This window comes from Bubalus bubalis, chromosome 2 (genome assembly GCF_019923935.1).
Source record: "Bubalus bubalis isolate 160015118507 breed Murrah chromosome 2, NDDB_SH_1, whole genome shotgun sequence".
Classification (NCBI taxonomy): Eukaryota; Metazoa; Chordata; class Mammalia; order Artiodactyla; family Bovidae; genus Bubalus; species Bubalus bubalis.
In genome coordinates, this window is record NC_059158.1 from 21,607,111 (window position 1) to 21,751,289 (window position 144,179).

The 144,179-nt window shown below is 39.5% G+C and overlaps 7 protein-coding genes and 4 pseudogenes across 8 annotated transcripts; 6 read left to right on the forward strand and 5 right to left on the reverse strand.

Moving 5' to 3' along the window:
* Nucleotides 1-17,084: 17,084 nt before the first annotated feature.
* Nucleotides 17,085-27,668, forward strand: LOC102413753 (olfactory receptor 2W3-like). 2 transcript variants are annotated; one of them, XM_044925479.2, is made up of 2 exons: nucleotides 17,085-17,111; nucleotides 26,769-27,668. In XM_044925479.2, exons 1-2 carry the CDS (start codon nucleotides 17,085-17,087, stop codon nucleotides 27,666-27,668), a joined length of 927 nt encoding a protein of 308 aa, XP_044781414.2. The 2 variants fall into 2 exon arrangements, with proteins under 2 accessions (XP_044781414.2, XP_025152114.3); XM_025296329.3 differs by lacking the exon at nucleotides 17,085-17,111 and having other exon boundaries at nucleotides 26,594-27,668.
* Nucleotides 27,669-32,988: 5,320 nt separating this feature from the next.
* LOC102406875 lies at nucleotides 32,989-33,915 on the reverse strand (annotated as a pseudogene).
* Nucleotides 33,916-55,307: 21,392 nt separating this feature from the next.
* LOC102414078 (putative olfactory receptor 2B8) lies at nucleotides 55,308-56,252 on the forward strand. The gene has a single exon (XM_006051446.4). The coding sequence runs from the start codon at nucleotides 55,308-55,310 to the stop codon at nucleotides 56,250-56,252; it is 945 nt and encodes a 314-aa protein (XP_006051508.4).
* A 7,552-nt stretch (nucleotides 56,253-63,804) lies between these two features.
* Nucleotides 63,805-64,743, reverse strand: LOC102407194 (putative olfactory receptor 2B8). Its single transcript, XM_045162128.1, has one exon. It carries the CDS (start codon nucleotides 64,741-64,743, stop codon nucleotides 63,805-63,807), a length of 939 nt encoding a protein of 312 aa, XP_045018063.1.
* A 9,592-nt stretch (nucleotides 64,744-74,335) lies between these two features.
* LOC102414415 lies at nucleotides 74,336-77,887 on the reverse strand (annotated as a pseudogene).
* A 6,981-nt stretch (nucleotides 77,888-84,868) lies between these two features.
* LOC112578665 lies at nucleotides 84,869-88,192 on the forward strand (annotated as a pseudogene).
* A 3,428-nt stretch (nucleotides 88,193-91,620) lies between these two features.
* Nucleotides 91,621-92,565, forward strand: LOC102402271 (olfactory receptor 2G6-like). The gene has a single exon (XM_006039605.4). It carries the CDS (start codon nucleotides 91,621-91,623, stop codon nucleotides 92,563-92,565), a length of 945 nt encoding a protein of 314 aa, XP_006039667.4.
* Nucleotides 92,566-101,777: 9,212 nt separating this feature from the next.
* Nucleotides 101,778-102,716, reverse strand: LOC102416240 (putative olfactory receptor 2B8). The gene has a single exon (XM_025295981.3). It carries the CDS (start codon nucleotides 102,714-102,716, stop codon nucleotides 101,778-101,780), a length of 939 nt encoding a protein of 312 aa, XP_025151766.3.
* Nucleotides 102,717-116,214: 13,498 nt separating this feature from the next.
* LOC123464667 (BOLA class I histocompatibility antigen, alpha chain BL3-6-like) lies at nucleotides 116,215-125,746 on the forward strand. The gene is made up of 7 exons (XM_045162037.1): nucleotides 116,215-116,235; nucleotides 120,441-120,639; nucleotides 121,255-121,527; nucleotides 121,641-121,721; nucleotides 122,141-122,167; nucleotides 122,597-122,629; nucleotides 125,724-125,746. The coding sequence occupies exons 1-7, from the start codon at nucleotides 116,215-116,217 to the stop codon at nucleotides 125,744-125,746; spliced, it is 657 nt and encodes a 218-aa protein (XP_045017972.1).
* An 8,545-nt stretch (nucleotides 125,747-134,291) lies between these two features.
* Nucleotides 134,292-135,228, forward strand: LOC123464709 (putative olfactory receptor 2B8). The gene has a single exon (XM_045162132.1). It carries the CDS (start codon nucleotides 134,329-134,331, stop codon nucleotides 135,226-135,228), a length of 900 nt encoding a protein of 299 aa, XP_045018067.1. The 5' UTR covers nucleotides 134,292-134,328.
* Nucleotides 135,229-142,484: 7,256 nt separating this feature from the next.
* Nucleotides 142,485-143,435, reverse strand: LOC102407832 (annotated as a pseudogene).
* Nucleotides 143,436-144,179: the final 744 nt, after the last annotated feature.

A 144,179-nucleotide genomic window follows, 5' to 3' on the forward strand; every position in this document is an offset into this window, starting at 1 on the left:
TATGATCCATGTTCTCAAACTATGTTTTCTAAGAAACAGGAAATACATTTAACTGCATGAGAAAGAAAATGCAAGTAATAAAATTCTACCTTTTAAAGTTTTAAATTTGCAAATATATGAAATGTAAAACCCTGTGCAGAAGAAGCTACTCTGATAAAATTACCAAAGAGGATGCTGTTGGGGGCTGTCTGGTTCAAAACAGAATACACACTCAGATCCTACTGACACCAAACACAAACAAAATCCTACACTTTCATATAGGAAAGTTCTTTAATGTCCCTCAGATTGAGCTATCCTTGCTCACATGAGGGTATCCCACAGCCCTTTGAACTGTCATAACTCACTGCATTGCATTCTTTAGGCATCACTTCCCAGGTGTCTCTCTTCCCTAACACTTAAGTTACTGGAAATTTGGGACTGTTTTTTTCCTTCATCATTCATTTTGTCACTTCTCGGTGCCTGGTATTGGGCTTCAGACACCCGGATTTCCATAAAATTGAATGGTAATTATATATTTTATATTTATAAAATATAGATATTCCTATATTCAATTCCTGATTTCATTTGTTATCACCTGAGTGACTAGGGGCTAACCCTAATCTCTCCACTCCCTCAACTAAAACATTGGGACAAGAGTCCTGGCCTTGGAGTTTCTTTTACGGGTATTCAGGGAAGTTAGTAGTGGCATGTAACAGAAATGATCTCAGCATATGGTCTGATTTTGTGAATTATCATGATGCTTTCAAAACCCTTCAATATACATTACCTCCTAAAGAGAAATACTCATTGCCACTGGATCAATTCCCTTCTCTGGGTCTCAGTTTCTCCTCCTTTAAATGAAGGACATTAGGCTAGATTTTATCCATCCTTTAGTGAGCTTTCTTTCTGAGAAATTTGTTTTCAGGTGCCCCTGAGGAATGGTCCAAAGTGCATTACTCTTTTCTCTGATCAGCTTGTAGCTAGAGGACTAGCATAGGGACCCAAAACTGCAGGTGAGATACAAAGACCACCCTCATGCTCACTTCACAGAATTCCCATACCCTTTTCCTGATGTGGCTCTGTCCTTCTCCTGCCTCTTCAAATCCACCTTCAGAAGAACATTGCTTTGATGATCCAACAGTCATTCTGGAGAACTTAAAGGCCGGCACAGTCGTTGCTACAAGGGTCAGGGTGTGAAGTTTTGCTTTGAGTGAAGGGTCAGGGCGTGCTTGGAGCAGGGTTGGGGTGCAACGGTTCGTTCCACCCTCGCTGTGAAACAAGCCTCTGCCCACCACACGGGCTCTGGTTCAGCCTCAGTTTTGTTCCCAGTTGTGCTCCGACCCATGTGACACTGGTAGGTCTCTCCTGGTGCTTCTGATTAGCTGCCTGCCTCACTCAGTTCCCTGACCCTCTCACATCCATCCTTGGACAAAGCATCCTTCCTTGCCTAGCTACCCACACTCTACTTGGTAACACCCTGCTGGTGGAGCCTGGTCCTGACCTCCACTTCTTTCAACTGCATTCAGACATCAACTTCTTAATAGTTACATGTTAACTTGTCCGTGCTCTTTATGCTTAATTCCTCTGTTGATTTAATTACTACAGTTGTATAAGAAATCTTACTATCGAATCAGTCAAGACCAACTTTTTCTTTCTTGTCAAAATTATATTGTTCTTTTCTTGGCTCTTGACATTTCCCGAGGAAGGGGTTCAGAGAATGCCTCTGCAAAAATATACCATGCTGGCATAAAGATTATTTTGAGCTGAAGGCTGCGTTTGAGAAGAAGCAGACAGAAACATTCTCTCCTCTCCCATTCAAACAGGAAGGGCAGGAGGATTCTTACTAGCCAGAGACAAACCTAGACTCCTCGGCCCAGAGAAGGCTTAGAGTTGGATCCCACCACCATAGTCCCATATAAAGGTTTTTTCACCCTAAAAATTTCCCCATGTGATACCTTGAAATAACCCTTTTGAGTCATGACCTCTTACAAGATTAAGAAGGAATGTTATCTTTTAAAGAGTCCGTGGTAACCCAAGGATGAAAGAACAGATAAAACCAAAGAGAGTCTTGGAATGCAGGAACGAAAAAACCAGATCTTTATCATTCTTCCCTTCCCCTTGTTGTAACTATTAACAGATTTCAGGTCCTCCTGAGCAGTATAACCTTGTCTCCCCAACTACCCTATAGGGAGAAGGTTTAAGTGCTGTGTTCAGAGGAAAGAAATTGGTGGTGAACATCTTGGAGACAATCTACCTCAAGCTTGGGAAAGATAATATAGAAAAATTTTTCATGGCCTTGGGCAAATAAAGACTTCTTAAACAGGACACAAAAGTATTGACAATATACAAAAAAAGTTAAGTTAAAATTCATTAAAGTTTTAAACTTCTGAACATCAAAAGACACAGTTGAATATCCAAAGGCAAGTCACTGAGTAATGGAGAAAATACTTACAACCCATATAGCTGATGGGAAAAACTCATATCCTGAATCTGTAAAGAACTCAAGCATCAATACTAAAGAAGACAAAAGGGAATTCTCTTGCACTGTTGGTGGGAAGGTAAATTGACACAACCACTGTGGAAAACAGAATGGAAGTTCCTTAAAAACTAAAAATAAAACTACTATACAAGCAACCCCACTATTGGGCATATATCCTGAGAAAACCATAATTCAAAAAGACACATGTACCCCTATGTTCATTGCAGCACTATTTACAATAACCAGGACATGGAAGCAACCTAACATGGATGTCCATGTCCATCAACAGATGAATGAATAAATAATACGTGGTGTATATAAACAATGGAATATTACTCAGCAATTAAAAAGAACAAAATCAGGTCATTTGTAGAGATGTGAATGAACCTAGAGCCTGTCATACAGAATGAAGTAAGTCAGAAAGAGAAAAACAAATATCATATATTAATGCATGTGTGTGGAATGTAGAAAAAATGGTACAGACAAACCTAGTTCTAGGGCAGGAATAGAGACCTGCATGTAGAGAATGGATGTGGGGAAACAGTGGGGGAAGGGGAGGGTGAGATGAATTGGGAGATTAGGTCTGATATAAATACACTACCATGTATAATAGATAACTGGTGAGAATCTGTGGTACAGCACAGGGAGCTCAGCTCAGCGCTTTGTGATGACCTAGATGAATAGGATAATGCAGGGGGAGGGGGACTCATGAGGGAGGGAATATATATATACTATAGATGATTCACTTTGTTGTACAGCAGAAACTAACACAACATTGTGAAGCAATTATATTTCAATCAAAAAACCTTATTCAGTTCAGTTTAGTCGCTCAGTCATGTCCGACTCTTTGCGACCCAATGAATCGCAGCATGATAGGCCTCCCTGTCCATCACCAACTCACGGAGTCTACCCAAACCCATGTCCATCAAGTCGGTGATGCCATCCATCCATCTCATCTTCTGTCGTCCTCTTCTCCTCCTGCCCCTAATCCTTCCCAGCATCAGGGTCTTTTCCAATGAGTCAACTCTTTGCATGAGGTGGCCAAAGTATTGGAGTTTCAGCTTCAACATCAGTCCTTCCAATGAACACCCAGGACTGATCTCCTTTAGAATCAGACTGGTTGGATCTCTTTGCAGTCCATGGGACTCTTAAGAATCTTCTCCAACACCACAGTTCAAAAGCATCAATTCTTCGGCACTCAGCTTGCTTCACAGTCCAACTCTCACATGCATACATGACTACTGAGAAAACCATAGCCTTGACTAGACAGACCTGTGTTGGCAAAGTAATGTCTCTGCTTTTTAATATGCTGTCTAGGTTGGTCATAACTTTCCTTCCAAGGAGTAAGCGTCTTTTAATTTCATGGCTGCAATCACCATCTGCAGTGATTTTGGAGCCCCAAAAAATAAAGTCTGACACTGTTTCCACTGTTTCCCCATCTATTTCCCATGAAGCAATGGGACGAGATGCCATGATCTTAGTTTTCTGAATGTTGAGCTTTAAGCCAACTTTTTCACTCTCCTCTTTCACTTTTACCAAGAGGCTTTTCAGTTCCTCTTCACTTTCTGCCATAAGGGCGGTGTCATCTGCATATCTGAGGTTATTGATATTTCTCCAAGCAATCTTGATTCCAGCTTGTGCTTCTTCCAGCCCAGCGTTTCTTATGATGTACTCTGTGTATAAGTTAAATAAGCAGGGTGACAATATACAGCCTTGATGTACTCCTTTTCCTATTTGGAACCAGTCTGTTGTTCCATGTCCAGTTCTAACTGTTGCTTCCTGACCTGCATACAGGTTTCTCAAGAGACACGTCAGATGGTCTGGTAGTCCCATCTCTTTCAGAATTTTCCACAGTTTATTGTGATCCACACAGTCAAAGGCTTTGGCATAGTCAATAAAGCAGAAATAGATGTTTTTCTGGAACTCTCTTGCTTTTTCAATGATCCAGCAGATATTGGCATTTTGCTCTCTGGTTCCTCTGCCTTTTCTAAAACCAACTTGAACATCTGGAAGTTCATGGTTCACGTATTGCTGAAGCCTGGCTTGAAGAATTTTGAGCATGACTTTACTAGCGTGTGAGATGAGTGCAATTGTGCGGTAGTTTGAGCAATCTTTGGCATTGCCTTTCTTTGGGATTGGAATGAAAACTGCCCTTTTCCAGTCCTGTGGCCACTGCTGAGTTTTCCAAATTTGCTGGCATATTGAGTGCAGCACTTTCACACATCATCTTTCAGGATTTGGAATAGCTCAACTGGAATTCCATCACCTCCACTAGCTTTGTAGTGATGCTTTCTCAGGCCCGCTTGACTTCACATTCCAGGATGTCTGGCTCTAGGTCAGTGATCACACCATCGTGATTATCTGGGTCATGAAGATCTTTTTTGTACAGTTCTTCTGTGTATTCTTGCCGTCTCTTCTTAATATCTTCTGCTTCTGTTAGGTCCATGCCATTTCTATCCTTTATCAAGCCCATCTTTGCATGAAATGTTCCCTTGGTATCTCTAATTTTCTTATAGCACACTGTATAAAATAAACATAAAAGAAAAGATACAGTGAGTTGGATGATGCTGAAGTAAAGAAAACTATAAAGAATTCAGCATGATTCTAAAGCAAACTAAGGCAAGTCATGAAAAATGGGAACAGCTTTTTAGTTATAGCTTAAATCCAGTTGCTTTAAATTTTTTTTCAATACTATGTAAGCTTATTTTCCCTAGTCCATGTCATTTGGCAGAGACAGATCAAAAAGTAAACAGTAGAAAAATGTTCTACTTCTCATGCCATAGGCATATATATGGTTTCTCTCACATTTGAGATACACATCTGCACACATACACAAATCCAGAATATCTAGAATACTTGAGTATTTGGATTCTTGTGGAAACAGGAGCTTACTCATCGATGGTTGCCCTTATTTCTTGGACTTCAGAAATATGCTATTATTTAAAGAATAAATAAAACTAAATGTTCTTATTTAAGGAATATGATATTAAAGTCCAAGCAAGTTCTAATTCATTAGCCCTGGAAACTTACTGCTGAGGAAAGCAGAAAGGAAAACAGGATAGTTAAGGAAGACTTAAGGCTTCCCTGGTGGCTTAGATGGTAAAGAATTTGCCTACATTGCAGGAGACCCAGGTTCAATTTCTGGGTCAGGAAGATCTCCTGGAGAAGGGAATAGCTACCCACTCCAGTATTCTTGTCTGGAGAATTCCATGGACAGAGGAGCCTGGTGGACTACAGTCCATGGGGTTGCAAAGAGTGACAGGACTGAGCAACTAACACTTATGTCAGTAGTCAATTCTGGAGAAGGCTGTGATGCATAGCTGAAGCTGTCCAGATACCTTTTTGTGAAGAAGAAAAAAAAAAAAAAGAAGTCCTTCTCTAATTTTTAGAGTTCCTGTTTACAAACTAAAATGAATATCTTTGAAATGATTCATCTCAACCAGTTAAAGGCAGTTAGACTCTGATAAGTTAAAGGTGTATACATAGGAGTAAAATGTAAGACAAAAATAACATAATAGATGGATGAAGGGGTAAAATATTATTTGAAGCCAGATTGTCATAAGTTAAAGATGTATTCATGCTTATGTCCAACTCTTGCAACCCATGTGTGGTAACCTGCCAGGCTCCTCTGTCCATGGGATTTCCCAGGCAAGAATACTGGAGTGGGTTGTCATTTATTACATGAATAAATAAAACAGAGATACAGCTAGTAAGGCAAGAAAGAAAATAAATAAATGTAATTATAAAACAATCAGTAATATAAAGAAAGCAGGAAAAGAGGGGAAAAGAAAAAAACAGATTAAAAAATAGGAAACAATAAGTATGACAGATGACAGATTTACAGGCAAGCATGTTGATAATCACATTAAATGTAATTGAAGAAAGAATACAAAAAAAAAAAAAAAAGAAAGAATACAAAAAAATCCTCAACTTTCACTTTAAAGAACTAGGAAATAAGAACAAATGGAAACTCAATAATAACAGAAGAAAAGGAAATAACAAAATATCAAATTTCAGTAGAAGTGAAATCAATAAAATAGAAAACAAAAAAATGTTTAAAAACTATGAAACCAAAAACATGTTCTTTGGGACTATCAATAAAATTGATAAACCTCTTACCCAGAATGATTGGGGTGAGGGAGACACAATGACCAATATGAAGTATGAAACAAGTGATATCATTACAGACACTACAGATAATAAAAAAATGATAAAGAATTACTAAAAATCATTCCAATAAATTCAACAATTTATGGAACGAGAAAGGTTTCTTGAATTACACATACTATCTAAAGCTTGTTCAAGAAGATTCTGAATAGTCTTTAATCTGTTAAAGAAATTGAATTTGAAGCTAAAATAAGAGTCACAAAGAATTTGAGGAATTGATGGTTTCACTGGTGAATTCTACCATTTAGTTAAAAGTAATACCAGTTCTATACAAACTCTTCCAGAAAACTGAAGCAGACTGAATACTTCTGAATTCATCCTTTAAAAAGGCCAGCACTACTCTGACAACAGAACCAGAAAGTCATAAGAAAACAAAAAAGATCAATATCCCTCATGAACATAGATGCAAAAAACCTTTAATTTTTAGCAAATTCAATCCCACAGTATACAAAAAGAGCTACATATCTTGACCAATCAGGGTTTACTACAGGAATGAAAGATGGATTTACAGTTTAAAATCAACATAATTCACCATACTAACTGCCTAAAAAAAGAATAAACTATATGGTCATCTCAATAGAAGCAGAAAAATTCAACATTCATTTATGATTAAAACTTTCAGTAAACTAAGAATAAAAGGCACTTCTACAAACTGAAAAACAGCTTCCAAAACATTAAACTCCAGCTCTACTTTGCTTTATCAGGAAAAAGGCAAAATGATAACTCTGGCCACTACAATTCAATATTGTCCTGGAGGTTCTGGCCAGTGCAATAAGGGAGAAAAATAAAAAGCACTTATTATGGAAAGGAAAAAATAAAACTATCCTTATCCATAGATAAGATGATCCATGATCATCTATCGGATATGTGTTGGAATCTACCCCAAAAAAGTTATTAAAACTAATTGATAGATTTAGTAAGGTTGGAAGTTAAACAACAGAGAAATTATATCTCTACATATCAGCATTAAATCCTCAAATTGAAATAAAAATACAATTTGCAATAGTATAAAAAATATGAGCTATATAATATAGGGACTAAATTTTAAGATGAACTTAGGCCAGGACTCCATTCATCAGTTGGCTCATGTGTGGCTCCATTCCAACAGAGTGTCCATGATGGTATTTTGTATCTGCTGATATCAGTGTTATCTTGACCTCTTCTACACAATAATCCTTGAAAACTCTGAGAGTTTCCATTTTCCCAGTACACAGTTATTCTGGTGAATAACTCAAGTGCCATTTAGAAAGGAACTGTGGAAATTGTTACTAAAGATCAATACAAAGCCTCAATTTATGAGTGTCGTGACATTGGCTGTCCTTCTTCAGTGGGCACTGTCTCTTTTTAGCTCTGTGATCTCTTCTGATTCTCAGTACCAGCATATATCTGGAAATTGGACAAAGAATTCTGTATTTAAAAAGTGGAGGCAAATTGCTACTTATCGTTGTGTGTTAGGGCCCCTTGGAAAAATGGCTGAATCCGAAATGCAATTGAAAAGTTTAAAAAGATTAACCTGGATGCTGCTGCTGCTAAGTCACTTCAGTCATGTCCGACTCTGTGCGACCCCGTAGACGGCAGCCCACCAGGCTCCCGCGTCCATGGGATTCTCCAGGCGAGAACACTGGAGTGGGTTGCCATTTCCTTCTCCAGTGTGTGAAAGTGAAAAGCGAAAGTGAAGTCGCTCAGTCGTGTCCGACTCTTCATGACCCCATGGACTGCAGCCCACCAGGCTCCTCCGTCCATGGGATTTTCCAGGCAAGAGTACTGGAGTGGGGTGCCATTGTGTGCTAAAAAGTAAGGAAGTGTTCAAAGAATGACAGGGACATATCAAAAGGACAGAGAAATGTGGTTGTATAAAATGCTCATATGATGGGACCTGGGTAAAGGGTTCACAGTAACTCTCTTCACTATGACTCTTGTGTAGGTATGGGCTTCCCAGATAGCTTAGTGGTAAAGAATCCACCTGCCAATCCAGGAGGCCCAGGTTCGATTCCTGGGTCCGGAAGACTCCGGGAGGAGGGCATGGCAACCCACTCCACTATTCTTGCCTGGAGAATCCCATGAACAGAGGAAATTAGTGGGCTACAGTCCATGGGGTTGCAAAGGAGTCGGACACGAATTCAAGACTAAACAACAACACAAATAGTATTATAACTCTTCTGCAAGTTTGAAATCATGACAAAACCAAAACGTTTTTGAAACAACTTCTGGGAATTTCCCTGGTGGTCCAATGGTTAAGAATCCACCTTGCTATGCAGGGCACATGGGTTTGATCCCTGGTTGGGGAACTAGGGGAACAATTGTAAGCAGCTAAAAAATACTTTAAAAAAAGAACAAAAAGCAAAAAAGTCTGGCAACTAAAAGAACACTGTTTTTAGAATGGTCTCAGGCCCGACTAAGTCTTCTCAGCCTTAAAGATGATTTCAAGGAGATAGACTTCTTATTCAATATAAAAACAAGTGCCCCCCTTCCCTCCACTACGATACTCAAAGACTAAAGGAAGTGCAGATATTAGTTACCTTAGGTATGTCCCACTGGTTTTCCTTTCTGGGCAGAAGAGCAAAGTTATCTAATTGCTTCACTGGAATATGTATTCCCAAAGGCTTTGGTGAAGATAGTAAAATATTTTTAGATCTCCAATCTGAGAAGTTCAGGAACATTTTAAAGTATAAATGGTCTTTATTACTTTAGACTAGTCCTTTAGGAGTCTGAAGGTCTGATCTCGGATTCCTGGTGTGCAATATGCTGAAGCCTACCATGGGCTTCACAAATGGAAAATGATCCTGGTACCCAGCACAAGTTGAGGGTCAAAGGGACTGAGGCCTAGGTTGTAGGTGTAAACCATTCACTTGTTTGGTGAGTGTTTGCTCTCTCACACTGGCCTCCTTGTAGGAATTATCTGTGCAAGTTCAGAAGCAAGTTTCAAGGTAAAGTGACAGAAGGGCAAATATCCTCAAGAACAGAGACCACAAATCAGCTTCCAAGGATTAACACCGATTTTCAGAAGAAAGGAAAAAATAGAGAAGAAGAATTACAACAGAAGTAAATCCTGACAATATTTCCTCATGGATACTTTCAGAGAAGGTAAGTTCTATTTTAATAATTTAATTATTTTTTGACAATAACTTTTCTCTTATGCTAGTCTACTTGTTTCCTAACCATAAAAACACAATTGGCAGTCATATTTAATGGTATTAATGGTATATAATGACTATATTTTTCTTTGACATATCTAGGAAAAAAGATGGCAGTAGGGAGAACTGCATTAGGAAGCAACTACTAGACTGGAACATAACTTTTAATGTAACTGATAATATATAATCATAGAAGTATAATTCATGTAAACAAATGAAGTACTAAAAAAACCCAGGCTTATGAAATTCCAGATAAATTTCAGAATCCTGGATTCCAACACAGAACTTTTACCCAACTTCAAGAATTCTATACGTTAATAAATAACAATTACTAACTGTTGCTAATTATGATGTCAGAAATGTATACTTATACTAAAAATCATCAGGTTTTTGTTTGCTTAGATAATGTTAATATTCTATTTGCGAAGATCCATGTGTGCTGATATAGCATATAGGTAAAATATATTTCAAAGTGTTTTTAGTTTAGAATACTTAAAGGAAACTTGATATAAACAGACAAAATCTTTCAGACTTTTGAAAAACCATCAGTGATAACTGATTCATCCCACTGGATAAAATTTCTATCAGTTTAAGATTTCACTAATTCAAGCTAAAGTGGAATGAGGTTCTTATTTTGGTACTGGTAGTCTATTAATTTTATTGTACGTTTCTATTCTTATCTCTAAGCATGGACTGGTGACTTGTTTTTTCACATCAGATTCAGTTTTGAGAACAAATCAATGATCTTAAACTTCTTAAACAGATTGATAATTCATGTACCTTGTGTGATCAGCAACTCTAATCATAAGCAAATGCAAAATAAAAATAAACCATGTAGTAAAATATTTTCTTAAATCTTTAAAACATTCTATGGATCGTGTTGCCTTAATATGTGCCTGAATGGATGTCTTTTTAATTTTTTAAAAAGATTGAAAAGTCTCTAAAAATTCTTTTTGTTTTCCAGATAAGCAAATATATCATGTATATATACATAATATATAAGAACAAAAGTGATTTCATAAGTTGGAAAGGATGCAGATATCCATCTGCCTTTGGGCCTTTTCACTACAAGATTCTGTAGAAACTTTACATGTACTTGGCCCCCAAATTAAATTGGTTATTTCCACTGATTCAAAGGTACTCCTTTCCTTCTGTGTTCCTACTTTGTTAAGCATCTGTGCAGCCCACCAGACAAACTTGAAGACCTTGCTTCACCACTGTGTCATCTCTCATCTGATAAATCCCCCAGTGCTGTGGATTTTCTCTCCATCACTTGTCCAGCTGTACACTTCTTTTCTCAGAGTTGGGGGCGGTAGAGTTGATTTACAATGTTGTATCAGTTTCAGGTGTACAGCAAAGTGAATCAGTTATACATATACATATATCCTCTTGTTTCTAGATTCTTTTAGCATAAAGGTCATTACAGAGTATTGAGTAAAGTTCCCTGTGCTATACTCAGGTCCTTATTAGTTATCTATTTTGTATATAGTGGTGTATACACTTTTTTTCCTTGCAGCTTTCACAGAATAACAGATCACCAGCATTTTTCACCTAGATAACTGTAGCCATCCCAAGATTGTCTCCTACTTTCCAATATTACTCTTTTCTAATTCATTGCAGCCAGAATAAATTCTAAAATCCAAATTCAGTTATGTAACTATGAAGAGGAAGAGTTAAAACTTTACATAACATCCTGCTCCTTCTGCCTCTGTAACTCAGCTTGCTCCTTGCAAAGTCTGGATCATGTAGGTCACGTAGTCTCAGAAAATGGGGACTTAAAATACTAGGAACTGGAGCTTATCTCACTCACCCTTGTTCTGCTCTTTGCAATTGCCCAGCCCCTGCAACCCTGATTAATCATGCCTGTCCATGTAAAAGTCAGGCATCCCCCTCCCCATCTTGACTGCTGTTCCTGCACATGCAAAACCCCTTAGTCTAAACCAGCCTCTTAACAGCTAGTGTTGCCCACTATCGTCTGGCTATAAAAACTCTGTAACCCCTTTGTTCGGGGCTCTGAGATTGGAGTGTTAACTCATTTGGGCCCAACAGCATAATAAACCTGAGTTCTCCAACTCTCCAAGTGTGGTGCTTGGTTTCTTGAGTACTGGTTTCTGCAACAACTACTTTAAATTACTTAGCACTCCTCTCTTTTTTAACATAAAGACAGAATTTGTTAACATGAACTACAAGACCATGCATACACTAGCCGTTATTACTTCTCCAGCTTGAATGAATTTCATTCCCTCATCACATTCCACAATACCAAGCCATTTCAGCTTCTCCCACATGCCACTCTTTTCCTTGACTCTAGTTCTCTCATGTTAAAGCCCTTATCTGAGGTACTGCTTCTTCCAGGAAATATCCCTTATCCTTTGGGTTTTAAGTAAGTACCTCATCTAAGTTTGTGTTATGTCAGTCATGTCTGACTCTTTGCAACCCCATGGACTATAGCCTGCCAGGTTCCTCTGTCCATGGGATTCTCCAGGCAAGAATACTGGAGTGGGTTGCCATTTCCTCCTCCTGGGTATCTTCCCCACCCAGAGATCGAACCCAGGTCTTCTGCATTGGCAGGCAGATTCTTTGCCACTAGTGCCCCCAGGGAAGCCTTACTTCTTCCAAGAAACATCCTCATTCCTTGGGTTTTAGGTAAGTACCTCATCTAAGACTTATATACCTTCTAATCACATTTTATATCACTATTATAGTTGCCATATTGTTCTCTGCATTCCACTCTAAACTATAAGCTCTGTGAAGACAAGGATCGTCTACATATTGTTTGTCATATTATCCTGAGAAATTTGCATAGTGTCAGTTATATGGTCAGAAAAGGCAATGGCACCCTACTCCAGTACTCTTGCCTGGAAAATCCCATGAACGGAGGAGCCTGGAAGGCTGTAGTCCATGGGGTCGCTGAGTGTTGGACACGACTGAGCGACTTCACTTTCCCTTTTCACTTTCATGCATTGGAGAAGGAAATGGCAACCCACTCCAGTGTTGTTGCCTGGAGAATCTCAGGGATGGGGAAGCCTGTTGGGCTGCCGTCTATGGGGTTGCACAGAGTCGGACACAACTGAAGTGATTTAGTAGTAGTAGTAGTTATATGGTAGACATTTATATTTTATTTTTTCTTAAATATACCTCAAGCTTTCATTCTGTACAAGTAGGAATGACTACTTGTTAGTTGACTAAACTGCCAAAGGTTTTTGAATATAGACCGGAAATTTTGAATGAATTATAAATAAAGAGAAGATTATTGATGAAAAATAAATTTTAAAATTAGGAAGACAAGCAGTACTATATTTTTTTGCAGTGGAACAGATCAGATCAGATCAGATCAGTCCCTCAGTCGTGTCTGACTTTTGCGACCCCATGAATCGCAGCACGCCAGGCCTCCCTGTCCATCACCAACTCCCGGACTTCACTCAGACTCACATCCATCGAGTCAGTGATGCCATCCAGCCATCTTATCCTCTGTCGTCCCCTTCTCCTTCTGCCCCCAATCCCTCCCAGCATCAGAGTCTTTTCCAATGAGTCAACTCTTCGCATGAGGTCGCCAAAGTACTGGAGTTTCAGCTTTAGCATCATTCCTTCCAAAGAAATCCCAGGGCTGATCTCCTTCAGAATGGACTGGTTGGATCTCCTTGCAGTCCAAGGGACCCTCAAGAGTCTTCTCCAACACCACAGTTCAAAAGCATCAATTCTTCGGCGCTCAGCCTTCTTCACAGTCCAACTCTCACATCCATACATGACCACAGGAAAAACCATAGCCTTGACTAGATGAGCCTTTGTTGGCAAAGTAATGTCTCTGCTTTTCAATATGCTATCTAGGTTGGTCATAACTTTCCTTCCAAGGAGTAAGCGTCTTTTAATTTCATGGCTGCAGTCACCATGTGTAGTGATTTTGGAGCCCAGAAAAACAAAGTCTGACACTGTTTCCACTGTTTCCCCATCTATTTCCCATGAAGTGGTGGGACCGGATGCCATGATCTTAGTTTTCTGAATGTTGAGCTTTAAGCCAACTATTTCACTCTCCACTTTCACTTTCATCAAGAGGCTCTTTAGTTGCTCTTCACTTTCTGCCATAAGAGTGGTGTCATCTGCATATCTGAGGTTACTGATATTTCTCCCGGCAATCTTGATTCCAGTTTGTGTTTCTTCCAGTCCAGCGTTCCTCATGATGTACTCTGCATAGAAGTTAAATAAACAGGGTGACAATATACAGCCTTGACGAACTCCTTTTCCTATTTGGAACCAGTCAGTTGTTCCATGTCCAGTTCTAACTGTTGCTTCCTGACCTGCATACAAATTTCTCAAGAGGCAGATCAGGTGGTCTGGTATTCCCATCTCTTTCAGAATTTTCCACAGTTTATTGTGATCCACACAGTCAAAGGCTTTGGCATAGTCAATAAAGCAGAAATAGATGTTTTTCTGGAACTCTCTTGCTTTTTCTATGATCCAGCGGATGTTGACAATTTGATCTCTGGTTCCTCTGCCTTTTCTAAAACCAGCTTGAACATCAGGAAGTTCATGGTTCACATATTGCTGAAGCCTGGCTTGAAGAATTTTGAGCATGACTTTACTAGCGTGTGAGATGAGTGCAATTGTGCGGTAGTTTGAGCATTCTTTGGCATTGCCTTTCTTTGGGATTTGAATGAAAACTGCCCTTTTCCAGTCCTGTGGCCACTGCTGAGTTTTCCAAATTTGCTGGCATATTGAGTGCAGCACTTTCACACCTCATCTTTCAGGATTTGGAATAGCTCAACTGGAATTCCATCGCCTCCACTAGCTTTGTTCGTAGTGATGCTTTCTAAGGCCCACTTGACTTCACATTCCAGGATGTCTGGCTCTAGGTCAGTGATCACACCATCCTGATTATCTGGGTCGTGAAGATCTTTTTTGTACAGTTCTTCTGTGTATTCTTGCCACCTCTTCTTAATATCTTCTGCTTCTGTTAGGTCCATACCGTTTCTGTCCTTTATTGAGCTCATCTCTGCATGAAATGCTCCTTTGGTATCTCTGATTTTCTTGAAAAGATCCCTAGTCTTTCCCATTCTGTTGTTTTCCTCTATTTCTTTGCATTGATCGTTGAAGAAGGCTTTCTTATCTCTTCTTGCTATTCTTTGGAACTCTGCATTCAGATGTTTATATCTTTCCTTTTCTCCTTTGCTTTTCGTTTCTCTTCTTTTCACAGCTATTTTTAAGGCCTCCCCAGACAGCCATTTTGCTTTTTTGCATTTCTTTTCCATGGGGATGGTCTTGATCCCTGTCTCCTGTACAATGTCACAAACCTCATTCCATAGTTCATCAGGCACTCTATCTATCAGATCTAGGCCCTTAAATCTATTTCTCACTTCCACTGTATAATCATAAGGGATTTGATTTAGGTCATACCTGAATGGTCTAGTGGTTTTCCCTACTTTCTTCAAGTTAAGTCTGAATTTGGCAATAAGGAGTTCATGGTCTGAGCCACAGTCAGCTCCTGGTCTTGTTTTTGCTGACTGTATAGAGCTTCTCCATCTTTGGCTGCAAAGAATATAATCAATCTGATTTCGGTGTTGACCATCTGGTGATGTCCATGTATAGAGTCTTCTCTTGTGTTGTTGGAAGAGGGTGTTTGTTATGACTAGTGTATTTTCTTGGCAAAACTCTATTAGTCTTTGCCCTGCTTCATTCCGTATTCCAAGGCCAAATTTGCCTGTTACTCCAGGTGTTTCTTGACTTCCTCCTTTTGCATTCCAGTCCCCTATAATGAAAAGGACATCTTTTTTGGGTGTTAGTTCTAAAAGGTCTTGTAGGTCTTCATAGAACCGTTCAACTTCAGCTTCTTCAGCGTTACTGGTTGGGGCAGAGACTTGGATTACTGTGATATTGAATGGTTTGCCTTGGAAACGAACAGAGATTATTCTGTCGTTTTTGAGATTGCATCCAAGTACTGCATTTCGGACTCTTTTGTTGACCATGATGGCCACTCCATTTCTTCTGAGGGATTCCTGCCCGCAGTAGTAGATATAATGGTCATCTGAGTTAAATTCACCCATTCTAGTCCATTTCAGTTCACTGATTCCTAGAATGTCGACATTTACTCTTGCCATCTCTTGTTTGACTACTTCCAATTTGCCTTGATCATGGACCTGACATTCCAGGTTCCTATGCAATATTGCTCTTTACAGCATTGGACCTTGCTTATATCACCAATCATATCCACAGCTGGGTATTGTTTTTGCTTTGGCTCCATCCCTTTATTCTTTCTGGAGTTATTTCTCCACTGATCTCCAGTAGCATATTGGGCACCTACTGACCTGGGGAGTTTCTCTTTCACTATCCTATCATTTTGCCTTTTCATACTGTTCATGGGGTTCTCAAGGCAAGAATACTGAAGTGGTTTGCCATTCCCCTCTCCAGTGGACCACATTCTGTCAAATCTCTCCATCATGACCCGCCCGTCTTGGGTTGCCCCACAGGCATGGCTTAGTTTCATTGAGTTAGACAAGGCTGTGGTCCTAGTGTGATTAGATTGACTAGTTTTCTGTGAGTATGGTTTCAGTATGTTTGCCCTCTGATGCCCTCTTGCAACACCTACCGTCTTACTTGGGTTTCTCTTACCTTGGGCGTGGGGTATCTCTTCATGGCTGCTCCAGCAAAGCACAGCCATTGCTCCTTACCTTGGACGAGGGGTATCTCCTCACCGCTGCCCTTCCTGACCTTCAATGTGGGATAGCTCCTCTAGGCCCTCCTGCGCCCCCGAAGCCACGGCTCCCTGAACGTGGGGTTGCTCCTCCCCGCCGCCGCCCTTGGCCTCGAGCTTAGGGGCGTGGGACAGTGGAACAGATAGTAATAGAAAAAGAAAAGAAAATAAGACAGGAGTGCAGGTATGATCAGGCAAACGGGACTTTGAAATAGACATATTCTTCATTTCTCTACTTCCAACATTATAAGACCCCAAACTCACTAACTCCAATTGAATAACACAGTTGACTTTACTGCTCTAGTTCCAGTATACTGCTTAGATGAAACAGATGACTGGATAAAAAAAAAAAAAAAAAAAAGGTGTTGCATATAAACACAACAAGTAACCCTTCTTTAAAACCCAGCAGTTCTTGAGCTATGTGAGGACAGGAACACTTACAAGGAATATAACTATTGTGATAATAATAAATCTTTAGGTATTTGATATTATTAGGCAGAACAAGAGGACTTCCCTGATAGCTCAGATGGTAAAGAATCCGCCTGCAATGCGGGAGACCTGGGTTCAATCCCTGGGTTGGGAAGATACGCTGGAGGAGTAAATGGTAACCCACTCCAGAATTCTTGCGTGGAGAATCCCCATGGACAGAAGAGCCTGGTGGGCTATAGTCCATGAGGTCGCAAAGAGTTGGACTGAGTGACTAAGCGCAGTACAGGCAGAATAAGAAACAATGCATAAATTAGCTTCTTAATCTTTACTCCAGAGAGAGGGATATTGTTACTATGGTTTTCATCTCAGTGGACAGTTAAGGACACTCATGTGATTATAACTTGCCTAAGGTTACACAGCTACAAACCAGGGCTGAGCCTTACTTTAAATTAAGGTTGATCTGACCAAAGTGGCCTTACTCATTATTCTTTGCTGCTTTTGCAAAAAATGAGAACATGGAGACATACCAAGAGTAGGAGAGCATCAAGTCAGCGTCATCCATCAGCACACTACATACCATGTTCCCAAATTTCAGAACATATTTCACATCCAAATTTTCATAGGAGTTCTTTAAAATTTGTCTGCTCTTCTGAGCCTAACAATTTCCCATAGCCTCAATAATCTCTGTGAAAACTGAAGCCTGGTTGCCCCTCTGTTTGGGATGTATCTGGGCATGTCTAGACTCAGCTTGTCTGATAAACTCAAGTCCTGGTAAATAACTCAACAAACAAATTAAAAGTGTGTATATATGTGTGTATCTATAGGCTTCCCTGATAGCTCAGTTGGTATAGAATCTGCCTAAAAGGCAGAAGACCCCGGTTTGATTCCTGGGTTGGTAAGATCCCCTGGAGAAGGAATAAGCTATCCACTACAGTATCCTTGGGCTTCCCTTGTGGCTCAGCTAGTAAAGAATCCACCTGCAATGTGGGAGACCCTGGTTTGATCCCTGGGTTGGGAAGATCCCCTGGAGAAGGGAAAGGCTACCAACTCTAGTATTCTGGCCTGGAGAATTCCAAGACTGTATAGTCCCTGAGGTCACAGAGACTTGGACATGACTGAGTGACTCACTTTCAAGCATGTCAAATACTAACTTATTTAACTCTTTAAACAACTCTCTTTAGAACTATTATTATGCCCATTTTACAGATTATAAAGTTGGATTCAGAGTGTTTAAGTAACTTGTCCAAAGTCTCTTAGCTATTCAGTGGCTCCTCCATCCATGGGATTTTCCAGGCAAGAATACTGGAGTGGGTTGCCATTTCCTTCTCCAGGGGATCTTCCTGACCCAGGGATTGAATTTAGGTCTCCCAAATTGCAGGCAGATCTTTACCGTCTGAGCCACTAGGGAATCCCTTAGCTATTCAATAACACTGCTGGAATCTGAAACCATGCTCCAGTGTCTGGGCTCATTACCAGAATGCTATCTATTTCTCAACTGTTAGTCACTCAAATAAAAATATTCAGAAAAAAGTAGAATATGCAGGTCTATATTTTGGAATAAAAATCTAAGATTTGGTAACCATCAGCATATGAATGGTATTCGAGTCAAGTATAAAGAATATATCACTCAAAATAATATATGAAATAAATTAGATCCAAAATATGAGAAACGTCAATACTAGCACTCAAGATTTGTGCTTGGCAATATGAGCAGTTCTTGGTTTTGTTATTTTCTTTGTGCAACATACTGACAGCATTTGATATTTTTGTCCATGCCAATTTTGAAATGTTCTCTTGCGTTCCATTTCACAGTGGAATAGAAAAGACTTGACAATAGAATAAAAAAGAAAGATAATAAGTTAATGAAAATAATAATTAGACTAAAACAATAAGTAGTCTTTGTTACATTGCTATGACACAGTTCAATATGCTATCCAATATAACTACGTATATAATTTCATTCTTTCATCCTAAAGTTCCATAAGATTTGTACTTTACCTTCCCTATCTCACAGAAAAGGAAAGTGAAAACAGAGCAGTTGTGTATCTTGATCAAGGTCATAAGACTGTTAAGGGGTAGAGTCATGGTTTGAACGATTGTTCTAATATACTATTTTGAGCTATATATTTTACATCTATATTTTTCTAAAGAACTAGATTATAAGTTTTGCTTTAAAACATGTATTTTAATCAAAATAATATACACAAAATTAACACAATAAGAAGTAGACAAAAAGTCAATAACAGAAAAAAAAAATTTATACAGTATCTTCCAACATCAAATTGCACATTCCAAGGATGGAATTTTTAACTCTTTCTTGTTTGGCTCAATTTACTAATTCTAAACCTGTACTTATACCTTGACTCCTTGATCTACCAATTTTCGTATCTATTGATGGTGCTTTAACCAATACTATCAGCTATTTCACTGTTATTGTCATTCTTCCATCGACAGTGTAACTTTTCTGATATACTTGTTTCTATACTTTGATTCACCCCATTTAGAACTACTTTCTGTCTTGCTTTCCTTCCACTTCTCCTCCTATCCTACACCTCCTACCTCTTGTCAACAATTAACTCATGCCTTGTCAACATCGATCTTAGGTTTCTAACGTCTAAACCCATCACAAATGAGGGCAAATCAGATTAGCAAGGTTGCTTAAGAGAACAACCAGAGCTCTCCCCATATGTCTGAACACATTTCCACCCACCAGTTGTCTAATGAAAATTAATGTTCAATAAGTAAGAAATAAATTAGATTTAAAAAAATTTAAAAACAGGAGCAACCAATAGTATCCATGTGTGTGTGTGTGCCACATACTATATATTCTGGCTGTAATTATTGACTTAAAACATTAAAATGAATCTAGATTTTTTGCATATTTTATCTATTTTTACTGGAAAACAAGTTATGTCACATCATTCTTGTAATAACTGAAAATATTTTATTTTCTTATTTAAATTATTTATTATTTAAATTATTTTATTAATGATTGAAATAATTGAAAGTCTTTTCAATAATTGTTCTCGGTTGTACTTGCAATATTTAGTTTCCCAAAAAGGCTATTTTTAGCAATTTATCTTGGTCTATATATAACACTGGGCTTCCCTGATGGCTCAGCCATGACGCAAGTTCGATCCCTGGGTCAGGAAGATCCCCTGGAGGAGGAAATAGCAACCCACTCTAGTATTCTTGCCTGGAAAATTCCATGGACAGAGGAGCCTGGTGGGCTACAGTCCATGGAGTCTCAAGAGTCCCGCACAACTTAGCAACTAAACCGCCACCACCATATATAACATTATGTTTGAATTGATTATTTTACTACTTAAAATCCAGCAAACTTTGAGCTAATTAATAACTATGCTTTTAAAATTTGTTTGAGAAGACTGAGTTTTTGGTGACATTTCCCTAACTTGATTTATCTTGAATAGACTTTGACATTCTTCTTTGATTGGGACTAAATCATGATTAAAGGACTCAGAGCACTCAATCCATCTTAACTGCATCCAACAGGTGATATTTGGGAATTGAGTAAACACATTATCTTTCTGTTTTGGCTCCATGGTGTTTAGAAACTTGGTTTGAGAGTCAAACAAACCTGAATCTGAATTCCACATCCAGAACTTCCTAGCTGTGTACCCTTGGTAAGTTACTTAATGCCTAAATCCTTCAAATTCAGGTATGAGTATTAAATAAAGCAGCCCAAGAACATAGCACAGTGCTAGTGTAAGGGCTTAGTATCACTGATAATCATTATACATTTAATTGTGTGAGTTTTTGATGAATGTCTGTTTTCCCAGTAGACTATAAATTAGTGAAGTAAATTGCTATCTATTTTAGTAATCTTTTATCTCTGACATACAGTACAGTGTTTGGCAAACAACAAGGGTTCAGTAAATATTTGCTGAATATGTATTTATTTATCAATATAAATATTTTCAGTAATTCTTATTCCAAAGATCATAATCGGAACTTCCTGATCTGCTACTGCTGCTGCTAAGTCGCTTCAGTCGTGTCCGACTCTATGCGACCCCGTAGACAGCAGCCCACCAGGCTCCTCTGTCCCTGGGATTCTCCAGGCAAGAACACTGGAGTGGGTTGCCATTTCCTTCTCCAATGCATGAAAGTGAAAAGTGAAAGTGAAGTCGCTGAGTCATGTCCGACTCATAGCAACCCCATGGACTGCAGCCTACCATGCTCCTCCGTCCATGGGATTTTCCAGGCAAGAGTACTGGAGTAGGGTGCCATTGCCTTCTCCTTCCTGATCTGAGGCTGTATCAATCTATGTATTAGTAGAAGTCTTTTAAAATCACTTGGACTATAACTTTCAGTCAAAAGTTTTCTTCTCAGGAGACTTCCCTGGTAGTCCAGTGGTTGACAATCTTCCTTGCAATACAGGGGGCATAGGTTTGATCCCTGGTCCAGAAAGATTCCACATTCTGTGGGACAACTAAGCCCTTGTGCCGTAACTACTAAAGCCCTAGTGCCTAGAGCTCAGGTTCCACACGAGAAGCTACTGCAATGACAAGCCCAAGCAACCCAACTAGAGAGTAGCCCCACTCACCACAACTAAAGAAAGCCCACACACAGCAACGATGCAATGTAGCCATAAATAAATAGGCAAACAAATTTTTTAAAAAAATCTAAGTTTTCTTCTTAGGCCATCTCTACAGGTTTAATTAATTTAAACTGACTAAAACTGTTTGGTAATAACACTACTATTATTTATACCCAAAATAGCATGGGAAAGATTCTCTTCTTGATCATGTGTAACAAAGACCTGTTTTTTTCTGTTTGTAATCATAATAACAAACATCTAACATGGTTTATGATGTGCAATGTATTTCACAAACATGTGTAATGGTGTGTAAAAGATCAATGTGTATGAGATAGTGGTGTAGAAGTGGAGATGGAGATGTGATTCCTTCACTCTTTCTTATCCTTCCCAGATCTTGTTTTATACTTGTTTGGCCAGAGAACATCACTAGTTATAGTAGGAACTAGTTACAGTAACAATTTGAAGTGGTATCTGATAGTCATAAACTCTTTAAGCACCTGAGGGAGAGGTGGCACTGAAAGCTGTAATTTCACATCAAACTTATGAGGCTAAAATTATTTCATAGCCCAATACACAGAGTATATTGACACAGTCTTTTGACTCAAACACCATATTCTGGACATAGAGTATAGGAAACATCTTTATTAATTTGTTAATTTAAGGTGCTGAGAAATGTCCTGTTATATGTCAGATCATAAAAATCACCTTTGAGCATTTTAAACTCTCTGATTTTGGAAGTGTTTCTGACACATTCAAGTAAACCTAAAACTTTTACTTCTTTAATTACTAATGCAAGCAAGGGGATTTTTGGCTCTAGGAAGAATTGAAAGAATTTTGAGATTTTTCTTGAAAAGTTTTTATAAAACACATGCTTATGACTTTTGAATTGATCCATAGGTTTTAAATATGAAAAAATGACTTATCTGGCTTTTTTATTTTTATTTTTTTAATTTATTTATTTTAATTAGAGGCTAATTACTTTACAATATTGTATTGGTTTTGCCATACATCAACATGAATCCTGCACGGGAGTACACGCATTCCCAATCCTGAACCCCCCTACCATCTCCCTCCTCATACCATCCCTCTGGGTCATCCCAGTGTACCAGCCCCAAGCATCCTGTATCCTGCATCAAACCTGGACTGGCGATTCATTTCTCATATGATATTATACATGTTTCAATGCCATTCTCCCAAATCATCTCCCCACCCCCACCCCCCCCACAGAGTCCAAAAGACTGTTCTATACATCTGTGTCTCTTTTGCTGTCTTGAATACAGGGTTATCATTACCAGCTTTCTAAATTCCATATATATGTGTTAGTATACTGTATTGGTGTTTTTCTTTCTGGCTTATTTCACTCTGTATAATCGGCTCCAGTTTCAACCACCTCATTAGAACTGATTCAAATGTATTCTTTTTAATGGCTGAGTAATACTCCATTGTGTATATGTACCACAGCTTTCTTATCCATTCATCTGCTATCTGGCTTTTTTAAATTGGACAATTAGTCTTTACTTGGGGATAAAAAAGCATATTTTTTAAAGCAACATGATAGAATTAAAATTTATATGTAATTTTCTAAGTGATATAAATGAAATCATATCATTCTATTTTATATCATTTATAATCTTTATATCATTTTATACATATGTCTCTATTGATATAAAATGATAAGCATCTTATAATTTATGTAATCTAAAGAACTATAAGTCTGCCTCACAGTTATATCCAGTTAAAAATAAAATTATACACTTCATTTATAAAGGAAAGAAATTTTTAAAATACAGTATTCATTGAAAACTACATAATTTCATAAAAATGAACTTTTATGAAATACAAGAGAATATATTTATAAATAAAGAAAATAAGAATTCCAAAATAAAGTATTAGAAATAAGAATCCCATCACTTACAAAATAATTTATGTGTTGTTATGGATTAAATTTTTGAATAAAAATTGAAAGGTTGTGTCTTGAATTCCAATGAGTTAAAAAAAAAAAAACAAGAACAACTTGTACTCCTATTTTAATTGTTAAGTAAAACATCACTTTCAAGTTTTAGTGATAGAATTTTTCTATGATATGTGACATACTAGCTCAGTGACAAACATTTACCCAAATTCAGAAGGCTAATAAGCATCAAAAATTAATCAACCTCATAGCTAATATCTCCCAGTTTAAACAATATGAGATTAGGAGGTGCGGGCAGGGACCAAATGAAAAGAATCCACCTGCCAATGCAAGAGACACACCTGGGTCAGGAAGGTCCTCTGGAGAAGGAAATGGCAACCCACTCCAGTATTCTTGCCTGGAAAATTCCATGGACAGAGGAGCACCTGGCCAGCTACAGTCCATGGGGTCACAAAGAGTCAGACATGACTAAGCATGAACACATGCACACCAAACAACTGCCAAAGATTTAAGGAAAAACAAGCTGCTTTAGAGTTCAGTAAAACAGGTACTTCTATAATCTATGAAGACCTTTAAAATATTGGAAATACTGTTAACAATTAACTATGGAGCAATGATTGGAGAAATGATGACACAGCTACAGGAAGATTATACAGACATTAATGATTATTTTTGTAGAACTTTAAAACCAAAGCAAATTTTTACAATGTAAAATTATGAAAGGAAATGTAGAATATAAAATTTATAAACACACTATTATTTATATTTTGTTAAATTCAGTTCAGTTCAGTCGCTCAATCGTGTCCAACTCTTTGCGACCCCATTAATCACAGCATGCCAGGCCTCCCTGTCCATCACCAACTCCCAGAGTTGACTCAAACTTATGTCCATCGAGTCGGTGATGCCATCCAGCCATCTCATCCTCTGTTGTCCCCTTCTCCTCCTGCCCCCAACCCCTCCCGGCATCAGGGTCTTTTCCAATAAGTCAACTCTTCACATGAGGTGGCCAAAGTATTGGAGTTTCAGCTTCAGCATCAGTCCATCCAATGAACACCCAGGACTGATATCCTTTAGAATGGACTGGTTGGATCTCCTTGCAGTCCAAGGGACTCTCAAGAGTCTTCCCCAACACCACAGTTCAAAAGCATCAGTTCTTTGGCACTCAGCTGCCAGGAGCCGGCATATTGCATATTGAGTGCATATTGCATATTGAGTACAGCACTTTCCACAGCATCATCTTTCAGGATCTGGAATAGTTCAACTAGAATTCTATCACTGCTGGGAGCCAGCGTGAGGCACTCCGCCCGTGGCAAAGGTCATGAGGAAGGAGGCTCGGCATATGCAAAGGCGGGATCGAGCCTCAGGAGTCCCCCTGGAAATTCTCGAGCATCTACCCCCAAAACCAGAGTCTGCCTACTTTCTGCTTTGTGCTCTCACCTACACCTCTGACTTTATGGGGGGCTGTCCCCCACTACCTCTCTCTGAAAAAAGAGTTAGCTTACAGCTCCAGTTAATAATTCCTGGGTATGACAGTGTTTAACCTACAAACTCCTTTGGCAATCCTCTAGCCTGCCTGAATAGGTTTTTCTGGCCACATGTGATTGCTCAGAGCCTCCCAACTGTGAGAGGCATGAGATGTTCTAAATTGTCTAAATACAGATTCCTTTGAGCAGTTAAAAGATTGATTAGAAATTGTATTGGTGAAGGGTTTTTCACTTCTTGGGCCAATGTTTGCTGCTAAGTCTCCATATCCCTTACCTGCTGTGTCCCTGGCAGTGTATTGATTAATATAATTGGTGTAAATAGTAGCTTTAATGTTTGTAACCTGGGACCCTTGAGTTAATTCTTTTTCTTGTTATAGCCCACCACACCTTTGCTCCATAGGAATGCAACTTTATCTAAGGCTTTTGGAGGGTGGCGCTTGACTAATCACCTTTAGAGAAAAATAAGATTTCTGAAGAAAGGGTCTTAAAATGTTAACAGGCCTCCGGGCCAGAAGATGATGCAAATCACCGAAACTTTTGCATATGATAAGTTTGCAGGAAGAAAGCCTGGCTTACTGCATGACTCTACCCCTTCCCCCATTATCCTCTATGCATAACTTAAGGTATAAAAACTACTTTGGAAAATAAAGTGTGGGCCTTGTTCACTGAAACTTGGTCTCCCCATGTCGCTCTCTCTCAACCTCTGGCTGAGTCTCCATCTGGAGCGCGGAACCCACCATGCTTACTAATTATACCTGGGCTTCTAGGATCCGACCGGGGAGGCCTCAGTGTCTCCTCTTCTTCGGGAGAACGGAAGGACGCCTGCGGCCTACGTAAGTGGTGCAAACTTCTTGTCTTGAAGTTTTATTGGTCTCCCGCATAAACCAAGCTACTCAGCCTCTTTTCTCCACTGAATTTTCCTACTGAGCTATTCTCATTCTATTACTCTTTACATCTCTAATTAATATCTAATTGAAGCTATTGTATCCTGATCCTCGCCGACGTCATCCCCGCTTCGAATACCCTGGATCAGCCGGGGCTGGACCTCGGCAGGTGGCGCCCGAACAGGCGATTCGAAGGTAGGTCCCCAACCCTTTCCCCCAGTGTTGAATTTTAGGGACGGATAGGACCCCACTCAGGGTGCCGCGGACCCCCCTGTAGGATAGACAGGGCGAGTAGGAGTGCAACTCTCACATCCATACATCACCACTGGGAAAACCATAGCCTTGACTAGACGGACTTTTGTTGGCAAAGTAATGTCTCTGCTTTTGAATATGCTATCTAGGTTGGTCATAACTTTCCTTCCAAGGAGTAAGCGTCTTTTAATTTCATGGGTGCAATCACCATCTGCAGTGATTTTGGAGCCCCCCAAAATAAAGTCTGACACTGTTTCCACTGTTTCCCCATCTATTTGCCATGAAGTGATGGGACCAGATGCCATGATCTTAGTTTTCTGAATGTTGAGCTTTAAGCCAACTTTTTCACTCTCCTCTTTCACTTTCATTAAGAGGCTTTTTAGTTCCTCTTCACTCTCTGCCATAAGGGCGGAAATATGCCATAAATTTATATATGCCATAAATTACATATACTCAAAAGAATGAAAAGAAATAAATCAATATTGCAGTGTGGTTGTTTTTGGGATGTGGGTAATCTTTTCCTATCCTTCATGTATATCTGTGTTTTCCTAATATTCCACAATAATTGTAATTGGGGGGATCCAAAAGAAAGAGAATAAACAAAAGATAGTATTCCTAAAATATATAATTTATACCTACATGTAATATTTAAATTTTAAGTAATTATTTTGCATAATTACTTGATATGACCCACCTCTCTCTGTGAATTCCTTAGCCTGCTTCATGAAGAATATAATGTGTTACTATTTGCTCCCCTGCAGATGTGTACTGATTATCCTCTGTCATGACCAACCAGAGTTGCCAGGAAGGCTTCATCTTGTTGGGTTTCTCAGACAGACCCAAGCTAGAGCAGATCCTCTTCATGTTTGTCCTCATCTTCTACCTTGTGACTTTGGTGGGCAATGCTGTCATTATCCTGGTTTCCCGCTTAGACCCCAGCCTTCACACGCCCATGTACTTCTTCCTCACTAATTTGTCCTTCCTAGATCTCTGCTTTACCACCAGTTCTATCCCCCAGCTGCTTTTCAACTTAGGCGGCCCAGACAAGACCATCAGTTATGTGGGTTGTGCCATCCAGCTCTTCATGTTCCTGGGACTGGGTGGCACAGAATGTGTTCTCTTGGCTGTCATGGCTTATGACCGCTTCACTGCAATCTGCAAGCCCCTCCACTATTCTGTCCTCATGCACCCTCAGCTCTGTTGGAAGTTGGTGTCTGTGGCCTGGGGAGTTGGACTTCTCAACTCCTTGGTTATGTCTCCAGTGACTATGAAACTGCCACGATGTGGGAGATGCAGGGTGAAACATTTCCTATGTGAGATGCCGGCTCTGATAAGAATTGCCTGTGTGGATACAGTGGCTGTAGAGAGCACTGTTTTCATCCTATCAGTGATCATCGTTCTGGTGCCCCTGTCGTTGATCCTCATCTCTTATAGCTGCATTGCCCTTGCAGTGCTGAGGATGAAGTCGGCGGCAGGAAGGAGGAAGGCTTTCAACACATGTGGGTCCCATCTCACTGTAGTCTCCTTGTTTTATGGGAATATTGTCTATATGTATATGCAACCAGGAAATAATTCATCTCAGGACCAAGGGAAATTCCTTACCCTCTTCTACAACTTGGTGACTCCCATGTTGAACCCTGTCATCTATACACTGAGAAATAAGGATGTAAATGGTGCACTCAGGAGACTTGTGTCTAGAAAGTAAGGTGATAGTGACTAGTTTTCTGGTTACTTCTTTTACTCAGTTAATAGAAATAAATAATTCTTAATGTAAAAATTTTTAATTTATTTAAACATTTCTACCAACCCAATAAAAATCTCCAGGGATGGAATTTGGAAATATGTACTATAAAGGCCAAATATGATCCTGATTAGATAACAGGTAAATTTAGGTAAAAATTAATTTTCAATATATCTTATGTTTAACACTTCAAATCATCTTTTCTCCTTCTTTTCAGTTGTCCACATCCAACTGAAATCCAATAAAACAATCAGTTCATTCACTCAGTCGTGTCCGACTCTTTGCAACCCCATGAATCATTAAAACCATGAATCAATATATATAAAGATTTGTATCCAGAATATATCAAGAATGTATACAAATAATGAAAAGGCAAACAACTGAATGAAAAGTGGGCAAAAAGCTAAAACCAGACTTTTCACAAAGTAAGATGTCTGCAAGGCAAAAAAACACATGAAAAGGTGCTCGTTATTTTCATCTTCATGAAAATGAAAATGAAAACCACAAGATATCACTTTATAATCATTAAAATAGCTAAATTGAAACATAAAATACCAAATATTAATAAAGATGGAGAGCAACAGGTACCCTCATATGTTGCTCGTGAAATATAGAGTGATTTAATTATTCTGGGAAAGTGTTTGGCTACCTTTTTAATAAAATTAAGCACATATCCTCTATGATTGAGTATTTACACTCCTGTGTATTTTCCTCAGAGAAATGAAAACAAATGTCCATAAAAAAGATTTATGTGAGAGAAGTCTCACAGAGGTTTTGTTCATTAGAGCACAAAACCAAAAACAATGCAAAAATCTACAAAGAAAAAATAGATACAATGTGATAAGTCACCAAATGTAGTTCTATTCATCAATGAAAATGAATAATCTATTGATCCATGCAATAATATGGATGGACCTCAAAAACTTCCTGTTGCATGGGAAGTCAAAAACAAAAGCACGAATACCATATTATTCTAATTATATGAACTTCCAGGTAGTCAAAAGACTAAGCTAAGATAATGGAAAGCAGAGCAGTGATTTTCTTTGGGGATTTTAACAAGGTGGGAACATGAAGGAATTTTTTAGAGTGATATAAACACTCTACATCTTGATCTAAGTGATTGTTACACAGATGTATAATTTGTCCAAAAAAAACTACAGATTAATATCCCTTATAAACATTGATGCAAAAATTCAAAGCAAAGTTTTAACAAACAGAATCCAATAATATCCCAGGAATGCAGTTAAACAGTTGAAAATCAGTCAAAGTAGTCTATGTCTATACCAATCTGAATGTGCCTTATCTGACCTGAAAATCAATGTATTTCACCATATTAACAAACGAAAGAAAGAAAAACCATGTGATCATCTGAATAGATGCAGAAAAAACATTTGATAATATTCAACATCTGATCCTGACAAAAATTCCCAGCAAACTAGTAATACAAACAACTTTCCTCAACATTTTAAATGGCATTGATGAAAACATATACATATATCAAAACATTAAATTATACTCTTTAAATATGTGAGGTTACTGTACATCAATTATACCTCAATAAAAGTGAAAAGAAAAAATGGAAGAATGAAGAGAAGGAGGGGGGGAGGAAAGAAGAAAGGAAGAAAGGAAGTGGAAAAGAAGGAAGTAAAGGAGACAGGAAAGGAAAAAAATCATGCCACTGCTGATACTGCCATCTTTCCAAGATATGTGGTAATACTTTAAATTTCTTCCATTTCTACATTTTTTCTGCTTATTATATTGCTCAATTCAGGACCTGAAAAAATGGCACTTCAAAATTTCAAAAAATGTATGTATGTTTATTATGACAATAGAAGGTATAATCTGTTCCACTGTGGATGGTGACGAAAGCCACAAAATTAAAATATGCTTGCTCCTTGGAAGAAAAGCTATGATAAACCTAGACAAAAGAAGACTAAAGAACAGAGATATCACTTTGATGACAAAGATACATATAGTCAAAGGTGTGGTTTTTCCAGTATTCATGTACAGATGTGAGAGTCAGACCACAAAGAAGAAAGAAGGCTGAGGAGCCGAAGAATTGATACTTTAGAATTGTGATGCTGGAGAAGACTCTTGAGAGTCCCTTGGACAGCAAGGAGATCAAAACAGTCACTCCTACAGGAAATCAACCCTGAATTTTCATTGGAAGGACTGATACTGAAGCTCCAATATTTTGGCCACATGATGAGAAGAGCTGACTTGTTGAAAAAGACTCTGATGCTGGGAAAGATTGAAGGCAAGAGGAGAAGGGGGTGACAGAGGATGAGATGGTTGGATGACATCACTGACTCATTGGACATGAGTTTCAGCAGTCTCCAGCAGATAGTGAAGGACAGGGAAGCCTGGCATGCTGCAGTCCATGGGGTCACAAAGAGTTAGACACGACTTAGAGACTGAACAACAACAACTTGTTCCATGGAGACCTTTAGTGTTGTAAGTTCTAACAAAAGCATACACCTACCACCCCCACGTTAACTGTTTTTTCTTTTCAGTGTGACTTGCAGGAATAAACTATGGACCAACACTCACTTGTGTGTATTTTGTACTTATTTCAGAAATCATAGAAATTTCATTATATGTAAGGATATAACTTCTAAGTAATAGAGAGCTAAAGGAAACATATATTCTTCTACTAATCATCTTCAGAAAGAGTTAAGAGATTGACCTACAAGAGACTGCATGTGGAAAAAAAAAAAGGAGAGACTGCATGTGTAATGCATGCTTTGTAAATGTGTATATATGTATTTACATGTGTGCAATAGCACATTAACATATAATGTATTATTTATGTTATTAAATCCAAGTACAAGTCAAAATGTAGCATGTTGCAGTGTATACTACAAACTGAACTTGATCAGGGATCTATGGGCTAGAATGTCAGATTAAATTTTTCTAAGGTGTTTATATTTATTATTCAGATTTCAGAACTGTAAGAGTTTATTTCATAGGGAGATGGTTGTTTGTGAAGCTTAGGTGAATAGAATCTTTGCGACCCTATGGACTGTAAACCCTCTAGGCTCCTCTGCCCGTGGAATTCTCCAGGCAAGAATACTGAAGTGGGTAGCCATTCCCTTCTCCAGGGGATCTTCTCAACCCAGGGATCAAACCTGGTCTCCTGCATTGCAGATTCTTTACCATCTGAGCCACTAAGGAAGCCCATAATATATTTTCTATGCTATTAAATCCAAGTACAAGTCAAAATGTAGCATGTTGTAGTTTACATTACAAACTGAGCTTGATCAGTGATCTAAGGGCTAGACTGTCAGATTAAATTTTTCTGGGATATTTATATTTATTATTCAGAATTGTTTAAGAGTTTACTTCATAGGGAGATGGTTGCTTGTAAAGCTTAGGTGAACAGAATCTTTCAAAATTAATATGTACATTATTTATTCTTTAAATTTTTTCCAGGTAAATTTATTTGAGTAAGCATCTGCAGAACATGGGGATTCATGGAAATAAGGGACTCTTTTTCATATTTTTAGAATATATATGGGGCCTTTGCTAGATGTAAGATACAAAGGCCCTGACCAATTGATGCCTGAATCAAAGAATTTGTTCAATAGTATCAGGACAGTAATCTAAATATATTTTACTGTTTGAAATTTTGCTGAATTATTGTCAGTGAAATGTGTAGAATATGAAATAGAACTTAGGTCATGTACTATTCAGACATGATAATGTTCTTAAAGGTCATTTTTAAAAAGGAAGAAGGTTAAAATGACCAACTCCCATGCCTCACATCAGCATTTTTCAGGCTATATGCAAAACTATATGTAAATACCGCCTGGTGTTATTACAGCTAGTGGCTGCCGCTGTCCCTGGCAGCAGTGAATCACACCCTTCACTCAGTGTTTCCTGTCTACAGCCTTCTCCAAAACAGATGCTACATAATATGGCTGCCACACAAGTGAAATCACAGTTGGGCCTAATTTCCGGATGGCTTTATCAGGATTGGTGTTAGAAAGTTTTTCTTTGAGCCTCAACTTTTTTTTTACAGCTGCCTCCACCTATTTCTCTGAAAAAGCTAATGCATTCAACCCATGAACTTTATAGTAAAGCCACAATCAAAATGTAAGAAAAAGTGATATCTCTTTAGCAATTGTCAGAAAATGCTAAAATACTAGTATTCCTTACAGTGCTTTTATTGGTTTCTTGCTTTTATTTTTATATTGATTTTATTTTTTATTTTTATAATGGTTTCATGCTTTTATTTTTGCTGTACTTCATAGTATGTTCTTACATGTCTCTTTGCAAATAGAAATGGGATAATGTTCCCAAATACGGTTGCAAATAATAAAAACCAGTGCAGCCTGTAGGGAAGGAAAAAATTTTCCTCCACCATCTTAGGGTCCTGGCTGGGTCTGAAAATTAAACTGACAAAGACAGATAAACAGGAGAAAAGCATACAAATCTTATTGAACTTTTACGTGTTCATAGGAGCTTTCACAAGAGAATGAAAAACCCAAGAAGGGCAAACCAGTAAGCTCCTTTTAGACAAAGAACCAATATATTTGTGAAAAATTGACAAGACAAAGGGGTCTGGACTAGAGGTGGCCCAACTATAGCTAGGTAGTACTTATCTTCCTTAATAGCAATAAGGGTTAGTTTAACAAGGTTTGTTTTTAGACTCCTCTGGTGCCATCTCTGGGTTGATAAGAGTCTATATGAAAAGGAGAATGTGTACTGTTTTAGGCAGAAAATGGTGAGTTTTTTCAGCATTTACTGCTTAGTTGCTTTCAGCTCAGAATATTTTCTATGTTCTTTAGGTATATTTTAGGATGAGATATTCTGTATTAATTCAAACTGCTTAAAAACTTTTTTAAAAAACATAAATGCTCCAGGAACAGTTCGTCATCATCTCTGTAGGTTGAAATGAATCCAATAACCAGGTTTGGAGCACTCATTTTTGTAAAAGAATGAAATGAAAAAGGGCTTACCTTGTGGTTCAGTGATAAAGAATCCACCTGCCAATGCAGGAGACATGGGCTCAATCCCTGGGTCGGCAAGATACCCTGGAGAAGGAAATGGTAACCCAATCCAATATTCTTATCTGGGAAATTTCATGGACAAAGGAGCCTAGTGTCCTACAGCTCATGGGATCAAAGAGTTGCATATGACTGAGCACCGATGCACCACACTGAAGTAAAGAAATTCCCTCAGAGTTATCAGAGGAAATTTCAGATGACTCATGGGGGACACACACATACATCTAAAGAGCTCTGATGTTCAATTGCTTTCATTAAGCTGTCCTTCTCAGCCATCATCTGGAGTCAGAGTCCTTCCAAAGTACCTTCTTCATCCTCACTTCACATCCCTGTTCCTCAGTGTACATATGAGGGGGTTGGTCATGGGGATAATGACAGTGTAGAAGAGAGACATGAACTTGTTCTGATCCTGGAAGTCGCTGCTGCTGGGATGAAGATACACATAGATGGCTGTGCCAAAGAGCAGGGAGACCACCGTGAGGTGGGATCCACACGTGCCAAACCCTTTTCTCTGCCCTATGGTGGACTTTATTCTTAAGACCACCCTGACAATCTGACCTTAGGAGAACATGATTAAGGCAAGAATGATGACACTGCCAAAGAAGGTCACATATACATTCATAGTGGTGTCAACACTGCCAAGTTTGAGAAAAGGAGGGATCTCACAAAAGAAAGCGGTCTAATTTATTTCTCCCACAAAGTGGTAAAAGGAAGATATACACTGTCTGCAATAAGGAGTTGGCAAAACCAGTGATCCATGAAGCGGAAGCCATCAGGGCACACAGACGGGGGTGCATGATTACTGTGTAGTGAAGGGGCCTGCAAAAAGCTTCACAGTGGTTAAATGCCAAGAATACTAAGAGAAAGCATTCTGTGCATCCCAATCCCAGATAGATGAAGAACTGAGCTACATAGCCACCGAAGGAGATGGATTTGTCTGCTCCACTGAGATTAACCAAGAACTGGGGAACGATGCTTGTGGTGTAGCGCAGATCCAGAAAGCTCAGGTTAGAGAGGAAAAAGTACATAGGGGTGTGAAGACGTGGGTCCAAGTAGGAAAATGCAATGATGGTTGTGTTTCCCAGCAAAGTGAAGATGTAGGAGATCAAAAGAACCACAAAAAGAACTTGTTCCAGTTGATGTCTGTCAAAGAACCCCAGTAGGATAAACCCAGTGAAAGAATTTCCATTTTTCTGTTCCATCCTTTGTTAGCACATGGCTCCTGTCAAGACAAAGCATTTAAAATTTTAAAAAGTATCTTCCAAAAGGGGGAGGGCCTAGGGAGGTGGTAAATCTATTACGTTAAAAGACAGGGCCATGGGATTTTATATGCAACTATCTGGTTAGATGATGTATTCATTGAAATCAACATACATTATACCAATTTGAGGCTTCCCAGGTGGCATAGTGGTAAAGAACCCATCTGCCAATGCATGATACATAAGAGATCAAGGTTTGCTCCCTAGGTTGGGAAGATCCCCTGGAGGAGGAAATGACTAAAATGACTTAGCATGGCATGGCATGGCATGGCATATCAACTTAGTTCTACATTACCAAAAATAATGATGTTGATGTTTAATATAAGAAAAATCAAATAGTAGACCTTGTGTTTCCATGCATCATAGATATAAAAGGTCTTTCTCAGATTGAGTTTAATAGGATTTAAAGTACTATAAGAATATACAGTAGAGAAGCAATGCTGCATACAAAGCTTTTGGCAAAAATTGCTTCTCTACTCTTTTAACATATTTGTGAATGCTACCTTGGTCTTGGTATGGTAGGAAAACAAATAAATAGAGCCTAAAAATATGACCATTCAATTATAATAATTACAATGCTTAACTCATGTCCTCAAGATAACTAAAATTACTACACCATAATAAGAACTCCAAAATTTCATTGATGTCACCAACACTTACCTCTTCTTTCTGTTGATTTCATTTTCACAAAGTACCAATAACCACAGTGCATGGACTTCTAACGGAAGTAGGATTATTCACTTCCAACATTTTAATCAAGATAAACATTTTTAAAGCTATCTAATTGTGTAATCTGTGCATAAAGTAGAATGCTCTACATTGCTCTCTATGATAAATAATTAAATGCATAGAGATAAAGACATATACATTGTCAGTGCACTGACAGGTCAAAGATAGAATATAAAACTAAAACTAATATAAGGAATGGCATAAAGAAAAGGATATTATGTTATTATAAAAATCTAAGCACCTCCATCTACAATAGGCTAATTTATATTTGCAATCTTGAAGCATAAGTTATACTAAACCAAGCACGTTGCCATTCCTAAGGTTAGTTGATTATCATTTTCATCGAACTATTTAGTATTTGCATAAGCATGAAGTGAAGTGAAAGTCACTCAGTCATGTCCAACTCTTTGTGACCCCATGGACGATACAGTCCATGGAATTCTCCAGGCCAGAATACTGGAGTGGGTAGCCTTTCCCTCCTCTAAGGGATCTTCCCAACCCAGGAGTTGAACCCAGGTCTCCTGCATTGCAGACAGATTCTTTACCAGCTGAGCCACAAGGAAAGTCCTTGCATAAGCATGGTTATACGCTACCCTAAGTGGCATTAGAAAATAAATAATTCAGTTCTATCATGTTCAAATTGTTAGACATAAAGTAAATTTTTAACTCTTCCAAAATTTTAAAAATTTGAATCAGGTTTGAGTGTAGAACCTATTGATGTATTAAATAAATTGGTACAAAATTAGCTTAAAATAAATGTTAATAAAATCTGCATAAGGGAAAAGTAAAGGGCAAACAAAAGAAGAGTCGGTGATAGAAAGGGCCACTGGGAAATATTCCTCTATCACTACCATAAATATCTTCCTTGTCCCATAAATTTAGTTGTAAGGAAAGCAAACAACCAAAATATCATAAGTTTTGAAATATAAAAGCACACAAAACAGAAATTTAATACTTCATATATAAGAAGGATTGAACTAATTTAACTTCACACTCAATCACATGACAACAGTATGGAAGAATACATGCATATCTTGCAAAAACAATCTTTAATTAGTAAAAAAAAATGTTCACATTTAAAGTTTGAAAAATAAAGCATCCAAAGGTTGAATGCTGGACAGATATGCTACCTACATATCAATTAACAACATAATTACTGGTATTACTGTTTTATGTTCTAAAACCTTTACAAGCATAATCACAACTCCAAAAAATTGAAATTTACCATTTCCCTTTTACATATGAAAAAATAGGTTAAAGTAGTTAACTAACTTAACCAGAATCATAAAATTCCCATTTTAATAGAAACCCAAGTCCTTTTAATATCTAAGTTTGTGCTTTTAAATACCTATTACCTTATCATCAAGTAAATGAATATATTAAAATTCAAAGGCAGTACATGTGGTATAGAGGATGTAGTATTTTATACTTTCTTTGACTTTTATAATGACGTGATCAATGGTATCCACAAAAAAATCTGGGTCCAAAAATTTCATAATAAAATTAATCATAAAAGTATGAGAAAAAAGTACCATTACAGTTTCCATGTACAATGACATTCTACATCCCCCTGATTCACACCTGCTCAGAAGAGCAAATTTAAAAATCATGGTTCAGTCTCATGAACACATATATAAATATAATATAGTCATCTGAAATGTACTGCTGGCAAATTATTTTTAATGTACCTAATGAAGTATTTAGCAAAGTAAAGGAGGGAAAAAATAAAATGCTAATTCATTCAGGGAAAACACTAACATAATAACACAGTATAATAAAATAATAATTTATTTGAACATTATCATATCAATAAGGACCAAGAAGGCAGCTGACAAAAGGTAAAATCCTCCAATTTTCATAGCAGCATTATTTTCAATTGCCAAGATATAGAAGCAACCTATGAAGTATGCATCAATAGATAAATGGATAAAGAAGATGTGGTGTATATTTATATAGATAGATAGGTACAATGGAATATTACTCAGCCATGAATGAAATTTTGCCATTTACAACATGGACAAACCTGGAGAGTATTATGCTTAGCAAAGTTAGACAAAGAAAGACAAATACTTTATGTTTTTACTTATATGTGAAATCTAAAAACTAAAACAAATGAATATAACAAAAGAAAACAGACTTAAAGATACAAAGAACAAACTAGTGATTACCTGTGGGGAAAGGGAGAGGGAAAAGGGTGAGACAGGGGCAGTGGATGAAGAGGTTAAAAACTACTAGGTACAAAATAAACAAGATACAAGCATATAGCATAGGGAACAGAGCCAATATTTTAAAATAACTTTTTGTGGAGTATAATCTTGAAAATAAAAAGTCACTATGCTGTATACCTGAAGTAAATATACAAGTCAACTACTCTTCTATTTGAAAAAAAAAATACTTGGGATATGAGATAAAGTTGCATAAACCATTTACTGCTTTAGAGGATAAACAAAAAAGCATGCTGAATGGCTACCTACATGACAGATAAAAACGAATGATTTTAGATTGAAATATAAAGTGTCAGGCAAAGAAGACACCAACTAAAATAGAAAAAAGAATATAACGTTCTCTTTATGTTAAAATTGAATCCACATAGAGAGCACACTGAAACATAATTAGGATATTAATGTATACTGCTGCTGCTGCTAAGTCGCTTCAGTCGTGTCCGACTCTGTGCGACCCCATAGACGGCAGCCCACCAGGCTCCCCCGTCCCTGGGATTCTCCAGGCAAGAACACTGGAGTGGGTTGCCATTTCCTTCTCCAATGCATGAAAGTGAAAAGGGAAAGTGAAGTCGCTCAGTCGTGTCCGACTCTTTGCGACCCCATGGACTGCAGCCTACCAGGCTCCTCCGTCCATGGGATTTTCTAGGCAAGAGTACTGGAGTGGGGTGCCATCGCCTGCTCCGACTAATGTATACTAAGATACTATATATCTTAATAATGTATACTAATATACATACTATATACTATAATGTATCCTAATGTATACTATACTAAGATACTAATTCTTTTTTTTTTTTTTACATTCAGGAAAATTATTATCCTTAAGTAAAGTTGGATATGGGAAATCTCTTGGTGCTAGAAGCATTAACCCATTAATTCTCTAATATATTCTGCTGTTCCAGGTCACCTTGCTCCTTTTGTACTTTCCTACTCAAAATCAATTTCTCTTAAAACTATTCACACCACCGCAAAAGGCAGTCTTCCAAGAGAAGAAATATGTTTTGGATAAGGTTAATTAGAAATTCTCATTTCTTTCCTACGTACTTAAAGAATTGTGTAATTTCACTGGGAATTGTCATCTATGTTAACACAAGCATCAGTTGACTTAATGCAGTAAGAAATCTTGATCTCTATTAGACAAACTATGTAAATAATGACTGGAAATACTAGACACATTCACTCTAACTACAGGAACAAAAAATGGTGTCTGTGTTAACCATCATTATGTGACATGATATAAGAAAGTCTTGCCATAAAAATTATATATAAGTTATTACTTGGATACAAAAAAGAAATAATTGAAAAACAACAAAGTTTATGTAGAAAAATTTAAATAGGTAAAATTAAAATAAACAGATTCTATAAGACAAAGATGACATTCTGTGTAACAATTATTTTAAAAATGGAAAATGATATCTCACAGGAACACAATTTTACTATTCTAATCAAGAGAATAGGCATCAAATAAAAGAAGTTAAATGCTTAGTACTGACACACATCAGGTGGTAGAGATAATAGTTTGCAATTACAATAATTGCACAATACTGACAAATAATATGACTAAAATTTGAGTGGAAGAATACGTATTTTAATACAACTGGTTACTCAGTAGGTAAACCACACATTTTAAAGACAGGAGATTTCAAGATAATAATTTTTAAGATATTTCAAATTATACAGCATTCACATATTTTTAACATTCAGACTCTGTCTTATCCAGTTTCTCAATGAACCTTGAAGTCTCTGCAAAATTTCTGCTGCCTCAGGCCTATGACTGAGTTACTATTGCTTTGACACATTGACACAATATTCCTTGTCACTGTCAACCTAGCATTTGGAAGATTCCATGTATATTTTAGATATTTTTGTACCTCTGAAAAAAATGAACATTAAAAAACATAGATGGTGACAGTAGATTTTGAGAAATATTGTGTAATTTCACAGAAAATAAGGACCCAGAGGAAGAAATGGAAGCATATAGTTTTACATTCAGACATGCATTATTATCCTGTTTCTAAATGCATGTTTTACTAGAGCTAAATATGCTGTATTTAAATTATTTTCATGTGTACATACTGTGTTATAATGAATGTACTAAAATAGAATGAAATGTCTAAGAATAAAGTGTTGGCCTCTAAAATAAACAATTGAGTTTAGTTCTTATATTTGTTGAATTTCTGTAGGAATTTCTGTTCATTTTGCCAACTGACATATATGCTAACCAACTGAGCTTTTCAAGAACAATCACCACTGAAAATAATCTAATTTGCCGATTCCTAAAGCAATAGAAACTTAGTTCCACTTTACTTACTTTTATTCACCTTATCTGTGGAACCAAAGCTCTTTTCCTAGCTAATATCCAAGTTGCTACTTTAACACAGTACTGGGGACTGGAACTTGGATATATAAAATCAGAAAGCAGGTTGTTTGGAATGAGTGCAATCAAGCACCAGATTAACCTGAAATTTTTCTTAAGCCATAAATTGTTTTCTCATGATGACTTCACATATCTTCATGTGGTATTGGGGATATGTATTCTATCTCATGGTAGAAAGATAAAGAGAGGTAGTTTTGAACTCTTAGTATTACCTCCTGAATACAATGACCTGGCTGTTTTGACAGACCCATGTAGGCAACAAGAGAAGGTGGTATGAAACTGCACTGTGACTGGGTTGACACAGAGAAAAAAACTAAACCTGGCTGAAATCTCTGGTGAATGTGTGTCCTTAAGTGTTAATCAACTGATGTCACCTCGCTGTCCAGAGATTCCAACCATCAGGGAAAATGAATATCAAGGAAAATAGCAGAGGACACAAAATCTGCCTCTTTTATAATTTCACATATTTGACAGATGACTGATAATTTCCTAGACCTCCCAGTTATTTTAGCTCTCATCTTTGAATAATTCAGATGTTTCACAAAACATGAGATTTTCTCTTACAATTGCAAAAACAACTTTTACATATAAATATATAATGAAAACTTCATTCAGTTACTTAATATTAAACATAAATATGCAGATTATTTTTCACTTAGTATAATTCATAACCACTTATAAGGGATTATAGAGCTAATGCAGTAATTAAGCACATTCTTATCTTTTATGGTCAATGTAAACCACTACATTTACTACTAAACATCTAATGTGGCTAAGGAAAAAAAAAAATCAGTGTATAGAAGTATACATTGCTCAGTTTATACCCAAAGGTTTTAATTGTCTACTCAAACAATAAAGAGAAAAATTATCATTTTTTTAACAAAACTGACATGGTTTGTTTAAATTCAACTAGTCTTTGCCTTTACGTTTCACATGATTTCGGCTAAAGAAAAATAGAAGGAAGTTGATGGGCCTTGTGTCTGTTTAAGTCAAGTTCAAAGTTAATTCAGTTAAATTATCTCAAAACAGTTTATCTTGACAATATAGGGAAAAGGCAGGTATAAACAACACCTGACTTTGAAAAACTTTAGCTCTAAACTTCAAAGGCGGTTTCAAAAGTGAAATTAAATCCCCTTTTCAAGATGGGAACACATTTTGTTTCAGAGTAATACATGACTGCTAGTTAGCAGTACAAGCTAGCTCAGAGAAAGCCATTTAGGTTTGAAGCATCTCAGTTTCCATATGCTATTAGTCAGACAAGCATAGAGAGCTTCTGTGAATAATTTACATTTTATTGCCAACTGCTTCCCATATATTCATAAATTTCAGTTTTCTTGATAATTTTCTGCTAAACTACCCATTACTAAAAACATTCATAGATTAAAATTTTCTGTTATGTAATACTAGTTAAATCTCATCATATTTATAAGGAGGTCTAGTTAAGACAAATCTGCTTAAGTCGTCCAGAGGAGGGATTGAATAGAAACCTGCTACTAATGCATTTCTTCCCAGTTTACTCTTACTGCTGCAAGTATTAGTTAGCAAAATCTCTTTTGATAATAGTTTGGCTGTTATCTAGCAATACTGACCTGCAATTACACTCCTGGATAGAATATTCTTCTCTAAAGTCATTCTTGGTCACCTACCTCAAGTGACATATATAAGAATGCTCAAAGAAGCATTGTTTGTATCAACCAAAACTTGAAAACGATCCAAATGTTATCAACAACAAAACAGGTAAATTTTGACCTCTTCATACAACAGAGCACTACACAAACTACAGCTAAACAAATCAAAACGAGGTCTTTCTCCAAAAAGAGCCGAGAAAAATTTGAAATTCACCAAGTAATCAATCCCTTGACATAAAGTTGAAAAATGGTAAAACAAATTGTTGCTTATGAATGCAAACACGGGTGGTAAACACTATGGTTATAGTCAAAAGTTATCAGATCAGATCAGTCGCTCAGTCGTGTCCGACTCTTTGTGACCCCATGAATCGCAGCACGCCAGGCCTCCCTGTCCATCACTAACTCCCGGAGTTCACTCAGACTCACGTCCATCGAGTCAGTGATGCCATCCAGCCATCTCATCCTCTGTCGTCCCCTTCTCCTCCTGCCCCCAATCCCTCTCAGCATCAGAGTCTTTTCCAATGAATCAACTCTTCGCATGTTATAGCCAAAACTAAAAAGAATATTAAAAAGCTGATTATAACAAAGTTAAGATCAGTGGGGTGAAAAGGGAATGCAATTAGTTACAGACAGTCCGGGGTAGTGACCAGGTTTTAGTTATCAGTGGAGATATCATGAACCCCCACTTTTAAATTATTCTTTAAATTGAACATGTTTATGCAGATATACATCTGCAAAGAAAGAAAGGAAAAGAAAGGAAATGCCAAAGAATGCACTTTGCAAACTACGGCACAATTGCACTCATCTCACACGCTAGTAAGGTAATGCTCAAAATTCTCCAAGCCAGGCTTCAACAATATGTGAACCGTGAACTTCCAGATGTTCAAGCTGGTTTTAGAAAAGGCAGAGGAACCAGAGATCAAATTGCCAACATCCACTGGATCATCAAAAAAGCAAGAGAGTTTCAGAAAAACATCTATTTCTGCTTTATTGACTATGCCAATGCCTTGGACTGTGTGGATCACAATAAACTGTGGAAAATTCTGAAAGAGATGGGAATACCAGACCACCTGACCTACCTCTTGAAACACCTGTATACAGGTCAGGAAGCAACAGTTAGAACTGGACATGGAACAACAGACTGATTCCAAATAGGAAAAGGAGTATGTCAAGGCTGTACATTGTCACCCTGCTTATTTAACTTCTATGCAGAGTACATCATGAGAAACACTGAGCTGGAAGAAGCACAAGCTGGAATCAAGATTGCCGAGAGAAATATCAATAACCTCAGATATGCAGATGACATCACCCTTATGGCAGAAAGTGAAGAGGAACTAAAGAGCCTCTTGATGAAAGTGAAAGAGGAAAGCAAAAAAGTTGGCTTAAAACTCAACATTCAGAAAACGAAGATCATGGCATCCAGTCCCATCAGTTCAATTCAGTTCTGTTCAGTCGCTCAGTCGTGTCCGACTCTTTGTGACCCCATGAATTGCAGCACGCCAGGCCTCCCTGTCCATCACCAACTCCCAGAGCCCACCCAAACCCATGTCCATTGTGTCGGTGATGCCATCCAGCCATCTCATCCTCTGTCGTCCCCTTCTTCTCCTGCCCTCAATCCCTCCCAGCATCAGAGTCTTTTCCAATGAGTCAACTCTTCGCATCAGGTGGCCAAAGTACTGGAGTTTCAGCTTCAGCATCATTCCCTCCAAAGAAATCCCAGGGCTGATCTCCTTCAGAATGGACTGGTTGGATCTCTTTGCAGTCCAAGGGACTCAAAAGAGTCTTCTCCAACACCACAGTTCAAAAGCATCAATTCTTCAGTGCTCAGCCTTCTTCACAGTCCAACTCTCACATCCATACATGACCACAGGAAAAACCATAGCCTTGACTAGATGGACCTTTGTTTGCAAAGTAATGTCTCTGCTTTTGAATATGCTATCTAGGTTGGTCATAACTTTCCTTCCAAGGAGTAAGCGTCTTTTAATTTCATGGCTGCTGTCACTATCTGCAGTGATTTTGGAGCCCAAAAAAATAAAGTCTGACACTGTTTCCACTGTTTCCCCATCTATTTCCCATGAAGTGATTGGACCAGATGCCATGATTGTCCCATCACTTCATGGCAAATAGATGGGGAAACAGTGGAAATAGTGGCTGACTTTATTTTGGGGGGGCTCCAAAATCACTGCAGATGTTGATTGCATCCATGAAATTAAAAGATGCTTACTACTTGGAAGGAAAGTTATGACCAATCTAGACAGCATATTAAAAAGCAGAAAACTTACTTTGCCAACAAAGGTCTGTCTAGTCAAAGCTATGGTTTTTCCAGTAGTCATGTATGGATGTGAGAGTTAGACTATAAAGAAAGCTGAGTGCCGAAGAATTGATGCTTTTGAACTGTGGTGTTGGAGAAGACTCTTTCGAGTCCCTTGAACTGCAAGAAGATCCAATCAGTCCATCCTAAAGGAGATCAGTCCTGGGTGTTCATTGGAAGGACTGATGTTGAAGCTGAAACTTCAAAACTTTGGCCACCTGATGCGAAGAGTTGACTCATTGGAAAAGACCCTGGTGCTGGGACGGATTGGGGGAAGGAGGAGAAAGGGACCACAGAGGATGAGATGGTTGGATGGCATCACCGACTCAATGGACATGAGTTTGGGTGGGCTCCGGGAGTTGGTGATGGACAGGGAGGCCTGGCGTGCTGCAGCTTATGGGGTCACAACAAGTCAGATGTGACTGAGCAAATGAACTGAACTGATGCAGATATACATATGTTATTTAGAGAGAGACAGACACAGAGAGAGTGAGAGGCAGAGAGAAAGAAAAAGAAAGAGAGAGAGAGATAGCCAAAGGACACAAGGAACAAGACAAAGGACAGTGTCATACCCATACTATAGGACAGTTATACAGAACAGGAACACTTCTCCACCAGGCTCCAGGACACCATCCTCTCAGTAGAAATAGAATAGTGAGGACAACTTCTCATCTGAAATGTTTAAATGCCACCATTCAGAAATTATTCACATGCTATTCATGGTCTCTGAATTATTAATAACTCTCTGATTCTCTTTCTCACTACTAGTTCGAAGTAATAGTAAAAGCTTCCTAAGAAATGCTACCACCCCTCTACTGCTACCATGCTTTGGATTTCTGTGGTTACCACTGATAAATGGATAAAGAGACCAAAAAGGAAAGTAGAAAAAGGAAAGATTGGGGTAAAGATGGGGAAATAGAAAAGACAAATAAGTCTAGAAGTACAAATAAGAGCTAAGAGAGACAATAGAAATACAGAGATTTGAGTTAAATAGAGAACAAAGGTATACACTGAAAGTGAAAGAGAAGAAAAAGGAGAGGGGAAAACAATAAAATAATGGGGAAATGGATTCTCAAAAGTTCAAAAAACTCAAAATGCACTGAAGTAGTTACAAGTGAGGTAAAATATAGTGCCAGACTACAAAGCAAGTATGCTGCTTAATTATTCTATATTGGCAAATAATGCACTTCTTGAAGGCAATTTCACATACATGGTCATCTTATACAAAAGTTGGAACACATTTATAGTTCCACCAAAATTCAAGGAACAAGATTTGGTCACTTTTTGTTCCATACAATATTCAGTCACTCACTCTTCTCCTGTACAAAATGTGACTCTGGAGGTTGTCTTGTAGGCAGAGTTTCAATAGACTGGAGATGGATACTCTATTATACTGTGAGGTTTTTGAAAGATCCTCCCAAACTATTTTATTTTGTGGAAATTTTCTGGAACCTAAATAAAAATTAGGTTGATTTAGTCTTGTGTGGAAATGACTGAGCACTTAACCCCCCAAACATGTGGAAAGAGCCCATAGATCCCTCACTACATTTTCGTCATCAACTCACTCCCAAAATATGCACTTACATAAACATACGCAGAAAACACTTGGATTAGAAAGCTTCCAAAATTTGGTTTACTATATCTTTTTTCATCGTTTGACCAACTAAAAAATTTGTGTTCAGGCTGCTGAATATATGAAAAACCAAATGACACTTTGAACCAATTTCTATTTTAACTCAAAATTCTGTTAAATTTAGTCATTTATTTTGATATCAAATGTTTCATTCTTAACTTATTAAATTATGTAAATTAATGACATCTTAAGTTTGAAAATTATAAACAAAATTTATAATCAAAGCTTATAATCACACTGAGGAAAATACTGAATGTACAAGATGATTAAAACATTAAGATAATTGATTGCCACCTTTTGGTAACCATTAGTCTCTACCAAGTGAGAGTGCATGCTTATTAAAAAGCATTTTTAAAAAGATACTTCATGGTTCCATAGAAAGAGCATAACTTTGGACTCGGAATATTTAGGTTCACTCTCAGCACCATCATTTAGAAACCATACCAGTTCAAGCAAGAATTTAATCTCTCTGTAAAATCTAAAAAACCAAACTCATAGAAAAAGAATAAAACGTAGACTTTTAGAGGCTGGGAGGTGAGCAAAATAGAGGCTATTGGTCAAAGTGTACAGACTTCTAGTTATTAAATAAATAAGTTCTAGGGGGTCCTATTTTTTTTTTTAGTGAATGGATTTTTAAGACTATAAATGCAATTTTCTGTTCCTCGATTTGAATTGTAAAATTCTTCTGTTCAGTTCAGTCACTCAGTTGTGTCTGACTCTTCACAACCCCATGAATCGCAGTACGCCAGGCCTCCCTGTCCATCACCAACTCCCGGAGTCTACACAAACCCATGTCCATTGAGTCGGTGATGCCATCCAGCCATCTCATCCTCTGTTGTCCCTTTCTCCTCCTGCCCCCAATCCTTCCCAGCATTAGGGTCTTTTCCAATGAGTCAACTCTTTGCATGAGGTGGCCAAAATATTGGGGCTTCAGCTTCAACATCGGTCCTTTCAATGAACACCCAGGACTGATCTCCTTTAGGATGGACTGGTTGGATCTCCTTGCAGTCCAAGGGACTCTCAAGAGTCTTCTCCAACACCACAGTTCAAAAGCATTAATTCTTCGGCACTCAGCTTTCTTCACCATCCAACTCTCATATCCATACATGACTACTGGAAAAACCATAGCTTCTGTTATGTTTTAATTTTTTATGCTGGTGTTTCTTATACCTGGCCCAATTTATTTTATTAATAATCTATCTTGTATGGATGTTTGAGTTAGAGATTCCCCCCTCAAAATCTCAGTCTTTTCAATTTCTTTATCGCTTCTTTCCCACCCCTTAACTTCTTTTCTCCCATCTGCTTTCAATATGTTGGCTCTTTCGCATTTCACTTACCTTGTTCCCCAGTCTACCATAAAGAGAATGATTTCCATAATTCTCCAAAGAACATATTTTGTAAGTAGAAAGCCAATATTTACAAAATATTGTGTATGTATATATAAATGGATGTGTATGTGTTTATTTGTTGTTGTTGTGTTAGTCACTCAGTCATGTCCAATTCTTTGCGACTCATGGACTGCAGCCCACCAGGCTCTGTCCATGGAATTCTCCAGGCAAGAATACTGGAGTGGGTAGCCATTCCCTTCTCCAGGACATCTTCCCAAACCAGGAATTGAACCCAGTTCTCCTGCACTGCAGCAGATTATTCACTATCTGAGCCAGTACAACAAGCCAATCTTTGATTATATTGTAAATATCACATATTATTCCTTCTCCCCTAGTCACTTTACACATTCAACTTACAGAAAGATTAAGTACATTGGGAAGCTACATTTTTTTAATGTTGAATCATTTTAGACTTATTAAGTTTCTGAGATGTCCAATAACATTTATTTTTCCAAAATCACAGAGCTGGTGCTTTCTTTTGAAGCCCTTCTGAGCTCCAATTTTTCCCTATCTACCTGGAAGAAGACACACTTCAAAGAGGAAAAAAAAATGCTTTAAATTAAAAAAAAAAAAAGCTTTAAATTAAAAAAAAAAAGTAAAAGGCAAAAGATTTACTCAGTCTGAAGAGAAACCAGAGCTTGAACTGAAGTATGATGGTTGAAAGAAATACACTATATCAAAACACTCAAAGCAAAAGAAGCATCATAGAGGAAAAGCTGAACTGTGAAACTAAACAATAAGGAAGCAACAGGACAAGAAAAAGAACCTTGACTATGATGCTTAAGAGTTTATACACTTTACTGAAGAAAATAGTGCACAGAGAAATTTGAGCAGAAAAGGAATTCTCACTTTTAAACATTAAGGAGATTCCTCAAATCCACATTCACAACCTCACATCTTAAATGAACATCCACTTGAAGGATATACATGAACCTTCAATATATACACAGATAGTAAGATAATTTGAGTATTTTTTCTCATTTCACCACAATTAGAGTCTACATGAAAACTAAATTCGTACAAATATTGAATCAATATGGTGCACACCTGAAACTAATGGAAGTGTCAACGATATCTCAACTTATAAAGAAATGTAAAGACTAGGACTTCCCTGGTGGCCCAATGATTAAGAGTCCAACTGCCAATTCAAGAGACACAGTTTCCATCCCTGGTCAGGGAAAATTCTACATGCCTTAGGGCAACAAAGCCCACGTGCCACAACCACTGAATCCTGTGCAACTACAGCCCAAGAGAAGCCACTGCAGTAAGAAGACCAAGCACCTGAGCTAGAAAGGAGCCCCTGCTCACCACAACTAGAGAAAGCCTGTGCACAGCAACAAAGACCCAGCAGAGACAAAATTAAATAATTTTCTAAAAGACTAGCCAAAAAAATTTGCAATCAATATACGAGATTTGAAATTTAAAAGTTAAGTGGAAACAATAGGTTCACTCCTAATCAATTTGGAAGGAAAAGATGGACTATGTTGATGTCACCTCTCCAGAGACTCCCTCTTTCCTCGTACCCTAGAGACAGTCAAACTCTGGATACTTGAACTGAAGCTAATGAGTTACATGGGGCAGGACACTCTTGGGGCCACTAAAAATAAACACATCTTCAAGTATCTCAGTCTCTTAAAGCACATGCTTTGACTCTGGTGCTTATAAAAATATCCTTCAGATATAATATTAGCCCTTTTATAGGCAGTTTCCATAGATTTTACAGATTCCAACATCTGTTTAGTTACAGAATTAACTGTCTACTCTGATTTATATGCCTCATGTGCCCTGAAACATGCACTGTACTCATAGATTCCTCCTGGGAAAACTCTGAGGATGACAAAAGTTATGGTAAATGTAATTTTTAAAAGAACTGGTTCTACCTTCGATGGAGCCTGAGTGAGTTATAATTTTCATTTTCCTTGCCTTTGAGAACTAATTACTTTCAAGTTTAGCATATTTTAAAACATATTTAAATGCATTTATCCTTAGGATTCTGTCCTATCTACTTCACTTCAAATCAGTTCAGTTCAGTTCAGTCGCTCAGTAGTGTCTGACTCTTTGCGACCCCATGAATTGCAGCACACCAGGCCTCTCTGTCCATCACCAACTCCCAGAGTTTACCCAAACTCATGTCCATTGAGTCAGTGATTCCATCTAACTATCTCATCCTCTGGCATCCCCTTCTCCTCCTGCCTTCAATCTTTCCCAACATCAGGGTTTTTTCAAATGAGTCAGCTCTTTGCATCAGGTGGCCGAAGTATTGGAGTTTCAGCTTCAATATCAGTCCTTCCAATGAATACCCAGGACTGATCTCCTTTAGAATCGGACTGGTTGGATCTCCTTGCAGTCCAAGGGACTCTCAAGAGTCTTCTCCAACACCACAGTTCAAAAGCATCAGTTCTTTGGCACTCAGCTTTCTTTATAGTTCTACTCTTACATCCATACATGACCACTGGAAAAACCGTAGCCTTGACTAGACAGACCTTTGTTGGCAAAGTAATGTCTCTGCTTTTGAATATGCTGTCTAGGTTGGTCATAACTTTCCTTCCAAGGAGTAAGTGTCTTTTAATTTCATGGCTGCAATCACCATCTGCAGTGATTTTGGACCCCCCCCAAAAAATAAAGTCAGCCACTATTTCCACTGTTTCCCCATCTATTTGCCATGAAGTGATGGGACCGGATGCCATGATCTTAGTTTTCTGAATGTTGAGCTTTAAGCCAACTTTTTTGCTCTCCTCTTTCACTTTCATTAAGAGGCTCTTTAGTTCTTCTTCACTTTCTGCCATGAGAGTGGTATCATCTGCATACCTCAAATACCTTTCCTCAATTCCAAGACCACACTCACTTGATAACCACTGAATTACTAGCTTTCATGGGGGACAAGTAGTTATGTGATTCATCTGTCTGACATTAACATTTTCATCAATACACCAAGCCTCTAATTTCATACAACTATGGTGATCCTTCAAGACCATCTTGTTTCTTCTAGAAGTAGTTTTAAATCTTTCATCTTGTTATTTTCTCTTAAAGAAAACACCATATTCTTAGTCCAACACCCATTCAAGTGTCTCTAAGGCCACAAGACATAGTTTCTTTGACCCAAAAATGTTCTGGTGATATCTGCAGAGATAGTGTCTATACATCAGTTTGCTATTTACTTAAAGTAAGTTCTGGACTGGAAGAGGAATCTGAACTCCAGACTTGGAGAATAGTGGTATGGATGAAAGGAGGTAAGTATTTTCTCTACCAATTCAAGCAAAATGTTAGATCTTATTATCATGCAATCTGTAATGATATTTTAGATTTGTAAAGTGTAACAAAAGTGTGTATAGGAAAATAAGCTTCATTGAACATTCATGCCAAGTAAAGGGAATCAGTTTTCCCTATTATTGCAGACTTCTGCTATCTACACAGAACTTAGAATGAGAAATAGCAACATTGTCCATAATACTTAGCAATTATCATGACCAAATGCACCTCATTTATGAACTTAGACTAAGATAGAACTAATACCTGCATCTTAGGCTTACCACTGCATACTAGGCACTTATAGTAAAGAATTGTTACAAGTTAACAGGCATGATTACATTATACTTGCTCTTGGTTGAATTGTGTCCCCTCTCCCATCCAATGGTAGGTTGAAATCCAAAACCCAAATTCCTGTTTATATGACCTTATTTGAAAGTAGAATCTCTGCAGATGTAATGAAGTTAAGATGAGGTTCTACTCACTAGTGTGATCCCTAATACAATATGAAGAAACACAGAATAGAGAAGCAAGGACACTGCCATGTGACTGCCGAGGAAGTAAATGAAAGGCTGCTGCTGCAAGTCAAGAAACCCCTAAAATTATCACCAAAGCACCAGAAACTAGACAGTTGCAAAGATATATTCTCCCCAACAGGTTTCAGAGGTCCTGGAGGACCTATATTTTGGACCTTCTAACCTCTGGAATTGTAAAATGATAAATTTCTGCTGTTTTAAATCTCTAAATTGTGGTATTCTGTACAGCAGATAGGAAAATGGCAACCCACTCCAGTGTTCTTGCCTGGAGAATCCCAGGGATGGGGGAGCCTGGTGGGCTGCCATTTATGGGGTCGCACAGAGTCGGACACGACTGAAGCGACTTAGCAGCAGCTGCATGGAAATTTGTTTTAAATGCTCGTGTCAATCTGATTCTACTTTTTGTAATTACAAAGAATTTTACATATTCTTGTCAGAATGATCTTTTTATTAATTCAGATCACATTCTGTGCATCACTGAGAAAAACAAAATCATTTTGCATCATGTTCCAGACTGAATGTTAAGACATTTCAGTGATCTATGAGAAATAGCCTATTCAAAAACATTGCCGAAGACTTCAGCTGGTACCATGATGGACAGGAAAAGGTCACTCTCTGTGACTCTTAAAGTACAAGGATAGAGGGAAGAAGCAAAGGTAAGAACAATACACTTGATAAAACAAATTGTAGTAACTAATGCCAGTTTTATGATTCTGGGTATTTTGAAAAAAGGGCCTGATAATCTAGAGGATACTGGAATTAAGAACCATGGGACCTTAATCTTAACCATGGGATCTTAATCATGGGATCACTAAAAAATGTGAAAAGAATGAGAAGAGCTTACTCAAAATATAACAGTAGATCTCTTGGAACACAAACCTACCAGCTTTCACTAAAGAACTAAAGACATTATCTCTTATTAAAAGCTAATAATGTTATTTCTATTATTGCTGCTGCCACTGCTACTAAGTCGCTTCAGTCATGTCCGACTCTGCGACCCCATGGACTGCAGCCTACCAGGCTTCTCCGTCCATAGGATTCTCCGGGCAACAGTACTGGAGTGGGGTGCCATTGCCTTCTCCCTATTTCTATTATTAGGAAGCAGAAAAGACCAAGATGCGTGGGTTGGCGGGAAGCCTTTAAAATCTCAGAGATTACTTAGTGGTAGTTTGATACTTAGACACCAAGTATCCTGTTTCAATTTAATTGCGTTTTAGAACTTTTAATTCTAAATTAATTTAACATTTTGACACCACAGTAACAACAGCCACCAAGCCACAAAATAATCACTAAAAAACTTATAATAAAAGGAATTGAAGTACTAAGAACCAATAGAAAATATGTAATTGAGAGGCAGCAGAAGATCCTCCTGACTGGTCATGGATTTTGCTAATAAAAAAGTGATGTTTACAAAAGTTGGAGTCCTACAAGTTTCCATAAAACTTGGCAATTAAAAAATCTAAAGTTAGAACAGTCAAGACTGCTTTTAACTCTTGTTCAAAAATTCATTTGTTTTCCTCTTGTACATTTATAAATTTCTATAGCTCCTAAATTTAGTTTCTAAAATCCTTTACAGTTTTTGAAATTCCTTTTCACTTATTTAACAAAATTATTTTGTAAACCTGCTATATATACTAGACTTTTTTCTAGGCTGAAGTGCTATTATGAAATATTTCTCTTCTTTAGGTATTCTGTTCAGTTCAGTTCAGTCGCTCAGTCATGTCCGTCTCTTTGCGACCCCATGAACCGCAGTACGCCAGGCCTCCCTGTCTATCACCAACTCCTAGAGCCCACCCAAACTCAAGTCCATTAAGTCGGTCATGCCATCCAATTATCTCATCCTCTGTCGTCCCCTTCTCCTCCTGCCCTCAATCTTTCCCATCATCAGGATCTTTTCAAATGAGTCAGCTCTTCCCATCAGGTGGCCAAAGTATTGGAGTTTCGGCTTCAGTATCAGTCCTTCCAATGAACACCCAGGACTGATCTCCTTTAGGATGGACTGGTTGGATCTCCTTGCAGTCCAAGGGACTCTCAAGAGTCTTCTCCAACACCACAGTTCAAAAGCATCAATTCTTTAGCACTCAGCTTTCTTTATAGTCCAACTCTCACAGCCATACATGACTACTGGAAAAACCATAGCCTTGACTACATGGACCTTTGTTGACAAAGTAATGTCTCTGCTTTTTAATATGCTGTCTAGGTTGGTCCTAACTTTCCTTCCAAGGAGTAAGCATCTTTTAATTTCCTGGCTGCAGTCACCATCTGCAGTGATTTTGGAGCCCAGAAAAATAAAGTTTGACACTGTTTCCATTGTTTCCCCATCTATTTGTCATGAAGTGATGGGATCAGATGTCATGATTTTAATTTTCTGAATGTTGAGTTTTAAACCAACTTTTTCACTCTCCTCTTTCACTTTCATCAAGAGGTTCTTTAGTTCTTCGCTTTCTGCCATAAGGGTGGTTCATCTGCATATCTGAGGTTATCGATATTTCTCCTAGCAATCTTGATTCCAGCTTGTGCTTCCTCCAGCCCAGCGTTGCTCATAATGTACTCTGCATATAAGTTAAAAAAAGCAGGATGTCAATACACAGCCTTGATATACTCCTTTCCCTGTGTGGAACCAGTTTGTTGTTCCATGTCCAGTTCTAACTATTCTTTCCTGACCTGCATAGAGATTTCTCAAGAGGCAGGTCAGGTGTGCTGGTATTCCCATCTCTTTAAGAATTTTCCACAGTTTGTTGTGGTCCACACAATCAATGGCTTTTGGCATAGTCAATAAAGCAGAAGTAGATATTTTTTTTTGGAACTCTCTTGCTTTTTCAATGATCCAACAGATGCTGGCAATTTGATCTCTGGTTCCTCTGCCTTTTCTAAATCCATCTTGAACATCTAAAGTTCACGGTTCACATATTGCTGAAGCCTGGCTTGGAGAATTTTGAACATTACTTTACTAGCGTGTGAGATGAGTGCAATTGTGAGGTAGTTTGAGCATTCTTTGGCATTGCCTTTCTTTGGGATTGGAATGAAAACTGACCTTTTCCAGTCCTGTGGCCACTAGCTGAGTTTTCCATATTTGCTGGCATATTGAGTGCAGCACTTTCACCACATCATCTTTTAGAATTTGAAATAGCTCAACTGGAATTCCATCACTTCCAGTAGTTTTGTTTGTAGTGCTGCTTCCTAAGGCCCACTTGACGTCACAATCCAGAAGGACTGGCTCTAGATCAGTGATCACACCATGGTGATTATCTGGGTCATGAAGATCTTTTTTGTATAGTTCCTCTGTGTATTCTTGCCACCTCTTTTAATATCTTCTGCTTCTGTTAGGTCCATACCATCTCTGTCCTTTATCGAGCCCATCTTTCCATGAACTGTTCCTTTGGTATCTCTAATTTTCTTGTAGAGATCTCTAGACTTTCTCCTTCTATTGTTTTCCTCTATTTCTTTGCATTGATCGCTGAGGAAGGCTTTCTTATCTCTCCTTGCTATTCTTTGGAACTGTGCATTCAGATAGGTATATCTTTCCTTTTCTCCTTTGCCTTTTGCTTCTCTTCTATACACAGCTATTTGTAAGGCCTCCTCAGACAGCCATTTTGCCTTTTTGCATTTCTTTTTCTTGGGGATGGTCTTGATCCCTGCCTCTTGTACAATGTTATGAACCTCTGTCCATAGTTCTTCAGGCACTCTATCTATCAGATCTAATCCCTTGAATCTGTCACTTCCACTGTATAATCATAAGGGATTTGATTTAGGTCATACCTGAATGGTCTACTGGTTTTCCCTACTTTCTTCAATTTAAGTCTGAATTTGGCAATAAGGAATTCATGATCCGAGCCACAGTCAATTTCTGGTCTTGTTTTTGCTGACCTTATAGAGCTCCTCTATTTTTGGATGCAAAGAAAATAATCAATCTGATTTTGGTACTGACCATCTGGTGATGTCCATGTGTAGAGTCTTCTCTTGTATTGTTGGAAGAGGGTGTTTGCTACGACCAGTGCATTATCTTGGCAAAACTCTATTTGCCTTTGCCCTGCTTCATTCTGTACTCCAAGGCCAAATTTGCCTGTTACTCTAGGTATCTCTTGACTCCTTACTTTTGCATTCCAGTCCCCCATAATGAAAAGGACATCTTTTGGGGGTGTTGCTTCTAAAAGGTCTTGTAGGTCTTCATAGAACCATCCAACTTCAGCTTCTTCAGTATTACTGGTCGGGGCATAGACTTGGATTACCGTGATATTGAATGGTTTGCCTTGGAAACAAACAGAGTTCATTCTGTCATTTTTGAGATTGCATCCAAGTACTGCATTTTGGACTCTTTTGTTGACTATGATGTCTACTCCATTTCTTCTAAGGGATTCTTACCCACAGGAGTAGGTATAATGGTCATCTGAGTTAAATACACCCATTCCAGTCCATTTTACAATTTCAAAAGACTTATAAAGTGAAAGAAAATTAAAAGCTAGTGATGATTTCCTGAGTTTTCACTGCAGGTGGTTACAATGATGGTTACTCAGACTGAGTCCCTCTGGAACTTGCAGTTTGGATACAATAAAATCTTAGATCACTTCCAATAAAACGTTTCCAATCAAAGAAATGATTACAGACTCAACACCAAAGGCTCCATTACTCCACACATTAAAATGTATTGTTCCCAACTGAATAAAATTGTTAATAGTAAATTCTATTATCTTTGCATCTTCAGAAAAATAAGGTTTTTCTCTACACAGAACATAACCAGGAAAGCTGGTCTTTAAATATATTCAATCCTCCAGGGTGGAGTGGGGGGTGGGGAAGCTAGTAATGAGGCAGTACATATTTGTGTCTTATTTAGAACATCTAGATTTAATTTTTGAGAAACTTTTGAGTTATCTTTCTAGTTCATACAGTCATAAAGACAGACAGTGTCCCCAACAGTTAAAAACTTATATTGTAGAGTCTGTTGGAATCCTGCCTCAGTGGTTTATTAAGTACATCACTCTCATAAAATCACTGCACCTCTTTAACCCTCAGTTCCTTCATATATTTAGTAGAAATCATGATAATGCCAAGCTTATAGAGTTGTTCTGACAAATTGCCTAGAAAGTGCTTTGGTCAGTGCGTGAAACATAGAAGATACTCTTACATAGTAATTCTCTAGCATTCCTGTTTTTGTCAACAAAAGGGTAACTGTGAAAATGCCTCAAGCTTCTAATCAAAGTCTAGGAGAAAAGAAGTGGATTAAACATAAAAGTATGGAGTCCTCTTAACTCCAACAAGCAGAGTACAATGGAAAGAGCTAACGACAGCACCTTCTCTGGATTCATTCTCCTGGGCTTCTCCAACCAGCCCCAGCTGGAAACGGCTCTCTTTGCGGTCATCCTGATCATCTACTCCTTGAGCTGTTTAGGCAATGGCGCCATTATACTTTTGTCAACAATGGATCCTCACCTCCACACCCCTATGTACTTCTTCCTCTCCAACCTCTCTTTTATGGATCTTTGTTTGACTACTTGCACTGTCCCTCAGACCCTGGCCAACTTTAAGGGGAAGGACAAGACCATCACCTATGGCGGCTGTGTGGCCCAGCTCTTCATTGCCTTGGGACTCGGGGGAGTAGAGTGCGTCCTCCTGTCTGTCATGGCCTATGACCGCTATGTAGCTGTGTGCCGTCCCCTCCACTACATGGTGATCGTGCATCCCCAGCTTTGCTTGCAGCTGGTTGTAACTGCTTGGCTTACAGGCTTCGGTAATTCTGTAGTCCAGACAGCACTCACCATGACTCTTCCCCTCTGTGGTAAAAACCAAGTGGACCATTTCTTCTGTGAAGTTCCAGTGATGCTGAAACTGGCCTGCACCAACACCTCTGTCAATGAGGCTGAACTCTTTGCTGTCAGTGTGTTCTTTTTGGTGGTGCCCCTGTCACTCATCTTAATATCCTACGGTCACATTACCCGTGCAGTCCTGAAGATAAAGTCGGCCCAAGGGAGACAGAAGGCTTTTGGAACCTGTGGTTCTCATCTAATGGTAGTGGTTATTTTCTTTGGGACGCTCATCTCCATGTACCTTCAGCCTCCTTCCAGCTATTCACAGGATGTGAACAAAAGCATTGCACTGTTCTATACTCTGGTGACTCCCCTGCTTAATCCCCTGATTTACACTTTGAGAAACAAGGAAGTCAAAGGGGCACTAAGGAGACAAATGAGGAGAATCCTAGACTTGAGGCAAAGTTAATGCAGTGCTTGCAGGCCCAGGAAGTTCTTCAGTGGAACACTTCTGAGTGACTAAAAACTGGTTAATTTAATCAAACACATCTATGTGTGAGACAGTGGTCTAGGTACTTGAGACATATCAGTGAAACAGAGGCTCCTGTCCCCATTGAGCTAAACCTTTTGCTAGGGAGAATATATGTTAAATAAGATATTCTAAAAATAAACTATGGTATATCATGTACTACACATTAATGGAATGAACAATAATTACACATACAAAAACATGAATGATTCTTACAAACATGACTTACAGTGAGCAAACTAGATACAAAATAATTCCTAATGTATGATTCCATTTACGTAAAATTCAACCAAGGCACAACGAATCTCTGGTATTGAAAGTCAGAACAGTGGTTCCCCTGGGGACTGGGAGTTTTCCCTTGGAAGATATGTGGGGGAGGGGCATTCTGGAGTTCTGGTCAGGTTGTGATTTTTGATCTGGATATTGGTAATATAAAGTATTCAATCTGTGAAAATTCATCAAACCTGAAACTTAAAGTACTTGCACTTTCTGTATGGATGCTGGACTTCAAATCATTTACTTCTTAAAAGTTTTAAATAAACCAGATATTAGCAGAATACTTTGATTCTAAATGATCACACTAAGTATTTTTGTTACTTTCACATAAAATTTGGGTTTATCTTCTCAGTGATCTAAGTTTCTTCTATCCATTGACTATCTTTAATAGATTTAAAGTGTTTATGCTATGCTATGCTAAGTCACTTCAGTAGTGTCCAACTCTGTGCGACCCCATAGACAGCACCAGGCTCCCCCATCCCTGGGATTCTCCAAGCAAGAACACTGGAGTGGGTTGCCATTTCCTTCTCCAATGCAGGAAAATGAAAAGTGAAAGTGAAGTCTCTCAGTAGTGTCCGACTGTTCGCAACCCCATGGACTGCAGCCTACCAGGCTCTTCCATCCATGGGATTTTCCAGGCAAGAGTACTGGAGTGGGGTGCCATTGCCTTCTCTGTTTAAAGTGTTTAGATATTAGCAATTTTTGGCCAACTCAGATGAATCTTGTCTTGAAGATCTCAATTTAATGATGATCTCAATTCAAGATCATGTGTCCTGTGAGTCTCTCTGGTCTCTTCATTCCTTGTAGATACTTAGTAACCAGGTCTTGAGACAAAAAGCATAGTGATAATTTTCAGATGAAAATTCTACTCCTGGGTTTATATTGCCTTGAATTAAGTTTATCTTGACTGAAAAAGACATTTGTTGTGAATATTTGTTTGTGTTGGGGATTTTCTCCCCAAGACTTGGAAGCAACGAACCTGAACGAATGACACTCAGACAGTCTTTTGCAAGGACTGACAAGTTTATTTCTGCAGTCAAGCCTTTTTATAGAAGCAGGAACAAAGAGCTTAAAGTATACGGCCAGCAGAGCGCATATGGGGTTAACACATAATCAGTAAAAACATTTCAAGGACAGTGTGCTCTAAGTGACTCATGTGCTTATCCCACAACCCGTTTTCTCAAGTAACATCCCCATTTATTATTAAATCTTGGCTCCGAGCATAACCAAAGGCAGAAGATATTTTTCTGTCTGCAGTACACAAAGCCGGGTACTTCTGGCCCTTTGCCATTTTCCCAAGGATTTTCTCCTAATACGGCTATTTTGTACTACGCTTCCCAACAGTTTGTATATCTGTATTTTTATAATGTAGCATATAAAAAGGCATAATTTACTAGTAGCAAAAAATATTTTCTTTTACCAGAGATTTTAATATTTTTAGTATTTAATAGGATATGATAAAAAGGCAGATAATGAAAGGAATTCATAAAACAAAAGTAAAACACAGAAATAATTGTCTGGTAAGCTCAGTGTTCCTTTGCACAAATATGTTCTTCTTAAATAGTTCTTATTTAATAATGGAAAGTTGGATGGTTTTTCATGTATTATTCTGCTAGTGAAATAATAGAACAAGGATTTTCTTCATTTAAGTGAAAATAGATTACTGAATTGTTGAGGTCTGTACTATTCTTATTTCTGCTTGTACTGAATATGAGTGATTTCTGATTATATTTTTTGTGATAGAGAAGATATGATTTTTTTATATCAACCCCTTGGAGTTTTCTTTCAAACCATGACAGCTAGACTCACTGATAATCATATCATTGTTTTGGTACTAAAGTTCCATACTCTATAATCATCTAGATGCTTAATTTTTTTACTTTTCAGAAAATAAATGCTGAAAATTTATCATTTCATTCAAGGTAGTCTTTTGTGAATTTCATTTCCCAATAAGGTGCACTAGGTTACAGCTGATCAAAGTTCCCACTGCAAGTCCAGTCACTCCTCCTTAGCCACAGACTCAACCAAATATGGATCCATTTGATCTGTCATTCTCCATAAAGGATTTGAGCATCCAGCTTTTCTGGTATAGGAGTGGGTGGGAGGAAGTGCCTGAAACAAACCCTGGCCAATAATACTGAGGAACAATTGTACTTAATTTTAGCAACCATATTTATGAAGCCATTATAAATGTTGTGAAAGTGATGAGGGTGATGTAGACATGAATAAAAGAAAACACTGAACACTTCTGAGGTGACCTGAAGGGCAAGTGCTTTTTTTTTTTTTTTCTCTTAGAGCATTTGATGAACTTGAGTGTGAGCTGAGGATCGAGCATGGCACATAGAGAGAGACTTAGCCATGAAAACATGAAAAGCCAAACACTCATGTAAGGCTAGCATGACAAGCTGAAAAGTTAAAGAGACTCAACTATGTGGCCAGATGTTTCCAGTGGACATTTCTATTTCCAGTGGACTCCCTGGGAAGCCAGAAAGCCAGATCAAAGTTTCAAAAATATGGAACAATCTATCCTGAAACTCCATTATGCTTAGGAAACAAAAACTTACTGGGGTAAGGGGTCCTTTCTCTAACACATAGTTCTCTTGGGTAAGGCAGTTGCCAAATTTTGAAGCTTCATGAAGCAGGGGCTAAAAAGCTAAGCTAGACGTCTTTGAGGGGCAGAACTTAAGGTCCAAGAGTCTTTCAGGGCTGAGAAAATAAGACTCCTGAGACTTTCTGTCAAAACCCAGGAGAAGATTGTATCTCTTCTATCTCTGCTGCTGCTACTGCTAAATCGCTTCAGTTGTGTCCGACTCTGTGCGACCCCAGAGACAGCAGCCCACCAGGCTCCCCCGTCCCTGGGATTCTCCAGGCAAGAACACTGGAGTGGGTTGCCATTTCCTTCTCCAATGCAGGAAAGTGAAAAGTGAAAGTGAAGTTGCTCAGTCGTGTCTGACTCTTCCCGCCCCCATGGACTGCAGCCTACCAGGCTCCCCCATCAATGGGATTTTCCAGGCAAGAGTTCTGGAGTAGGGTGCCATTGGCTTCTCCACTTCTATCTCTAGAAGACAACAAGATAAAGGCTGAATAGAACAAGAACCAACTGTACAGCAGAAGAAACTATAGTCAATATTTTGTAACAATTTTTGTACCCTATAAAGGTTAAGAATCTGAAAATATATATATATATATATATACACACACATATTGTGATCATCAGAATCAGAAGATATTAAGAAGAGATGGCAAGAATACACAGAAGAACTGTACAAAAAAGATCTTCACGACCCAGATAATCACGATGGTGTGATCACTCACCTAGAGCCAGACATCCTGGAATGTGAAGTCAAGTGGGCCTTAGAAAGCATCACTACGAACAAAGGTAGTGGAGGTGATGGAATTCCAGTTGAGCTATTCCAAATCCTGAAAGATGATGCTGTGAAAGTGCTGCACTCAATATGCCAGCAAATTTGGAAAACTCAGCAGTGGCCACAGGACTAGAAAAGGGCAGTTTTCATTCAAATCCCAAAGAAAGGCAATGCCAAAGAATGCTCAAACTACTGCACAATTGCACTCATCTCACACGCTAGTAAAGTAATGCTCAAAATTCTCCAAGCCAGGCTTCAGCAATATGTGAACCGTGAACTTCCTGATGTTCAAGCTGGTTTTAGAAAAGGCAGAGGAACCAGAGATCAAATTGCCAACATCCGCTGGATCATGGAAAAAGTAAGAGAGTTCCAGAAAAGCATCTATTTCTGTTTTATTGACTATGCCAAAGCCTTTGACTGTGTGGATCACAATCAACTGTGGAAAATTCTGAAAGAGATGGGAATACCAGACCACCTGATCTGCCTCTTGAGAAATTTGTATGCAGGTCAGGAAGCAACAGTTAGAACTGGACATGGAACAACAGACTGGTTCCAAATAGGAAAAGGAGTACGTCAAGGCTGTATATTGTCACCCTGTTTATTTAACTTCTATGCAGAGTACATCATGAGGAACGCTGGACTGGAAGAAACACAAACTGGAATCAAGATTGGTGGGAGAAATATCAATAACCTCAGATATGCAGATGACACCACCCTTATGGCAGAAAGTGAAGAGGAACTAAAGAGCCTCTTGATGAAAGTGAAAGAGGAGAGCAAAAAAGTTGGCTTAAAGCTCAACATTCAGAAAATGAAGATCATGGCATCCGGTTCCATCACTTCATGGGCAGACGAATGGATAAGAAAGCTGTGGTACATATACACAATGGAATATTACTCAGCTAATAAAAAGAATGCATTTTATTTAGTTCTAATGAGCTGGATGAAACTGGAGCCTATTATACAGAGCAAGTAAGTCAGAAAGAAAAACACCAATACAGTATATTAATGCAATTATATGGAATTTAGAAAGATGGTAACGATGACCCTATATGCAGATCAGTAAAAGAGACACAGATGTAAGGAACAGACTTTTGGACTCTGTGGGAGAAGGTGAGGGTGGGATGATTTGAGAGAATAGCATTGAAACATGTATATTATCATATGTGAAACAGATCGCCAGTCCAGGTTCAATGCATGAGACAGGGTGCTCAGGGCTGGTAAAATGGGATGACCCTGAGAGATGAGATGGGGAGGGAGGTGGGAGGAGGATTGGGGATGGGTAACACATGTAAACCCATGGCTGATTCATGTGAATGTATGGCAAGAACCACCACAATATTTTCAAGTAATCAGCCTCCAATTAAAATAAATACATAAAGGAATTGTGTTTCATGGGAGTCATACTGATACTTCAGGCTTCCAAGGTGACACATTTCCTGAGCACACTGTGTTCACCTTGTGTTCCTCAGAAGGCAAAAATGATGAAAGATTATGAATTTCTCTTGGGTGTATTGGTAGTTCTGAACTCCAGATGGGATCAAATAATTTAGCCAAGGCCTGGATACACCCACTGCAGCCATTTCACAGATATTAAGAATTCAAAAGGAGGGAATTCCCTAGTGTTCCAGGGTACAGGCTCCCTGCTTCTTCTGCAGGGGGCATAGGTTCAATCCCTGTTCTGGGAACTAAAGAAGGAAAGCTTGTAACAGTAGATATCATTTGAAAAATTTACAAAATAGAACTGAAATTTAGGTATGTGGTATCTTTTAAGTGATCTTTTTTTATTATTATTTTAGCCTGGGATCTAGATACCTTTATTATCTGTAATTTATTCTGAAGTAAAATACACATCCAAATGATGCTCAAGCATTTGCTTAAAACAAATAAATCTGTTTGGTGGCAGTCCTCAGGAGCAGACAAGTAGCTGCTCACTCAGGAAAATGGGCTTTGTGACTTCATGTGACCTTGAGGTCTGTACCAAAGAAAGTATCACTGAGGGATTTGTAAGTGACTATTTGGGCATAACTATCAAGACCTGATTGAGTAATAAGGAGAGGGGGAAATTTCTCACCATTCAGAGTACAGAGCACTCCAAACTGCTTTTAATCAGGTATATGTTCAGCATTACTGTGGGGTCAAAATCCTTGGTTTTACAAGTGTTTAATTCAAGGGTGAAGAGTGTGGTGCTGTTAGGAATATAGATAAAATCTTGACCCTGTATATAATTTACCCACACTGCCACGTCCAGCTTGCAAGACCACTTCTCAGGCAAATTGGCTGAGAGGGTTCAGGACCCAGGAGGATGGTTAGCTGCTAGGATAGGGAACTGTGTGATAGTGGTCATGCTTTTGTCTCCACTAAGAGACACAAATGCACTTACTTGCCTAGTGGTACATGCTGGGAAATCTACCAAAAATCATAAATATTTCTGTGAGGATGGCACAGTCAAAACTCTAACCTCCAGAGAAAAATCACTGTTTGTGACATTTAACTGACACCAAAAAACAGAATCTACACCTGAAAATAAATTTTTGCTATAAACTGAGCTATAGTAGGGATCTAAGAGCTACTATGGCAGATTAATTTTTTCTGGAATGTTTATTTTGTTAGTCATAATTCAGAACTCTGTAACAGTTATTTCAGAATTAGACAGCTACTACTAAAGCTTAGGCATGTGTTTTTAAATTAATAGATGCAATATTTGTTTTTTCAATTTCCTTCTGATGAGTCTGGGGACATCTCCACCAAACATGGGATTTCCTGGGAATCAGGGGCAATTTTCAATATTTTTATACTTCACTAAATCCGAATTTCACAGGACGTTTGGCAGAGGAGACATTCTAATGTCTTAACCAATTGATGCCTAAATCAAAGAGTTTATAAAATGGCATGATGAGAAAAATATAAACATATTTTACCCTTTGAAACTTTTGCTGCATCACAGGAGGTAAAATGTGTATGTAGAATATGCAGTAGAACTTGGGTCATATGCTGCTCAGATATAATGCCCTCGAAATTTCCTCATTTAAAAATCTCATTTAACAGAGGAACTAGGTGATTCACAAAATTAAAATAACCAACTTTGTGCCTCACATCGGTGTTTTTCTCCTGCTGTGTACCAAAAGGCATGTAAGAACTACCTGGTGTTCTTACCAGCGAAGGGCTCAGCGTCACTCCAGCTCTGCATCGTAGCCTTCCCTCAGTGAGCCCTAGCACGGCCTTCTCTGAAATGATCCTACACAATATGGCGGCTGCACGGCTGAGGTTACAGTTGCACCTGATGTCTGAATGGCTTTAGCGGGGTTAATGCGGCAAGATTTCCTTTGAGATTCAACTTTCTTTTCCCCATAAGTGCTCCACCTACATCAGTGAAAAACATCTGATCAAACCATCAAACTATGGAATTTTCGTAGAGACATGATCAAAATAAGAGAATGAATGGTATCTTCTAGTAACTCCTAGAAAATATTATTAATAATATTCCTTACAGTGTTTCAGTGGTTTTATGATCTTATTTGGGCTTATTGTAATTTAGACACATACAATCTTTTTGCAAATAGATGTGGAGTTATGTGGAACCCAAATGGGAGTACAAACAAGAAAAGTTATTGGAGATTTTTAAAACAGTAACTACAAAGCAGATGCTATCACAACACTGAATCAGCGTCTCTGGAAGTTGAAATGAGTATATGAACTTAGAATCTGAACACTTACTTTTCAACAGTAATGAAGTAAACAATTCCCTTCAGAATTCTCACAGGGAATTTTAGATGACTCATGTGAGATACAACAAATACATCTAAAGAGCACTAGCATTCAAGGTCCTTCCATTAAACTGTCCTCCTCAGCCATCATCTGGAGTCAGAGTCCTTCCAAAGCACCTTCTTCATCGCTCCCTTCACATCCCTGTTCCTCAGCGTATATATGAGGGGGTTGGTCATGGGGATAATGACAGTGTAGAAGAGAGACATGAACTTGTCCTGATCCTGGGAGTCGCTGCTGCTGGGCTGAGTATACACAGAGATGGCTGTGCCAAAGAACAGGGAGACCACCGTGAGGTGGGACCCACATGTGCCAAAAGCTTTTCTCTGCCCACTAGTGGACTTAATTCTTAAGACTGCCCTGACAATCCAACCATAGGAGAACATGATTAATGAAACAGGTGTGAGAAGCATGATGACACTGGCAAAGAAGGTCGCATACACATTCGTGGTGGTGTCAACACAGGCAAGTTTGAGAAAAGGAGGGATCTCACAAAAGAAGTGGGCTAATTTATTTCTCCCACAACGAGGTAAAAGGAAGACAAGCGCTGTCTGCAATAAGGAGTTGGCAAAACCAGTGATCCATGAAGCGGAAGCCATCAGGGCACACAGACCGGGGTGCATGATTACTGTGTAGTGAAGGGGCCTGCAAACAGCTGCATAGCGGTCAAATGCCATAACTCCTAGGAGAATGCATTCTGTACCTCCCAACGCCAGAGAGATGTACATTTGAACTACACAGCCACCAAAGGAGATGGATTTGTCCGCTCCACTGAGATTAACTAGGAGCTGCGGAACAATGCTAGTTGTGTAGCACATGTCCAGAAAGCTCAGGTTAGAGAGGAAAAAGTACATCGGGGTGTGAAGACGTGGGTCCAAGTAGGACAATGCAATGATGCTTGTGTTTCCCAGCAAAGTGAAGATGTAGAAGATCAAAAGAATTACCAAGAGGATGAGCTCAAGTTGAGGCCTGTCAGAGAAACCTAATAGGATAAACCCAGTGAAAGAACTTCCATTTTTCTGTTCCATCCTTTGCTAGCACATGGCTCCTGTCAAATCAAGCATTTAGTAATTTATTAAAGGTATCTTCCAAAAACAGTGCATGGATAAAGAGGAAAATTGTCATGTTCAAAGACATGGTCATGCAATTTTATATGCAACTATTTGAAGAAATGATGTACTCATGAAATTGAGCTCTATACTATCATAAAACGTTATATATTTAGTTATATGTTGATAACTAATATAAGAAAATAATAAATAATAATAATAAACTCAAATAGTGAATCTTGGTTTGCATCAGTCACACATATAAAATGCTTTTTTTAGATTGAGTTTAATAGGATTAAAGTATGATCATTATACATGTACATTTTAGAGAAAGTGGGAATGAGGGAAATCAAGGGAGAGTGATTAGAAAGAGCAAGAAAGATGTAGACAAAGGGAGAAAGATTATTTTAAATATGTATTGCATAATTCAACATAACTGGATATGCACATACATCACATGTAATAGGGGCTTCCCTTGTGGCTCAGCTGGTAAAGAATCCGCCTTCAATACGGGAGACCTGGGTTCTATCCCTGGGTTGGGAAGATCCCCAAAAGAATGGAAAGGCTACCCAATCCACTATTCTGGCCTGGACAGTTCCATGGACTATATGGGGGTCACAAAGAGTCAGACAGGACTGAATGATTTTCACTTCACATGGAATAGAATAATACAAAATAATCTCTAAAATGCATTCACATATAGAAATTTATGAGCTAGAATGTACTTGTACAAAGGATTATATTACATTCAAAGTATCACTATGATACTGCCTCATGTAAACATTTGGGCAGAATAGTTACTCTACCCCTAATACACGATATTAGTGAATGCTATACCCTGGTCTTTTTGTATAGTAGTTTCTGAAGGAGATCAGTCCTGGGATTTCTTTGGAAGGAATGATGCTAAAGCTGAAACTCCAGTACATTGGCCACCTCATGCGAAGAGTTGAAGGGGACGACAGAGGATGAGATGGCTGGATGGCATCACTGACTCAATGGACGTGAGTCTGGGTGAACTCCGGGAGTTGGTGATGGACAGGGAGGCCTGGCGTGCTGCGATTCATGGGGTCGCAAAGAGTCGGACACGACTGAGTGACTGAACTGAACTGAACTGAAAAAGTAAATTGTTTAGAGCCTGAAAAATCACCTTCAATTATACTGCTTAACTCTTGCCCTTGAGATACCTAAAATTACTAAACCTATTTAACAAGAACTCCAAAAATGTATTCACTGTGCATAGTCAGTTCATGGGCTTCCCTCTTGGCTCAGTGATAAAGAACCCACCTGCCAATGCAGGAGACGCAGGAAACACAGATTCAATCCCTGGATCGGGAAGATACCTTGAAGAAGAAAATGGCAACCCACTTCAGTACAGAATATTCTGGTGGGATAGAGTCCATGGAGTCGAAAAGAGCTGGACGTGACTTAGCGACTAAACAACAGAAGTAGTCAGTTCACAGTAGAAGTTCAAAATCAGTGACCTGTACTTACATTTTCTTTCTGTTGATTTCATTTTCATATATTACCACAACTAAAACACCTGAAATTCCTATAGGAGACAGGATTATTCACTATCAACATTTGAACGGCAATGAAGAACATATAAATGAGGAAGAAACAGATCAATCACAATCTCAGAAATAACACTTCGAATCACTATGGACAGAGTTTGGCCAGCTTAGGGAGAAGAGGCTGAAATGGGAATTCCTTTGCACGCTGTTCATTGAATGAATGTCTTCAAGACAAAGAGAATCCAGGAAGCAAAACAGAGCAGACAAATCTGCTAAGCAAGGATGTGATCTCAAATGGAATAGCACGAACCTGATCCCATAGAAAGCTGGAAAATGACTCTCCAAATAGAACTATCTGCTGGTAAAAATAGTCTGTCATCACTTACAATCAATGCTACCTGAGCATTTCAAGTGGGCAGATAAAGAACTGCATTTTAAATTTAATTTTAACTCAGGTAAATGTAAATACCTAGTCATTTAAATGAGTCTAGTTACTACTATACAGAATAACAAGCTGTGGAGTGTGCATTGTGTCAGATGCAGTCCCACCTTGACAAAAAGGCAGCCTTTTATATATCCCACGAGTCTGTCATTGACTGCAAGCTGCCCCATACACATTCAGGGGACCTCCGGGCAATGTGCCTCCCATTCAAATGATGGCAATTTTCTGAAGAAGGAAAGAGCTCTGAAGCTATCAGTCAACACTTGTGACAAATATGGTGTGGACTGGTGCACCAGCCACACAGTAGAAAAGATCTGAGCTGGGCACCGAAAGCATTCATACAAAACGTAGAGTCCCTTCATAAGTGCGTGCAAGGATGGACAGACACTCACCAGTGTACACTACACATCACCTTGTCATCTGCCTAATATACCAATAAATTAAATTCATATCACCTTTTCTGACCCACGTGTCTCCTCTCCAATTGAAGAATGATCATTTTTCATTAACAATAAATTCAAAAATGCATTGACACAATAACCACAAAATGGACATTCATTGTTTTAACTGCCAAACTAGCGTGTGGAAAAGTACACATGTTTCTTTCTTTAAGAACATAAACATTTTAAAACTACAGATATTGACAATATACTTTAAGAAACATTCTGTAATTTCACAGAAAATAAGGAGCTGAGGGAAAAATGAAAGTGTATAGTCTAATATTTTCACATTCACATATATGCTATTATTCAATTACTGAAGGACTTGTTTTATTACAGCCAAAAATCTTGTATTTCAATTTTTCCATATATACATGCTATGCTATGCTATGCCATGCTATGCTAAGTCACTTCAGTCGTGTCCGACTCTGTGCGACCCCACAGACGGCAGCCCAACAGGCTCCCCTGTCCCTGGGATTCTCCAGGCAAGAATGCTGGAGTGGGTTGCTATTTCCTTCTCCAATGCATGAAAGTGAAAAGTGAAAGTGAAGTCGCTCAGTCGTGTCCGACCCTCAGCGACCCCATGGACTGCAGCCCACCAGGCTCCTTCATCCATGGGATTTTCCAGGCAAGAGTACTGGAGTGGGGTGCCACTGCCTTCTCCGATTTACATACTGAGACATAATGAATATACTACAATAGAATGAAATGTCTAGGAACAAAATGTTAGCTTCCATAAGGAACAGTTAAGTTTAGTTCTTAAAGTTGATGAATTTCTATAGGAATTTCTGTTTCTTTTGCCAACTAACATGTATGTTACTCAATGTAACCTTTAAAGAACACTTACAACTGAAAACAAGCTAACTTACCAATTCCTAAAGTGCTACAGAGATCAAGTTCCAGTCCACTCAGTTTTATTCACCTTATGTGAGTGTCCTAAGCTCATTCTCTACCTCATTTCCAAATTCATGCCTTTAATACAGCACTAGGCATTGGAACCTGGGTATGTAGATTAAGGACTCAGGTTGTATGAAATGAGTACATAAGTTGACTCTGCCAGCACTGGATATCCCTAAGCTCTCCTTAAACAAGAAGATGCTTTCTCTTGATAATTTCAAATACCTTCACATGGTACTGAAGATCAGCATTGTGTCTAGCTGGTAGGATGACATAGGAAGGCAATTTCAAACTCTCAGGATTCCTTCAGAATATAATGGCTTGGCTCTATGACAGATAGCTCATTACGAAAGTGTGAGGTTGGTATGAAACAGCAGTAAAACTGGTCTGGTGAAAACTGTTTACCTGGCTGAAGTCTCTGAGGAATGGATGTCCTGTACTACTAATTAGCTGATGTTGCCTAGCTGCCCAGAGATGACAATCCTCAGGGAAAATGAATATCAAAGAGAATGCAAGAGATTACTTAATCTGCCTCTTTTGTAACTTCTCATAAATGACAGAGGTCAGATAACTCCCTAGACTTTGCAGTTATCTTAGCTCTCCTCTTTAAATGGCTTAGGTATTTTACTAAACACTGGAGATTTTTTCACACAATTAAAAAAAAAAATACTGCATATATAAATAAGAGCTCATTCAGTTACTTAACTTTAAATATAAATTAATTTTCACCTAATATTCATAACCAAATTTTTTTTTATTTTATAATTAAATGTATTTATTTTTCATTGAAGGAGAATTGCTTTACAGTATTGTGTTGGCTTCTACCAAACATCAATATGAATCAGCCATAGGTATAACTATGTCCCTTCCCTCTTGTGCCTCCCTCCACATCCTATCCCACTAGGTTTTACAGAGGCCCTGTTTGAGTCCCTGAGTCATACAGCAAATTATAACCAACTTATAAAACATCACAGAGTTAAAGTTTAGGCAGATTCTAACCTTTAAGGTAATATATTAAATGGCAACACCCATACTTTACTCCCAAACTTATAATGTGGCTAAGGAAAAACACCAAGTCCTCTATAACATTGTTCAATTTCTATCGGAGAGTTGCAATAATTTACTTAACCAAAGAGAAAAACTGCTGACTTTTTAAATGGAACTTCCGTGCTGCTGCTGCTGCTAAGTCACTTCAGTCATGTCCGACTCTGTGCGACCCCATAGACGGCAGCCCATCAGGCTCCCCCATCCCTGGGATTCTCCAGGCAAGAACACTGGAGTGGGTTGCCATTTCCTTCTCCAATGCAGGAAAGAGAAAAGTGAAAGTGAAGTCACTCAGTCGTGTCCCACTCTTAGCAACCCCATGGACTGCAGCCTTCCAGGCTCCTCTGTCCATGGGATTTTCCAGGCAAGAGTACTGGAGTGGGGTGCCATTGCCTTCTCTGGAACTTCTGTGGTTTGCTTCAATTCAACTCGTCTTTGCATTTACGATGCACATGATTGAGTTAATCAAGATAGCTATAATTGCTCAAGTAAATTGAAAGAAACTTGAAGAGTATTGTGCGTACAGAAGTTTGAAGATCGATCAATTTCAAAACAACGTATACACTTGACTATACAAGGAAAAGGCAGGAATACTTAACATCTGTCTATGGAAGGCTTTGGCCTAACCATCAAATGCAGCTTCAAAAAATATAAAATCTCTTTTCCCACTAGAACACATTTTGTTTCAGAGTAATAGACCACTGTTACTTAGTAGTATAAGCTATCTCAGAGAAAGCTATTTAGGTTTGAAGCATGTTGGTTTTTATATGTTATTAGTCAGAAAAGCACAGAGAACTTCAATAATTAACTTACATTTTACAGCCAGCCATTTCCCATATAAGCATAAATCCTTTTTTTTAATAATATTCTATGCGTAAGGAGAAACTATCTCTTCCTTAAAATAGTCTTAATTAGAATTTTCTCAGTAATCTGGCCACTATTTAAATCCCAACATAATATTTATAAGGAGGCCAAGGAAAGACCATTATGTCATAGGGTGTCCAGAGATGGAGAGAATCATAGACCTGCTATTAACACTTCTTCCTGGTTCAATCTTGCTGCTGCAAATATTAATTGGCAAAATAATGTTGGCTAATAATTTGAGATTATCTAGGAATGGTTCGGAGAAGGCAATGGCACCCCACTCCAGTACACTTGCCTGGAAAATCCATGGACAGAGGAGCCTGGTAGGCTACAGTCCATGGGGTCATGAAGAGTCGGACACGACTGAGCGACTTCGCTTTCACTTTTCACTTTCCTGCATTGGAGAAGGAAATGGCAACCCACTCCAGTGTTCTTGCCTGGAGAAACCCAGGGACGGGGAAGCCTGGTGAGCTGCCGTCCATTGAGTTGCACAGAATCGGACACGACTGAAGTGACTTAGCAGCAGCAGCAGGAATGCTTACTTGAAATTACATGGTTTTTCTTCCTATGCTGTTTTTCAAAATTCTTGTTTTATATTGGAATATAATACAACAAAAGCGTGATCTATTTTAAAAAAAATCTAAAAGTGACGATTCACCAAAATAAAATCGTTATTAAAGACCCGGTTAAGAGGATAATAAGATAAGCTGCACACTGGAAGAAAATATTTTCAAGCTGCTTCTCATAGAAAACACTCATATCTCAAATATACAAAGAACTCTCAAAACTCTACAATAAGAAAATAACTCAGTTAAAAAACACTTGAGCAGATAACTCACCAGTGTAAATGTACAGATGATAAAGATGTCTTTATGAAACATGAAAACATGTTTAGCATCACTAATTATCAGCAAAATGCAGACTAAAACCATGAAGACATATCACCACCTACCTACTAGAACAACAAAAATCAAAAATATAGGAACAAAGCCAAATGTTGGTGAGATTGTGGAAAAGTTGAATCACTTATACATTACTAATGAGAAAATAAAATGGTGCAGCTACCTGATAAAAGAGCTTGGCTGTTTCTTTAAAAACCGAATATCCACTTGCCATACAGCCCAGTAATCATGCTCTTGGGCATTTATGGCAGAGAAACAAAAATTTATTCCACACAAAATCCTGTGCACAAGTATTCATAACAGATTTATCTGTAACAGCAAAAAGCTGAAAACAACTAAAATATTCTAAACAAATACTGGTACATCCATACCATGGTATACTACTTGGCAATAAAAAAGAATATTGATACACACAACATCTTGGATGAATCTCAAGGGTATTATGTTGAATGAAAATAAGTCTATGCTAATAGGTTAAATATGATCCCATCTATATAACACCCATGAAATAAAAATAGAGACAGAGACCAAATTAGTACTGCCCAGGAGTTAGGGATGGTTTTACAGAGGGTTCAGGGGAGAGGGCTGGTTCCCTGATAGCTCAGTTGGTAAAGAATCCACCTGCAATGTAGAGGACCCGGGTTTGATTCCTGGGTTGGGAAGATCCCTTGGAAAAGAGAAAGGCTACCCACTCCAGTATTCCGGCCTAGAGAACTCCATGGACTGTATAGTGCAGGGAGGCTAAAGAATTAGATGTAACTGAATGATTTTCACTTTCAGGGGAAGGGAGGGACTAGCTGTGACTATACCCTAAAGGGTTATCACAAAGAACATGTGTGTGGTGATGGAATAAATCCATATCTTGATTGCGATGGTAGCCTCAGGAATCTACATGGGGAAAAATTTACATAGACCTAAACACACACAATGCACATATGTCAGTTTCCTTGTTTTTAAATTGTATTAGAGTTGTATAATGGGCTTCCCTGGTAGCTCAGCTGTAAAGAAACCGCCTGCAAGCAGGAGACTCGGTTAGATTCCTGAGTCGGGAAGATTCCGTAGAGAAGGGACGGGCTACCCACTCCAGTAATCTTGGGCTTCCCTGGTGGCTCAGAGGGTAAACAATCTGCCTGCAGTGCAGGAGACCTCAGTTTGGTCACTGGGTTGGGAATATTCCTTGGAAGAGGGCATGGCAACCACTCCAGTATTCTTGCCTGGAGAATCCCCATGGACAGAGGTGCCTGGTAGACTACAGTCCATAGGGTTGCAAAGAGTCAGACACGACTGAGCAACTAAGCACAGCACAGCATAGTTATATAACATAAAATCACTGAGAGAAAATAGATCAAATGAATCCAAGACTTCTCTCTACTAACTTTGGACTTTCCCGTCAATATGTAATTATTTCAAAATAAAAAGTATAAAAAGAAAAAAGACTTGAATAGAACAAGAACTAGAGAATGAGGAAAAGAGGGACAGACAGAGACACAAAGCAACAAGAATGGCGAAGAGAGAGAAAAGGAGAGAGGAAGCTGTTCAAAAGGGTAAAAGGTTCTGTTCACTCAGGACACACTGGCTCCAGATCTCCTCTCCTCCCACGGACACAATGAATCTACAGTTTTACACAGAACAACTTCTTCGAAAAGAAATGTGGAAACTAGCTGGGTGAATCCTATACACAAGGTGAATAGGACAAGCCCAAACTAAAATCTTTAGAAGATAAAAAAATAAATCATTAGAAGAGGCAGAGACAAAATCTCTATATGAAACCCACTCTTGGAGCCACAATATAGAAACAGGTGGGAAGTCACCACCGTCGGTTTCTCCCGGAGGAACAAAGTGTCCCATACCTGGGACCCTAACTTTGAAGACTTAACACCTGAGACATGACCCTCCAAAACATAGAGCTCTGAAAGCCAATGAAGCTTGTGTCCATGAAATCCATGAGGCTACAAAGAACTGAGAAACAGTTCTTAACAGGCTCACCCAGACTCACTGTGGCTGTCTCTCCAGGGAACAGCACAGAGACACAGACTGAAACCTCCAGCTTGTCCCTGAAAGAAGCCTATTTCCTTATCTTAAAAGCTAAGACTTCTAACATATATCTACGGGCCAACTGCAATCCTCACCAAACACCTGAGAAGCCAACAGGTGCCATCATCGTGCTCTCCCTCTGTCCCGCCCCAGGTCACACGTGTCTCTGTGAAAGGAGCTTGTGCACCTGTGCGGCCGCCCAGGTTTTGTGGCTGCTGCCAGAGGACACACTCCTTATCCTGTAGCCCAGGCCCCCACCAGGGCTTGCATTCCTCGGTCCAACAGGACAGTAGCAAACTAAGGAACAGCTCCTAACTGGCTGCCTGTGCCCCGCACCTCCCCCTCTCCTCCCACTTAGGGCTAAATGTGGAAGGAACAGACAGAAACTCGCATCTCCCAGTCTTCTCCTGAAACAGATGAGAGGGTGACAAGCAGGAAGGTCAGGGGTCTCCAAACGGAGGAAATAGGCTGCAAGTGTCAGACAGTTTTTCTCTTTCCCTTAAAAGGCAGGAGGAAACAAACTACAAGTGTCAGACATTTTTCTCTTAAAATTCTCTGTTGTCATGGTGACACCTTGTTCTATCTGAACTTAACTTTTCTCAAACCTTGAGCTAACCAATGTGTTTTTCTTATGGAAATGTTTTTCTTAAGCTATGTTAATTAAACCATGTATTTGCTTTGCAATTTGCCTTTCTTCAAAACGGTTCCACCTAAGACTTAACTTTTGGCTGATAATCGCTCAACAAACCAGAATTGTTTTATGGCTGAGGGATGACACATTACCTGCCACCCTATCTCAAAAATGCATATTGAGGGAAAGGGGCCTGGTGAAACTCCCTCAGTCTTCAGGTGTCTCTCTTATCTGATTAATAGCTTTCTAACAGACATAAAACATCCAGCTAAAGACTAGCAGGGGCCACGCTCTCCATCCCCCTTCTGATGTTTATGTCAGGAGCTTTCTCTGTCCCTTGTTATACTTTAATAAAATTCTGCTATACAAAAGCTCTTGAGTGATCAAGCCCTGGTCCCTGGTCCCAAAGTTAAATCTTCTTTGGAGATCATGAATCTGACATCATTCACTGTAAGCTATCAGCTGTATACTTTCATATTTGAAGTTATTCCCTGATGGTCCACCTTCCAATCAGCCTCCATCTAGATGCTGACTGAGATCCTCCGCTTTAGAACATTAAGAGGTCTTGACAAACCTTTAAATGCTGGGACCATTGAGAGTAAGGTGGAGCAGAAATATTCCACAATTGTTAACAAGCTACGCCCCTGCCTGAGAGAGAAAGCAGGGGACAGAGACAGTGGTAGACAGAGAAGGACTCTTCTTTAAGCTACTGGATTTTCAGGGTCTCTTTCTTTTAGCAGCTTACCCTTTAATTCAACTAATAGAGTTTTCCTCTCACATCTCTAGGTTTTCCTTCCAATCTCATGAAGAGTCTTAAAGTTCTCTATTACCCAATTATTAAATGTTGAGCTGCCTCAAACCTTGGTCTTCAGTCTTCTTCTTTCTCTAAAATCTCTCATGTAATGTCCTTCATTCTTTTGGTTACCAGGAGTAATGACCATTAGCAGTCGCCCAGATATAAAAATAGAATCTGGGTAATAAATTCTAACCTTTTTTTTTCTTTGTCTTTTCCTTGGTGCTTAGTCTTGTTTCACTTTCTCATAGGATACCTGGCACAGAGGCATCGTGCCCCAAACTTCAGCTCAGGAGACTATGTGCGGAAGCGCTGTGAACGACACAATTCTAGATGGCGGCAGCAGGCTGTGTGCAGAGATGCTGCACCTGGCACTGGGGTGTGGCGCCACAGGCAGCACAGCTGCGCCTGCCCAGGGAGAACCCTGCGACCTGTTTCCCAGTGATGAGAGACCCCAATCACGCAACCTGCGGATGGGCTGTCCAGCAGAGGGCATACTCTTGATGCTGAGCTCCCATTTCTCCATTTTACGAACTAAAGGATAAAACTTCCCTTTGCTTCTACTTTTTTAAAATATTTATCTTTATGTATTTACTTGACTGTGGCAGATCTTAGTTGTGGCAAGCAGGACCTAGTTGCCCAAGCAAGGATCAAACCCAGGTCCCCTGCACTGGGAATGCAGAGTCTTAGCCACTGGGCCCCCAGGGAAGTTCCTTCCTTTGCTTCTGAGCTGAACTCGGTCTTGTTCTATGGGCACAATCAACACCCAGCAGAAGGACCATTTTTAGGGCCCAACTTCAAAGGGTTGGTAACAGTTGCAAATGTCTTGACAGTCAGAAACTTCAAAATTTGTATTTATGATCCAGAACATTTTTATAGGCCCCAAGACTCTTGGTCATATCCTAGGCTTTTCCAGAAAAGAGAACTTGAAACCAAGGTGTATGCACAAGCACTTAATGCAGAATGAGATACAGCATCAGGAGTGAAAGAAAGGGAACAGAAGAGGAAGAAAAGCTGGCTTGTCAAGGATACATTATCAAATTTGCCATTAGTATGAAGTAACTGGGTGTTCAATCACATTTGTCCCCCTGAAGTATGTCTTAGGAGACATCGAACAGATCGCCAGCTCAAGAGAAGAAAGGAGAAATAATCTGCTCATCAGCTCCCATTTCCCATTAGTCAAATCTTCACTCTGAATCTGAGCAGTTCCATGTAGGGCCCTTGCTGGTGACAGACCCTTCTGTGTCCCCATTTACTGATTTGTTCTCTTTGTTTTATAATGTTTGGCCATGCTGCGTGGCATGTGGACCTTAGTTTCCTGATCAGGGATGGAACCCTTGACCTCTGCAGTGAAAGCGAGGACTCTTAACCACCGGGCCAACAGGAAAGACCTCCCACTGATTGGATTTTTTCTTTTGTTTTTGCTGCACTCTGTTTGTTGTGGCTCTTCATTGCTCCATGCAGGCTTTCTCTAGCTGCGGTGCTAGGGTTTCTCATTGCTGTGGCTTGTTGGGGACCACGGGCTCTAGGCCATGCCGGCTTCAGTAGTTGTGGCTCATGGGATCTAGAGAGCTGGCTGGGTAGCTGTGGTGTATGGCCTTAGCTGCTCCGCATCAGGTAGGAACTTCCTGGACCAGGAATGTAACTTCTGTTCGTTGCATTGGCAGCAGGATTCTACCACTAGACCACCAGGGAAGGCCCTACTTATTGTTGACTGGGAAAAGAGGCTATGGAAATACTCTGTGACCTCCTAGACCCTCCAAGTGGAACAAAGAACAAACCCTAACAGTTACTATTTATGGAGGTAAACAATGCACAAAGAAAGACAGGACAGGCAAGCAGGAGAGTAGCCATATCTTAAACAATAAATTGGTCACAAGGACTTGGAAATTGGCCCTCCCCATATGAACATTCCAGGCCATCATACTGGAAGATTAGAGACCACATCAAAGAGATGGAAGCCATGACAACTGTGGCAATCTAGATCAGGAAGCCCTCGGTAGACCCAGAAGCCTACTGCAGGCATTTCAGTGAGTCCAGCCGAGACCAGAAGAACTGTCCAGCTAAACTTAGCCCAAATGCTGATGCACATAATTGTGAGATAAATTAATGGTTAATGTTATAAGCAACTACATTTTGAAATGATTCGTTATACAGAAGAAACTAACTGATATCTACCCTTTGGCATCTGAGCACATGTGTTGGGGCAGTAACAATTCTTAGGAAATGATAAAGGTTAATATTCCTTACAGCGTTTCAGTGGTTTCCTGTTCTTATTTTGGCTGTGATTTCATATAATATATTCATATGGCATTTTGCAAATAGATGTGGAATAATGTACTTAAAAGGGAGTGCAAACAAGAAAAACCCTAGAACTTTAAAAAACAATAACTACAAAACAGATGCTGTCAGAACACTGAATCCGCGTCTCTGGAAGTTGAAATGAATACAAAAACTTAGAATTTGACCACTCATATTTCAAAGGGAATGAAGTAAACAAATTCCCTTCAGAGTTGCCAAAGGAAATTTTAGATGGCTCATGGGGTACACATATATATCTGAATAGTTTCTGGCGTTCAAAGTCCTTCCATTAAACTGTCCTTCTCAGCCATCATCTGGAGTAAGAGTCCTTCCAAAGCACCTTCTTCATCGCTCCCTTCACATCCCTGTTCCTCAGCGTATATATGAGGGGGTTGGTCATGGGGATAATGACAGTGTAGAAGAGAGACATGAACTTGTCCTGATCCTGGGAGTCGCTGCTGCTGGGCTGAATATACACATAGATGGCTGTGCCAAAGAACAGGGAGACCACCGTGAGGTGGGACACACATGTGACAAATGCTTTTCTTTGCCCTGCAGTGGACTTCATTCTTAAGACTGCCCTGACAATCCGACCATAGGAGAACATGATTAATGAAACAGGTGTGAGAAGCATGATGACACTGGCAAAGAAGGTCACATACACATTCATGGTGGTGTCAACACAGGCAAGTTTGAGAAAAGAAGGGACCTCACAAAAGAAGTGGGCTAATTTATTTCTCCCACAACGAGGTAAAAGGAAGATGAGCACTGTCTGCAATAAGGAGTTGACAAAACCAGTGATCCATGAAGCGGAAGCCATCAGGGCACACAGACGGGGGTGCATGATTACTGTGTAGTGAAGGGGCCTGCAAACAGCTGCATAGCGGTCAAATGCCATAACTCCTAGGAGAATACATTCTGTACCTCCCAACGTCAGAGAGATGAACATTTGAACTATACAACCGCCAAAGGAAATGGATTTGTCTGCTCTGCTGAGATTAACTAGGAGCTGTGGAACAATGCTAGTCGTGTAGCACATGTCCAGAAAGCTCAGGTTAGAGAGGAAAAAGTACATCGGGGTGTGAAGACGTGGGTCCAAGTAGGACAATGCAATGATGGTTGTGTTTCCCAGCAAAGTGAAGATGTAGGAGATCAAAAGAACCACAAAGAGGACTGGCTCAAGTTGAAGCCTGTCAGAGAAGCCCAGTAAGATAAATCCAGTGATAGAACTTTCATTTTTCTGTTCCATCCTTTGTTAGCACATGGCTCCTGTCAAATCAAGCATTTAGAAATTTATTAAAGGTATCTTCCCAAAAACTGCATAGATGAAGAGGAAAATCTGTCATGTTCAAAGACATGAAAAAAAAAAAAAAACAAAGACATGGTCATGTGATTTTACATGCAACTATTTGAATAAATTATGTACTCATTAAAATTGATATATCTTAAATTAATTAGGTCTTTCCTATTCACAAACTTATATATTGAAATAAATATAAGAAAAGAATAATAATAAAATCAAGTAATGAACCTTGGTTTGCATCAATCATAGATATGAAATGCCTGTTTTAGATTGAGTTTAATAGGATGAAAGTATGATGATTATTTATGTACATTTTAGAGAAAGTGGGAATGAGGGAAAATCAAGGGAGAGTGACTAGAAAGAGTAAGAAAATGTAGACAAAGGGAGAAAGTTTATTCTAAATATGTATCTCATAATTTTACATAACTTGATTTGCACATACCTCACATGTAATAGAATAATACAAAATGATCTCTAAAATGCATTCAGATATAGAAATTTATGAGCTAGAATGTACTTACACAAAGGATTATATTACATTCAATGTATCACTGAGATACTTCTCATAGATACATTCTGGCAAAATAATTATCTCTACTCCCAATGCATTATATTTGTGAATGCTATATGCTGGTCTTTCGGTAGAGCAGTAAAAACTAAATTGCTCAGAGCCTGAAAATATCACCTTTAATTATAGTGCTTAACTTTTGTCCTTGAGATACCTAAGATTTCTATACCAATTTAACAAGAACTCCAAAAATTTATTCACTGTGCATAATCAGTTCACGAGCTTCCCTGTTGGTTCAGTGGTAAAGAAACTGCCTGCCAATGCAGGAGACGCAGGAAAGGCAGGTTCAGTCCCTGGACTGGGAAGATAACTTGAAGAAGAAAATGGAAACCCACTTCAGTAGAGAATCCTGGTGCGCTACAGTCCATGAGGTCAAAAAGAGTTGGACTTGACTTAGTAACCAAACAACAAAAGTAGCCACTTCACAACAGAATTTCAAACTCCAGTGACCAGACTTACCTCTTCTTTCTGCTGATTTCAGTGTCATATAAACAACTAAAATGCCTGGAATTCCTACAGAAGATAGGATTATTCACTATCAACATTCTAATGACAATGAAAAACACATAAATGAGGAGGCAATGGATCTATCACAGTCTCAGAAATAACACTTCCAATCACTATGGACAGAGTTTGGCCAGGTTGGGGAAAAGAGGCTGAAATGGGAATTCCTTTGCATGCTGTTTATTGAGTGAATGTCCTCAAGACAAAGAGAATCAGGGAAGCAAAACAGAGCAGACAAATGTGTTAAGCAAGGATGTGATCTCAAATGGAATACATAAACGTGATCCCATAGAAAGCTGGAAAAGGACTCTCCAAATAGAGCTATCTGCTGATAAAAATATTGTGCTTCACTTACACAATCACTGCTATCCACATGTTGCTACCTGAGCCTTTCAAGTGGGGCAGATAAAGAACTGAATTTTAAATTTAATTTTCATTCAGGTAAATTTAAATACCTACTTATTTAGATGTGACTAGTTACTACTATACAGAATAACAAGCTGTGGAGCATGCGTTGTGTCAGATTTAGTTCCACCTTGACAAAAAGGCAGCCTTTTAGAAATCCCACCAGTCTGTCATTGACTACAAGCTGCCCCAACCACATTCAGAACTTCTGGCAATGTGGCTCCATTCAACTGATGGCAATTTTCTAAAGAAGGAAAGGGCTGTGAAGCTGTCACTCAATACTCATGACAAATATGGCGTGAATCAGTACAGCAGCCGGTACAAAATATCTGAGCTGGACATTGAAAAAATTCATAAAAAATGAGACTCCATTCATACAAAACAAGAGTCCATTCATAAAAAATGTAGTCCATTCATAAGTGTGTGCAAGGATGGAAAGACAGTCACCACTATACATTACACATCACCTTGTCATTTGCCTAATTCACCAATAAATTAAACATTCAGATCACCTTTTCTGGCCCACGTTTCTCCTCTCAAATTGGTGTTCTTCTCAATTGAAGAATGATCGTTTTTCATTAACAGAAATACAAAAATGCATTGACACAATAACTGCAAAATGGACCTTCATTGTTGTAATTATCAAGCTAGCATTTGGAAGACTACATACGTTCATTTCTTTGAGAAAATGAACATTTGAAAACTACAGATAATGACAATACACTTTAAGAAACATTCTGTAATTTCACAGAAATACAAGCTGAGGGAAAAATGAAGGTGTACAGTCTAACATTTTCACATTCACATATATGCTATTATTCAATTACTGAAGGACATGTTTTATGACAGCCAAATATCCTGAATAAATTACTCCAGATATCCATACTGAGACATAATGAATACACTACAATAGGATGAAATGTCTAGGAACACAAAGTTGGCTTCCACAAGGAAGACTTAGTTTGGTTTTGAAATTTGGTGAATTTCCACAGGAGTTTCTGATTCTTTTGCCAACTGACATGTATGTTACTCAATTTAGCCTTTAAGGAACACTTGCAACTGAAAACAAACTCACTTACCAATTCCTAAAGTACCACAGAGATCGAGTTCCTGTCCTCTCAGTCTTATTCCCCTTATGTGAGTGTCCTAAGCTCATTCCCTATCTCATTTCCAGTTCCTGTTTTTAATACAGTACTGGGTATTGGAACCTGGGTATGTAGACTAAGGATGCAGGTTGCATGCACTGAGTACATAAGTTGACTCTATCAGTATTGGAATATCCTTAAGTTTTCCTTAAGCAAGAAGATGCTTTCTCTTGATAACTTCAAATACCTTCACAGGGTACTGAAGATCAGCATTGTGTCTAGCTGGTAGGATGACATAGGAAGGCAATTTCAAACGCTCAGGATTCCTTCTGAATATAATGTCTTGGCTCTATGATGGGGAGCTCATTATGAAAGCATGAGATTGGTATGAACCTGCAGTATAATGGTCTGGTGAAAACAGTTTACCTGACTGACGTCTCTGAGGAATGTATGTCCTGTACTGTTAATTAGCTGATGTCACCTAGCTGCCCAGAGATGACAATCCTCAGGGAAAGTGAATATCAAGGAGAATGCAAGAGGATACCTAATCTGCCTCTTTTATAACTTCTCATAATTGACAGAGGTCAGATAATTCCCTTGACTTCTCAGTTACCTTAACTCTCCTCTTTTAATGATTTAGATATTTTACTAAACACTTGATATTTTTTCATACAATTGCAAAAAAAATTATCCATATATAAATAAGAACACATTCAGCTACTTAATTTTAAATGTAAGTTAATTTTTATCTAATATTCATAACCAACTCTTAATGGATAACGGAGTTACGAATTCACTTCAGTTCAATTCAGTCGCTCATTCGTGTTCGACTCCTTGCAACCCCATGAACAGCAGCACACCAGGCCTCCCTGCTCATCACGAACTTCTGTCATCCCCTTCTCCTCCTGCTTTCAATCTTTCCCAACATCAGGGTCTTTTCAAGTGAGTCACCTCTTCGCATCTGGTGGCCAAAGTATTGGAGCTTCAACTTCAACATCAGTCCTTCCAATGAACACCCAGAACTGATTTCCTTTAGGATGGACTGGTTGGATCTCCTTGCAGTCCAAGGGACTCTCAAGAGTCTTTTCCAACACCACAATTCAAAAGCATCAATTCTTCGGCACTCAGCTTTCTTTATAGTCCAACTCTCATATCCATATCATGTATGGATATACATGACTACTGGAAAAACCGTAGCCTTGACTAGACGGACCTTTGTTGACAAAGTAATGTCTCTGCTTTTTAATATGCTGTCTGGATTGGTCATAACTTTACTTCCAAGGAGCAAGCGTCTTTTAACCAATTAGGCAGTGTCTACCTAATCTTTAAGGTAAATACATTAAAGGTCAACCACCACATTTTACTCCCAAACCGCTAATATGGCTAAGGAAAAACTACCTGTCCTCTATGATGTTGTTCAATTTCTATCTGAAAATTGTAATGATTTACATAAGCAAACAGAAAAAATATTGATTTTTTACATGGAACTTCCATGGTTTGTTTAAATTCAACTCATCTTTGCATTTATTTCCACATGATTGAGTTAAACAAGATAGGTATAATTGTTAAAATAAATTGAAAGAAACTTGATGGGTATTGTGTGTTTTGAAGTTTGAACATCAATTAATTTCAGAACAACTTATACACTTGACTATACCGGCAAAAGGCAGGAACAATTAGCATCTGTCCATGGAAGGCATTGGCCCTAACCATCAAAGGCAGCTTCAAAAAGTACACAATCTCTTTTCCCCACTAGAACATGTTTTCTTTCAGAGTAACAGACAACTTCTAGCTAGTAGTCCAAGCTATCTCAGGGAAAGCTATTTAGGTTTGAAGCATCTTGGTTTTTGTATGTCATTAGTCAGACAAGCACACAGATCTTATTTAACTAATTTACATGCTATAGCCAAGCATTTCACATAGAACCGTAAATTCCAGTTTTTTTAATAACATTCTACCCATAGGGAAAAATTATCTTTTCCTTAAAATACTCTTATAGTTTTCTCAGTAATCTCTCTACTAGTTAAATTCTATGATAATATTTACTCAAATGTAAAGATTAGTACTGCATACCGTGTCCAGAGATGGAGGGAATTACAGACATGCAATTAACCTTTCTTCCCATTTCCATCTTGTTGCTGTAAATATTAATTGGCATAATAATGTTGGATAATAATTTGACATTATCTAGAAATGCTTACTTGCAATTACATGCTTTTTTCCTATGCTATTTTGTAAAATTCTTATTTTGATTTGGAATTTAATACACCAAAAGCATAATCTATTTTTTTTTATGTACAAATGAGGACTCATCAAAATAAAGAGCATTTGTCTGTTAAAGACTCTGTTAAGAGGATAATAAGATAAGCTACAAACTGGAAGAAAATATTTTCAAGCTACTTATCTTACAAAACACTCATATCTAGAGTATACAAACAACTCTCAAAACTCTACAATAAGAAAATAACTCAATGAAAAAACATTTCAGCAAATAACTCACCAATGCAAATATATGAATGGTAAATAAGCACATGTAAAGACATTTAGCATCACTAACCTTCAGGAAAATGCAGATTAAGAACATGAAGAGATATCACTACCTACCTACTAGAACAACCAAGACAAAAAGTGTCGGAACAATACCAAATGTTGGCATCATTGTGGAAAAACTAAATCACTCATACATTGCTAATCAGAATATAAAATGATACAACTACTTTATAAAAGAGCCTGGATGTTTCTTTTAAAAACCAAATATACACTTGCCATAGAGCCCAGTAATCATGCTTTTTGGCATTTATGACAGAGAAACAAAAATGTATTCCACACAAAAACCTGTGCACAATTATTCATAGCAGTTTTATCTGTAACAGCAAAAAGCTGAAAACAAATAAAATGTACTAAACAAATGATGGCATATCCAAGCTATGAAATACTATTTGGCAATAAAAAAGGAATAAGCTATTAATACACACAACATCTCAAGGGTATTATGTTGAATGAAAATGTCTATCTTAATAGGTTAAATATTATATGATCCCATCTATATCCCATCCACAAAATGACAGAATAATAGAGATGGGGATCAAGATGGTTGTGCCCAGGAGTGAGTGATGGTTTATGGAGGGTGCAGGGGAGGGGAGGAAATGAGTGTGACTATAAAGTGGTATCACAAAGGAGATGTGAGTGGTCAAGGGGTAATTCCATATTTTGATCATGATGATGACTACAGGAGTACCAATACTGGAGTGGGGTGCCATTGCCTTCTCCATCTATAACTATAATACAATTTAAAAGCTAGGAAACTGACATTGGTACCACGTATATATAGAGTTCCATGTAATTTTTTCATGTAGATTACATTGGGGAAAAGGTCAAAGGTACCCAAGACCTCTCTATACTATCTTTAGACCTTTCTGTTAATCTGCAACTATTTCAAAATAAAAAGTTTTTTTTAAAAGGACTTGAATAGAACAAGAACTAGAGAATGAAAAAAAGAGGGACAGACAGAAACACAAGGTGAAACAAAAATGGCAACGAGAGAGAGAAGGAGAGAGGAAGCTGCGCAAAAAAACTAGGTTTCTGTTCATTCATGACATACAGGCTCCAGATCTCCCCTCCTCCCTTGGGCACACCTAATCTGCAGTTTTACCCAAAACAACTCCTTTGAAAAGAAATGCATGAACTAGCTGGGTGAATCCTACACACAAGGTGAACAAGAAAAACCCCATACGAAAATCGATTTCAATTCAATTCAGTCGCTCAGTCATGTCCGACTCCTTGTGACCCCATGAAGCACAGCATGCCAGGCCTCCCTGTCCATCACCAACTCCCAGAGTCCACCCAAACCCATGTCCATTGAGTCAGCGATGCCATCCAATCATCTCATCCCCTGTCGTCCCCTTCTTTCCTGCCTCAATCTTTCCCAACATCAGGGTCTTTTCAAATGAGTCAGTACTTCAAATCAGGTGGCCAAAGTATGGTAGTTTCAGGTTCAGCATCAGTCCTTCCAATGAACACCCAGGACTGATCCCCTTTAAGATGAACTGGTTGGATCTCCTTGCAGTCCAAGGGACTCTCAGGAGTCTTCTTTAACATCACAGTCCAAAAGCATCAATTCTTTGGCACTCAGCTTTCTTTATAGTCCAACTCTCACATCCATACATGACCACTGGAAAAACCATAGCCTTGACTAGACAGACCTTTGTTGACAAAGTAATGTCTCTGCTTTTTAATATGCTGTCTAGGTTGGTCATAACTTTCCTTCCATGAAGTAAGTATCTTTTAATTTCATGGCTGCAATTAGCACCGACAACTTCTCCCTGAGAAACAAAGTGTTCCATGTCTGGGACCCTCAGTTTGAAGACTTACACCTGAGACATGGGCCTCCAAAACATACCTCTGAAAGTCAGCGAAGTTTGTGTCCATGAAATCCATGATGCTATAATGAACTAAGAAACAGGCTCACCCAGACTCACTGTGGCTATCTCTCCAGGGCACAGCATACAGACACAGACTGAAACCTCCAGCTTGTCCCTGAAAGAAGCCTATTTCCTTATCTTAAAAGCTAAGACTTCTAACACATATCTAGGGGTCAACTGCAATCTTCGCCAAACTCCTGAGAAGCCAACAGATGCCATCATCATGTCTCCCTCTGTCCCACCCCAGGTCACTGGTGTCTCTGTGAAAAGAATTTGTGCACACATATGACTGCCCAGGTTTTGTGGCTGCTGCCAGAGGGCACACTCCTTGATCATCTGGTTCAGTGGCTTGCGTTTCTGGGTCCAACAGGAGAGTAGCAAAAAAGAAACAGCCTGTAACTGGCTACCTGCACCCACGCACCCAGGGCTCAATGTTGAGGGAACAGACAGAAACACTCATCTCCGTCTTCACCTGAAAGAGGTATAATTGCATATTTGAAAAGTTATTGCCTCGGGTTCCTGAAAAGATTGCCTATGATGGCAACAATCACCTTGCCCTGAATGAGGACCTGTGCTTCTGGACTGCAGTGGATGCAGAAGCTCATATCTCCAAGCTCAAGCTTGAGCAGGGCCATGCTGCAGGGAACAGTAGGAACTATCTGGAGGGGGACTGCAGAGGGTGGGTCCACAGACACCTGGAGAACGGGAAGGACACGCTGCTGTGCAAAGGTACGAGGGGCGTGGGGCCTCCTTGATCCCCCCTAGGGCTGGACCTGGCTTCCCATGAGGAGAAGAAAGTGAGGTCAATGTGGAAACAGTGCCCCGGTTCCTGTCAGCAGAGGGAGGAATCTGCCCAGGTTTTCATATTCTGTACAAGAGAGTGACTCGCCAGTGGCCCCACTTCTCTGAAGGACAATCAAGGAATCCAGTCTCTTCGGGGAAGAAGCAGGAACCCATCCGTGAGATAACTGGTCAGCGGTGCCCCTTCACCCTGGGTGCCATATTGTGAATCATGACTGTTTCTCATGCCAGGTCTCACCCTGAAAACACGTTTGGAGGCCTGACTCCAGCTTTTCTGAGTCATCCGGCCTCCACCCAAGTAAGGACCATTACTCTGTATTCATTCCCTTATATAGTGCCTCCTACCTTGGCTCTCACCCTGACTCCAGAACTTTCCAAGGACTCAGGAACATGCCCAGACCTCCAAGTCCAGGCTGGTGTCTGGTGTTTGTGCTGCTTCTTTTCAAACCCTCTGTCCTGTTTATTCTCAGGATGGTCACAGGATGCTGCTTCAGGGACCCATGGAGGTAACACTAAATGGGAATTTTCTGATTCATCCTCCATAGACCTTCCAAAGACACATGTGACCCATAACCCCATCTCTGACCATGAGGTCCCCCTGAGGTGCCAGGCCCTGGGCTTCTACCCTGAAGAGATCTCACTGACCTGGCAGCGTGACATGGAGGACCAGACCTAGGACATGGAGCTTGTAGAGACCAGGCCTTCGGGGAATGGAACCATCCAGAAGTGGGCAGCCCTAGTGGTCCCTTCTGAAGAGGAGCAGAGATACACATGCAACGTGCAGTGCAAGGGGCTTCAGGAGACTCTCACCCTGAGATGGGGTAAGGAGGATGCTGGGGTGGAGCTTCTTCTCAGATAAAGCTGGAGCCTTTCTGGACCCCTTCAGCAAGGTCAGGACTCAAACCTGAAGTCTGGACCCCTTCTCTTTCCTCCACAGTACCTTCTCGGCCCTCCGCCCCCAACACAGACATCATTGTTAGTCTGGTTCTACTCGTGGTCATTGGAATTGTAGTAACTGGAGAGTTGGACTATAAAGAAAGCTGAGTGCTGAAGAATTGATGCTTTTGAGCTGTGGTGTTGGAGGAGACTCTTAAGACTGCTTGGACTGCAAGGAGATCCAACCAGTCCAATAAAGGAAATCAGTCCTGAATATTCATTGGAAGATCTGATGCTAAAGCAGAAACTCCAATACTTTGGCCACCTGATGTGAAGAACTGACTCATTTGAAAAGACCCTGATTCTGGGAAAGACTGAGGCAGGAGGAGAAGGGGACAACAGAGCATGAGATGGTTGGATGGCATCACTGACTCAGTGGACATGAATTTGAGTAAACTTCAGGAGTTGGCAATAGACAGGGAGGCCTGGCGTGCTTCAGTCCCTGGGGTTGCAAAGAGTTAGACACGACTCAGCAACTGAACTGAACTGAACCAAATCTTTGATATTTGTTGTCTCAGGGCCTGTTAGGGGAAGGATTTTCTAATACCCTTTCTGAAAGCCTATTAACAACTTCCACATCTTATAATTCCCTGAATCTCCTGGAGAATTGTCTATCAGGTACATTATCCCCAAGGTTATTACTAGGAAACCCACATGGGGATAAGTAACTATTACTGGAGTTGAAGGAGACTGGGTTCCCAGAGGCTACAAAGAAGCTGTAAATTTCAATGTAAGGAAGTCCTGTGGTCACTCCAGTTCTCACAAAGCCAGGCATACCCTCCACAAGAATCATTCCATCTCTCATCCTTGTACACAGAACACAGAAGTCCCTCAGTCATGTCTGACTCTTTGCAACCCCATGGATTGTAGCCCACCAGACTCCTTGGTCCATGGGATTTTCCAGGCATGAATACTGGAGTGGGTTGCCATTTCCTTCTTCATCCTTGTACATCTGGAGGCAAAGGCAACATTCTCCCTTTTATTTTTCCCATTATGCTGGAGACTGACTTGGAAGCCAAAGGCTCTTCCCAGAAGGCACTTGCATCCTGATATGAGCATCTGGTAAGTACGATGACCTTTACCTGGTTAAGAAATGAGTCAAACTTGAGGATGAGCACTGTGTGACTCTCTTCCTTTTTCTCAAATCTACTTTTTACTTCTCTCTCTGCAGGCAGGTTTCCTTTGTTATTCAGTCCATACAGCATGAAGTGGCAGTAGCTTAAATTCTAAATCTTCATATGTCCTCTACCCAAGAGCTAACCATACTTCACCTGGCCATCCCCCACCACCCTTCAAAGACCCCTGAGTGAAAGGGAAGAGTCTTTGATGAAAGGATGGAGATAATCACAGGGGCCACTTTCTCTTGGACATTTCTCTTTAAGTAGAAGAGAAAGATCTACACACTAGAAGTAGCTACTTTAAGGTAGAGAGGCCTTCTACACTTTAAGTGCAAAGTGGTGAAAGTCGTTGGCATTTTGGGACACAGAAAACTCAGGGCTGCATCAACATTAGTCACATTGGCAGCTCTGAGGCCACTGGTGCCTGACATGGCATCACTTTGTCAAAGCAGGCACTGGCAGAACAGTAGTGATGAGCAACTTAGATGAGAAGGGGAAGAAAATAGAGGGTTCTGCTCACCAGGAACAGAGTTCATGTGAGAACTTTCTGGGAACTCTAGACAGAAACGGTGGCAAATAATAAAAGCAGAGATTTCTGTTGTGCCAGCCAGATGTAGAGCTGAGGGAAAGTACAGAGAGAAGAAACCTCCCAAGAAGGACTTTTCTTAATTTTCTTCCTTCTGCTTCTTGCAAAGCTCAGAGCCTGCCTTCCCCTCCATCTTTGCCCACTTGATATCCCATGGTGAAATGCTAAAGTCTCCACAGGTGTCAGAGAACACTTCTTCAGCAAACATTTCTGAATGTCCCCCTATGTGGCAAGAGCAATGCCAAGTGATATGACACAACTCCAGCCTGTGTTTCCTGAAATTGTATCAGCCCATAGGCCCAAGAGTGATAATAAACAACAGGCTGTTGTTTTATCTACTATTTTATTTACTATTTCAACCCACCTAGGGCTTCCCAGGTGGCTCAATGTTAAAGAATCCACCTGCCAATGCAGGAGACAAGGGTTCAGTTCCTGGGTAGGAAGATCGTCTGGAGAAGGAAATGGTGAACCCACTCCAGCATTCTTGCCTGGGAAATCCCATGGACAGAGGAGCCTGGTGGTTACAGTCCACAGGGTCACAAAAGAGTCATACACAACTTAATGACTAAACAACAACAACAATCCTTGCAGTCTGGGCAAAATGAATTGTCTCTGGCAGTTCCCAGGATGTTCTTGCATGAGCTCTGTGTTCTCTGGAGTTTAAAGCATCTGTGCCTCTCTCCACTTTGCCTATCTCGGTGTAGAATACCTCTCTCTTCCCTTGAGTTTCGTTACTCAATCACTGAAAAAATAGCCCAAGAGAGGCCCTCCACTATCTTTAGCTTCTGCCACCAGACTCTCTATCCCTTTGGCTAAGACACAAGACAGTGGGGAATCAGTAATAGAATCAGAGGTGGTGTTGTCTGGCATCCTCTGGCGTGCATCTCATTCTACCCTAAAATCAGTCTCTCTCCAGAGGCAAATATAAGTCTACTTTTATAAAACTGGATTTCCATAGAGAAAGGCAAAAAAGATTCAGTCCGTGGGTATCTTACAAACACAAAAGGGTCTTGAAACCAAAACAATAAATACATAAATGTTTATATTCAGAGATATTTGTATATACTATATTTACATAGCATATATTTTATATATTTATTACACATTTTATACATAATCTCAATGGCCATATAGCCTGGAATAAAAACCACTATGAAATAAACACTGAGGACACATATTTCTATAAGAAAAAATTACCTAAGTCTTTAAGTATATTAATGTATTCATACATAACATGTTGATTCAACTGCTCAGTTGCACACATTACAATACATCTTGATTGTTTCCTGTATGTCAGGCACTGTTCTACACATATAATGATTTTGTTAAGACAAATTTCCAGATCTATAAATCTGTCATTATACTGAGACAGATTAGAAAATAAATAAGATTTTTTTTTTTTTAAGAAACAAGGAAAACTCTGGATAGTAATGAGTGATCGGAAGACGAAATGAAGGACAATGCAATAGACAATATCTTGAGGGGAGTATTAGTTGTGGTGTCAGAGAAACTGAAAATGAGAAAAACCAGATAGACATGAACATTCGGGCATTAATGTTAGGAAATTCTAAGGATGAGAGGGTTTCCCTGGTGGCTCGGTGAATAAGAATCCGTCTGTCAGTGAAGAAGACATGGGTTTGATTGCGATCCGGGAAGTTCCCACGTGCCTGAGAGCAACGAAGCTCGTGGACCATAACTACCGAGCCGGTGCGCTAGAGCCCAGGAACCACAACTGTTGAGCCCATGCATGGCAACTAATGAACTGCATGCCCCAGACGCCGTGCTCCACAAAGAGAGAAACCTGTGCACCGCAACTAGAGAAAGCCCCAACACATCAATGAAGACCCACCACGGCCAACAATAAGTGAAATGAATAAATAAATTTTTTAAAAAATTCTAAAGATGGGAAATTGAGCATAGCCAGAGAAAATACTAGAAAGGTAAGAAAAGGATTATGAAGGCTCCTGTATGCCATAGTGAGGAATTTGGACTTTGAGTTGAAGGCAATTGAAAACCACTTGACGTTTTCGAGAAGGGAAGTGAGGTAATTCTTTTAGGAAGGATAATTCTTTTCACAATATTCAAGAAGGCTATAACCCCTAAATTCCACTTCTAAAACCCTTACAGTTTTGAAACTTCTTCCATATTATCACTTCTTTGACAAAATTATTTTGTGAATCTACTATACATACTAAACTCTTTTCCAGGATATGGTACTATTATGAGATATTTCTCCTCATAGGTATTATATACTATTAATATTGTCTCGTGGTTTGTGTCTGGTATGTGTGTCTATGAAAGAGAGAGACATACAGACAGACAGAGGTTGATTTCTAAAATGAGACCAGATGATTTTATGAAAAAGAGAATGATTAATGTGAGGTCTGAATTTATAGGAAGTGAACACGAAAGGTTGAAACAGAGTATTTGCTCTATCATATTAAGCAATTTTAAAAGACATAAAGAAAGAAAACAAAAACTCATTGGTGCTTTGCTGAGTTTTCACTGAAAGTGGTAACAATGAGAGTTTCTCAGGCTTAGTCCCTCTGGAACATGCACTATGGATACAGTGAATTCTAAATCACTTCCAATAAAAGTTTTCCAATCAATAGACATGATTACAGACTCCATATCAAAGGCTTCATGACTTTACTTATTAAAATATATTGTTCCCATTTGAATAAAATTGTTCATAGTAAATTTTATTATCGGTGCATTTTCAGAAAGAATATTTTTCTCTACACAAAGCAGAAGCAAGAAAGCCAGTCTAAATATTTCAATCGTCCAGAGAAGGACTAAGGCAGTACATATTTGTAACTTATTTCGAAGATCTAGATTTAATGTTTGAGAAACTCTTGAGTTATCTTCGTAGTTCATACATCATAAAGACAGTATCCCCAGCAGTTAAGAACTCATATTTTAGACTCTGTTGGAATCCTGCCTCTGTGATTTACTAAGTACATCACTCTGATAAAATCACTGCACCTCTTTAACCCTCAGTTCCTTCACATATTTAGCAGAAATCATGATAATGCCAAGCTCACAGAGTTGTTGTGACAAATTGCATAGAAAGTGCTTCGGTCAGTGCCTGAAACACAGAAGATACTCTTACATAGTAACTCTCTAGCACCCCCTTGTTTGTCAACAAAAGAGTAACTGTGAAAAGGCCTCAAGCTTCCTCACAAACTCTACGTACTCAGGGGGAAAGACCTGGATTAAACAAACAGTTTAACAGTACGGAGTTCGCTTAATTCCAACAAGAAGAGTACAATGGAAAGAGCTAACGACAGCACCTTCTCTGGATTCATTCTCCTGGGCTTCTCCAACCAGCCTCAGCTGGAAACGGCTCTCTTTGCGGTCATCCTGATCATCTACTTCTTGAGCTGTTTAGGCAATGGCACCATTATACTTTTGTCAACAATGGATCCTCACCTGCGCACTCCTATGTACTTCTTCCTCTCCAACCTCTCTTTTATGGATCTTTGTTTGACTACTTGCACTGTCCCTCAGACCCTGGCCAACTTTAAGGGGAAGGACAAGACCATCACCTATGGCGGCTGTGTGGCCCAGCTCTTCATTGCCTTGGGACTCGGGGGAGTAGAGTGCGTCCTCCTGTCTGTCATGGCCTATGACCGCTATGTAGCTGTGTGCCGTCCCCTCCACTACATGGTGATCGTGCATCCCCAGCTTTGCTTGCAGCTGGTTGTAACTGCTTGGCTTACAGGCTTTGGCAGTTCTGTAGTCCAGACAGCACTGACCATGACTCTTCCCCTCTGTGGTAAAAACCAAGTGGACCATTTCTTCTGTGAAGTTCCAGTGATGCTGAAACTGGCCTGCACCAACACCTCTGTCAATGAGGCTGAACTCTTTGCTGTCAGTACCTTCTTCTTGGTGGTGCCCCTGTCACTCATCTTAGTATCCTACGGTCACATTACCCGTGCAGTCCTGAAGATAAAGTCGGCCCATGGGAGACAGAAGGCTTTTGGAACCTGTTGTTCTCACCTAATGGTAGTGATTATTTTCTTTGGGACGCTCATCTCCATGTACCTTCAGCCTCCTTCCAGCTATTCACAGGATGTGAACAAAAGCATTGCACTGTTCTATACTCTGGTGACTCCCCTGCTTAATCCCCTGATTTACACTTTGAGAAACAAGGAAGTCAAAGGGGCACTAAGGAGACAAATGAGGAGAATCCTAGACTTGAGGCAGAGTTAAAGCAGCGCTTGCAGGCCCAGGAAGTTCTGCAATGGAAGACTTCTGAGAGAGTAAAAACTAGTTAATTTAATCCAACACATCCTTATAAAGCACCAACCATGTGCAAGACAGTGTTCTGGGTACTTGAGATGTATCAGTGAGACAGAGGCTAAACCATTGAGCTAAACTTTTTGCTAGGGAGAATATATGTTAAATAAGATATTTTAAAAATAAACTATGGTATATCATGTACACACAATAATGGGAATGAACAATAATTACACGTACAAAAACATGAATGATTCCTACAAGCATGATTTACAGTGAGCAAACTAGATACAAAATAATTCCTATTGTATAATGTCATTTACATAAAATTCATCCCAGGCACAACAAATCTCTAGAATTGAAAGTCAGAACAGTGGTTCCCCTGGGGACTGGGAGTTCTCTCTTGGAAGATATGTGGGGGAGGGGCATTCTGGAGTTCTGGTCAGGTTGTGATTTTTGATCTGGATATTGGTGATATAAAGTATTCAATCTGTGAAAATTCATCAAACCTGAAACTTAAAGTACTTGCACTTTGTGTATGGATGCTGGACTTCAAATCATTTACTTCTTAAAAGTTTTAAATAAACCAGATATTAGCAGAATACTTTGATTCTAAATGATCACATTAAGTATTTTTGTTACTTTCACATAAAATTTGGCTTTATCTTCTCAGTGATCTAAGTTTCTTCTATCCATTGACCATCTTTAATAGATTTGAAGTGTTTAGATATTAGCAATTTCTGGCCAACTCAGATGAACCTTGTCTTGAAGATTTCAATTTAATGAAGATCTCAATTCAAGTTCATGTGTCCTGTGAGTCTCCCTGGTCTCTTCGTTCCATGTAGATACTTAGTGACCAGGTCTTGAGACAAAAAGCATACTGATAATTTTCAGATGAAAATTCTACTACTGGGAATTATATTGTCTTGAATTAAGTTTATCTTGACTGAAAAAGACATGTATTGTGAATATTTGTATATTTCTATTTGTATAATGTAGCATACAAAAATGCATAATTTACTAGTAGCCAAAAATATTTTCATTTACCAGAGATTTTAGTACTTTTCAGTATTTAATAGCATATGATAAGAGGGCAGATACTGAAGGGAATTTATAAAACAATATAAAAAACAGAAATAATTGTCTGGTAAGCTCAATGTGCCTTTGTGCAAATATGTTCTTCTTAAATATTTCTTATTTAATATGGTAAGTTGGATGGTTTTTCAGGTATTATTCTGCTAATGAAATAATAGAACAAGGATTTTTCTTTTTTTAAGTGAAAATAGATTGCTGAATTGTTGAGGTCTGTACTACACTTATCTCTGCTTGTACTGAATATGAGTGATTTCTGATTATATTTTTTGTAATAGAGAAGATATGATTTTTTTATATCAACCCCTTGGAGTTTTCTTTCAAACCATCACAGCTAGACTCACTGATAACATAATCATTTTCTGGCACAAAAGTTCCATACTCTATATTCATCTAGATGCTTACATTTTTCCTTTTCAGCAAATAAATGCTGAAAATATATCACTTCATTCAAAGTAGCCATTTGTGAATTTTATTTCCCAATAAGGTGCATTAGGTTAAAACTGACCAAAGTTCCCACTGCAAGTCCAGTCACTCCTCCTTAGCCACAGACTCAACCAAACATGGATCATTTGATCTGTCATTCTCCATAAAGGATTTGAGCATCCAGCTTTTCTGGTATAGGAGTGGGTGGGAGGAAGTGCCTGAAACAACCCCTGGCCAATACTGACGAATAATTGTACTTGGAAAGGCCAAATTAATCTTAGCAACCATATTTCTGAAGCCATTAGAAAGTTGTGAAAGTGATGAGGGTGACGTAGACATGAATAACAGAAAACACTGAACACTTCTGAGGTGAGCTGAAGGGAAACTGCCTTTTTTTTTTCTCATAGAACATTTGAAGAGTGTGAGTGTGAGTTGAGGATTGAGCATGGCCCATAGAGAGGGACTTTGGCACGAAAACATGAAAAGCCAAACACTCGTGTAAGGCTAAAGTGACAAGCTGAAAACTTAAAGAGACTTAACTATGTGGCCAGATGTTTCCAGTGGACATTTCTATTTCCAGTGGACTCCCTGGGAAGCCAGAAAGTCAGAACAAAGTTTAAAAAATATGGAATAATCTATCCTGCAACTCCATTGTGCTTCAGTTCACTTCAGTTCAGTCACTCAGTCATGTCCGACTCTTTGTGACCCCATGAATTGCAGCACGCCAGGCCTCCCTGTCCATCACCAACTCCCGGAGTTCACTCAAACTCACATCCATCAAGTCGGTGATGCCATCCAGCCATCTCATCCTCTGTCGCCCCCTTCTCCTGCTGCCCCCAATACCTCCCAGCAGCAGAGTCTTTTCCAATGAGTCAACTCTTCTCATGAGGTGGCCAAAGTACTGGAGTTTCAGCTTTAGCATCATTCCTTCCAAAGAAATCCCAGGGCTGATCTCTTTTAGAATGAACTGGTTGGATCTCCTTGCAGTCCAAGGGACTCTCAAGAGTCTTCTCCAACACCACAGTTCAAAAGCATCAATTGTTCAGCGCTCAGCTTTCTTCACAGTCCAACTCTCACATCCATACATGACTACTGGAAAAACCACAGCCTTGACTAGACGGACCTTTGTTGGCAAAGTAATGTCTCTGCTTTTGAATATGCTATCTAGGTTGGTCATAACTTTCCTGCCAAGGAGTAAGTGTCTTTTAATTTCATGGCTGCAATCACCATCTGCAGTGATTTTGGAGCCCAGAAAAGTTAAGCCCCACACTGTTTCCACTGCTTCCCCATCTATTTCCCATGAAATGATGGGACCAGATGCCATGATCTTCATTTTCTGAATGTTGAGCTTTAAGCCAACTTTTTCACTCTCCTCTTTCACTTTCATCAAGAGGCTTTTGAGTTCCTCTTCACTTTCTGCCATAAGGGTGGTGTCATCTACATATCTGAGGTTATTGATATTTCTCCCGGCAATCTTGATTCCAGCTTGTGCTTCTTCCAGCCCAGCGTTTCTCATGATGTACTCTGTATAGAAGTTAAATAAGCAGGGTGACAATATACAGCCTTGATGTACTCCTTTTCCTATCTGGAACCAGTCTGTTGTTAAAAACTCATCAGGGTAAGGGGTCCTTTCTCTAACACATAGTCCTCTTCAGTAAGGCAGTTGCCAAATTTTGAACCTTCATGAAGCGGAGGCTAAATAGCTAATCTAGATGTCTTTGAGGGGCAGAACTTAATCTACAACAGTCTTTCAAGGCTGAGAAAATAAGACTCCTGAGACTTTCTGTCAAAACCCAGGAGAAGATTGTATCTCTTGTATCTCTAGAAGAGAACAAGATAAAGGCTGAATAGAACAAAGACCTACTGTACAGCAGAGGAAACTATAGCCAATATTCTGTAACTACTTTTGTACCTGATAAAGGTTAAGAATCTGAAAAACAATATATACACACACACACATTGTGATCATCATTTCATGATGTATGTAACTCAAATCACTATTCTATATATCTCAAACTTATGCAATACTGTATATAAGACATGAAGTCATAAAACTTTTAGAAGAAAATATTATTCCTCAATGAGGCTGGAAAAAAGTAAAAGAATAGCTATCATTAAAAAGATAAAGGATAACAACAGTTGATGAAGTTGGAAAAGGAACACCTATGTACTGTTGATGGGAATGTAAGTTGGTAAGCCACTATGAAAGATAATATGAAGATACCAAAAAAACTAAAGATAGAACTTCCATGTTATCCAGCAATCCAAATTCTAGGTACACCAAATAAAATGAAATCACTGTCTGCACTCCCATGTTCAATGGCCTCATTTTTCACAATAGACAAGATATAGAAAAAACATATGTGACCAAAGAGGTGAATGGCTAAAGAAAAAGTTCTATGTATATCCAAAGGAATATTATTCATCAATGAGAAAGAATGAAATACTGCCCTTTGCAACAACATGGATGGACCTTGAGAGCATTATGCTCAGTGAAATGTCAGAAGAGAAAGACAAATGCTGTATGATCTCACATACATGTGGCATCAGAAAAACTGAACCTGTTACAAACAGAGGGAAGAACGGTGGTTACCAGGGCCAAAGAGGTAGAAGAACAGGGAGATATTGGCAAAAAGGTACAAACTTCCAGCCAAAATATAGTTTCTGAGGAGTCAAAAAAATAAACTTTTTTAAATTTTTTAAGGGGGATAAATATTTGACAAGATAAAGACCATAGCTAATACTATATAGTAATCACTTTACCATATATAGGTATATCAAATCACACTTTGTACTCTTTAAACTTCCTAAATTTGTATCTCATTAGATATAGAACAAAATAAATGAAAATAAGAGTTATTATTCATTTCTTTCATCCTACTTATTTTTTCTCTCCTAGGTCAGATTTTCACTATTGTTTAAGACAAAAATTTCTACATAGTAATAAATGAAAATACTCTAACTTTATCTGTGTACAAAGACGGCCTTCTCTTTGTGATCCCAATTTCAATCCAGAGCCTGAAAGAATGGCACTTATAAAAGTTTAATATTTTGTGTATCCATCATAATAGCAAAAGGAGCATGATCTCTTCCATGAAGCTCCTTAGTGCAGAAAATTCTATCAATTTTCTTTTTAATGTGACTTGCAGGAATAAAAAATTACCACATTGACTTGTGCGTATTTGTCCTTATTTCTGAAAACACTGAAATTACACCATATATAAACCTGTATCTTCTAAGTGATATAAGCTAAAGAAAACATTTCCTTCTACTGTTCATCCTCAGGAAAGAGGTAAGAGATCGATCTAAAAGTGGTTGCATACAGAGTGCGTGTTTGTGGATGTTCATATCCGGCTGTGTGTAATAACTTAGTATGTGTGTTATTTAAAGCCAAATAGAAACCAAAATAGAACATGCTGGGGAGGAATATGAGGAGAAATACTCTTTGGGAAGTACTGGAGGCTTTTTCCAAGATGGGGAGTAAATTGAGAGAGGTTGATCTCATGATAAAAATAACACATTGATGACTATGGTGCTCACTTTATATTAAACCAAACAATTCTCAATGAGTGGATGCATTATTAAGAAACTTTCTAAAGAGAATCTTTGGATATGATTTAACAATCCTCAAATGCATGAAATAAGGACTTTAAAATATTTAGTAAGCACTACTTGTGACCGGCGAACACAAAATCAGGACTGGGCTCCTGAGAAAGGCTTTGACAACTAACAGTGACATTCCATTGATCCTGAGTATCCCCAATAACCTAATCACTGGAAATCCTTAGGATGCTTCAGTGAGACTAAAGCCACAGGTACAGCAACAGCTGCCCTGGTGGATCAGAGGGTAACATATCTGCTTGCAATGCAAGATACCCAGGTTCAACCCCCAAGGAAGATCCCTGAAGAAGGAAATGTTATCCCACTTCAGTATTCTTGCCTGGGGAATGCCATGGACAGAGGAGCTTCATGGGCTACACTCCATCAGGTCACAAAGAGCTGGACACAATGGAGTGACTTGCACTTTTCACAACTGAAGAGTTCCACTCTCAAAAGAGGTTAAAATTACCCTCAAAAATGGTCACCTAATTAGAAGAACTTGCAGCTTCTAAAGACATTGTGGATTTAATTCACTACAAAATGGTTAAAGAATCCACCAAACAATATAAATCCGTAGAATAGATTGTTTAAAAGGAGCATGAATCCCCAATCCCTACAGCTGCCTCAGGGACACCTTCCCCTGATTCAGGAGACATACAACTCCTCATTTCTGCATTTACACAGAGCACTCCTTCCCAGGAAACCACAAGACATTTCCATGCACTGTGGTTCCGAGTCTGCCATATCAAGTTTGAACTATGCTACAATACTGAAAAGACAGAAGAAGCTCTCAGTCATAATACAAACAGGCATCAGAAAAGAGCACACCTACAGAGGAGAGTTGACAGAGAACTATAATCTGTTCTTCCGTCTTCAGTGACCCTGGTTAGAGCAGAACCCTGGGCAAACAGTTAACACTGAAATCTACTGACTAGGAGATAAATGAGGATATTACAGGGGTCACTATATGCTGATTACCATTCTACTAATGTTTTTAGCAGGGTGGATAGGGTCTGTTTAGAATGTGATAAACCTACAATATACAGACTACAATTGTTCTAATGAATAAAAGTCCTAAAAGCCAGAACACGACTACAAAGATGAGGACACATATCGGGTAAGAAACTCTCAAGCCTTCCTTTGCTGACTTGTATGATACAAGTTAAACAAGTCAGAGTCCCTCATTTATTTTATATATTCCATTTTAAAAACCTAAGTTCAGGAAGCAGTATCTGACTGGTTTAGGGCCTCACAGACACTGCACATGTTGTCGCTCTTGTTTTGTATTATTTTCTAATTGTTTGTCAGTCTGGTGCTGGTTAAGAACTGTGCTTCATAGGAGTCTGACTGACACTTCAGGCTTCCAAGGTGACACCTCACCTGAGCACACTGTGTTCACCTTGTGTTCCTCAGAAGGCAAAAATGATGAAACATTATGACTTGCTCTTGGGCGTATTGACAGTTCTGAACTCCAGATGGGATCAAATAATTTAGCCAAGGCCTGGATACACCCACTGTAGCCATTTCACAGATATTAAGAATTCAAAAGGAGGGAATTCCTTAGCGTTCCAGGGGTTAGGCTCCATGCGTCTACTGCAGGGGCCATGGGTTCAATCCTTGTTCTGGGAACTAAAGAGGGACAGCTTGAAAAGGTAGATATCATTTGAAAAATTTACAAAACAGAACTGAACTTTAAGTATGTGGTATCTTTTAAATGATTTTTTTTTAATTATTTTAGCCTGAGATCTAGATACCTTTATTATCTGTAATTTATTCTGAAGTAATATACACATCCGAATGACACTCAGGCATTTGCTTAAAACAAATAAATCTGTTTTGTGGCAGTCCTTAGGAGCAGACAAGTAGCTGCTCACTCAGGAAAATAGGCTTTGTGACTTTATGTGACCTTGAGGGCTTCTGCACCAAAGAAAGTATCATTGAGGGATTTGTAAGTGACTATTTGGGCATAACTATCAAGAACTGATTGAGTAATAAGGAGAGGGGGAAATTTCTCACCATTCAGAGTACAGAGCACTCCAAACTGCTTTTTATCAGGTATATGTTCAGCATTACTGTGGGGTCAAAATCCTTGGTTTTACAAGTGTTTAATTCAAGGGTGAAGAGTGTGGTGCTGTTAGGAATATAGATAAAATCTTGACCCTGTATATAATTTACCCACACTGCCACTTCCAGCTTGCAAGACCACTTCTCAGGCAAATTGGCCGAGAGGGTTGGAGACCAAGAGAATAGTTAGCTGCTAGGAGAGGGAACCGTGTGATAGTGGTCATGCTTTTGTCTCCACTAAGAGACACAAATGCACTTACTTGCCTAGTGGTACATGCTGGGAAATCTACCAAAAATCATAAATATTTCTGTGAGGATGGCACAGTCTAAGCTCTAACCTCCAGAGGGAACATACACTGTTCATGACACTTAACTTACACACACAAAAAAACAGAATCTATACCTGAAAATAAATTTATGCTGTAAACTGCAATTGAATGGGGATCTAAGAGCTACTATGGCAGATTAATTTTTTCTGGAATGTTTATTTTGTTACTCATAATTCAGAACTCTGTGACAGTTATGTCACAATTAGACAGCTATTACTAAAGCTTAGTCATGTATTTTTAAATTAATAGACACAATATTTATTTTTTCAATTTCCTTCTGATGAGTCTGAGGACATCTCCACAAAACATGAGATTTCCTGGGAATCAGGGGCCATTTCCAATATTTTTATACTTCACTAAATCCGAATTACACGGGACGTTTGGCAGAGGAGAGATTCTAAGGTCTTAACCAATTGATGCTTAAATCAAAGAGTTTATAAAATGGTATGACCAGAAAAATCTAAACATATTTTACCCTTTGAAACTGTTGCTGCATCACAGGAGGTAAAAGGTGTACAATATGCAGTAGAACTTGGGTCATATGCTGCTCAGATATAATGCCCTCAAAATTTCCTCATTTAAAAATCTCATTTTAGAGAGGAACTACGTGGTTCACAAAATTAAAATAACCAACTTTGTGCCTCACATCGGTTTTTCTCCTGCTGTGTACAAAAAGGCATGTAAGAACTACCTGGTGTTCTTACCAGCGAAGGGCTACCAGCGTCACTGCCAGCAGGGCATCATAGCCTTCGCTCAGTGAGTCCTGCTGCTGCTGCTGCTGCTGCTGCTGCTAAGTCACTGCAGTCGTGTCCGACTCTGTGCGACCCCATAGACAGCAGCCCACCAGGCTCCCCCATCCCTGTGATTCTCCAGGCCAGAACGCTGGAGTTGTTGCCATTTCCTTGTCCACTGCATGAAGGTGAAAATTGAAAGTGAAGTCATTCAGTCATGTCTGACTCTTAGCTACCCCATGGACTGCAGCCTCCCAGGCTCCTCCGTCCATGGGATTTTCCAGGCAAGAGTACTGGAGTGGGGTGCCATTTCCTAGGCGCAGCCTTCTCTGAAATGATCCTACACAATATAGCGGCTGCACTGCTGAGGTTACGGTTGCACCTGATGTCTGAATGGCTTTACCAAAATTAATGCAGCAAGATTTTCTTTGAGATTCAACTTTATTTTCCCCACAAGTGCTCCACCTACATCAGTGAAAAACGTCTGATCAAATCATCAAACCATGGAATTTTAGTAGAGGCATGATTCAAATAAAAGAATGAATGTTATTTTCTAGTAACTCCTGGAAAATATTACTAATAATATTCCTTACAGTGTTTCAGTGGTTTTATGTTCTTTTTTGGCTTCATGTAATATAAACGCATGTCTTTTTGCAAATAGATGTGGGACAATGCACCCAAATGGGAGTGCAAATAAAAATCCTTGGAGCTGTTAAAACAGTAACTACAAAGCAGATGCTGTCAGAACACTGAAACAGCATCTCTAGAAGTTGAAATAAATACATGAACTTAGAATCTGAACACTCACTTTTCAATGGGAATGAAGGAAACAAATTTCCTGCAGAGTTGCCAAAGGAAATTTTAGATAACTCATGGGGCATACATATATATCTGAATAGTTCTGGCGTTCAAAGTCTTTCTATTAAACTGTCCTCCTCACCCATCATCTGGAGTCAGAGTCCTTCCAAAGCACCTTCTTCATCGCTCCCTTCACATCCCTGTTCCTCAGCGTATATATGAGGGGGTTGGTCATGGGGATAATGACAGTGTAGAAGAGAGACATGAACTTGTCCTGATCCTGGGAGTCGCTGCTGCTGGGCCGAAAATACACAGAGATGGCTGTGCCAAAGAACAGGGAGACCACTGTGAGGTGGGATCCACATGTGCCAAATGCTTTTCTCTGCCCTGCAGTGGACTTTATTCTTAAGACCGCCCGGACAATCCGACCATAGGAGAACATGATTAATGAAACAGGTGTGAGAAGAATGACGACACTGCCAAAGAAGGTCACATACACATTCATGGTGGTGTCAACACAGGCAAGTTTGAGAAAAGGAGGGATCTCGCAAAGGAAATGGTCTAATTTATTTCTCCCACAAAGTGGTAAAAGGAAGATGAGCACTGTCTGCAATAAGGAGATGGCAAAACCAGTGACCCACGAAGCAGAAGCCATCAGGGCACACAGACGGGGGTGCATGATTACCGTGTAGTGAAGGGGCCTGCAAACAGCCGCATAACGGTCAATTGCCATAACTCCTAGGAGAATACATTCTGTACATCCCAAACCCAGAGAGATGTACATTTGAACTACACAACCACCAAAGGAGATGGATTTGTCTGCTCCACTGAGATTAAATAGGAACTGGGGAACGATGCTGGTGGTGTAGCACATGTCCAGAAAGCTCAGGTTAGAGAGGAAAAAGTACATCGGGGTGTGAAGATGTGGGTCCAAGTAGGACAATGCAATGATGGTTGTGTTTCCCAACAAAGTGAAGATGTAGAAGATCAAAAGAATTACCAAGAGGATGAGCTCAAGTTGAGGCCTGTCAGAGAAACCTAATAGGATAAACCCAGTGAAGGAACTTCCATTTTTCTGTTCCATCCTTTGCTAGCACAGGGCTCCTGTCAAACCAAGCATTTAGCAATTTATAAAAGGTATTTTCCAAAAAAGAGCAGGGTTGAAGAGGAAAATCTATCATGTTCAAAGGCATGGCCACAGGATTTTATATACAACTATTTGAATAATCATGTACCCACTGAAATTGATATATCTGAACTCAATTAGTTCTATACTATTCACAAAAAGTTATATATTGATATTTAATACAAGAAAATAATAAATAAAATACTAAGATCAAATAATGAACCTCGGTTTGCATCAATCATAGATATAATATGTCTTTCAGATTGAGATTAATAGGACTGAAGTACAATCATTATATATGTACATTTTAGAGAAATTGGAAGTAAGGAAAAATCAAGGCAGAATGATTAGAAAGAGTAAGAAAGATGTAGACACAGGGAGAAAGTTTATTTTAAATATGTTTCTCATTATTCTACATAACTGTATGTGTATGTATCTCACATGTAATTGAATAATACAAAAAAATCTCTAAAATGCATTCAGATATAGAATAGTATAAGCTAGAATGTACTTATACAAAGAATTATATTACATTTGAAGTATCACTAAGAGTGCTGCATGCAAACATTTTGGCAGAATTGTTGTCTCTCTACTCCTAATACATTATATTTGTGAATGCTATACCCCAATCTTTCTGTATAGTAGTAAAAAATAAACTGTTGAGAGTTTGAAAATATTACCATTCAATTACAGTGCTTAATGCTTGCCCTTGAGATAACTAAAGTATAGTAGTAAAAAATAAACTGTTGAGAGTTTGAAAATATTACCATTCAATTACAGTGCTTAATGCTTGCCCTTGAGATAACTAAAATTACTACACCAATTTAACAAGAACTCCAAAACTTTATTCACTGTGCATAGTCAGTTCATGGGCTTTCCTGATGACTCACCAGTAAAGAACCTGCCTGCCAATGCAGGAGATACAGGAAATGTGGGCTCAGTCCCTGCATTGGGAAGATACACTGGAGAAGAAAATGGCAACCCACTCTAGTACAGAGAAACTGGTGGGCTACAGTCCAGGGAGTCGTAAAGACTCAGACATGACATAGTGACTAAACAACAAAAATAGTCAGTTCACAGCAGAAGTTCAAAACCCAGTGATCATCACTTACCTCTTCTTTCTGTTGATTTCATTTTCACATATTACCAGCAACTAAAAGCCTGGAATTCCTAAAGAAGATAGGCTTATGCACTATCAACATTTTAATCAAGATAAATATTTTTTAAAGATAGCCAATTGTGTAATCTGTGCACAAAGTGTAATGGTTTACAACACTCCCTATGATAAATAATTAGATAAATATATACAAACACAGATGCACTGTCAGTGCAATGACAGGTCAAAGATAGGATGTAAAACTACAAGTATTAATAATGCAAGGGAAGATATAAAGAGAAGTACACTTTGGTATTATAAAACTCTAAGAACATCCATTTACAGTAGGTTAATTTTACATATGCACCTTTCTGGGAGCTATCTTGAAACATTACTTACATCAAACCAAACGCAACACCAGCCCTAAGGTTAGCTGATTACCATATTCATCTAACTATTTATTATTGCATAGACATGATCATTGGTATTCCCTGGTGGCTCAGACGGTAAAGAGTCTACCTGCAATGCGGGAGACCTCAGTTTGATCCCTGGGTCGGTAAGATCCCCTGGAGAAGGAAATGGCAACCCACTCCAGTATTCTTGCCTGGAAAATCCCATGGACAGAGGAGCCTGGTGGGCTACAGTCCAAAGGAGCAAAAAGAGTTGGACACAACTGACCGACTTCACTTTCACTTTTTCATGATCATCCATTAACTTAAGCAACATAAGAAAGTAGGTAATTCAGTTCTATTGCATTCAAATGATTAGGCACATAGTGCATTTTTAATTCTTCTAAGGCTTTCAAACTTTGAATCTGAATTGGGTGTAGACCCGCTGCTGTGTGAAAGAAAGTGATACAATATTGTCATAAAATAAATGTTAAAAAAAACTGAGTAAAGGAAAAAGTGTGAAAGTGTTACTCACTCAGTCACATCCAACTCTTTGTGACCCCGTGGACTGTAGCCCACCAGGTTCCTCTGTCCTTGGGATTTTCCAGGCAAGAATACTGGAGTAGGTTGCCATGCCCCCCTCCAGGGGATCTTCCTGGCCCAGGGATTGAATCCACATTTCTACTCACATTTCTTTTGTCTCCTGCATTGGCAGGCAGGTTCTTCACCACTAGCGCCACCTGGGAAGCCCATTAATGAAGGAAAAGTAAGAGCCAAATGTAAAAGCTGGATTTACAAAAGGCAGAGGAACCAGAGATCCAATTGCCAATATTAGTTGGATCATAAAAAAGCAAGGAAAGTCCCCAAAAATTCTACTTCTGCTTCACTGACTACACTAAAGCCTTTGACTGCTGGACCACAACAAACTGTGGAAAATTCTTAAAGAGATGGGAATACTAGACCACCTAACCTGTCTTCTGAGAAACCTGTATGCAGGTTTCATACAAGAAGCAACAGTTAGAACAGGACATGGAATATGGACTGGTTCAAAATTGGGAAAGGAGTACATCGTGCCTATGTATTGTTATCCTGCTTATTTAACTTATATACAGAGTACATCATGTGAAATGCCAGGCTGAATGGTTCACAAGCTGGAATCAAGACTGATTGGAGAAACATTGAAAACCTCAGATACGCAGATGCTACCGCCCTGATGGCAGAAAGCAAAGAGGAACTAAAGAGCCTCTTGATGAAGGTGAAAGAGGAGAGTGCAAAAGCTGGCTTAAAATTTAACATTCAAAAAACTTAAGATCATGGCATCTGGGCCCATCACTTCATGGCAAATAGATGGGGAAAATGGAAACAATGACAGATTTTATTTTCCTGGGCTCCAAAATCACTACAGATGGTGACTGCAGCCATGAAATTAAAAGACCCTTGCTCCTTGAAAGAAAAGCTGTGACAAACTTAGATAGCATATTAAAAGCAGAGACATCACTTTACTAACAAAGGTCCGTACACTCAGAACTATGGTCGTGTATGGATGTGAGAATTGAACCATGAAGAAGGGTGAGTGCCAAAGAATCGATGCTTTTGAATTGTGGTACTGGTGAAGACTCTTGAGAGTCCCTTGCACTGCAAGGAGATGAAGCCAGTCAATCCTAAAGGAAATCAACACTGAATGTTCACTGGAAGGACTGATGTTGATGCTGAAGCTCCAATACTTTTGCCACCTGATGTGAAGAGCCAACTCAATGGAGAGACTCTGATTTTGGAAAAGATTGAGCACAGGAGGAGAAGGCATCAACAGAGGATGAGATGGTTGGATAGCATCATTGACTCAATGGGCATGAACTTGAGATGGTGAAAGACAGGGAAGCCTGGGATGCTGCATTCCTGGGGTTGCAAAGTCCGACCTGACTGAACGACTGAACAACATCTACAAAGACTCAAATGAAAGAAGAGGTAGTGGTGGAGGGGCCCTGGGGAATATTCCTTCATCAATGGCATAAATGTCCTCCATGTCCCATAATTTAGTGGCAAGGAAAGAAAAAAAAGATCGGATGGTTTGAAATATAAAAAGGACACATAATAGAAATTTAATACATCATGTATGAGAAGGATTAAGCTAATCTAACTTAACACTCAATCACAGAACAGTATGGAAGAGCACTAGTTCACACACCTCCAAAAACAATACTTAATTAAAAATTCTCACATTTAAAGTTTGAAACATCAAAGTATCCAAAATTTGAAGGCTGGAAAGATATGCTACTTATAGCTAATAATGCTGGGATTCCCTGGTGGTCCAGGGGTGAAGAGTCTGCCATGCAATGTAAAGGACACAGGTTTGATCCCTGGTCAAGGAAGATCCCACATGAGCAGGACAACTATGATTCCATATGCACAGGGCAGCTGTGCCCATCCGCCACAACTACTGTCCCCTGCACCACAACTACTGAAGCTCGTGCTCCACAACAGGAGAAGACAACGCAGTGAGAAGCCAGCGCACCACAGCTAGAGAGTAGCCTCTGCTCGCTGCACCTGCAGAAAGCCTGTGAGCAGCACCCAAGATCTGATGCAGTCAAAAATTAAATGAGTAAATACAGAAATAGTTTTGAAAATAATAATAATAATGCCAACACTGTTGGTATTTTTGATTGTTTGATATGCACTACAACTTTTACATGCATAATCTCAACTATCTCCGAAGAAGTTTGACATTTATTACTGTTACTCTTCTATATTTGAAGAGATAGATTAAAGTGGTTAAGCATCTTAGCCAAGATTATTAAAATCCTAAATTTGTAAACAAAAATTAGGTCTCTTTGATATCAAAGTTTGTGTTTTTAGCAAACACATCGCTTTATTGCCAGACATGAATATATTAAAATTCAGAGGACACCACTGCAGATGGCAGGGTTTACAATTTCATAAGACTTCATTCTTCCTTTGATTTCTTATAAGAATGTGATCTGTGGTATTCACAACAGAAGTCTATATAGAAAAAAATTTATAACAGAATTATAAAGTTTTGACAGTCTAAATGTGCAATGACAGGATATATTCCCTGACTCACACCTGCTCAGAAGAGCAAATACAACCTATGGCTCAGTCTCATGAACATACATAAAAATACTGACACATTCATCCTGGATGAACTGCTGGAAAATTTTTCTAAATGTACCTCATAAAGGAAGCATTCACCAAAGTGAAGGGCAAATATAAAATGTTAATTCATCAAAGGAAAACACCAATACAAAAATGGACCAGTGTAATAAAATGATGATATATTTTATCATCATATCGATAAGGACCAGAAAGGCAGTTGATAAAAGATAAAATCTGGTCAAGATGAAGTTGTTCAAACCATTTGCAATTATACAGAATAATATTCATTTATTAGAAAAGGGATGCTGAATGACCAGGTATCTGCCAGGTCTAAAAATCAATGATTTTATACTGAAAAATTTAATGTCAGACAACAACAAACAAAAGCAACACCAACTAAAACAGAAAAAAAGAATGTAGTGTCTTTGTATGTTACAAATGATTCTGGTCCAAGTGGAAATTACACTGGAAGGTAATTAGGATACCAATGTCATATTTGCTCCTTTAAATACTTTTTCTCTAAAGAAATTCAGGAAGTTATCCCTTCCTGAGGACACCAGGTATGGGAAACTTCAAGGTGCAAGATGCAAGAGTACATTCTGCTGGCCTGGGTCACACCAATCCCTTGCTCCTTCTCTACTCAGCACCCGCCCTTCCTAAAGTTTTTTGCACCACCACAGAAGGCAATGTTCCAAGGTAAGGAATATTATTTGGCTGAGGTTAAGTGGGAAATTTTTAACTCCTTCCTACCACATTTAAAGAATTCTGCTTTTTAATTGGGAATTATCATCTATGTTAAAATACATATCAACTGACCTAATGCAATAAGGAATACTGATATGTATGAGACAAACTGCATAAACAATAAAAACTAGAAATATTAAGCACATTCATCCTGCTACAGGAACAACAAATACTATCCTTGGTAACCATCATGATATGACATGAAATAGGCAAATGCTGCTATACAAGCTACATATCAATAAATACTTGGATACAAAAGTGAAATAAATGAAAAAATCAAAGTATATGTATGTATATATAGAAAATATTAAGTAGGTAAAATTGAACAGAATCTGCAAGATAAAGATGACATCTTACATAACAATCATTTTTTAAAAGAATATAATAGAAATTATATGTCACAAGAACACAATTCTACTATACTAATTCAGAGAAGAGGCATCAAATGAGAGAGGTTAGATGCTTAATACAGACACATATCAGTGCCAGAGGTATGTTTACAGTTATAATAACTATATTACTGTCAATAATATAACTAAAATTTTAGTGTAAGAAGTATTTCAAGAAAACTAACTACTTGCTGTGCAAACCAAACATTTTAAAGACAAAAGATCTCAAGATAATGTCTCTTTAAGAGATCTCAAATTATGCAACATTCACTAATAAATTTAAAGTTCAAACTCTACCCTATCCAGTTCCTCAAGGAATCCTGAAAAGGTGCAGACAAAATCCCTGCAACCTCAGAGCCATAACTGAATCACCTTTACCTTAATAATCCTTCTGTCTCAGCTTAACTCCGATACATTAGGACTGGTCCCTAATGGCAATGAAGGGCTTATAAATGAGGAGCAAATGGATCTATCATGGTATCAGAAATAACAGTTCTAATCATTATGGACAACATTTGGCCAGGTTGGGAAGGAGAGGCTGAAGTAGGAATTCCTTTGCAAGCTATTTATTGATCGAATGTTCTCAGGATAAAGAGAATCAAAGAGCAAAATAGAGCAGACAATGCTGCTAAGCAAGGATGTGATCGCAAATGGAATAGCATAAGCCTGGTCCCAGAGAAATCTGGAACAGGACTCTCCAACAACTATCTGCTGATAAAAAGTATTCTATCTTCACTAATACAATCACTGCTACCCACATGCTGCTGACTGAGCATTTCAAGAGTGGCAGCTAAGGAACTGAAGTTTAAATTTAATTCAGGTTAATTTAAATATCTAGTCATTTAAATGTGACTAGTTACTAGTATACAGAATAACAAGCTGTTGAACATGCATTGTGTCAGACGTAGCTCCACTTGACCCAAAGGCAATCTTTTATATATCCCAAGGATCTGTCGTTGACTGCAAGCTGCCCCAACCAAGTTCAGGAGACCTCCTGGTAATGTGGCTCCCGTTCAACTGATGGCAATTTTCTGAAGAAGGAACGGGCTCTGAAGCTATCGGTCAATACTCAATGCAAATATCATGTGGACCGGTGAACCCACCAGCCAGTAGAAAAGATCTGATCTGGACACCAAAAGCATTCATACAAAACCTAGAGTCCATTCATACAAAACGTAGAGTCCATTCGTAAGTGTGTGCAAGGATGAAAGGACAGTCACCAGTGTACATTACACATCACCTCAGTGCAAGGCCATCAGAAAATTGTCATTTGCCTTATTCACCAATAAATTAAACATTCAGATCACCTTTTCTGGCCCACGTTTCTCCTCTCAAATTGGTATTTCTCCTCAATTGAAGAATGATCGTTTTCCATTAACAATAAATTCAAAAATGCATTGACACAATTACCATGAAATGGACGTTCATTGTTGTAACTGTCAAACTAGCATTTGGAAGATTACTTATGTTCATTTCTTTGAGAAAATGAACATTTTAAAACTACAGGTATTGACAATATACTTTAAGAAACATTCTGCAATTTCACAGCAAATAGGAGCCGAGGAAAAAATGAAAGTGTATAGTCTAATATGTTCACATTCACATATATGCTATTATTCAATTACTGAAGGACATGTTTTATGACAGCCAAATATCCTGAATTTAAATTGTTTCATATATCCATATTGAGACCTGGGAACACAAAGTTGGCTTCCATAAGGAACACTTAAGTTTAGTTCTGAAATTTGGTGAATTTCTATAGTAGTATCTGTTTCTTCTGCCAACTGACATGTATGTTACTCAATTTAGCCTTTCAGGAACACTTGCAACTGAAAACAAACTCACTTACCAATTCCTAAAGTACCACAGAGATCGAGTTCCTGTCCTCTCGGTCTTATTCCCCTTATGTGAGTGTCCTAAGCTCATTCCCTATCTCATTTCCAGTTCCTGCCTTTAATACAGTACTGGGCTTTGGAACCTGTGTATATAGACTAAGAATGCAGGTTGTATGAAATGGGTACACAAGTTGACTCTACCAACTTGGAATTGGAATGTCCTTAATTTTCCTTAAGCAAGAAGATGCTTTCTCTTGATAACTTCAAATACCTTCACAGGGTACTGAAGATCAGCATTGTGCCTAGCTAGTAGGATGACATAGGAAGGCTATTTCAAACGCTCAGGATTCCTTCTGAATATAATGTCTTGGCTCTATGATGGGGAGCTCATTATGAAAGCATGAGATTGGTTTGAACCTGCAGTATAATGGTCTGGTGAAAACAGTTTACCTGACTGAAGTCTCTGGGGAATGTATGTCCTGTACTGTTAATTAGCTGATGTCACCTAGCTGCCCAGAGATGACAATCCTCAGGGAAAATGAATATCAAGGAGAATGCAAGAGGATACCTAACCTGCCTCTTTTATAACTTCTCATAATTGACAGAGGTCAGATAATTCCCTTGACTTCTCAGTTACCTTAACTCTCCTCTTTTAATGGTTTATATATTTTACTAAACACTTGAGATTTTTTTCTACAATTGCAAAAAAAAAATATTATCCATATATAAATAAGAACTCATTCAGTTACTTAATTTTAAAAGTAAATTAATTTTTATCTAATATTCATAACTAACTTTTAATGGATCACAGAGTTACCAATTAGGCAGTTCCTATCTAATCTTTAAGGTAAATATATTAAAGATCAGCCACCACATTTTACTTCCAAACTTCTAATATGGCTAAAGAAAAACTACCAGTCCTCTATGATATTATTCAAATTCTATCTGAAAGTTGTAATGATTTACATAAACAAACAGAAAAATTATTGACTTTTTAAATAAAACTTCCATGGTTTGTTTAAGTTCAACTCAATTTTGCATTTATTTCCACATGACTGAGTTAAACAAGATAGGTATAATTGTTAAAGTAAACTGAAGGAAATTTGATGGATATTGTGTGTTTTGAAGTTTGAAGATTAATTAATTTCAAAACAACTTATACACTTGACTATATAGGCAAAAGGCAGGAATAATTAGCATCTGTCCATGGAAGGCTTTAGCTGTAGCCACCAAAAGCAGCTTCAAAAAATATAAAATCTCTTTTCCCCACTAGAACACATTTTCTTTCAGACTAATAGACAACTTCTAATTAGTAGTATAAGCTATCGCAGGGAAAGCTATTTAGGTTTGAAGTATCTTGGGTTTTATATGTCATTAATCAGACAAGTATACAGATCTTCTATAAATAATTTACATGCTATAGCCAAACATTTCCCATAGAACCATAAATTCCAGTTTTTTTTAATAACATTCTACACGTAGGGAGAAATTATCTTTTCCTTAAAATACTCTTAGAGTAGAATTTTCTCAGTAATCTCTCTACTAGTTAAATTCCATTGTAATATTTATAAGGAAGTCAAGTAAAGATTAGTATTGCATAAGGTGTCCAGAGATGGAGGGAATTACAGACCTGCAATTAACATTTCTTCCTATTTCTATGTTGATGTTGCAAATATTAATTGGAAAAATAATGTTGGATAATAATTTGACATTATCTAGAATGTGATATGGATGTGGAAGTAAAGTCCGATGCTGTAAAGAGCAATATTGCATAGGAACCCGGAATGTTAAGTCCATGAATCAAGGCAAACTGGAAGTGGTCAAACAGGAGATGGCAAGAGTTAACATCAAAATTTTAGGAAACAGTGAACTAAAATGGACTGGAATGAGTGAATTTAACTCAGATGACCATTATATCTACTACTGTGGGCAAGAATCCCTTAGAAGAAATGGAACAGCCATCAGAGTCAACAAAAGAGTGCAAAATGCAGTACTTGGATGCAGTCGCAAAAATAACAGAATGATCTCTGTTCACTTCCAAGGCAAACCATTCAATATCACAGGAATCCAAATCTATGCCCCAAACAGTAATGCTGAAGAAGCTGAAGGTGAACAGTTCTATAAAGACCTACAAGACCTTCAAGAACTAACACCCAAAAAAGATGTCCTCTTCATTATAGGGGACTGGAATACAAAAGGAGGAGGTCAAGAGAAGCAGGCAAATTCGGCCATGGAGTACAAAATGAAGCAGTTCAAAGCCTAACAGAGTTTTGCCAAGAGAACACACTGGTCATAGCAAACACCCTCTTCTAACAACACAAGAGAAGACTCTACACATAGACATCACCAGACAGTCAATAATGAAATCAGATTGATTATATTCTTTGCAGCCAAAGATGGAGAAGCTCGATACAGTCAGCAAAACCAAGACCAGGAGCTGACTGTGGCTCAGATCATGAACTCGCTATTGCCAAATTCAGACTTAAATTGAAGAAAGTAGGGAAAACAACTAAACCGTTCAGATAAATTCAGTTCAGTTGCTCAGACATGTCCGACTCTTTGCTACCCCATGGACTGCAGCACGCCAGGCCTCCCTGTCCATCCCCAACTCCAGGAGTTTACTCAAACTCATGTCCATTGAGTCGGTGATGCCATCCAACCATCTCATCCTCTGTAGTCCCCTTCTCCTCCACCTTCAATCTTTCCCAACATCAGGGTCTTTTCAAATGAGTGGGTTCTTCGCATCAGGTGGCCAAAGTATTGGAGTTTCAGCTTCAACATCAGTCCTTCCAGTGAACACTCAGGACTGATATCCTTTAGGATGGACAGTTTGGATTTCCTTGCAGTCCAAGGGACTCTCAAGAGCCTTCTCCAACACCACAGTTCAAAAGCATCAATTCTTCAGCACTCAAGTGTCTTTATAGTCCAACTCTCACAGCTATACATGACTACTGGAAAAACCATAGCCTTGACTAGATGGACTTTTGCTGGCAAAGTACTGTTTCTGATTTTTAATATGCTGTCTAGGTTGGTCATAACTTTTCTTCCAAGAAGTAAGCATCTTTTTATTTCATGGCTGCTATCACCATCTGCAGTGAATTTGGAGCCCAAAAAAATAAAGTCTGACACTCTTTCCCCATCTATTTGCCATGAAGTGATGGGACCAGATGCCATGATCTTAGTTTTCTGAATGTTGAGCTTTAAGCCAACTTTTTCACTCTCTTCTTTCACTTTCATCAAGAGGCTCCTTAATTCCTCTTCACTTTCTGCCATAAGGGTGGTATCATCTGCATATCTGAGGTTATTGATATTTCTCCCAGCAGTCTTGATTCCACCTTGTACTTCATTCAGCCCAGCTTTTCTTATGATGTATTCTGCATATAAGTTAAATAAGCAGGGTGACAATATACAGCCTTGATGTACTCCTTTTCCAATTTGGAACCAGTCTATTGTTCCATGTCCAGTTCTAACTGTTGCTTCTTAACATGCATACAGATTTTCAGGAGGCAGGTCAGGTGGTCTGGTATTCCCATCTCTTTCAGAATTTTCCACAGATTGTTGTGATCCACACAGTCAAAGGCTTTGGCATAGCCAAAAAGCAAAAGTAGATATTTTTCTGGAACTCTCTTGCTTTTTTGATGATCCAGTGCATGTCAGCATTGTTGATCTCTGGTTCCTCTGCCTTTTCTAAAACCAGCTTGAACATCTGGAAGTTCATGGTTCACATATTGTTGAAGTCTGGCTTGAAGAATTTTGAGCATCACTTTACTAGCATGTGCTGCTGCTGCTAAGTCACTTCAGTCATGTCCGACTCTGTGCAACCCCATAGATGGCAGCCCACCAGGCTCCCCTGTCCCTGGGATTCTCCAGGCAAGAATACTGGAGTGGGTTGCCATTTCCTTCTCCAATGCATGAAAGTGAAAAGTGAAAGTGAAGTCGCTCAGTCGTGTCCGACTCTTAGTGACCCCATGGACTGCAGCCTCCCAGTGAGAGAGTCATTTCCTAGGCAGGTTGATAGGAAATCTAGGGGTCCCCAAGGAGAGAGGGGTCTCCAAATGGAGGAAATAACCTGCAAGTGTCAGACATTTTTATCTCTCTTCAGGCAGGAGGAAACAAACTAACAATATTTTTTTTTCCTTCTCTATACAAATTTAAAGGGAGGTTTCTCTTAAAATACTGTGTTGCCGTAATGACACCTGGTTTCGCCTGAAGTTAGCTATTCTTGAGCCTAGAGATAACCAATGCCTTTTTCTTATGGAAATGTTTGTCTTAAGCTATGCTAATGTACTATGCCTTTACCCCAAACTCTGTCTCCAAGTCGTTTCTGCCTCTTGGCCCAGAACCTACTTGACAAACCAGTATGTTATACTCAGATATTGTTCCCCTAATCTATGTAAATGAAACTATTTGTATGGTGGTCTGCCCTTCTTTAAGATTCAAGTTAATCATTTTATGGCCCAAGATAAACCATTTGGTGCCAAGATTATCCCAAAATGCATCTTATGGGCGAGGGGCCTGGTGCCATTCTGAATTTTAAGACATTCCTTTCTTTCATTAACAGACTGCTAGTGACTATATAACATCCAGCTAAAGACTAGCAGGGGGGGTACTCTTTCTGGCCCCTTCTGATTCCTATGTCAGAAGCTTTCTCTATCTCCTTTATACTTTAATAAAACTTTATTACACAAAAGCTCTGAGCGATCAAGCCTCGTCTCTGGCCCCGGATTGAATTCTTCTCCTCCGGGGGCCAAGAATCCCGGTGTATTCGCGTGATTCAACAACAACTTTTCACCAGGCTCCTCCATCCATGGGATTTTCCAGGCAAGAGTACTGGAGTGCGGTGCCATTGACTTCTCCATTACTAGCATGTGAGATGAGTGCAATTGTGTAGTAGTTTGAACATTCTTTGGCATTGCCTTTCTTAGGGACTGGAATGAAAACTGACCTTTTCCAGATCATTCAGGTATGACCTAAATCAAATCCCTTACAGTTATACAGTGGACATGACAAATAGATTAAACGGATTAGATCTGATATAGACAGAGTGCCTGAAGAACTATGGATGGAGGTTTGTGACATTGTACAGGAGGCAGTGATCAAGACCATCCCCAAGATAAAGATATGCAAAAAGGTAAATTGGTTGTCTGACAAACCTTACAAATAGCTGTGAAAAGAAGAGACACTAAAGGCAAAGGAGAAAAGGAAAGATATACCCATTTGAATCAGAGTTCCAAAGAACAGCAAGGAGATATAAGAAAGCCTTCCCCAGTGATCAGTGCAAAGAAATAGAGGCAGACAATACAATGGAAAAGACTAGCGATCTCTTCAAGAAAATTAGAGATACCAAGGGAACATTTCATGCAAAGATGAGCTCAATAAAGGACAGAAATGGTATGGACCTAACAGAAGCAGAAGATATTAAGAAACGGTGGCAAGAATACACAGAAGAACTGTACAAACAAGATCTTCATGACCTAGATAATCATGATGGTGTGATCACTCACCAAGAGCCAGACATCCTGGAATGTGAAGTCAAGTGGGCCTTAGGAAGCATCACTACAAACAAAGCTAGTGGACGTGATGGAATTCCAGATGATCTATTTCAAATCCTAAAAGATGATGCTGTGAAAGTGCTGCACTCAATACTCCAGTAAATATGGAAAACTCAGCAGTGGCCACAGGACTGGAAAAGGTCAGCTTTCATTCCAATCTTTAAGAAAGGCAATGCCAAAGAATGTTCAAACTACTGTACAATTGCACTCATCTCACATGCTAGCAAAGTAATGCTCAAAATTCTCCAAGCCAGGCTTCAACAATACATGAACCATGAACTTCCAGATGTTCAAGCTGGTTTTAGAAAAGGCAGAGGGACCAGAGATCAACAATGCCGACATGCGCTGGATCATCAAAAAAGCAAGAGAGTCCCAGAAAAATATCTACTTTTGCTTTTTTGGCTATGCCAAAGCCTTTGACTGTGTGGATCACAACAATCTGTGGAAAATTCTGAAAGAGATGGGAATACCAGACCACCTGACCTGCCTCCTGAAAATCTGTATGCATGTTAAGAAGCAACAGTTAGAACTGGACATGGAACAATAGACTGGTTCCAAATTGGAAAAGGAGTACATCAAGGCTGTATATTGTCACCCTGCTTATTTAACTTCTATGCAGAATACATCATAAGAAAAGCTGGGCTGGATGAAGTACAAGCTGGAATCAAGAGTGCTGGGAGAAATATCAATAACCTCAGATATGCAGGTGATACCATCGTTATGGCAGAAAGCAAAGAAGAACTAAAAAGCCTCTTGATGAAGGTGAAAGAGAAGAGTGAAAAAGTTGGCTTAAAGGTCAACATTTAGAAAACTAAATGTTTTATGATCATGGCATCAGGTCCCATCACTTGGCAAATAGGTGGGGAAACAATTTAAAAAGTGAGAGACTTTATTTTTGGGGGCTCCAAAATCACTGCAGATGGTGACTGCAGCCATGAAATAAAAAGACGCTTGGTTGGAAGAAAAGCTATGACAAACTTAGACAGCATATTAAAAAGCAGACATTCTATTGCCAACAAAGGTTCATCGAGTCAAAGCTATGATTTTTCCAGTAGTCAGGTATGGATATGAGAGCTGGACTATAAAGAATGTTGAGTACTGAAGAACTGATGCTTTTGAACTGTGGTGTTGGTGAAGACTCTTGAAGGTCCCTTGAACTGCAAGGAGATCCAACCAGTCCATCCTAAAGGAAATCAGCACTGAATATTCACTGGAAGGACTGATGCTGAAGCTGAAGCTACAATACTTTGGCCACCTGATGCGAAGAACTCACTCATTTGAAAAGACCCTGATGCTGGGAAAGACTGAAGACAGGAGAAGGGGACCACAGAGGATGAGATGTTTGGATGGCATCACCAACGAGATGGACATGAGGTTGAGTAGGCTCCGGGAATTGGTGATGGACAGGAAAGCCTGGTGTGCTGCAGTCCATGAGGTTGCAAAGAGTCGGCTGAGCGACTGAACTGAACTGAGAAATGCTTATTTGCAATTACATATGTTTTTTCTATGCTATTTTTTTAAATTCTTATTCTATATTGGAATATAATACACTGAAAGCATAATCTATTTTTTTTTAATCTACAAATGAGGACTCATACAAATAAAAAGCATTGGTCTGTTAAAGACTCTGTTAAGAGGATAATAAGTTAAGCTACAAACTGGAAAAAAACATTTTCAAGCTACTTATCATACAAAACACTCATATCTAGAATATACAAACAACTCTCAAAACTCTACAATAAGAAAACAACTCAGTTAGAAAATACTTGAGTAGATGAAAAGCTAAACATGAAAAGATGTTTAGCATCACTAACCATCAAGAAAACACATATTAAGACCATTAAGAGTACCTACCTACTAGAACAATCAAGATGAAAAATATCGGAAAAATATCCAATGTTGGCTTCATTGTGGAAAAACTGAATCATGCATACATTTCTATATGAGAATATAAAATGATACATCTACTTTATAAAAGAGCTTGGATGTTTCTTTAAAATCCAAATACACACTTGCCATAGAGCCCAGTAATCACACTTTTGGGCATTTATGACAGAGAGAAAAAAAATGTATTCCACACAAAAACCTGTGCACAATTATTCATAGCAGTTTTATCTGTAACAGCAAAAAGCTGAAAATAACTAAAATATTCTAAACAAATAATGGTACATCCAAACTATGAAATACTACTTGGCAATAAAAAAGGAATAAGCTGTTAAGACAGACAACATCTTCGATGAATCTCAAGGGTATTATGTTGAATGAAAATAAGTCTGTCTTAATAGGTTAAATATTATATGATCCCAGCTTTATCCCATCCACAAAATTACAAAACAATAGAGATGGGGATCAAGTTAGTGGTGCCCAGGAGTGAGGGATGGTTATGGAGAGTGCAGGGGAAGGGAGGGAGGGAGTGTGACTATAAAGAGGTATCACAAAGAAGATGTGAGTGGTCATGGGGTCATTCCATATTTTGATCATGATTGTAGCTACAGGAATCTACATGTGAAAAAAATTATATGGAACTCTATACATATGTTGTACCAATGTCAGTTTCCTAGCTTTTAAATTGTATTATAGTTATGTAATAGTAAAGTAATGCTCAAAATTCTCCAAGTCAGGCTTCAGCAATATATGGACCGTGAACTTCCTGATGTTCAAGCTGGTTTTAGAAAAGGCAGAGAAGGCAATGGCACCCCACTCCAGTACTCTTGCTTGGAAAATCCCATGGACGGAGGAGCCTGTTAGGCTGCAATCCATGGGGTCGCTAAGAGTCGGACACGACTGAGCGACTTCACTTTCACTTTTCACTTCCATGCATTGGAGAAGGAAATGGCAACCCACTCCAGTGTTCTTGCCTGGAGAATCCCAGGGATGGGGGAGTCTGGTGGGCTGCTGTCTATGGGGTCACACAGAGCCAGACACGACTGAAGTGACTTAGCATAGCATAGAGGAACCACAGATCCAATTGCCAACATCCGCTGAATCATGGAAAAAGCAAGAGAGTTCCAGAAAAACATCTATTTCTGCTTTATTGACTATGCCAAAGCCTTTGACTGTGTGGATCACAACAAACTGTGGAAAATTCTGAAAGAGATGGGAATATCAGACCACCTGATCTGCCTCTTGAGAAACCTGTATGCAGGTCAGGAAGCAACAGTTAGAACTGGACAGGGAACAACAGACTGGTTCCAAATAGGAAAAGGAGTATGTCAAGGCTGTATATTGTCATCCTGCTTATTTAACTTATATGCAGAGTACATCATGAGAAATGCTGGGCTGAAAGAAGCACAAGCTGGGATCAAGATTGCTGGGAGAAATATCAATAACCTCAGATATGCAGATGACACCACCCTTATAGCAGAAAGTGAAGAGGAACTCAAAAGCCTCTTGATGAAAGTGAAAGTGGAGAGTGAAAAAGTTGGCTTAAAGCTCAACATTCAGAAAACGAAGATCATGGCATCCGGTCCCATCACTTCATGGGAAATAGATGGGGAAACAGTGGAAACAGTGTCAGACTTTATTTTTCTGGGCTCCAAAATCACTGCAGATGGTGACTGCAGCCATGAAATTAAAAGACGTTTACTCCTCGGAAGGAAAGTTATGACCAACCTAGATAGTATATTCAAAAGCAGAGACATTACTTTGCCAACAAAAGTTCGTCCAGTCAAGGCTATGGTTTTTCCTGTGACCACATGAAATGCTATGGATGTGAGAGTTGGACTGTGAAGAAGGTTGAATGCCAAAGAATTGATGCTTTTGAACTGTGGTGTTGGAGAAGACTCTTGAGAGTCCCTTGGACTGCAAGGAGATCCAACCAGTCCATTCTGAAGATCAGCCCTGGGATTTCTTTGGAAGGAATGATGCTAAAGCTGAAACTCCAGTACTTTGGCCACCTCATGCAAAGAGTTGACTCATTGGAAAAGACTCTGATGCTGGGAGGGATTGGGGGCAGGAGGAGAAGGGGATGACAGAGGATGAGATGGCTGGATGGCATCACTGACTCGATGGACATGAGTCTGGGTGTTGGTGATGGACAGGGAGGCCTGGCGTGCTGCGATTCATGGGGTCGCAAAGAGTCAGACACGACTGAGTGACTGAACTGAACTGAACTGAATGTATAACCATTGGGAAAAAGGTCAAAGGTAACCAAGACCTCTCTATATTATCTTTAGACCTTTCTGTTAATCTGCAACTATTTCAAAATAAAAAGTTTTTTTAAAAGGACTTGAATAGAAAAAGAACTAGAGAATAAGAAAAAGAGGGATAGACAGAAACACAAAGCAAAACAAAAACGGCAATGAGAGAGAGGAGAGAGGAAGCTGCTCAAAAGGCTAGAAGGTTCCTGTTCACTCATGACATACAGACTCCAGATTTCCCCTCCTCCCAGGGGCACACTGAATCTGCAGTTATACACATAAAACTGCTTCTAAAAGAAATGGCTACCTGCACCCGTCCACCCAGGGTTCAATGTGGAGGGAACAGACAGAAACACCCATCTCCCAGTCTTCTCCTGAAAGCGGTATAATTGCATATTTGAAAAGTTATTGCCTCGGGTTCTGGTAGATTGCTTACGACAGTAACAATTACCTTGCCCTGAACGAGGACCTGTGCTCCCGGACCGCAGCGGACAGGGCGGCTCAGACCTCCAAGCTCAAGCTCGAGCAGGGCCGTGCTGCAGGTCACAGTAGGAACTACCTAGAGGGTGACTGCATAAGTGGCTCCAGACACCAGGAGAACGGGAAGGACACGCTGCTGCGCACAGGTACAAGGGGCACGAGGCCTCCCTGATCTCCCCTAGGGCTGGACCTGGCTTCCAACGAGGAGAAGAAAATGGGTGCTTGTAGAAACAGGGCCCCGGCTTCTCGTCAGAAGAGGGAGAAATCCACCCAGGTTTTCATATTCTGTACAAGAGAGTGACCTGCCAGTGGCCCCACTTCTCTGAAGGACAATTAAGGAATCCAGTCTCTTTGAGGAAGAAGCAGGAGACTATCCCTGAAATAACTGGTCAGCGGTGCCCCTCCACCCTGGGTGCCATCTTGTGAACCATGACTGTCTCTCATGCCAGTTCTCACCCTGAGAACATGTTTAGAGGCCTGACTCCAGCTTTCTGAGTCATTCGGCCTCCACCCAAGTCAGGACCATTACTCTGTATTCACTCCCTTACATAGTGCCTCCTACCTTGGCTCTCACCCTGACTCCAGAACTTTCAAGGACTCGGGAACATGCCCAGACCTCTGAGTCCAGGCTGGTGTCTGGTGTTTGTGCTGCTTCTTTTCAAACCCACTGTCCTGTTTATTCTCAGGATGGTCACAGGATGCTGCTTCCGGGACCCATGGAGGTAACACTAAGTGGGCATTTTCTGATTTGTCCTCCACAGACCTTCCAAAGACACATGTGACCCAGCACCCCATCTCTGACCATGAGGTCCCCCTGAGACACTGGGCCCTGGGTTTCTACCTTGAAATCTCACTGACCTGGCAGCATGACACGGAGGACCAGACCCAGGACATGGAGCTTGTGGAGACCAGGCCTTCAGGGAATGGAACCTTCAAGATGTGGGTGGCCCTAGTGGTCCCTTCTGGAGAGGAGCAGAGATACAGGTGCCATGTGCAGCACAAGGGGCTTCAAGAGACCCTCACGCTGAGATGGGGTAAGGAGGACTGAAGTGGAGCTTCTTCTCAGATAAAGCTGGAGCCTTTCTGGACCCCTTCAGCAAGGTCACGATTCAACCTGAGGTTTGGGCCCCTTCTCTTTCCTCCACAGTACCTCCTCAGCCCTCTGTCCCCAACATAGACATCATTGTTAGCCTGGTTCTACTTGTAGTCATTGGAGTTGTGGTAACTGGAGAGTTGGACTATAAAGAAAGTTGAGCACTGAAGAATTAATGCTTTTGAACTGTGGTGTTGGAGAAGACTTTTGAGAGTTCCTTGGACTGCAAGGAGATCCAAGCAGTCCACTAAAGGAAATCAGTCCTGAATATTCATTGGAAGGACTGATGTTGAAGCTGAAACTCCAATGCTTTGGCCACATGATGTGAAGAACAGACTCATTTGAACAGACCCTGATACTGGGAAAGATTGAAAGCAGAAGGAGAAGGGGATGACAGAGGATGAGATGGCTGGATGGCATCACCAACTCAATGGACATGAAATTGAGTAAACTTCGGGAGTTGGCAATGGACACCGAGGCCTGGCGTGCTGCAGTCCATGGGGTCTCAAAGTCGGACACGACCGAGCAACTGAACTGAAATGAACTGAACTGGATTGTGATCTGGAGGAAGAAGCACTCAGGTAGGGAAGGGACGCAGGGATCTGAGTTTTCTTGTCTCACTAGGAGTTTCAAACCCAGGTAAATGTTTACCTGCCTAATTATTGGAAAGAACCCTCCACACACTCATTTGGAGTCTGAGATGATGCTAACAATGACCCTTATGTAAAGTACATGTAAAATGAAAGACAGATGATTCACTTTGTAATTCCAGCTGGGGGCCTGTCTATCAGCACGTGATGATCAGAGGGGAGGGTCCCAGCTGAAGACAGACCTCCGGAAGGGCAGTTGGTCCAGTCGCCTCAACAGCACCTTTCTTCATTCTCCTGATTTTGTCCTGGATTTGGTCACAGTTGCAAAATGTTCTGTGGGGTCCAGGACTAGGGGGTTCCTCTAGGATCTCATGATCCAGTCTTCTCTATGGCCTCTCACTTGATGTTTTCTTCTTGCAGGTGAAAAAGGAGGGAGCTACACTCAGGCTGCAGGTAAGTACAGAAGGGATGTGATTCCTGAGACCCTTGCCAGAGTGCAGACAGGAGGCCATGGGGGGCTCACCTTCCTCAAAATTCCTTCTCTAGTTTCTCTCCTGTGGGTTCTGACCACATCATGTCCACACGGGTGTCTGGAGGAACTTCTCTCTGGGCAGGGGAGTCTCCTGTGCAAATGCACGAGGGCAGGAAAGTGTCTGCATTCAAGGAAGAGCCAGAAGGCAGGTGTGGCTGGCCTAACGAGGAACTGAGATTAGATTCCATGTTTTGCCAGATCATACAGACCTAGATGATATTAGAAGGGTGTTGATGTTGTCTGAGTAAGATGTGGATTCGTAAGATGGTGTAAACAGAAGACAATCCATTGTGACTGCCCTTTAGAAGCATCACTCTGGTTGCTGTACATAATTAGGAGGTGAAGGGTGAGTGATGCACTAAAGGAAACTAGGAAATAGTGCAGTGACCAGGCTGGAGATGCTGGTGTTCACCTAGACCTCTCATTAAATCTAGACAGTTTGCAGTAGAGCCTGAGAATCTACCTTCATAACAAGTTTGCAGCTGATGCTGCTGGCTTTCAGATGACAGATTTAGTAGTGAGAATATAGACCAGGATTCCCACATGGCTGTGCATCAGCCTCCCCTATAGGACTTGTTCATAAGGGATTCCTGGACTCCATGCCCAGCACTCTTAGATGTTCGGTCTAGGAGGAGACCTGAGTATTTTGTAAGAAGCCTGACAAGCAGTCCTGATACTCAGTCAGATTTGGCAATGGCACCCACTCCAGTACTCTTGCCCAGAAAATCCCATGGATGGAGGAGCCTGGTAGGCTGCAGTCCATATGGTCACTAAGAGTCGGAGACGACTGAGCAACTTCACTTTAACTTTTCACTTTCATGCATTGGAGAAGGAAATGGCAACCCACTCCAGTGTTCTTGCCTGGAGAATCCCAGGGATGGGGGAGCCTGGTGGGCTGCCGTCTATGGGGTCACACAGAGTCGGACATGACTGAAGCGACTTAGCAGTAGCAGAGGCTTGTGATCAGAAAGTGATCAGGATGGGGAAGGGCTTAAATCCACATTTAAATGGGAAGAAAAAGTAAAGACATTTTCTGGAAGATACATGTTTTCTCTTCCAAGCAGGATAGGTAGCTGGACATTTTAGAAAGTAGTCTGATATCATAAAGTCTCTGAGTTGCTAAGAGAGCAGATCTAAATGCTCTCACCACAAAAAAAGAAATGGTAATTATGTGACATTATACAGGTGTAAGCTAAAGTTGTGGTGCTGATCATTGTGCAATAGAGAAAAGTATCAAATCACAGGTTGTACAGCCCTCAATATTTTATATCAATCATATCTCAGTAAAGCAGGGGGAAAAAATCTCTAATAGTTTGCCTACATGATAGCCTTATGAAGTTCTTCATGGAAAGAAAAGGGATTTCAATTTGTTGCAAAGGAGAGAAAGAGAGTGAGATTTGTGGTTTTATTTTATTTCAGCAAAAGTCACGGAACAGCCTGAGGATTCACAGCCAGCTCAGCATCCACAGTCTCTCCCAGGTGGGGAACCACATGGGAACCACCGACCCTGCACAGGGGGCAGAAGCCACTGTTCACAAAACAGACACTCCCTTAGCTGGAGGATGGACTCTGGTGCTAGGCCTGCTGTCTCTGCTGCCCCTGGCAACTCAATGACACTACCGCCATTTATGCTGTACAGGTCAAAACCTTCAGCGTGGTGTCAGCCTCTCTGTCTCAGTTCTGTTCAATTCAGTCTCAGTCGTGGCCAACACTTTGTGACCCAATGGACTGCAGCATGCCAGGCTTCCCTGTTTATCACCAACTCCTGGAGATTATGTAAACTCATGGCCATCGAGTCGAAGATGCCATCCAACCATCTCATCCTCTGTCATCCCCTTCCCCTCCCACCTTCGATCTTTCTCAGCAGCAGGATCTTTTCAAATAAGTCAGTTCTTCGCATCATGTGGCCAAAGCATTGAAGTTTCAGCATCATCTTTCCAGTGAATACTCAGGGCTGATTTCCTTTAGGATGGACTGGTTTGATCTCCTTGCTGGCCAAGGGACTCCCAAGAGTCTTCTCCAACACCACAGTTTAAAAACATCAATTCTTCTGCACTCAGCTTTCTCTATAGTCCAACTCTCACATCCATACATGACTACTGGAAAAAATCATAGCTTTGACTAGACTGACCTTTGTTGGCAAAGTTATGTCTCTGCTTTTTAATAAGCTGTCGAGGTTGGTCTTAACTTTTCTTCCAAGGAGCAAGCGTCTTTTAATTTCATGGCTGCAGTCACCATCTGCAGTGATTTTGGGGCCCCAAAAAATAGTCAGCCACTGTTTCTACTGTTTTCCCCATATATTTGCCATGAAGTGATGGAACCAGATACCATGATCTTAGTTCTCTCTGTCTCACTGTGTCCTTATTTGGAGTCCATGTGACTGGAGGAACCTAGTGCCATGTCCACCTGAAATGTTTAGGAAACAAGCTTTTCTCCTTCACGGTGGGAGGTGATCTTGGACTCCGACCAAAATGTTTAAGTGTGAAATTCCCTTCAGTTGGGAAGCGGGCATAGATTTGGAGGTAGAGGTGAGGGTTGTCATTGTTTAGTCTCTAAGTCATGTCTGACGCTTTGGGACCGCATGGACTATAGCCTGCACAGAACCTATGTCCATGGGATTTTCCAAGCAAGAATACTGGAGCGGTGACACCATTTCCTCCTCCAGGGGATCTTCCTGACCCAGGGATTGGACCCGGGTCCTGCATTACAGACAGATTATTTACTACTGGTTCACCAGGGAAGTCCCAGAGGTGAGGGTAAGCGATGGGGGAAATGTGGCAAATTTCAGGATTTGGACCAGTGATCTAGACCAGAACTTAATCTAGTACATTCTAGGCACTTGGCTTTGGCTGGATGAATGAGTGACTACCATATGACATCTTTCACTTCTCTAATGTTCTGTGATGGGATCCAGCTTCTGTCTACTTTAGTTTATATTCTAGATAAGTGGAATCCATTTTTGAATGATGAAATGATTACTCAAAATGTCCTTTCCTTGCCTTTGTCTCTTTCTAGGATTAAAAAGCCAGTACCTGTAAGTCTGCATGGGTTTGATATATACATACATGCATGTGTGCTAAGTCACTTCAGTCATGAATGTCTCTTGCAACGCTATGGACTGTTGCCTACCAGGCTCCTCTGTCCATGGGATTCTCCAGGCAAGAATACTGGAGTGGGTTGCCATGTCCTCCTCCAGGGGATCTTCCAACCCAGGGACCATACTCTCATCTCTTGCAGCTCCTGCACTGCAGGCAGTTTCTTTACTGCTGGCAAAGAGGAAAGCCCATGTGTGGTGTCTGTGTGTTACACTGATATTTTATATTGCTTTATCTTCCTTTGTACATGAATATCTTACTAGAGACATTATCCATAATATTTATCAGTTTATCAGTTTGTGACCCCCATCAAAGTCTTAAAAAATTACTAGTTCACACACCAAACTACGAACTTCACTAAACGACCAGATTTATATTTTGGCCAAAACAATTATTTCCTTAGTCTTGTAGTTATGGAAACTTTTTGTACTTTATTAGTTTTATTTGTTTTCCTGGAAGAGGAAGCCTTAAAACCAAGCCCACCATGTTACTGGAAATGGACTCTCCATGACCTATTTTTTCACTCCTGCTATTTTTCTGGTGCCAGGGCAGGGGCCTGAATATATGTCTACCTGAACCACAGGGACTTGGTCCACGGAGAGCTAACGATTCAACTATCTTAGCAGATCCAATGACATTTTTTCTTTTTTTTCTTCCAACAAGAAGCCAAAACTTTTTTGATAGAAACAGCACAAATTTCAAGCCCAGCTACAGTTACTCTTTTGAAATACCAAAGAAGGTCCTCTTTCCAGATGGTTACATTGTTAATTCCATATTAGCATTTACAATACCATGACTATTGTTCTTCAGTGCTGGGACAACGTTTGCTTTCGACACATTTGCTTGTGACATGACCAGTTCTACGCCCTTCACTTCCATGTCTGCCACATCTGTTTCAACAACCTCTTTCTCTTCACACTCTTCTTGTACAGTTGGAGTCTGGGTGTTTTCTGGAATGGTTGAGACAGCTTCATCTTGAACTTTTCATTCTCAGCAGCTACTAACTGTGCTTGCTGAGATAAAGCCTCAATCGTGGCTTAAAAAAAAAAAAAAAATGTCGGATTCTGATGCTGGCAATTACCAGTGTGGATTGAAATAAAGTAGTTTACTTGCTTATGCTCGCTTTCAATGTCTGTATGTTTCTTATTGTGACCTGATAGCAAACATCTCAGAAACGAGCACTGGCTCACAGAAGAGAGAAAAGTTTCATTAGTTCAGGTGGAGTTGTATTCAGGAAGCTACCGTGGCACCAGAAAAATAGCAGGGATGAAAAAAATAGGTCAAGGAGATTCCATTTCCAGTAACATGGTGGGCTTGGTTTTAAGGCTGCCTCTTCCAGGGAAACAAAATAAAAGTAATTAAGTATGAAAAGTTTCCATGACTACAATATGAAGGAAATAATTGTTTAGGACAAAATATAAATGTGGGCAGTACTCCAGGGGGAAAATTTGTTTTTATCCTTAGGGTGTTAGGCAAATCTGGAAAAACCTTCCCTCTGATTTTCTCAAGTTTATGAGCTATAACAGGAAATATAAGCCAGAGCTTATTTGTGTGGAGAGCTAAGAGGCATCCCCTCCTTCAAAGTCCAGAAACCAAGATTCATATCCTCAGGGAAGATGTACAGATATTGCCTGCACGCGTGCTCAGTCACTTAACATGTCCAAATCTTTGCCCCCACCATAAACTATAGCCCACCTGATTCCTCTGTCGATGGGATTATCCCAGCAAGAATACAGGAATGGGTAGCCATTTCCTCCTCCTGGTGTCGTCCCAACCCAGAGATCGAACCTGCATCTCCTGCTTTGGCAGGCAGATTGTTTACCACTGAGCCACCTGGGAACTGTAGAGGTATTGGAAGCATGTAACATGCTGATGGGAATATAAAATGGTAATGCCGCTTTGGAAAATGCTCTGGAAGTTTCTCAATATTTGAACAGAGATTTACTGTATCAGTTCTGCAGATGATCCTACTCAAGGTGGACCCACAGTGACAAAGATTGTTCAGTGACTGTGCAGCCCATGTGTGACCACGTCCAGGGCATAGGGCTCACTACCTCGTGCTCCTGCTTCTCTCACCTGGAATGTCCCTGTGCAGATGGACTCTGAGATACACCCAAATGAGTTCACACCTTGTGGACTCTCCTCCCCTGAGTGTGGGTGGGAGCTGTGACCTGCTTCTGACCAGTAGAATATGGCAACAGGGACATCACTCCTGAGGTTAGATCACAGAAGAGCAAAACCCCATCTTGCTGGCTGACTTTCTACTTGTCTTCCCTGCTTGCAAGCTCTGATGAAGGAAGCAGCTGGGTTGGAAACGTCTTTGTTTCATGAAACTGAGGTCAGCCCACACCAACATCCAGCAGAATACTAAGGCCTCCAGTCTAACAGCTCACAGGAAGCCACTTAGTGTTCTCCCCTCAGGCAGCCCTTGCCTTTCTTAAAGATACACATTCTGCTTTCTCTTTACAGCACAATGTCAAGTTCTCTGGCTATCCTAGTTGCTTTTCTCTCGCTCCATCCAGGAGGCCCCAGAAGGGAGCAGCAGGCAGGGTGGGAGGAAATGCTGGTGAGCAGGGGTGTGGCCAGACCCCTCCTTGGAGAGATGTTCCCAGGGAGTCAGTTGGAAGAAGAGCAGTCAGGGCAGTGAGATGGGAAGGGGAAGAGTGAACACCCCTGGGACCTCAGGTCCACAGGAGGCTGTGTTTCAGGCTGTGAAATATCACAGTGATGAGGAAACCCCGCATGGCGCCTGCTGGTCTTCCCCCTTCAGCATCTGGAGAGTCCAGCTCTCACCCGGATGCAAACACCGCTGACAGCCCACAGCCCAGATGTGAGCCCCCCTTCCCCCACCTCCAGTGAACACACTCCATCAGCCAACATAGGCCCAACTCTCCTGTCACTTCAGACCTCAGGGGTCATCTGTAGTGAGTGTGGGAAACACAACAGACTCCCTGCCAGTCTCAGAGCCCAGAGGGGAAGGGAAGCTGTCATAGCCCAGAGGAGGTGACCCTTAGTGAGGCAGGTGGACAGTGTACGGGAGTCAACCCAAGCATTAGGACACACTTGGGCTCAGCAGTCAGACTGTTTCCTTAGAGTTGTGGCTCAGCCAATTGAGAGTCAGTCAAACTCCCACAGACCTCAGTTTCCTTGTCTGCAAAATAGGCTTGAGAGCTGTCCCTATCTCATGGACTCTTATGAGGTTTAAGTTAATTTATGTAAATACCTGAAAACAGTACCTGACACGTTTATTAAGGGAGAATCCTGAGAAGGAATAGAGCCCAGGTATGTGGCTCCTGTTTCTTTCTCTCAAGAGGAAGAGGACAAGTTCTTCTAACACTCATCACTCAGCCTCTTCTTAACTCCTGTGCAGAGGGGGAGTGTCCTTTCTCTTATCTCCCTTATCTCCCGTGAGGGAGGAGGGGCATCAGGAGAGGCCAGGGTGGAGTCAGGATGAGGAAGCATCAGAGCAATACACAGGAATATTACAGCAGTGGGAACACACAGCTGTGTGTTGGTTATTTTTCATTGAATATCCAGCATCCTGGAGTACAGCATCCCAAAATTTCTGGCTGTTACCTCTAAGCTCACATATCAGCTGAGGCTTTAAGAGGCCCCTCCTGGGGCTTCCCTGGTGGTCCATAGCTTGGGAATCTGTCTGCCAATGCAGGGAACACCAGTTTGGTCCCTGGTCTGGGAGGATCTCACAAACCGTGGGGCAGCTAAGCCTTTGGCCACAACTGCAGAGTTGCACACTCCAGACGCCTGACCTATAACAAGAGAAGAGACTGCAGTGAGCAGCCCACATACCACCGCTAGAGAGTAGCCCCTGCTCTCTGAAACTAGAGAAAGCCCAAGTGCAGCAACAAAGACCCAGCACAGCCAAAAATAAACAAAATTAAAAAGAGAGAGAGACCATTCCACTGTTGCATTAGCTGAGTGCTTCTTAGGGATGGATATCTGATAAGACAAGTGAGTCCTGACCATGTGCATTGTCTCACCTCCTTTACCAACAAATGGGTCCTGTTTTATCTTAGGGAACATTGATAGATCACGAACTTTAAGTCCAAGGACAGTATTGCTGACAGAGTGCTGCAGGCAGGGAAGATAAAGCCTATATTTAACGGATAAGTCAACTCATGCCAGAAAAGATTATTTGCTATTCATGTAATGTTTTGTATTTGTTGTCTCAGGGCCTGTTGGGAGAAGGATGTGCTAATACCCTTCCTGAAAGCCTATTAACAACTTCCACATCTTATAATTCCCTGAATCTCCTGGAGAATTGTCTGTCAGGTACATTATCCCCAGGGTTGATACCAGGAAACCCACATGGGGATAAGTAACTATTACTTGAGTTGAGGGAGACCGGGTTCCCAGAGGCTACAGAGAAGCTGTAAATTTCAATGTAAGGAAGTCCTGTGGTCACTCCAGTTCTCACTAAGCCGGACATATACTCCTCAAGAATCATTCCACCTCTCATCCTTGTACATCTGGAGGCAAAGGAAACATTCTCTCTCTTTTATTTTTCCCATTATGCTGGAGGCTGACTTGGAAGCCAAAGGCTCTTCCCAGAAGGCACTTGCATCCTGAAATGAGCATCTGGTAAGTACGATGACCTTTACCTGGTCAAGGCTGTTAAGAAATGAGTCAAACTTGAAGATGAGCACTGTGTGACTCTCTTCCTTTTTCTCAAATCTACTTTTTACTTCTCTCTTTGCAGGCAGATTTCCTTGGTTATTCAGTTCGTACAGCATGAAGTGGCAACAGCTTAAATTCTAAATTTTCATATATCCTCTGCCCAAGAGCTAACCATACTTCACCTGGCCATCCCCCACCACCCTTCAAAGACCCCTGACTGAAAGGGAAGAGTCTTTGATGAAAGGATGGAGATAATCACAGGGGCCACTTTCTCTTGGACATTTCTCTTTAAGTAGAAGAGAACAATCTACACACTAGAAGTAGCTGCTTTAAGGTAGAGAGGCCTTCTACAGTTTAAGTGCAAAGTGGTGAAAGTTGTTGACATTTTGGGACCCAGAAAACTCAGGGCTGCATCAACATTAGTCACATTGGCAGCTCAGAGACCACTGGTGCCCGACATGGCATCACTTTGTCAAAGCAGGCACTGGCAGAACAGTAGTGATGAGCAACTTAGATGAGAAGGGGAAGAAAATAGATGGTTCTGCTCACCAGGAACAGAGTTCATGTGAGAACTTTCTGGGAACTCTAGATAGAAACGGTGGCAAATAATAAAAGCAGAGATTTCTGTTGTGCCAGCCAGATGTAGAGCTGAGGGAAAGTACAGAGAGAAGAAACCCCCCAAGAAGGACTTTTCATAATTTTCTTCCTTCTGCTTCTTGCAAAGCTCAGAGCCTGCCTTCCCCTCCATCTTTGCCCACTTGATATCCCATGGTGAAATGCTAAAGTCTCCACAGGTGTCAGAGAACACTTCTTCAGCAAACATTTCTGAATGTCCTCCTATGTGGCAAGAGCAATGCCAAGTGATATGACACAACTCCAGCCTGTGTTTCCTGAAACTGTATCAGCCCATAGGCCCAAGAGTGATAATAAACAACAGGCTATTGTTTTATCTACTATTTATTTACTATTTCAACCCCACCTAGGGCGTCCCAGGTGGCTCAATGTTAAAGAATCCACCTGCCAATGCAGGAGACAAGGGTTCAGTTCCTGGGTAGGAAGATTGTCTGGAGAAGGAAATGGTGAACCCACTCCAGCATTCTTGCCTGGGAAATCCCATGGACAGAGGAGCTGGTGGGTACAGTCCACAGGGTCACAAAAGAGTCAGATACAACTTAATGACTAAACAACAACAACAATCCCTGCAGTCTGGGCAAAATGAATTGTTTCTGGCAGTTCCCAGGAATTTCTTGCATGAGCTCTGTGTTCTCTGGAATTTAAAGCACCTGTGCCTCCCTCCACTTTGCCTATCTCAGTGTAGAATACCTGTCTCTTCCCTTGAGTTTCATTACTCAATCACTGAAAAAATAGCCCAAGAGAGGCCCTCCACTATCTTTAGCTTCTGCCACCAGACTCTCTATCCCTTTGGCTAAGACACAAGACAGTGGGGCTGGGTGAAGAATCAGTAATAGAATCAGAGATGGTGTTGTCTGGCATCCTCTGGCGTGCATCTCATTCTACCCCAAAATCAGTCTCTCTCCAGAGGCAAATATAAGTCTACTTATATAAAACTGGATTTCCATAGAGAAAGGCAAAAAAGATTCAGTCCGTGGGATCGCCAAAGTATCTTACAAACACAAAAAGGTCTTGAAACCAAAACAATAAATACATAAATGCCTATATTCAGAGATATTTGTATATACTATATTTACATAGCATATATTTTATATATTTATTATACATTTTATACATAATCTCAACTGCCAAATAGCCTGGGATAAATACCACTATGAAATAAACACTGAGGACACTTATTTCTACCTGATTTAAGAAAACACTTCCTAAGTCTTTAAGTATATTAACGTATTCATACATTACATGTTGATTCAACTGCATTCAACTGCATTCATTACAATATATGTCGATTGTTTGCTGTATGTCAGGCACTATTCTGCACATATAATGATTTTGTTTTTAAAAGACAAATTTCCTGATCTTATAAATCTATCATTTTACTGATGCAGATTAGAAAATAAATAAGAAATTTTTTTTAAAAACAAGAAAATTCTGGATCATAATCAGTGATCTGAAGACCAAAAGCAGAGCAATGCAATAGACCATATCTTGAGAGGAGTTTTAGTTGGGGTGGTCAGAGAATTGAAAATATGAAAAACCAGATAGACATGAACGTTCGGGTGTTAATGTTGGGAAATTCTAAGGATGAGAGGGTTTCGCTGGTGGCTCACTGAATAAGAATCTGCCTGCCAATGAAGAAGACATGGGTTCGATTGTGATCCGGGAAGATCCCACATGCCTCAGAGCAACAAAGCTCATGCACCATAACTACTGAGCCTGTGCTCTAGAACCCAGGAACCACAACTATTGAAGCCCATGCATCACAACTAATGAAGACTGCATGCCCCAGACGCCATACTCCACAAAAAGAGAAACCCATGTGCTGAAAATGGAGAAAGCCCCAACACATCAATAAAGAACCAGCACAGCCAAAAATAAATAATGAATAAATTAAAAATAAAAATTCTAAACATGGGAAATTGAGGATAGCAAGAGAAAATACTAGAGAGGTAAGAAAAGGATTATGAAGGCTCTTGTATGCCATAGTAAGGAATTTGGAATTTGAGTTGAAGGCAATTGAAAACCACTGGAAGTTTTCCAGAAGGGAAGGATAATTCTTTTGGCAATATTCAAGAAGTCTATAACTCTTAAATTCAGTTTCTAAAACCCTTACAGTTTTGAAACTTCTTCCATATTATCACTTCTTTGACAAAATTATTTTGTGAACCTACTATATATACTAAACTCTTTTCCAGGTTATGGTACTATTATGAGATATTTCTCCTTTTAGGTATTATTTACTATTAAAATTGCCTCATGGTTTGTGTGTGGTGTGTGTGTCTATGAAAGAGAGAGACATACAGACAGACAGAGGTTGATTTCTAAAATGAGACTGGATGATTTTATGAAAAAGAGAATGATTAATGTGAGGTCTGAATTTATAGGAAGTGAACACGAAAGGTTGAAACAGAGTATTTGCTCTATCATATTAAGCAATTTTAAAAGACATAAAGAAAGAAAACAAAAACTCATTGATGCTTTGCTGAGTTTTCACTGAAAGTGGTAACAATGAGAGTTTCTCAGGCTTAGTCCCTCTGGAACATACAGTATGGACAGTGAATTCTAAATCACTTCCAATAAAAGTTTTCCAATCAACAGACATGATTACAGACTCCAAATCAAAGGTTCCATGACTTTACTTATTAAAATATATTATTCCTATTTGAATAAAATTGTTCATCGTAAATTTTATTATCAGTGCATTTTCAGAAAGAAATATTTTTCTCTACACAAAGCAGAAGCAAGAAAGCCAGTCTAAATATTTCAATCGTCCAGAGAAGGACTAAGGCAGTACACATTTGTAACTTATTTCGAAGATCTAGATTTAATTTTTGAGAAACTGTTGAGTTATCTTTGTAGTTCATACATCATAAAGACAGTATCCCCAGCAGTTAAGAACTCATATTTTGGAGTCTGTTGGAATCCTGCCTCTGTGATTTACTAACTACATCACTCTGATAAAATCACTGCACCTCTTTAACCCTCAGTTCCTTCACATATTTAGCAGAAATCATGATAATGCCAAGCTCACAGAGTTGTTGTGACAAATTACATAGAAAGTGCTTCGGTCAGTGCCTGAAACACAGAAGATACTCTTACATAGTAACTCTCTAGCACCCTCTTGTTTGTCAACAAAAGAGTAACTGTGAAAAGGCCTCAAGCTTCCTCACAAACTCTACGTACTCAGGGGGAAACACGTGGATTAACCAAACAGCTTAACAGTATTGAGTCCTCTTAACTCCAACAAGCGGAGAACAATGGAAAGAGCTAACGAGAGCACCTTCTCTGGATTCATTCTCCTGGGCTTCTCCAACCAGCCCCAGCTGGAAATGGCTCTCTTTGTGGTCATCCTGATCACCTACTCCTTGAGCTGTTTAGGCAATGGCGCCATTATACTTTTGTCAACAATGGATCCTCACCTGCACACTCCTATGTACTTCTTCCTCTCCAACCTCTCTTTTATGGATCTTTGTTTGACTACTTGCACTGTCCCTCAGACCCTGGCCAACTTTAAGGGGAAGGACAAGACCATCACCTATGGCGGCTGTGTGGCCCAGCTCTTCATTGCCTTGGGACTCGGGGGAGTAGAGTGCGTCCTCCTGTCTGTCATGGCCTATGACCGCTATGTAGCTGTGTGCCGTCCCCTCCACTACATGGTGATCGTGCATCCCCAGCTTTGCTTGCAGCTGGTTGTAACTGCTTGGCTTACAGGCTTCGGTAATTCTGTAGTCCAGACAGCACTGACCATGACTCTTCCCCTCTGTGGTAAAAACCAAGTGGACCATTTCTTCTGTGAAGTTCCAGTGATCTTTGCTGTCAGTACCTTCTTCTTGGTGGTGCCCCTGTCACTCATCGTAGTATCCTACGGTCACATTACCTGTGCCGTCCTGAAGATAAAGTCGGCCCATGGGAGACAGAAGGCTTTTGGAACCTGTGGTTCTCACCTAATGGTAGTGATTATTTTCTTTGGGACGCTCATCTCCTTGTACCTTCAGCCTCCTTCCAGCTATTCACAGGATGTGAACAAAAGCATTGCACTGTTCTATACTCTGGTGACTCCCCTGCTTAATCCCCTGATTTACACTTTGAGAAACAAGGAAGTCAAAGGGGCGCTAAGGAGACAAATGAGGAGAATCCTAGATTTGAGGCAGAGTTAATGCAGCGCTTGCAGGCCCAGGAAGTTCTGCAATGGAACACTTCTGAGAGAGTAAAAACTAGTTAATTTAATCCAACACATCCTTATAAAGCACCAACCATGTGCAAGACAGTGTTCTAGATACTTGAGACATATCAGTGAGACAGAGGCTAAACCATTGAGCTAAACCTTTTGCTAGGCAGAATATATGTTAAATAAGATATTTTAAAAATAAACTATGGTATATCATGTACTACACAATAATGGGAATGAACAATAATTACACATACAAAAACATGAATGATTCTTACAAACATGATTTACAGTGAGCAAACTAGATACAAAATAATTCTTACTGTATGATTCCATTTACATAAAATTCAACCAAGGGACAACGAATCTCTGGTACTGAAAGTCAGAACAGTGGTTCCCCTGGGGACTGGGAGTTCTCCCTTGGAAGATATGTGGGGGAGGAGCATTCTGGAGTTCTGGTCAGGTTGTGATTTTTGATCTGGATGTTGGTGATATAAAGTACTCAATCTGTGAAAATTCATCAAACCTGAAACTTAAAGTACTTGCACTTTCTGTATGGATGCTGGACTTCAAATCATTTACTTCTTAAAAGTTTTAAATAAACCAGATAATAGCAGAATACTTTGATTCTAAATGATCACATTAAGTATTTTTGTTACTTTCACATAAAATTTGGCTTTATCTTCTCAGTGATCTAAATTTCTTCTATCCATTGACCATCTTTAATAGATTTGAAGTGTTTAGATATTAGCAATTTCTGGCCAACTCAGATGAAACTTGTCTTGAAGATCTCAATTTAATGAAGATCTCAATTCAAGTTCATGTGTCCTGTGAGTCTCTCTGGTCTCTTCATTCCATGAAGATACTTAGTGACCAGGTCTTGAGACAAAAATCATAGTGATAATTTTCAGATGAAAATTCTACTACTGGGTATTATATTGCATTGAATTAAGTTTATCTTGACTGAAAAAGACATTTATTGTGAATATTTGTTTGTATGTCTGTATTTGTATAATGTAGCATACAAAAATGCATAATTTACTAGTAGCCAAAAATATTTTCACTTACTAGAGATTTTAATATTTCTCAGTATTTAATAGCATATGATAAAAGGGCAGATACTAAAGGGAATTTATAAAACAGTGTAAAAACAGAAATAATTTTCTGGTAAGCTCAATGTGCCTTTGTGCAAATATGTTCTTCTTAAATATTTCTTATTTAATAATTGTAAGTTGGATGGCTTTTCATGCATTATTCTGCTAATGAAATAATAGAACAAGGATTTTTCTTTTTTTAAGTGAAAATAGATTGCTGAATTGTTGAGGTCTGTACTATACTTACTTCTGCTTGTACTGAATATGAGTGGTTTCTGATTATATTTTTTGTAATACAGAAGATATGGTTTTTTTATATCAACCCCTTGGAGTTTTCTTTCAAACCATCACAGCTAGACTCACTGATAACATAAACATTTTCTGGCACAAAAGTTCCATACTCTATAATCATCTAGATGCTTACATTTTTCCTTTTCAGCAAATAAATGCTGAAGATTTATCATTTCATTCAAGGTAACCTTTTGTGAACTGCATTTCCCAATAAGATGCATTAGGTTACAGCTGAACACAGTTCCCACTGCAAGTCCAGTCACTCCTCCTTAGCCACAGACTCAACCAAACATGGATCCATATGATCTGTCATTTTCCATAAAGGATTTGAGCATCCAGCTTTTCTGGTATAGGAGCGGGTGGGAGGAAGTGCCTGAAACAACCCCTGGCCAATACTGAGAAACAATTGTACTTGGAAAGGTCAAATTAACTTTAGCAGCCATGTTTTTGAAGCCATTAGAAAGTTGTGAAAGTGATGAAGGTGATATAGACATGAGTAACAGAAAGCACTGAACACTTCTGAGGTGAGCTGAAGGGCAACTGCCTTTTTTTTTTCTCATAGAGCATTTAGAGTGTGTGAGTGTGAGTTGAGGATTGAGCATGGCCCATAGAGAGGGACTTTGGCACAAAAACATGAAAAGCCAAACACTCATGTAAGGCTAGCGTTACAAGCTGAAAACTTAAAGAGACTTAACTATGTGGCCAGATGTTTCCAGTGGACATTTCTATTTCCAGTGGACTCCCCAGGAAGCCAGAAAGGCAGACGAAAGTTTCAAAAATATGGAATAATCTATCCTGCTACTCCATTGTGCTTAGGAAACGAAAACTCACTAGGGTAAGGGGCCCTTTCTCTAACACATAGTTCTCGTAGGTAAGGCAGTTGCCCAATTTTGAAGCTTCATGAAAGTGAAGGCGCTCAGTATTGCCCTTTGCAATAACATGGATGGACCATGACAGCATTATGCTCAGTGAAATAAGTCGGAAGAGAAAGACAAATGCTGTATGATCTCACATACATGTGGCATCAGAAAAACTGAGCTTGTTACAAACAGGGAAGAATGATGGTTACCAGGGCCAAAGAGGTAGAAGAAATGAGGAGATATTGGCAAAAAGGTACAAACTTCCAGCTAAAAATTAATAATTTCTGAGGAGTCAAAAAAATAAACTTTTTTAAATTTTTAAGGGGAATAAATATTTGACAAGATAAAGATCTTAGCTAACACTATGTAGATATCACTTTACCATATACAGGTTTATCAAATCATACGTTGTACTCTTTAAACTAGCTCAATTTATATCTCATTAGATATAGAGGAAAATAAATGAAAACAAGAGTTATTATTCATTTCTTTCATCCTACTTATTTTTCCTCTCCTAACTCAGACTTTCACTATTGTTTAAGACAAAAATTTCTACATAGTAACAGTCCACGGGATCACAAACTTTTAGAATGGCACTTCTAAAAGTTTAACATTTTGTGTATCCATCATAACAGCAAAAGGAGCATGATCTCTTCTATGAAGCTCCTTAGTGCAGCAAATTCTATCAGTTTTCTTTTTAATGTGACTTGCAGGAATAAAAAATTACCACATTGACTTGTGTGTATTTGTACTTATTTCAGAAAATACTGAAATTACACCATATATAAACCTGTATCTTCTAAGTGATATAAGCTAAAGAAAACATTTCCTTCTACTGTTCATCCTCAGGAAAGAGTTAAGAGATCGATCTAAAAGTGGTTGCATACAGAGTGCGTGTTTGTGGATGTATACATCTGGCTGTGTGTAATAACATAATAATATGTGTTATTTAAAGCCAAATAGAAACCAAAATAGAACATGCTGGGGGGGAATATGAGGACAAATATTCTTTGGGAAGCACTGGAGGCTTTTTCCAAGATGGAGAGTAAACCCAGAGAGAGGTTGATCTCATGATAACAATGACACATTGATGACTATGGTGCTCGCTTTATTTATATTAAACCAAACAGAATTCTCACTGAGTGGATGCATCATTAAGAAACTTTCCAAAGAGAATCTTGGGAGACTATTTAACAATCCTCAAATGCATGAAATAAGGACTGAAAAATATTTAGTAAGCACTACTTATGACCAGCTAACACAAAATCTGGACTGGGCTCCTGAGAAAGGCTTTGACAACTAACAGTGACATCCCATTGATCCTGAGTATCCCCAATAACCTAATCACTGGAAATGCCTAGGATGCTTCAGTGAGACTAAAGCCACAGGTACAGCGACAGCTTCCCTGGTGGCTCAGAGGGTAACATATCTGCTTGCAATGCAAGATACCCAGATTCAACCCCCAAGGAAGATCCCTGGGTCAGAAAGATCCCCTGAAGAAGGAAATGGCAACTGACCCCAGTATTCTTGCCTGGGGAATGCCATGGACAGAGGAGCCTCATGGGCTACAGTCCATCGGGTCACAAAGAGCAGGACATGATGGAGCGACTTTCACTTTTCACAACTGAAGAGTTTTACTCTCAAAAGAGGTTAAAATTATCCTCAGAAATGGTCACCTAATTAGAAGAACTTGCAGCTTCTAAAGACATTGTGGATTTAATTCACTACAAAATGGTTAAAGAATCCACCAAACAATATGCATCAGTAGAATAGATTGTTTAAAAGGAGCGTGAATCCCCAATCCCTACAGCTGCCTCAGGGACACCTTCCCCTGAACCCCCTGATTCAGGAGGCATACAACTCCTCATTTCTGCATTTACACAGAGCACCCCTTCCCAGGAAACCACGTCCACAAGACATTTCCATACACTGTGGTTCCGAGTCTGCCATATCAAGTTTGAACTATGCTACAATACTGAAAAGACAGAAGAAGCTCTCAGTCATAATACAAACAGGCATCAGAAAAGAGCACACCTACTGAGGAAAGAGTTGACAGAGAACTATAATCTGTTCTTCCGTCCTCAGTGACCCTGGTTAGAGCAGAACCCTGGGCAAACAGTTAACACTGAAATCTACTGACTAGGAGATAAAAGAGGATATTACAGGGGTTGCTATGTGCTGATTACCATTCTGCTAATGTTTTTAGCAGGATGGATAGGGTCTGTTTAGAGTGCTATAAACCTACAGTATACAGACTACAGTTGTTCTAATGAATAAAAGTCCTAAAAGCCAGAACACGACTGGTTCTGGTGAGGACACATATCAGGTGAGAAACTCTCAAGCCTTCCTTGTGCTGACTTGTACGATACAAGTTAAGCAAGTGAGACTCCTTCATTTATTTTATATATTCCATTTTAAAAACCTGAATTCAGGAAGCAGTGTCTGACTGGTTTGGGGCCTCACAGACATTGCACATGTTGTGCTCTTGTTTTGTATTATTTTCTAATTGTTTGTCAATCTGGTGCTGGTTAAGAACTGTGTTTCATAGGAGTCTGACTGACACTTCAGGCTTCCAAGGTGACACCTCACCTGAGCACATTGTGTTCACCTTGTGTTCCTCAGAAGGCAAAAATGATGAAAGATTATGACTTGCTCTTGGGCGTATTGACAGTTCTGCACTCCAGATGGGATCAAATAATTTAGCCAAGGCCTGGATACACCCACTGCAGCCATTTCACAGATATTAAGAATTCAAAAGGAGGGAATGCCTAGCGTTCCAGGTTATAGGCTCCATACGTCTTCTGCAGGGGCCATGGGTTCAATCCCTGTTCTGGGAACTAAAGAGGGAAAGCTTGGAAAGGTAGATATCATTTGAAAAAATTATAAAACAGAACTGAACTTTGGGTACATGGTATATTTTAAGTGATCTTTTTTTTTATTAGTGTAGCCTGGGATCTAGATACCTTTTTTTATCTGTAACTTATTCTGAAGTAATATACACATACAAATGACACTCAGGCATTTGCTTAAAACAAATAAATCTGTTTGGTGGCAGTCCTTAGGAGCAGACAAGTAGCTACTCACTTAGGAAAATAGGCTTTGTGACTTTATGTGACCTTGAAGATTTCTGCACCAAAGAAAGTATCACTGAGGGATTTGTAAGTGACTATTTGGGCATAACTATCAAGACCTGATTGAGTACTAAGGAGATGCGGAAATTTCTCACCATTCAGAGTACAGAGCACTCCAAACTGCTTTTTATCAAGTATATGTTCAGCATTACTGTGGGGTCAAAATCTTTGGTTTCACAAGTATTTAACTCAAGGGTGAAGAGTGTGATGCTGTTAGGGATATAGATAGAATCTTGACCCTATATATAATTTACCCACACTGCCATTTCCAGCTTGCAAGACCACTTCTCAGGCAAATTGGCTGAGAGGGTTCAAGACCCAGGAGGATGATTAGCTGCTAGGAGAGGGAACTGTGTGATAGTGGTCATGTTTTTGTCTCCACTAAGAGACACAAATGCACTTACTTGCCCTGTGGTACATACTGGGGAAATCTACCAAAAATCTTAAATATTTCTGTGATGATGGCACAGTCAAAGCTCTAACCTCCAGAGAGAACATACACTGTTCATGACAGTTAACTTACACACAAAAAAACAGAATCTATACCTGAAAATAAATATATGCTGTAAACTGAGCTTGAGTGAGGATCTAAGAGCTAGAATGTCAGATTAATTTTCTCTGGAATGTTTATTTTGTTACTCATAATTCAGAACTCTGTGACAGTTATTTCACAATTACACAGCTACTACTAAACCTTAGGCATGTATTTTTAAATTAATAGACACAATATTTGTTTTTTCAATTTCCTTCGGATGAGTCTGAGGACATCTCTACAAAACATGGGATTTCCTGGGAATCAGGGGCCATTTCCAATATTTTTATACTTCACTAAATCCGAAATTCACAGGAAGTTTGGCAGAGGAGACATTCTAAGGTCTTAAGCAATTGATGCCTAAATCAAAGAATTTATAAAATGGCACGACGAGAATAATCTAAACATATTTTACCCTTTGAAACTTTTGCTGCGTCACAGGAGGTAAAATGTGTAGAATATGTGATAGAACTTGGGTCATATGCTGCTCAGATATAATGCCCTCGAAATTTCCTCATTTAAAAATCTCATTTAACAGAGGAACTAGGTGATTCACAAAATTAAAATAACCAACTTTGTGCCTCACATCAGTGTTTTTCTCCTGCTGTGTACCAAAAGGCATGTAAGAACTACCTGGTGTTCTTACCAGCGAAGGGCTACCAGCGTCACTGCCAGCACTGCATCGTAGCCTTCCCTCAGTGAGTCCTAGAGCGGCCTTCTCTGAAATGATCCTACACAATATGGCGGCTGCCCGGCTGAGGTTACAGTTGCTCCTGATGTCTGAATGGCTTTAGCGGGGTTAATGCGGCAAGATTTTCTTTGAGATTCAACTTTCTTTTCCCCATAAGTGCGCCACCTTCATCAGTAAAAAACATCTGATCAAACCATCAAACTATGGAATTTTCATAGAGACATGATCAAAATAAGAGAATGAATGGTATCTTCTAGTAACTCCTAGAAAATACTATTAATAATATTCCTTACAGTGTTTCAGTGGTTTTATGTTCTTGTTTGGGCTTCATGTAATATAGATGCATGTCTTTTTGCAAATAGATATGGAAAAATGTACCCAAATGGGAGTGCAAATAAAAATCACTGGAGCTGTTAAAACAGTAACTACAAAGCAGATGCTGTCATAACACTGAATCAGCATCTCTGGAAGTTGAAATGAATACATGAACTTAGAATCTGAACACTCACTTTTCAACGGGAATGAAGGAAACAAATTCTCTTCAGAAATGTCAGAGGGAATTTTAGATGACTCGTGCGGGACACACAGATACATCTAAAGAGCACTGGCGTTCAAGGTCCTTGCATTAAACTGTCCTCCTAAGCCATCATCTGGAGTAAGAGTCCTTCCAAAGCACCTTCTTCATCGCTCCCTTCACATCCCTGTTCCTCAGCGTATATATGAGGGGGTTGGTCATGGGGATAATGACAGTGTAGAAGAGAGACATGAACTTGTCCTGATCCTGGGAGTCACTGCTGATGGGCTGATAATATACATAGATGGCCGTGCCAAAGAACAGGGAGACCACCGTGAGGTGGGATCCACAGGTGCCAAATGCTTTTCTCTGCCCTGCAGCGGACTTTATTCTTAAGACCACCCTGACAATCCAACCATAGGAGAACACAATCAATGCAACAGGTGTGAAAAGAATGACACTGGCAAAGAAGCTGGCATACACATTCATAGTGGTGTCAACACAGACAAGTTTGAGAAATGGAGGGATCTCACAAAAGAAGTAGGCTAATTGATTTCTTCCACAACGAGGTAAAAGGAAGACAAGCACTGTGTGCAATAAGGAGTTGGCAAAACCAGTGAGCCATGAAGCAGAAGCCATCAGGTCACACAGACCGGGGTGCATGATTACCGTGTAGTGAAGGGGTCTGCAAACAGCTGCATAGCGGTCAAATGCCATAACTCCTAGGAGAATACATTCTGTACATCCCAATGCCAGAGAGATGAAGAACTGAACTTCACAGCCACCAAAGGAGATGGATTTGTCTTCTCCGCTGAGATTAAATAGGAACTGGGGAACGATGCTGGTTGTGTAGCACATGTCCAGAAAGCTCAGGTTAGAGAGGAAAAAGTACATAGGAGTGTCAAGACGTGGGTCCAAGTAGGACAATGCAATGATGGTTGTGTTTCCCAGCAAAGTGAGGATGTAGAAGATCAAAAGGACCACAAAGAGGACGAGCTCAAGTTGAGGTCTGTCAGAGAAGCCCAGTAAGATAAATCCAGTGAAAGAATTTTAATTTTTCTGTTCCATCCTTTGCTAGCACATGGCTCCTGTCAAATCAAGCATTTAGCAATTTATTAAAGGTATCTTCCAAACAAGTGCAGAGATAAAGAGGAAAATTTGTCATGTTCAAAGACATGGTCATGTGGTTTATATGCAACTATTTGAATAAATGATGTACCTATTGAAATTGAGCTCTATACTATCACAAAAAGTTATATAGAGAGTTATATATTGATAATTAATATAAGAAAATAATAAATAATAATAAAATCAAATAATGATCCTTGGTTTGCACCAATCATACATATAAAGTGCCTTTTTCAGATTGAGTTTAATAGGATTATAGTATGATCATTATATATGTACATTTTAGAGAAAGTGGGAACGAGGGAAGTCAAGGGAGAGTGATCAGAAAGAGTAAGAAAGATGTAGACAAAGGGAGAAAGTTTATTTTAAATATGTATTGCATAATTCTACATAACTGGATATGCACATACATCACATGTAATAGGGGCTTCCCTTGTGGCTCAGCTGGTAAAGAATCTGCCTGCAATGCAGGAGACCTGGGTTCTATCCCTGGGTTGGGAAGATCCTCAGGAGAATGGAAAGGCTAACCAATCCACTATTCTGGCCTGGACAATTCCATGGAATATATAGTCCATGGGGTCACAAAGAGTCAGACAGGACTGAATGATTTTCACTTCACATGAAATAGAATAATACAAAATAATCTCTAAAATGCATTCACATATAGAAATTTATGAGCTAGAATGTACTTGTACAAAG

Coding starts and splice junctions, on each gene's coding strand:
- LOC102413753 (XM_044925479.2), top strand. CDS start 17,085: ATGGACAGAAGAGCCTGGTGGGCTATA. Junction 17,112..26,768: donor GAAGAGCCTGGTGGGCTATA/GTCCATGAGGTC, acceptor CAGAGTTGCCAG/GAAGGCTTCATCTTGTTGGG.
- LOC102414078 (XM_006051446.4), top strand. CDS start 55,308: ATGGAAAGAGCTAACGACAGCACCTTCTCTGGATTCATTCTCCTGGGC.
- LOC102407194 (XM_045162128.1), bottom strand. CDS start 64,743: ATGGAACAGAAAAATGGAAGTTCTTTCACTGGGTTTATCCTATTAGGT.
- LOC102402271 (XM_006039605.4), top strand. CDS start 91,621: ATGGAAAGAGCTAACGACAGCACCTTCTCTGGATTCATTCTCCTGGGC.
- LOC102416240 (XM_025295981.3), bottom strand. CDS start 102,716: ATGGAACAGAAAAATGGAAGTTCCTTCACTGGGTTTATCCTATTAGGT.
- LOC123464667 (XM_045162037.1), top strand. CDS start 116,215: ATGCGCTGGATCATCAAAAAA. Junction 121,528..121,640: donor GACCCTCACGCTGAGATGGG/GTAAGGAGGACT, acceptor TTTCCTCCACAG/TACCTCCTCAGCCCTCTGTC. Junction 122,630..125,723: donor GAGCTACACTCAGGCTGCAG/GTAAGTACAGAA, acceptor GTCTCTTTCTAG/GATTAAAAAGCCAGTACCTG.
- LOC123464709 (XM_045162132.1), top strand. CDS start 134,329: ATGGAAAGAGCTAACGAGAGCACCTTCTCTGGATTCATTCTCCTGGGC.